The sequence below is a fragment of the Rana temporaria genome, chromosome 1 (assembly GCF_905171775.1).
Source record: "Rana temporaria chromosome 1, aRanTem1.1, whole genome shotgun sequence".
NCBI classification, from domain to species: domain Eukaryota; kingdom Metazoa; phylum Chordata; class Amphibia; order Anura; family Ranidae; genus Rana; species Rana temporaria.
The window spans coordinates 324436408-324580586 of record NC_053489.1 but is presented as its reverse complement, the minus strand read 5'-3'; the positions used below and the strand labels follow the sequence as shown (position 1 = coordinate 324580586).

Genomic DNA, 144179 nt, shown 5'->3' with positions numbered 1-144179 from the left:
GTGTGTGCAGGTGACTATTCCTGTGCATAATTATTAGGCAACTTAACAAAAAATATATATATACCCATTTCAATTATTTATTTTTACCAGTGAAACCAATATAACATCTCAACATTCACAAATATACATTTCTGACATTCAAAAACAAAACAAAAACAAATCAGTGACCAATATAGCCACCTTTCTTTGCAAGGACACTCAAAAGCCTGCCATCCATGGATTCTGTCAGTGTTTTGATCTGTTCACCATCAACATTGCGTGCAGCAGCAACCACAGCCTCCCAGACACTGTTCAGAGAGGTGTACTGTTTTCCCTCCTTGTAAATCTCACATTTGATGATGGACCACAGGTTCTCAATGGGGTTCAGATCAGGTGAACAAGGAGGCCATGTCATTAGTTTTTCTTCTTTTATACCCTTTCTTACCAGCCACGCTGTGGAGTACTTGGACGCGTGTGATGGAGCATTGTCCTGCATGAAAATCATGTTTTTCTTGAAGGATGCAGACTTCTTCCTGTACCACTGCTTGAAGAAGGTGTCTTCCAGAAACTGGCAGTAGGACTGGGAGTTGAGCTTGACTCCATCCTCAACCCGAAAAGGCCCCACAAGCTCATCTTTGATAATACCAGCCCAAACCAGTACTCCACCACCACCTTGCTGGCGTCTGAGTCGGACTGGAGCTCTCTGCCCTTTACCAATCCATCCACGGGCCCATCCATCTGGCCCATCAAGACTCACTCTCATTTCATCAGTCCATAAAACCTTAGAAAAATCAGTCTTGATATATTTCTTGGCCCAGTCTTGAGGTTTCAGCTTGTGTGTCTTGTTCAGTGGTGGTCGTCTTTCAGCCTTTCTTACTTTGGCCATGTCTCTGAGTATTGCACACCTTGTGCTTTTGGGCACTCCAGTGATGTTGCAGCTCTGAAATATGGCCAAACTGGTGGCAAGTGGCATCTTGGCAGCTGCACGCTTGACTTTTCTCAGTTCATGGGCAGTTATTATGCGCCTTGGTTTTTCCACACGCTTCTTGCGACCCTGTTGACTATTTTGAATGAAACGCTTGATTGTTCGATGATCACGCTTCAGAAGCTTTGCAATTTTAAGAGTGCTGCATCCCTCTGCAAGATATCTCACTATTTTTGACTTTTCTGAGCCTGTCAAGTCCTTCTCTTGACCCATTTTGCCAAAGGAAAGGAAGTTGACTAATACTTATGCACACCTGATATAGGGTGTTGATGTCATTAGACCACACCCCTTCTCATTACAGAGATGCACATCACCTAATATGCTTAATTGGTAGTAGGCTTTCGAGCCTATACAGCTTGGAGTAAGACAACATGCATAAAGAGGATGATGTGGTCAAAATACTAATTTGCCTAATAATTCTACACTCCCTGTATATATATATATATATATATATATATATATATATATATATATATATATAAATAATGTTGGATGTGTTACTTTAACAAAAATGTCTCATACATTCTTAGTACAGGCCTGTCCATATCAGAGTTGAACAAGATGTAAAAACGGTCACATCTCCTGAAATATCCGTTTCAATGAAGATACACAACGGAGAAGTTCTGTATCAAAGAGGACTAGGCCAGTCACATTTTTTATTACAAAAAAAGTCCAAGACACGAAATTGGTGGTGCCATGTTATAGTTTTGGAATGTTCATTTTTTTCTGTAAAATATTTTCCATGGTTGTGGCATCACCCCATGTCAGGTGGTGGCATGGGTTATCACTCATCTGCAGCAAAGTGATGACAGCAGGCGCCCAATCTTCTAGCAGTGTTAGCTTAAGATTTGTTTGGGGTATTTGGCCTGCAACTGCCATAAAGCCGAAAGTCTTGCAGCATATAGCACAAAACCCCAGGAAATGATCACAATGCAAAAGAGAACCTAGGAAAAAAGGAAATATTTTAGATCTTTTATAAAAATGCATACATTTTCTGTCTTAAACTGTTACTAAACCCACAACGGTAAAATCTGTCTGTATATGCAGCATGGCATGCTTGTTATACTCACTGTGGAACTTAAGGGGTTAATCCTCTGCATTGTGTAAAAAGGCTGTTTTATCCTGTATGCACAGATCCTTCCCTCTCTGCACTGTGTATCTGGGGAAAGCCAACCTGCACATGCTCAGTTGTGTCTTTTATGCTGGAGAGAAGTTTCTTGTTCTCAGAGATAGCCAGGTCACATGATATTTACATCACACATGTGGGCGTGTGTATATAGGCTACAGTGAAAATCTCCGCCTTCCTGAACTCTCAGCACGGAAGAAACTGCAGTTTATCACTGACCGTGGTATACAGATCAGCCAAAAAGGTAGACAGAGGCAATATTTTAATGTAAAAATAAGATTTATAAGCTGTGGGGCAGGATGAACTATTTTCATATTACTGAGTTTAGTAACACTACAAGTTGTTCATTTTTTTAAACCCAACTCAAACCCAAGTTTTTAGTTTTGGATGGAATGCAGCAGAGATAGAACTCATCTGGTTTTCGGTGCAGTCTATACCCCATTGGAAAATGTTCCATTACTTCCTATTTGGACAGGGGTTAGTGGGAAATTTCTACAACAAAACTTTTTTTCCCCCATTAAAACTGGGGAAGGGTTGGAACCTCAGTCAGGTTATTACTGTCATTCTGTCCCAGTAACAACTATCCCATTTATTTTCTGCCCAGTTGTCATAGGGATAGGAAATGTGGAATCTGCTCAGCAGGGTCACATGAAAAAATAAATAAATTATAAATGCACAAGTTCTGTACTAGTGCTTGACCATATTAGTGCACATCCATATTTACAGTCAGGTCCATAAATATTGGGACATCGACACAATTCTAATCTTTTTGGCTCTATACACCAACACAATGGATTTTAAATTAAACAAACAAGATGTGCTTTAGCTGCAGATTTTCAGCTTTAATTTGAGGGAATTTCCAAATCAGGTGAATGGTGAAGGAATTACAACAGTTTGTATATGTGCCTCCCACTTTTTAAGGGACCAAAAGTAATGGGACAATTGGCTGCTCAGCTGTTCCATGGCCAGGTGTGTGTTATTCCCTCATTATCCCATTTACAAGGAGAAGATAAATGGTCCAGAATTTCAAGTGTGCCATTTGCATTTGGAATCTGTTGCTGTCAACTCTCAATATGAGATACAAAGAGCAGTCACTATCAGTGAAGCAAGCCATCATTAGGCTGAAAAAAACAAAACAACCCCATTAGAGAGATAGCAAAAACATTAGGTGTGGCCAAATCAACTGTTTGGAACATCCTTAAAAAGAAAGAACGCACCGGTGAGCTCAGTAACACCAAAAGAGCCGGAAGACCACGGAAAACAACTGTGGTGGATGACCGAAGAATTCTTTCCCTGGTGAAGAAAACACCCTTCACAACAGTTGGCCAGATCAAAAACACTCTCCAGGAGGTAGGTGTATGTGTGTCAAAGTCAACAATCAAGAGAAGACTTCACCAAAGTGAATAAAGAGGGTTCACCACAAGATGTAAACCATTGGTGAGCATCAAAAACAGGAAGGCCAGATTAGAGTTTGCCAAACAACATCTAAAAAAGCCTTCACAGTTCTGGAAGAACATCCTATGGACAGATGAGACCAAGATCAACTTGTACCAGAGTGATGGGAAAAGAAGAGTATGGAGAAGGAAATAAACTTTTTATGATCCAAAGCATACCACCTCATCAGTGAAGCATGGTGGTGGTAGTGTAATGGCGTGCGCATGTATGGTTGCCAATGGAACTGGTTCTCTTGTATTTATTGATGATGAGACTGCTGACAAAAGCAGCATGATGAATTCTGAAGTGTTTCAGACAATATTATCTGCTCATATTCAGCCTAATGCTTCAGAACTCATTGGACGGCGCTTCACAGTGCAGATGGACAATGACTCGAAGCATACTGCTTTAAGGGAAAGAAGTGGAATGCTATGCAATGGCCAAGTTAATCACCTGACCTGAATCCGAATGAGCATGCATTTCACTTGCTGAAGACAAAACTAAAGGGAAAATGCCCCATGAACAAGCAGGAACTGAAGACAGTTGCAGTAGAAGCCTGGCAGAGCATCACCAGGGATGAAACCCAGCGTCTGGTGATGTCTATGCGTTCCAGACTTCAGGCTGTAATTGACTGCAAAGGATTTGCAACCAAGTATTAAAAAGTGAAAGTTTGATTTATGATTGTTAATCTGTCCCATTACTTTTGGTCCCTTAAAAAGTGTGAGGCACATATACAAACTGTTGTAATTCCTACACCGTTCACCTGATTTGGATGTAAATACCCTCAAATTAAAGCTGAAAGTCTGCAGTTAAAGCACATCATGTTTGTTTCATTTAAAATCCATTGTGTTGGTGTATAGAGCCAAAAAGATTAGAATTGTGTCGATGTCCCAATATTTATGGACCTGACTGTACAGTACAGAACGTTCAAATTCTCTTTAAAATAATATCTTATGTGTTGTTTCTATTCATAACCTTCCACCATGTGTGCCCTTGTTATTTAATTCACTCTGTGTTTTTACCACCACCAGATGTACTCTCCTCTGGACCTACTGACCATATCATGTTTGGTCAAAATATGCTTTTGTCCCTTTTAAGGGAACCAAGGACAGCATTTCAAAGTATAACCGATCTTACCATTCCAATTCTCCTGGTTCTCTCCTCATTCACTCCCCCGCTCAGCAACAAAAAAAACCTTTCACACTTGTGTGACTTTTCCTGCAACTTTGGACATCAGAGTTGCATGACAAGTTGTACCCCATGATTCCCAATAATAGTCCCTGTACTACTTTGGCCCGACTTTGATGAGAGTTGCGGTCCATAGACCTCAAGTTTACACAGGCATTCCATGAAATTGCGTCAAATACGCACAATTTTCAAGTCGTGGCAGTGTGAAAGGGGCCTAAGATAGTGCTTATCCTTTTAAAATGTTATTAGTTATCCAAACGTAACTTTTTACAATACCATATAACAGGTGCAATATTGCACCAAATATATCCAGCCTTATTATGAAATATGGTGATCGTGTGTATTATCCCACACAACTGTGTGTTACTTCACTTCTGCCTTCCTTAAGCATCGTGACATCATCCACGCTCTGACCCTACGCATTTTCTCACAGGACACGTGACTTCATTATGGGGAATGTTCACTAATATGGTCAAGCACTAGCACATTTATATAGGTAATGACTAAGCGCTAACATTTACGCAAAACGCGTCTACCTCTTTGTCCCCTGCTCCATCTGGCAACCACTTGTCATACGAAGCTTCAATAAAAGGATTTTTGGAAGTGTAGCCATCCGGAATTATTTCTTCACATTTATATAGTATATCTTTCGACTTGTATGAAAGTTGTACTTGGTGCATGGCTGCTGTTGACATTATATATATATATATATATATATATATATATATATATATATATATATATATATATATATATATATACACAGCCTTTGGAATACAGAGTAAAAATAAATAATTCACATCAGTAAACGGTTTTAAATTGGCATACAAATATATATTTATAATGTTTTTATTTTTTTGGGCAATAACATGATGTGGGCAGATTTCTGCTAGTCACAGGCTGTCACGTCCCTCCAGCCTGTGTCTAATGCCCTGTACACACGATCGGTTCATCCGATGAAAACGGTCTGATGGATATTTTTATCAGATGTCCGATGAAGCTGACTTTTATCAGTCTTGCCTACACACCATCAGTTAAAAATCCGATCGTGTCAGAACGAGGTGACGTAAAACACAACAACGTGCTGAGAAAAATGAAGTTCAATGCTTCCAAGCATGCGTCGACTTGATTCTGAGCATGCGTTGATTTTTAACCGATGGATTTCCCCACAGACAATCGTTTTTTTCTATCGTTTTTTTAACCATCAGATAATTTTAAAACAGGTTCTACGTTTTTTCACTGATGGGAAAAAAAAAAAACGATGGGGCCCACACACGATCGGTTCGTCTGATGAAAATGGCCGTTTTCATCAGACAAACCGAATTAGAATAAGAGGGAGGTGAGGCCTCCATTAATCCTTATGTAATATCCTGCCACCATTGCGTTTAGCTGGTTAGTGGACATGGAGGAGGAGGGAGGGAGTGGGCTGCTATTTACCACTGTGTGCACGCCCAGAGGTGTGACTCCATAGCAGGGATAGGCAAAGTGTGGCACTGCAGCTGTTGTGGAACTACATTTCCCATGAGGCATTGCAAGGTTGGCAGTTACAATTACTCCCAGAGGTATGATGGGATTGGCAGTTTGGCAGTTACAATTGTAGTTCTGCAACAGCTGGAGTGCCACAGGTTGCCTACCCCTGCTCTATAGTCATATGGTCACATGGGCTGCTCAGATGTGATAGGGAGGAAATGCTCAGCATAAAAACTCACTGAAATCTGAGCATGTGCAGAGTTGCCACCACAGCTATAATAACCCTAGCTGAATTGGGGACATTGACAGAAGGTGGAGAAAGAGAGCAGCGGGATCAACTAGTTTTTTTTTTTGCAGAATACAGAAAAATAATCTCATAGTGACTGAATGAGTATGAACAGCATGGAATACATCATTTATCGATTGTTTTTTATGATGTGGGTTTAGTGATAATTTAGTGATCAAAAACGCATGGAAAGTAGGTTACATGGTTTCCCATGGCATAGTTCACACCAGTGCGTGCAGATCCAGATAAAAAAAAAGTAAAACATGCTGCATTTTTCCTGCACTGGAACGCAGTAAAACACATCAAAAACACACTGGACACAGTAGTGGGGGAAAAAATGGGAACGAAAAAGGGAAACAGCATCTAGAAACGTATACAAAACGCACTGGAAAGCGCCAAAACCGCGCATGCAGAAACACATCAGGAACGGATCTGGAGTGCGTTTTGGTGGTGTGAAAGAGCCGTGAGATCTACACAGACTATAGTGTATGGTCACTAAATGATGTCAGATGTAAGCTGTGTCTGTCTATATACATCCACATGGTCTTCTATATAACCTGTGATTGATGAATGCCAGCATGAGAAGGAAGAGATAATAGGATCTGATCCTATTATTATTAATAAGTCTCCCCAGATCTTACCAAGGATAGGAGTCTCCCCTGAGCTCTTCGGCTGAGGATCATCATATCTGCACACAGTGCCTTCCCTTCTCCTCCTGTGTTGATGTCTGGCGCTGTATAGCAACGCACGTTAAGGTCAAAGGTCCCCGGGGAGAAGAGTGGCCATCTTTATTCCTGGCAGATCAGAGCACCCTGCTAAGATAAACATTATTTCACGTGCACAGATCTATAGTGCATCTAATATACTATAAAACAATGGACAACGATCACCCCCTGCTCATCGCCGAATAGTTAGAAACACAGCCTGTGTGCATTTCCACCTCCTCGCCTGCAGGGGGCAGCCATCGCTGTGTCTAGTCCTCCAGGGCAGCGTTTGGCGCTCTTCTCTATGGCAGGTTCCCGGCGCCCCGGTCTTCCTGGTAGGGCGGAGAACGGAGGTTGCTTGTGTAATAGGCTGGGAAGGTAATGAGAGTTGGTGGTGTTGGGGACACTCAACGGTCACCATGAGGGAGAAGAAAGGAAGACGGCGGAAACCAGGAAGGAAAGAGGAGCCGGGGACAATGGTTAGTCCGGATATATATGGTTATAAGCGCTACCCCTCCATTATTTACATTGTCCCTTTATAGTGCTGACTGGCGCTGTCACTATGACTTAGCAGAAGCTGTGTGTGGAGGGAGCTCCATAGTCCTCACCCTACTTGTCCCACTCATTTCATGACTGGAGACTGGGCTGGAAGGTACTGTGTGTATATATATATATATATATATATATATATATATATATATATATATATATATATATATATATATACCCACCCATACTGTCTTTATACTGTCTATGTGTGTGTTCCCATACTGTCTATGTGTGTGTGTGTTCCCATACTGTCTATGTGTTCCCATACTGGATACGTGTGTTTCCATATTGTCTATATACTGTTTGTGTTCCCATACTGTCTGTATACTATGTGTGTGTGTTCCCCATACTGACTATATACTGATTATATATATATATATATATATATATATATATATATATATATAATTGTGTGTGTTCCCCATATACTGTATACGTGTGTTCCCCATACTGTCTGTATACGTGTGTTCCCATATAAGCGTTTATTGATTGGTTTGCGCCTACAAAATAAGGGATAGATTCATGACATTTATTTTTTAGTAATGGTAATGATCTGCGATTTTTGTCAGGACTGCGATATTGCGGCGGACAGATCGGACACTTTTGACACTATTTTGGGACCATTCACATTTATACAGTGAACAGTGCTAAAGTATGCTTTGATTACTGTATAAATGTGACTGGCAGGGAAGGGGTTAACACTAGGGGGCGATCAAGAGGTTAATGTGTACCCTAGTGAGTGATTCTTACTGTGGGGAAGGTAACTGACTAGGGGAGATGACCGATCTTTGTCCCTATGTACAAGGGACACACCATCGGTCTCCTCTCCCTGACAGGACGTGGATCTCTGTGTTTACATACAGAGATCCTCGTCCCTGGCTTTGTGACGAGCAATCGCAGTTTGCCCGGCGGCCATTGCGGCCGCCGGGCACTCGCATCGGGTCCCTAGTGATGCGGCAGGCGCACGCTCCACACTGCGGAAATCCTATGACGGCTGTCATATGACTATTGGCCAGGCAGGAAATGATTAAAGGCACCAGTTTAAAAAAAACAAAGTATTCAAAAATGAAGATCTTGACGTTTTGAATTTTTTGAAGTGCAGAGGAGGGGCTTGGGGTCTTATAGACCCCCGGTCTCTCAATAAAGAGTGCCTATTAGAGCCGGTTCACACTGGGGCGACTCAGCCGCCTGACAAGTCGCGTCCCATTCTCAAGTCGCTCCGACTTAGAAAAAGGTTCTTGTACGACTTCAGGGGCGGCTTGCATTGACTTCTATACAGAAGTAATTTTGCAAGTCGCCTCTGAAGTAGTCTTCAGGACGCCTTGCCGAGTCGCCCCCAAAGTCGTGCCGCCCCGGTGTGAACCCGGCTCTACTGTCACAAGGGATGTTTACATTCTGTGTGACAGCAATAACAGCGATAAAAAAACATAAAAAAGGTAAAATAAAAAATATAAATGTACAAAATATCGGCAGGAGAGGTGGCTGAAATACCGGTATCGTATTGGCACCAAAAAAACAATATCTGTCGATCACTAGTCTGTGTATACGTGTGTTTCCCATACTGTCTGTGTATACGTGTGTTCCCATACTGTGTCTGTATACTGGATACGTGTGTTCCCATTAGAGGTCGACCGATATATCGGTTGGCCGATATTTGGCGTTTTTAAATTAATCGGCATCGGCCGATTTGTGTTTTAAAAATGCCGATTTAAACTTTAGCACCGCGACTTGCAAAAAGCTTCTGTAATAGAAGTCAATGCAAGTTGCCTGAAGCTTCCCGTAGAAGACCTTCTCTCTCTCCTGGGCAGCCTGCCAAGTTTTAGAAAAGATATACAATGTTGCTACTTATCAATTAACTGAACTTTTCTGCTAGAAAATTACTTGGAACCCCCAAACATTATATATTTTTTTTTTAGCAGAGACCCTAGGAAATAAAATAGCGATTGCTGCAATATTTAATGTTACACGGTATTTGCGCAGCGGTCTTTCAAACACATTTTTTTGGGAAAAAAATATACTTTAACAAAAAAAAATAAACAGTAAAGTTAGCCCATATTTTTTTTTTCATCCAAAAGTTTCATTACCTGTTTATGTGTAAAATATAATATAATATTTTATATATATATATATATATATATATATATATATATATATATATATATATATATATATATATATATATATTACACAAAAACAGGTAATGAAAACTTTTGGACGAAAAAATAAAAATATGGGCCAACTTTACTGTTTAGCCCAAAAGCGCCTGAAAAATCGGCTTAACATATCGGCCCAAAAAAATCGGCATCATAAATCGGCTATCGGCCAGAGAAAAACCCATATCGGTCGACCTCTAGTTCCCATACTGTGTCTGTATACTGGATACGTGTGTTCCCATACTGTGTCTGTATACTGGATACGTGTGTTCCCATACTGTGTCTGTATACTGGATACGTGTGTTCCCATACTGTGTCTGTATACTGGATACGTGTGTTCCCATACTGTGTCTGTATACTGGATACGTGTGTTCCCATACTGTGTCTGTATACTGGATACGTGTGTTCCCATACGGTCTGTGTATACGTGTGTTCCCATACTGTGTCTCTATGTCTGTCCTAATCCTACAAAATACTTGACTTTATGCAAGTGTAAGAATTGATGCTGGTTTAAAGCCAAAGTGTAGTCGCACAAAATATTGATTTGATTTGCATTTTGTGAAAATATAAATTTTTGGAAGCATTCATACTTTACAGCATTTCTCCACACCTGTCTAAATCTTTTTCTAGGTGCTGTAAGTAGGGTCTTTAGTAAATAAAACTACAATTTTCATGTTCTTATACATATTCTTTCTTTTGCAGATGGAGTCAACATCAACAGATGACTTCATAGTAGCAGGCAGCTCTAAGGCTGCTTCCAAGAAATCGCACAATAAAGGATCCCCAACAGATGTTTCTCCGGACTCAAAATGTCCCATATGTTTGGACCGCTTTGAAAACATATCGCACTTAGACAGATGCCTCCATAGGTTTTGCTTTAAATGTATAAAGGAATGGTCAAAAAACAAAGCAGAATGTCCTCTATGCAAGCAGCCATTTCATTCTATATTTCATAGTGTGCGAGCTGAAGATGATTTCAAAGAATTTGTTTTGCGTCCCACTTTAAATGGCTCTCTTGCCAGTCCAGATGGGCAGAGATTTCGCTATCGTACTACAATGACCGGGGATAGTAACTTGCCCATGCGAACGAGATCTTCTGCACACAGAACATTTACACCTCCAGACAATGGTGTTCTGTTTGAGGGATATACAACTAGACAATCTCATCAAAGGGGCAGCAATATTCAACAGATGATGAGAAGGCTAGCTTCCAGACGACAAGCAAGTGCAGAGGGAAGAACAATGAGACAAATTCAAGAGCAGGAGCTCATAAACTTCAGGAGAGCACTTTACCGATCTGGAATACGCGTCAGGAATATTCAGGATGGAGGACGCTACCGTGATATATCTGCTGAATTCTTCCGCAGAAATCCTGCTTGCCTTCATCGGCTTATACCCTGGCTTAAGCGGGAATTGACAGTGTTATTTGGCACTCATGGTTCCCTTGTTAACATTGTGCAGCACATCATTATGAGCAATGTTACTCGATTTGACATGGAAAGTCAAGCCTTCTTAGAGGATTTGCAGCCTTTCCTGCTTCACCGTACAGAACACTTTCTTCATGAGTTCATTAATTTTGCACGCTGCCCTTATAATATCGATGCATATGACCAGCATGCCAACTATGATTGTCCTGCACCTTCATATGAAGAAGGTAGTGCATCAGAATCCTCTGTAATTACCATATCCCCAGATGTAGTTGATACAAGAGATCCTGATGTGACTTCCTCTTCTGTTGAAGTTGGTCAAGCTCTCTGGGATGATGAAACGCCCGGACCTTCCTACTCTACGGTGGAGCAGTTAACTACTTTAGATAGCTCAGATGAGGAACCTTCAAGTAGTAGACTGGAGTCTGCCAATATAAATAAAGAAGCTACTGATGATATTCAGAGCCAGAGCATTCCTTCTGATGACTGCATTATAGTGGGTTTTGTTAAACCACTTGCAGAAAGAACCCCAGAATTAGTTCAGCTCTCTTCTGATTCTGAACTTTCCCTTTGTGAAGTGAAGATTGAACAAACTAAAAAGACCCAAGAAAAACCTTTTACTTTATATGACAGCAGTGAGTCGCATAGATCTTCCATTTCTTCATCTCGATCAAGTGATAAGCCATCACGCAAAATGAAACAAAAGCAGAAGACACCCAGTGACAAATCTCATTCAAAAAAGAAGAAAGAAAAAAGATCAACAGATATATCTTCTAAAAAATTGTTTGAATCCACAAAAGACAAAAAACATGGTTTCATTGAAGGCACATCAAAGTGGCGGGAACGTTCTTTGAGCTCTGATTGTTATTCTCGTTCTTCTCGCAATAAGGCTTATGACAGTCACAAAAAGTGGCACAGTAAGGATAAAGAAAGAACTAAATCTCGAGAAAAGAAGCATAAAAGCGGGAGAGAAAAGAGGCGATCACGTAGTAGAGATAGAAGTTCATCTTGGAGGAGTAGAACTGTTTCTTTGTCAAGTGAAAGTTCCAGAGAGCTAAATAGATCCAGCTCTAGAAATAGAAAGCATAGCAGAGGGAGGTCGCAAAGTCGTGACATTGACAATACAGACAACTATCGCAGTACTTATCACTGGGAGTATACATACTATAGCAGAAACCGTAATGGAGAAGAATTGCAAAAGTCCTATAAAAAACATTCCCGTGGTAGAGGCCATTACTCGAGATATTCTGACAGTCCTGATTACCATTTACAGGCCTTTTCTCAAAAGAAAGAGCCAAGGAAGCGCAGAGGAACTATTGCTGATAAGCATCATCATCAATCAAGAAGCCGATCAAACAGCAGTCGTGCTACTATAACTAGTGCACAACAAACCCAGTCTGACAAACCCAGTGGTAAGAGGAAATATAAAACCCGACATTTGGAGCCACAGAACAAAAATAACAACAATGGTGAGACAGAAGTTGCCAATGGAAAAGAGGCTCATACACAGACAGCCTTAAGAGACTTTGAGGATAGTTTGTTGGATAAATCTTCAAATGAACACAAGCCTAAATGGAAGAAAAGGACAAGGAGCCCCAGTGTGGAGATTGTGTATGAAGGAAAAAGCACACCAGATGTCAAACAACATAAAAAGAAAAAGAAGAAACACAAGAAGAAACGCAAACATGAAAAGAGTTCTCCAGTTGTCATCAGAATTGACAGTGATAGTGACACTCCAGAGAAACTCGATGTGCCGAGCAGTAATGATGTTGATACACTGCCTGGTAAAAGTAACAGCATGGAGTCTAATATAGATCTGATCAATGACTCGCCAAGTACCTCAGCACCTGTTCACACCATAGACGGAGATTGTGGGGAAGCCGCAAGCCCTTTTTCCAAAGCTTGCAATCTGACATCAGTTAATGACTATCTTGATGCTGCCTCAGAGATACTTGATGGATTATATTTTGATGACAGTTTGGATGGAGAAACTCTTCTGCAAGCACCCAGTCCACCTAAAACACCTCTTCTTGATGAAACTGTAGTGACTGAGCTTCCCACATCTGATTTCAAAGTGTCACAGGACAGAGAAAATTCTACTACACCCCCTATAACATCCTCACAAGAAACTCTTGCTGGGAAGTCACAAGAAGTATTTCCTGAGACTGTCTGTGAACATTTGCAAAATATGCCTTCAATTTCACCACCTCTAATGGCCTCTGAAGAAAGTACGGCAGATAACTTGCAAGATACATTTGCTGAGAATATCTGTGAACATTTGGAAGATATAGTAGAACACCTTTCTCCAACAATTTTATGATCATTTTTTTCTTATGTAAAATCAATGTTCTTTTTAACTTAAAGTTCAACTTTCATTTTACCATTTAATACAATATGAAGATCATAAAAACAAACGGCCCTTTTTATGTGTTTTGTCTTTCTAATTGAGCCATGCATGTCTGTTTCCATTTCGTTGTATTCATAGGGAAATTGGTTACCACTTTTGTCTGAAAGTATACCTGAAGGCAAAAGCTCCTCTTCCGCCCCCCCCCCTGTATGTGTTTCTGGGAGATTCATCCTCTCTAATTGTCCTATTTACCATTGTCATTGAAAGTAAAAGAAAATCCCAAATTGTGGGTTGTCCCCTGAATAGTAATATTGGGGAAATCTTCCAGTAGGAACACCAGTTCTGGTAATCTGAGGGTCCCCAAGAAATTCCCTTTTAAATTGCAGGGATTGCCTCTTCCCTGTTTGCCTATGGGACAGGAAGTGAAGGGAAATCGCCCCAATAGGACACAGATGGCAAAAGAAAAATCTGACTGGTTCTAACCCTCCCTTACTCTATCCAAAATGAAACAAAAACATTTGCCTATAGTACTACTTGAGTATTCAAGTTTCAATAACTAAATAAAAAAAATAATATACAATATATATGCTCACAGACATGCAATGCCTTTCAAGGCACAGTGAAAACCAATAGCAATGATTGCAGAAACCTTTCAGGATCCTGGAAGTTTTCTGCATAACCCACAAAATTACTAAAGCACTCAAAGAGAGTAATGTTTGTTGAGTAGAACTTAAAGCTCTTAATTCATTTAAAGAACAGGGGGCCAGATTCACATAGAACTGCGGCGGCGTAACGTATCGTAGAAAATCCCAAATTGATACGTTACACCGCCGCAAGTTTTCATCGCAAGTGCCTGATTCACCAAGCACTTGCATGAAAACTTACGCCGGCGTAAGCCCGCCTAATTCAAAGGGGCGTGTGCCATTTAAATTAGGCGCGCTCCCGCGCCGGACCTACTGCGCATGCTCCGCTTTGAAATTCCCGCCGTGCTTTGCGCGAAGTGACGTAATTTTTCCGAACGGCGACGTGCGTAGCGTACTTTCGTATTCCCGGACGTCTTGCGCAAGAAATTATTTATTTTTTAAATTTCAACGTTGGAACGACGGCCATACTTTAAACAGCCCATACGTGGGCTGTGTAAAGTTAGGGCAGGTAAAACGACGACTAAAATTGCGACGGGAAACTAGACTAGCAACGACATACCGACATGTCTATTGAATCAAGTGCATAGGGCTTTGAGGGGCGTTTTTAATGCCTTTCAAATGCCTCTCAACTGTTTGTTCTCAACCACTTTAATACAGGGTATTTTCACCCCTTCCTGCCCAGACCAATTTTTACTTTTCAGCGCTGTCGCACTTTGAATAACATATGCGTGGTCGTGCGACGTGGCTCCCAAACAAAATTTAAATCCCTTTTTTTTTTTTTTCACAAATACAGCTTTCTTTTGGTGGTATTTGATCACCTCTGCGTTTTTTTTTTTTTTTTTTTTTTTTTGCGCTATAAACAAAAGGACAATTTTTTATAAATAAATATATTAACTATTTTTTTCCTCAGATTAGGTTGATATGTATTCTACATATATTTGGTAAAAAAAAAATCGCAATAAACGTATATTGATTGGTTTGCTCAAAAGTCATAGCGTCTACAAAATAGGGGATATATTTATTGCATTCTTCTTTTTTTTTTTTCATTGCGACAGTGACATTGCAACGGACATATCAGACACTTTTGACACATTTTTGGGACCATTCACATTTATACAGCGATTAGTGCTATAAAACTGCACTGATTACTGTGTAAATGTGACTGACAGGGAAGGGGTTAACACTAGGGGGCGCTGAAGGGGTTAAATATCCTCCCTAGGGAGTGATTCTAACTGTAGTGGGAGGGGACTCACAAGGGGAGGAGATCGATGTGTGTTCCTCTGTACTGGGAACACACATCGGTCTCCTCACCTCTGACCGGACGTGGATCTGTGTGTTTACACACACAGACCCACGGTTCTGCTGTAATCGCGAGGTTCCCGGCGGAAATCGCGGCTGCCGCACACCGATGCTTAGCCGGCCGGGAAGCCCAGGACGTCATATGATGTCCACCCAGGATGGAAAATCCTATCTGTGGACGTCATTTGACTATGGGCAGCTAGGTAAGTGGTTAAGCCAGTGTGAACTCAGCCTTACAGCCAGGCAACTGTAGAAATATATAAGCAACTGGCAGCGACTAGGTCCCATCCCACTATATTGCATTATTAGGGCTTTTTCATTCCTCATAATAAAGAGTAGCTCCACTTTTGTTAAGAAAAATAAAACCATCCCCTTTGGGTGATTTATGTACATTGCAGTTTTTTTTTGTTCATACTTCTCCTATGGATCACAGCAGTACAGTTTGTTCTGCACTCCTGTGATCCGTTTCAGCTGAGAGTGGGCTGATGTTATTCCTGAGCCTAGAATTCCAAAAATTATTTTTGCTTCTGCCCTAGACCGGAAGTGACGCCATGACGCTGCTCAGGTCCTCCAATCGGAGATAATTTAACCTCTTGTTGCCTCTGTGCTCAGCTAGCCATACCGTCTGATCGTTTCTTGGGCACGCTGGTGAAAACGATAGTCCTGGAAAGCACCAGCGGGGAGGGGAGAGGGGCGAATGTGGGGATGTCCCCTCCCACTGTTTCAGAAAGCGATCCAGTGGCTAAGAAAGCCAGCCGCTGGCTGAAAAAAACAATATTGTGGTTATGGTTGATGGCTTCAGCCATAACCCGGTAAACCACTTGCAAGCTCCATTGTGTATATATGTATTGCAGTCGACAAGTGGTTAAAGCGGCTGCAGATTGAGAAGGAAAGGCTATTTTTAATAACATTTAAATGAAATATGGCTCGTTCAGCAATTGTATACGCTATATTATTATTTTTTATTTTCAGTTTTTTCCCACAAAATTGGAGTCACCCTTTAAAAAGCATTACAACATTTTTAAAGAAAACGGATTTGTAATGAATTGGGTATACCTAATGAAGATGCTTTGGGTCTTGGTACCTCCTTTTTATTTTCTTGTCCTGTACGGTTAGCTGGTTTTCTAAGGAGAACCGGAATAAACCAATGTTTAACCAATCAATATCCTCCAAAGCTGTGTGCGGTATTGTGGGTTTAACATTTTTTGGGGCGGTATTGCCTGACTTTCTATTTAATTTGTCTTTTTAATAACTTTTTCATTGTGGTCTCTTTTTATGTTGATGTTTTTTTTATTATTTTCACCTAAAATGCCCACACACAACTCCTTGACTCTAAAATAGCTTTGCCTTAAATGCAAACTGAAGATTTTTTATTGTATATATATATATATATATATATATATATATATATATATATATATATATAATTTTTAGTGCTTTTTGCAGATTTGCACTACAGTTTATTTAACGTGGTTTCCTATGGAACACGTTCTGTAGTGGAAATATGCAAAAAGCACTACAAATGTATAGGTGTGATTCAGGCCTTGGTAAATCTCCCTCATTCTGGGCAAATCTAAAAACATTAAAAAAAACTATTCTGGGTATTTATCACTTACATCCAACACTCAGCTAACTTAAAATTGCTCTCCTGAAGACTTGCTCCATATGCTGTGGATAATCAGTGTAATTTGATATGCTGCCATTTTGAGCCACAAAACCTAAAGCCCCTTTCACACTGAGGAGTTTTTCAGGCGGTTTAGCGCTAAAAATGGCGCCTAAATACTGTCTGAAAAACTCCTGCCCTGCAGTCTCAGTGTGAAAGCCCGCGTGCTTTCAGACTGAGGCGGTGCACTAGCAGGACCGCTCCAAAAGTCCTGCTAGCTGCATCTTTGGAGCGGTGTGTATACCGCTCCTTCCCATTGAAAACAATGGGACACCGCAGCTATACCCCCGGCAATGCGCCTCTGCAGGCGGTATTAACCCTTTTTCGGCCGCAAGCGGCCGAATACCGAGGCAATTCCAACGATATATTGCCGCTGTACCGTCAGCGCACCTCCCGCCCCAGTGTGAAAGGGGCCTAAAGAGCTGAAGAAACCCAAAGTAGGAACATGTCCCCTTCTCTATCTGCTAGATTATGCAAACCTTTATGGATTTTCAGACTAGCAGCAGGCTTTAGAAGTCGTAGGCTTCATCTACACCCTGCCTACATTGCCTGTGGGAAAACGTGGAAAAATTGCACAGCAAGAAAAACCTGGTAAATGGTCAAAAATGTAAATAAAATTGACCAAAGCTATGATAGTTGCCCTTTCAAATCAGAAGGCTTTTACATGCCCTTGAAAACTAGTATTCCCTTATGTCCCAGTGAATAAATATGACATTTGCAATAAATGGTTTATATGCAGCCTACAATTCTGGAGCCATTTATTTTTACCTCTCTTGTCAGGCTTGCCAACCCTTGCTTCTGGATTTTATAGATTAGGGCTTGGAGAGTACCAAGGCAGTGTGAGCATGCCCAGGTGGGGCCAAATATTTCACAAAACCAAATACCCCCTATACTTCACATTGTGCTGAGCTGTTCTTTCCTCACTCTAATATGCATGCCTTGGAGCTTTTGTACATGGCATTTTCAACTCTGTTGCCTCTGTGCACTTGCACAGAGAAGTTGGAAATGTATCTTTCTTGAAGAAAAAAAGGTTAACTAGACAGCTGTTAAAAAAAAAAAAAAAGTTTAGAAAAAAAAGCGTATACTTCTTTTTTTTTTTTTTATAGAGAATTAAAGTGTATGTTAAAGCGGTGGTTCACCCTCAGTAACAACATTCTACCATGTCATTCAGCATAGTAGCGCGAGCTACAGTATGCCTTTATTTTATTTTTTTGCCCCGTACTCACTGTTTAATCCTACAGTGAAGATTCAGACTCCCCGCTGGAAATGGGCGTTCCTATCCAGAGGGAAGTTGATTGACGGCCGGCTATGGCACATCACGCTCCCCGAAGATAGCCGGAGTAGGTCTCGGCTCTTCCCGGCGCTATACGCCACTGCGCACAGACATCGGAGCTGACTGCGCAGGCGCCGTGAAGGGCAAACACCTATTTCGGCTATTTCCGTGAAGCGTGACGTGCCATAGCCAGCCGTCAATCACGAGCCCTTTGCATAGGAACGCCCATTCCCCTGAAACGTTACAACCCGATTAAACAGTGAGTACGGCGCTAAAAAAATATATAAAGGCATACTGTAGCTCAAGCTACTATGCTGAATGACATGCTAGAAAAAAAAAAATAATAATTTAGGGAGAACCCCCGCTTTAACATATTTGCTCCCTTTTTTTTTTCTATTAGAAATATGGTTGAAACTTGAAAGTGTTTCGTTATGTTAGTTTAATAAGTGAAAACATTTTTTTTTGCTCCTGCCAGAAATCCAGTAATATCCAGTGGACTCTGCACTATTATCTCAAACAATGTTACTAAAGTAACTATGCTGCTCCTCCATAGATACAGTGAGTGAATGTAGCCACCCTAGAACAGAAAGTTTTACTAGCGAGACCATCAGGGAAAAAGCCTGGGAAAAAAAACAAATGTTAAGTCACCACATTTTGTAAATTGGTAGGATTGGTAAATTGCAATATATCACATTTTTGTACTGTGGTTTTGGTACACTTTAATGTGCATTGAACCTATAGGGGCAGATCCTCGTAGAATTGCATGGGCGCAGCATATGGGAGATACGCTACGCCCGCTATGACTTACTTTTTGAAGCTTCGAATCCACAAAGAATTTGCGCCGTAAGTTACGGCGGCGTAGTCTATCTCTCGCGGCGTAATAGCGCGCAATTCTAATGCGGCGAGTAGGGGGCGTGTTTCATTTAAATGAAGCGCGTCCCCGCACCGAACGAACTGCACATGCGCCGTCCCTAAATTTCCTGCCGTGCATTGCGCTAAATGACGTCGCAAGGACGTCATTGCTTTTGACGTGGACGTAAATTACGTTCAGCCCCATTCACGAACGACTTACGCAAACAGAATTTTTTTTTGAAATTATACGCGGGAACGACGGCCATACTTAACATTGCCAAAATATATAAAATAAGTGCAGCGCAAAACTCAGATAAATATGATACTGGTATGCTAAACAACCAGTAACATTATAATGTGAATATAAAATGAACTTCAAGATAACAGTCAAAAGTCCATAAGTGTCAGAAAATAAGTGAAGTAAACAAAATAAATCTCCACCGCGTGATAATCCACCAAATTTAAAGTGATCCCTCCACCATTAGAGATGGCTACTCTCACCTTCATGTATGGACCACTGAATTAACAAATGGTCAGTAAGGCAGATCAAATAGGCAGGTCAATGAACAGGAACCAGGCTGGTGTATCAGATCCTCATTAGACAACCAAACCGCATAGGACAGGTGCATGAAAAGAGATAATCACAGACTAAGTGCTCACTGTTGCAATGTGTAGATTTATTCTTGAGAAAAGCAAAAGTCAGGCTACTCACATTTGGCCAGACAAAAAACGGCATGAAGTACAATCATTAGATATGGACAGCAGATGAGCGACGTGATGTGCAGGCTCCTAAACCCCCGGACGCGTTGCGTTATGTGAACTTCCTCAGCGGGGAACTTAACATTGCGTACGCCACCAAATAGCAGCTTTATCTATACGCTGAAAAAAGCCGACTAGAGACGACGTAAAGGAATGCGCCGGCCGCTCGTACGTTCGTGGATCGTTGGAAATAGCTAATTTGCATACTCAACGCGGAAAACGACAGGAACGCCACCCAGCGGACGCCGAAGAATTGCATCTTAGATCCGAAGGCGTACGAAGACGTACGCCTGTCGGATCTAACCCAGATGCCGTCGAATCTTGTTTTGAGGATTCAAAACAAAGATACGACGCGGGAAATTTGAAAGTACGCCGGCGTATCAGTAGATACGCCGGCGTACTCTCTCTGTGGATCTGCCCCACAGTGTTTATGTACTTAACAGACAACATACTAGGTAATCTGCATCTCTGACGTCCATTCAGGTTAGGACTTTCTTTCTTTCTTTTTTTGGTCCTGACTAACAGTTTGACATGAGAATAAGTTCACTGGTGTGATTCACCATGGCTTTTTTACAGAATTTGTATATTGGGTGTTACAGTCCCAGTTTTTTATTTTATTTATGTATTACATTTCTATTGTTAATGCAAATATGTACATTTACTTGATTTGTCCTCCCCTGCTTTTCTTATTTTTTTTAAATTATATATATATATACCTATATACTCAGGGCTTGGGAGTCACAAAACATGCTTCCTAGGACTGTCAAAATGCTATTTAACATGTGAACTTTTTGGAATATAATGTATGTGAATAGAAGACAATAGGGCTGTTTAATGCTTTATTGCTGAACATATACGGAACATGTTCAGTATTTGCCTCTTTATAGGTTTATGCAGTAGAATATTATTTTTTCTTAATTTGTTTTTATTTTTAATTCAATCCTAAAACTTTAAAAAACATTGGCTTACATTTCGTGACCTGTAAATATTTATGTTCACAATCCTTCCAATGTGTATATATGGTGATAAATATATCTGTCTTTAGACTTGTATGGTGGTTATTTTGTTTCCTATTGATCTTGCACGCATTTCAATTACATGCCTAAATTTATTCTGCACTGCAAGGGTTAAATGCTTGTTAAAAGAAAAGTTCACTTTTTGAATATGTTACATGTTCCACCTGTTTAAGGAGGAACATGTAACATGTTCCAGCATCTACAACTCTTCCCCTGCTGCCCCGACAGTGGGCCAGGGATCTTTTCCCCACACCTGCAGTCACTATTTGAAAACCCAATGCTGCCGTGTGGGCGGGGCCCTATGCGGCCATAATTCATTCACAGCTTCTTGAGAATGAATGCCTGCAAGAATCATCATCCATTGCAGCTGGCGGCTTGTAGCTTTCAGTGAGCTGTGAGGGCGCTGGTTGGCATCCTCAAAGTCCATTGATCTTCCTGCTCTCAGGTAACTTGCCTGTCTATGGTATGGACAGACAGCTATGCTGAGAGTCTGCAGAAGCTGGAGGTTGCATCCATGATCTGCTGATCACGGGTGCAATGCTCTGAAGGCTCCTTAGGAAACAAATTACAATTGCACATTTTTTTTGCAGGTAAAAATTGTGAATTTATTATTTCAGCAGATTGTGGGTGCGATTTCACGCTCCTGCAGAATGTCAGTCTAACTGGCTGCTTGTACAGGCACGCAGTTACTGATGGGAGACATCAATAAACAACTTAGAGTGCTCAACTGCACCCCGGTACCGCAAAGGCTGTCAATACTTGTAGTTCTCCCATTCACAGAACCTTGTAAATGAATGACGGGGCAGAGTCCTGCACGGCTGTGGTTTTTATAATATTGTAACAGCAGGTACGTGGAGAGGATCCCCAGCTCACTGTCACAATGGGGGTGAAGGGCCTGCTGCAACAGTAAATATGTTACACCCAGAATCCAGGTTCAACACCAGAACAAATGTTGAACTTAGCCTTTAAAGGTGACCCTAACCTTCTGGGGTTAGAGGAATAAGCTTTAACTTTTGCATTATTCTTCACTCTAGCACTCTTTTGTTCTCCCTGATGCTTCAGACTGGGTGAGCCCTTGCCATCCTTGTATACAATGTACTATGCACAACTATTGGCCCTGCATTGTACTTGATGATGTCAGCATGTGACTGCTCGATTGCACACCCTAGAGAAGAGGTGGACAGATCACATAGATGTAGGGAGGCTGCCAGAGGGAGGAATACAGTATTACACTTTCTTCCTGTGTCCTTTTAGATTTAAAATCTGGTAAATTTTGTTTAAAATTTTGTTTAAAAGTTTTCACATTACACAAACAAACAGGATCAGTACAGTCCGGATTCCTTCTCTACCTCTACCCAAAAAACAACTTGTAGCTATACATAACTGCTAGAAAACATAGTTTTCCTTTGTTGTGACCAAATGTTGTATGTGTACTCCAGCTTCTTTAGTAGTATTTGGCACACTTGTAGAGAAATTAGTATAATTATATTTCATCAGGAGACTTAATTAGGACAAGTGGTGTAAGGGCTCAAAAGAGCGGAGGAAAGAAGTCCCACCAATCTAATGCAGACAATGGACTAAAATAAATAAATGCACATTCCCTGTTTCAACGTTCAACAATTTTCGATCCTTGGACTTCTTTGGACCATGTTTATACATGACCCATGCCACATAGAAGAGATATGCAATTATTCTCTCTCCTCTGCATCATGGGACATTTTGCCTTTCCCCGTGGCCTTGATCTGCCCACACCCATCGCACAGAGGCCTCCTGTCTATGGCAGGCGGCTTCAGTGTGCAGCATTGCATTGTTTGAGGTGCACCCATGTTCCCCATTGTGGGTGTGCCTCTTGCAATGCATTTGCTTGACACTCTCTGTGCGTCATTCTTCACTCTGGCACGCTTCACCTCAATTTGTAGGAGGAGTTGGGCTGTATTTAAGCCTGCCCTCCAGCCTCCATTTCCTGTTGCCGTTTCTCTCAAGTCCCACCCATCCGTTCCCCTTTTCTTTCTATTTCTTACCTTTTACTTGTACTTGGGTATGACACTATTCTGGATCGGCTGCAAAGGCTATGAATGTGGTTTTCAGGAGCACATGGTGCTCATTGCCCTGATGAGATTATCCATACCAAATCACCTTCCACCTTCCTAAACCCTTCCATGCGGGTTTAGAAGATGCAACAGGTCACACTGATAGTACAACATAGAATGACTAATACAGAGAAGAGGGGGAGGAGAAAACGCAAGCACCATGCAAACTACGGAGTGGCACAAGAGACAAACTTAAGATGAACATTAAAGAAACAGTACATTGTAATAAAACAATATCATGTAACATGACAGACCTTTTGGGCATACTGACCACGTGACTATGGCACACCCCAAGTCACTTCCTGTTTTCCCTCTTCGTTACTTTCCTTATACGATCTACTGGAGACTCTGTACTGGAGTACAAATAAAAAAGTTTGGAACTAGCCATGATGAATAATGATTTCTGGCACAAGAGTGACTATTTTAATCAGATTGAAGGGGTTGCTATGGGTGCCAAATATTCACCTAGCACTGCCAACCTCCTGAAAAATATACCATAGCTAGTTCTTTTCAAGAGGTTTATAGATGATATTGTGATCCTATGGAAGGAAGGTGAGGATACACTGAAGACCTTTTTGGATTGCATCAATATGAATGAATATGGATTGGTATTTACTAGTAATTGGGTTAAGTGGTCGATACATTTTTTGGATCTGGTTCTCTTTAAACAGGATGGTTATATTTATACCAAAACCTTTTTTAAGGAAACCGACCAAAATTGTTATATTCCCACAGCTAGCTACCACCACCCAAAGTGGTTAGGGGGTATCCCATAAAGGCAATTAATGCACATTAGGCATACTTGCAATAGATTAGTTTATTATTTACAACAATCAGATACCCTAGTTGAAAGGTATAGCAACAAAGAGTATAACAAGGAAACATTAAAATCAACACAACACAAGAACGGGTCAAAGAAATTAATAGAGATATTTACTTTTAGAAGATAAAAAAAAAAATAGGAATATTGGGTATGAAAAATGAAAATTTTCTATCAAATACCGTAATTTTCCTTTCTTGATGGACTTCATGGCAGACTACATGTGGGTTAACCCTACCTCCTCTCCAATGCTATAGGAACCCATTCCCATAAATTTGAGCCCACAGCCAGAGACTGTGTTTCGTAACTAGCCAACTCTTGACCAATTGGGTGGGAACTCTGCCATGGAGTCCATCAGGAATGAAAATTACGGTAAGTATTTGATTGAAAATGTTCCCATTTTCCTGACTGATTCCATGGCAGACTACATGTGGGAAATAACTAGCCAGACCACGCAGAGGGTATTCTGCTCAAGAAACAGAGCTTTAATTTGCGCCCCTTGGAGCCCTGAATATAGGCAGGACAATCTCTTGAATCTCATGTCAAACTGACGTGACTTTAGGATTTGAACCAAGCCTAGGAATGGGGACCACTCGGATGGGAAAGAAAGTCAAGAATGGTTCTTTATGGCTGAAAGGGTCGATCTCTAAGACTCTCTTGGCCGATGCGATGGCCACGAGGAAGGCGGCTCTTGCGGAGAGATCTTAGAAACCGGGTCAGTTCCCGTGGTATCAAGTCCAGCGAGTTGAGAATAAGAGGAAGATCCTACTTGGGGAATCTTGGCCTCCTTAGGGGCCCGAGTCTAAATAGCCCCTCCTGAAGGACTGTCAGATCAGGGGGTGAACATCCCATGACACTCCAGACCAGGCTGAGACTTGAATGTTGAGGGAGTTGATGGACAGAGGCAGATCTAGACTTAACTGTAAAAATTCCAGGATGTCCTGAATTCCATCCAGGATTTCTGAATGATCTTCCCGCAGAGGATAAAAAATTGCACAAACTTGGCCCATATTCGTCCGTAGACTTTGTGCTTGCTCTTCTAGAACTCATGAGGGTGGAAATGACACTTGATGCACATTCAAGGGCTTCCAGCCTCTCCCTCTCGAGTACCAGACCGTCAGTCTTCAATAGCGTTGGGCAAGGGTGCCGGACTGCCCCCTGGGATTGGAGATGCGGACTGAGGGGAAGGGGTACCAGGTCCCGAAAGCTAAGCAGGATTAGAAGGGGAAGCCACAGCCTGTTCAGCCAGTAAGGGGCAACTACCAATGTCTCGACGGCCCCCGCTCTAAGTCTCTGCAGAAAACTGAGGACCGGGTTCCACCGATCCATCAGGGCATCCACTCCAAAGACCTGGCTGTACCGGACCCCAGGTGCAATACTTCTTGATCTTGTAATTGCAGGGGGATACAAAACAGGTCTATTTCAGGATCTAAGTCCAGAGACAAGATCCACTTGAATGTCTCCATGTGGAGAGACCATCCGTTGTTGTCCAGCTACATGCGGGATAGGAAATCCGCCTGGACATTCTGGGCCCCAGAAGTGAAGACTGCCAAGATATTGGTCAGATTTTTCTGGGCCCATGACATGTTAGGCTCGACTTCTCGGAGCAGGGTGGAGCTCCGAGTTCCCCCTTGTCTCTTCATGTAGGAGACCTCCGTGGTGTTGACTATTCTCAATAAAACAGATTCCCCTTTCAGGAGATAAGTGAAGGCTGCTGGCTGCCCACAGTTCCAGGATGTTCGAGCCTGGGTTGCAGAGACGGGCATCCCAACTGTCTTAAGCAAGCTCTGGCCCGCAATGGACTCTCCAGCCAGAATTGCTGGCATCGGTCATGACCAGTATTCACTAGATGGTATCGGGTGAAGCATCGGAGCATTTCCCCGAGTACAAGTACTCGGAGAAATGCTCGGTATCGGGACATCCCTAGTGATAACATAAATAACATAGAACTGTCTTATAATAGATGAACCTTTTTGTATTAAATATATTTGATTATGTTTGTAAAATAATTAAGGATTGCTGAGCATTTAATATGATTGGCCCAGGCTGGTTATGGATTGTATATAAAGCGGTTAGACGTATCCGAGCACGTGATCCCTGATGACGTCATATGTGGGCTGATGAAACTGCGTTGGGTGGTGTTCTTGAGATACATCATTTTTGGTCAGCAGGAATGCAGGTGGAGCGCAAACCAGCCTTTCCAATACTATACATGCTGATCCTTTTCTTCTTAGATGTAAGTGCAATATAACCTTTTTAAAAATAAATTATTTTTAATACTACACTTCAAGAGCGCTCTTTCCTCTCCCTTTTTATCTTTTATATGGCATCTTTGGAGTTTTGAATATAGTATTTATCTGCATATTGAACGGATGTCAGCGGAAACTTGGATTCCATTTCCATGATCTCATGTGTGATACCCCGTGTGTCTGCATGCTGGTGGAAAAAATGACTTTTCTGTACTCACAAAGGACGTTATTTGCACTTGGGATATACTATGGACTTCACATTTATGTTTATTCACTTATTTTAATTGGTGTTACTCATATGTATTTTTTATACTCACTGTGGTGATGTTTAATTTATGATTTATTTATAGGAGCGTGGTTATTTTGGTTTTATTTATTTTTTGTTTTGGAAAATGTGAAGTTGACCGCCCAAGCATTACAGCTATTCAGATAGATACTTGGGGGATGGGGCCATCCATTCCTTCCTGAAAATCCCACTACTCAGTCCATAGGGCCCATGCAGCATACAGGGCTCACCCAGGTTCACTCACCAGCCATGAGTACATCCACAGCCCTCACAATTTACATTTTTGCCCACCATCCGCACGCATAGTGTGCCAGTGACAAAGAGCCAAACTGCAAGGCCCACTCACCATGCTCCTGGTCTCTCTGTGTCTCTGTGCTAGGGATACCAGATACGGCAAGCCTGAAGGTTTCTTGTGGTTTCATGATAAAGCCTCTCTCTCTGCCTAGCTAGACCAGGTTTAAGACACTGTTGGATAAAGCAAGATGCGGGAAGTTACTCAGTGATGCACTATCCAGCATAGTCTAACAGGGTGCTTCCTGATACTCAAACAGCAACTGGCATCCACTTTATTTTATTAGAACAGTCACAGTTCCAATAAAGTAATACACCTCTCTCAATCCTCCATGCTTTGCATCCTCCATTTATATATGACAAGTCTCTGTGAGAATGGTATAATACATCTGTGCCCCTTTCAAGGGGAATCTAAAGGTTCAATCTTAGTCTCTAGATAGTTCTTCCCCCCATGGCTCCTCTACTTCTCATAGCCAGCAACTAAAGCCTTCAGTTAAGCTCCATCCAAGCTATTTAGGAGATCCTGCAAGGAAGGAAATTAAAGTAAAACCCAAAAGGGAAATTTTCGCTTTTCCTTCCCTCCCATCTTTTGAAGGATTATCATGACAGACGCCAGCCTGTTGAGCTGGGGAAAAGTTTTGCACCCCCTGTTGGTGCAGGTTACTAGGTCGTTCTTGGAGTCTTCAGGTAATATGGCTGTCTTTACATTACTAAACCATCCTACCAGAGGATCATCTGATTCGTTTTTAGTCAAACAATACCACAATGTTCATCATCATATGAGCTGTAGCGGACCAGTCAAGTTCCTCCACCCCAAACTCGCTCATCCATGGACCATGTTTTTGCACTGGTGCATAGTCATGTTGGAACAGGAAAGGGCCATCCCCAAACTGTTGCCACAAAATTGGGAGAATTGAATTGTCCAACATGTCTTGGTATGCTGATGCCTTAAAAGAGGAAGTAAACCCAGGAAAAACAAAAACCAAAAAAAAAACACCACCTGCAAGACAAAGGCATATTGAGCTAGTATGCATGGCATACTCGCTCATTATGTAATGCTCACCTCTGATCTAAGTCCCCGCAGCCATCCTCTTCCAACGCCCAGGCAGCCGACATCTTGCCTGGGGGTTACTTCCTCGTATTGCGGGTCCCGCGCTCTGATTGGCTAAAGCCGCGATGACGGCACTGCCTCCAATGAGGAACGGCACACTACAGTGCGTCTGCGCCGCTGTCTATGGCGCATGCGCCGTAGACAGCGGCGCCCGTGATTATAGTAAATATCTCCTAAACCGTGGAGGTTTAGGAGATATTTCAAGCACCTACAGGTAAGCCTTAATCTAGGCTTACCTGTAGGTTAAAGTGGTTGTAAAGGGTTTACAACCACTTTAAGAGTTCCCTTCACTGGAACTAAGGGGCCAAGCCCAACCTCTGAAAAATCCCACACCATAATCCCCCCTCTGCCAAATGATTCGGACCAGTGCATAAAGCAAGGTCCAAGGACCCAGGTGAGTAGGGGTTTTGGGCAAGGTTTATGCTTGTCCCCTCCTTTCCTGCCCTGCCAGACAGCATGCTCAGGTTAACATCTTTGATCACTTCAGCCCGGGAATGTTTTACCCCCTTAATGACCAGGCCAATTTTGTGATACGGTACTGCGTTACTTTAACTATCAATTGTGTGGGCGTGCGATTCTGTACCCAAATAAAATTTATGTCCTTTTTTCCCCAACAAATATAGCTTTCTTTTGGTGGTATTTGATCACCTCTGTGGTTTTTATTTTTTGCACTATAAACAAATAAGAGCAACAATTTTGAAAAAAAAACAGCAATATTTTTTAATTTCTGCTATAAAACATACCCAATTAATAAAAAAAAAATTGAATTTCTTTATAAATTTAGACCAATATGGGTCCTGCTACATATTGAATTAAAAAAACAAAAAAAAACAATTAGCGTATATTGATTGGTTTGTGCAAAAGTTTTAGCGTCTACAACCTATGGGATAGATTTAGGGACTTTTTTTTTTTGTACTAGCAATGGCAGCGATCTTTTTTTTTTTTTTTTTTTTTTGGGACTGCGACATAGCAGCAGACAAATTGGACACTAAGTGACACTTTTTTGGGGACCAGTGACACCAATACAGTGATCAGTGCTAAAAAAAAATTGCAATGACACTGGCAGGGAAGGGGTTAAATGTGTTCCCTCAATGTGCTTACTGACTGTGTGGGGGATGGACTCATTGCAGGAACAGAGAGATCTATGTTCCTGATTAGCAGGAAGCACAGATCTCTCTGTTCCTGTCTGACAGAAGGATGTCTGCTTTGTTTAGAGAGATGACATGTAGTTTTCAGGGGCGGTGCTACCACTAGGCAGCCGCCTAGGGCGCACTGCTGTCTAGGGCACCTGGCCACTGATGTTCCTACTTTCTTTTCTCTGCAGCAAACAACTATTTCTCAGCATCAGCAGGCAACCGCCGCTCAGTTCGCACATACTGTCAGAGGCGCAGTGGTGACGGAGGACTGTGTCTGTGTCCCGACTCCCGAATGAATGGAAGTAAGCAAACATTCATTGATGGGCGCTGATAGGCTGTATTTGAGGGGCGCTGATAGGCTGCATTTGAGGGGCGCTGGTGGGCTGCATTTTATAGGCGCCGGTGAGGCTGCATTTGATGGGCACTGGTGAGGCTGCATTGATGGGTGCTGGTAGGCTGCATTTGATGAGCGCTTCATTAAAAAGGTGGGGTATACATGGGCAGAGCAAAGTTGTTGGGGTCAGGGGTGGAGCAAGGGGGGTGGAAAAATTTGGTTTTGTCTAGGGTGTCAAAAATCCTTGCACTAGGGTAACCACGTGTCCCGGATTGCCCGGGACAGTCCCGCATTTTGCAGGTCTGTCCCGGGTACATTCATTCCAGGACAATACAGTGTCCCGGAATGAAACTGACACAGCCACCCCCCGGGCCAATCTGATTCCCCCAAAAAAGGCCGCCACATCACCGCTTTACTCACTGACAGTACTTGTTCTGGCAGGGACGGCCTGGAGGAGAACAATCCCGCCCCCTGCCTGTGATTGGAGAAATCATAAATCCCACCTATTGTATTCAATTACTGTGCTGTGATTCGTTACATCACAAGCTGATTTTTAGGAAGGGAGGGTGTCCCTGAATAGTAGTTTAGAAATGTGGTCACCCTAACCCAAACAGTGCCTGCATCTGCCAACAATTTTTTGATAGGCTTCTTTGGAAAAGGTTGATCGAACAATTGACATTTTGTGGAACAGGAGATAGGTGCCAACAGGGTCATATACTTCTCAAATTTCGGCTGAGCCAGCAGGAGTCAGACAAAATTTTAGCAGTGTATGACCAGCGATAATGAGAAACTTCTCCCTTCCTAGGTAAAACTACCAGGACTAGTGCAAGGTAGGGTGACCACATTTCCAAACTACCATTCAGGGACACCATCCCTTCCCAAAAATCAGCTTGTGCTATAACGAATCACAGCACAGTGATTGGACACAAGAGGCGGGATTTATGATTTCTCCAATCACAAGCAGGGGGCGGGAACGTACTCCTCCAAGCATTCCCGGCCAGGACAAGTACTGTCAGTGAGTAAACCGGTGATGTGGTGGCCTTTTTTGGGGGCATCAGATTGGCCCGGGGGATTGGCTGTGTCAGTTTCATTCCGGGACACTGTATTGTCCTGGAATGAAGGTGCCCGGGACAGACCTACAAAATGCGGGACTGTCCCGGGCAATCCGGGACACGTGGTCACCCTTGGACTAGGCTGTGTTGCAGTGTGAATGGGACACACAGGAAAAAATTGTTTCCTGTGTGTCCCTGTCGTGATAAACATTTTACCATGTGATAAAATGTCTATTACCGCACATTATAGTGTGAACTGGCCCTAAAGTAACAGGATAAAACAATTGAGAATTGAAAAGCATGAATATTGTTTTGTGACTTTAGCTACACTAAAAAAAATGTTTTATTGCTCTAATAATCCTGATAAAATGTCAATGCTTACCCTACCTGGGGGATCATGATGTACTTGTTCTCTGTGTTATGTTGGCTACAATTTACAATATGTATATTAATACTTTATATGCTTACATGCTTTTATGCATGTTATATGGTTCGATTTATGCCATTATTTTGGTTCATTAATAAATATACAAATGTCTACATGTATATGAATTTGTTTGGCTTTACCACACGCACCTCATTCAAAGTCCCACCTTTTCCTCACCCCCCCCCCCTTTTTTTACACTTTAAAAATGGGTTTCTGCCTAAAGGTTCGTACACACGGTCGGACATCCAACAAAATTTCCCTTGGATTTTTGTCTTAATTGATTTGTCCGATCACACCCATAGCATACACACGCTCGGACTTTTCTGCAAACTTTTCTAACACTTTCCCAACATCACGTGGTTTTACTTGCTCTTTACCGCCACCCTTTGGTTAACTTCTGCTATTGTTGGTTGAGTTTAACATTGGTTCTGAGCATGCGCTTTTGTACTTTGTCCAAAAGTCCGATGGTTTGCTGTACACATGGTCGGACAAGGCACCATCGGACTTTTGTTGCCAGAAAGTTGGTCCGTTCGCAGACCCAACTTTTTGTCCGATGAAAGCCAAAAAAGTTGGTCCGATGGAACGTACACACGGTCGGACAAATACGAAAAGTGCCGGATTTTGAAGTTGGTTGGGCAAAAGTCCGACCGTGTGTACGGGGCTTTAGGGCTCATTCTCATGGGCAGAAAGAGTGCCATGTTTACATGTGTACAGCATATAGTTTTGTCATATATGCCAACAGTACCGATTTTCCCGGGACAATCCTGATAATTGGACCCTCGTCTTGATCTGAGTCCAGCTCGATTAAAATCCCGGGATTTTGCTTTTGTCCTGGGAATCTGGACTGTTTTTGGCACTGAAAGCAGCTTCTGGCTACGAAAATATGGCCGCCGCCACCACGAGATCTCTTTCTGGCTAGCTGGTCTCTTTCCCCATGTGCTCAGTGGAGAGGGGAGGGGCCTCTTATCCGTGCAGCCAATCGGCTTCTCGCTTCAGTGTACAATTCTCTTGTACGCTAAATCCGGTTAGCTGCACCGGTCGGAGGCTCCTCCCCTTTGAGCCACGCCCTCTTTAAACCATTCCCAATATTTAGTGTAAGCCACGCCCATTTTTCACAGTGGCTCACATTTTTCTTTCCCCGCTACACCACACATAAAAATGCATGCCACGCCCCCTAATTATAATAAGACTCCACCTACAGACAAAAAAGTGCACCTATAATATTTTTCACAATGTTGCCAACTATGGTTTTGTTTGTCTGTAAATGCAGCACTATAGTAATCGATGAGCCCATATACATAGCTGCGTCTACATACGAAAAAGTATTTTCTGCATGAAACAGATCCTGTGAAAAAGTTCAGCTTAAAGCGGAGCTCCACCCTAAAGTGGAACTTCAGCTCATCGGATTTCTCCCCCCCTCCGGTGCCACAATTGCCACCTTTCGGGGGGAGGCGGGACAGGGTACCTGTCAAAGACAGGTATCCTTTCCCACTTTTGGGACTCCGGCCGCGGCCGTGACGTCACCGCAGGGCTCCCTCCTCCTTCCCTATCCAGCGAAAGGCTACACTGTCTGCCGGGTTCCCTTACCCGCAATGGCGACGGCAGCACCCGACAGCTGATGGGAAACATCAGCTGCGGTGCCAACATCGAGGAACACCAGGACAGGTAAGTCTCCATTTATTAAAAGCCAGCAGCTGTATGTCTAGCTGCTATTGTTTTGCCCGGAATGCCCATTTATTCCTCTTGTATACGTGTTTATGCACATGTATACGCTTTTCTATGGGTTTATTTGCATGCATGAGTAAGATCTGCAGCTGTGTATTATTTATTTGTGCGTGTGCAATATAAGACAGTGCACATTTTTCCTGCCCATGTGACTAGCTCTGCCAGCAAGAACCATTCATGCAAAAAATACACATCTAAACGCAGTATTTTTCTGCCCATGTGAATGAGCTCTAGCTCTGCCAAGAAGGTGGTGATGTTTTAGATTAGTACTAACTAAAACAGTACAACTGATAATAGGCTGTAATAAAATTGATCAGCTTCGAATTAAAATGCCTTGTGTGGAATTTCCCTAGCAGCATGCCATTTTCAGTTTCCTTTCTATCACAATGCTGTTTTCGATTCCTCAGGTTATGAGGGGTATGGGACTGCAGTGAGGAGTGTCACACTGAGCATGCGCAGGAGATCAGCTGGCAGGGATAGTTTCGTTTCTCATGCTAGGAATAGCTGCTGCTTCCTGGTTATGTTCCAGACGTGGATAGCTGCCCACAGAGACACAGCTCTGTACACTCATAGGGAACTGTCACATTCAACTGGACTATCTTCAGGTAAGTCACATCCTCACATGAAAGCTGCATAGCTATAGAATAGATTAGACAATGTAACAGGAAGACATTACCATGTAATAACGTTACTACATAGTGCCTGTACTAGGACTATCTGGGCAATTTGTTGCATGTCAAATATTGTGATACATTCCTAATATTTGTAATTATGGGCAACAGTCTAGCATTCGCTGTATTTATAAGAATGTGCAACAATCCAGCACCCCTTGTATTAATAATTAACAGCAACAATAGTAACAATATTTGTTGTACTGATAAGGCTAGGTTCACACTACAGCAGTTTGCGAGCCCTGTCACATCAGAATGTACAAAAGTACTATGCGATCTGGTGCCTGCGTTTTTTAAAAGTTGTGAATGCACGACTTTTAAAGCGGGCCATTGCGAGAAATGCACGGGCTCAAACCGCACTGAAACGCACAGGAACGTGAGGCACGTCCATGCGCAATTCCTGGTGTGCAATTCCTCCCTTCGGCCGCATTTGAGCCGCCACAGCAGCCCATTCATTTGAATGGGCTTCTGAACTTATGAAAGCCGCAGAAAAAGGTATAATAAGTTGGGCATTTTTTTAAATCTCAGCCAAGAGAAAATTGTCTAGTGCTAGGCGGTTTCCAGTACGGGAAAACATGCTACAGTTTCCAGTGCATAAGGGCTCATTTATACTTTCTTTGGCTTCAACACACCTTAACGGCTATTTTACACTTGCTTCAAAACAAGGCTTCAGATCGGCTTTGTTAAAGCTCTCTGAATGCCAGTCAAATCCCCTGTCACTAAATAAAATGATTACCGTGTATACTCGAGTATAAGCCGACCTGAGTATAAACCGAGGACCTAATTTTACCACAAAAAATGGTGAAAACGTATTGACTCGAGTATAAGCCTAGGGTGAGAATGCAGCAGCTACTGTAAGCGGAAAAGAGGGTCAACAATGCCCATTTGCACGCCTCACTGTGCCATACCTCACTGTGCCCATTGCAACCTCGCTGTGCCCATTGCAGTCTCACTGTGCCATACATCACTGTGCCCATTGAAGTCTCACTGTGCCATTCCTCACTGTGTCCATTGCAGTCTCACTGTGCCCATTGCAGTCTCACTGTGCCATATCTCACTGTGCCCATTGCAGTCTCACTGTGCCGTACGGTACTCTCTGTGCCCATTGCAGTCTCACTGTGCCCGAGTACATGCATTCTTGACAGGCGTCCATTTTTTAAAAGTCGCAGCTTCCTCCTGGCGTTCCGTTCCGTGATAGGCATTTGACACTGTGTTCCGCCTATCATGGAGGTCCTCTCATCCTCGGACTCGGTTTCCCAGCAGACACTGTGTTCAGTGTTCCGCCAATCACGGACATTGGCGGAACACTGAACACAGTGTCTACTGGGAAACTGTCCGAGGATGAGAGAACCTCCGTGATAGGCGGAACACAGTGTCAAATGCCTATCACGGAACGCCAAGAGGAAGCCGCGCCTTTTAAAAAAATGGACGCCTGTCAAGAATGCAGGTACACTGACTCGAGTATAAGTCGAGGGGGGTATTTTCAGCCCTAAAAAAGGGCTGAAAAACTCGACTTATACTCGAGTATATACGGTATCTTACAGTCCTGTTTACACCTTGCTTTTGCTTTGCTTCGGCATTGCTTCAAAAATGATACCGCCATGCAGCTTCAATGGTGCTTCAAAGTGTCTTCGAAGCCTCCATAGAAGTCTATGGCAAAGCTTGCTTGAAGCCCCACCAAAGTCCCATCGAAGCACCAAGCAAAAGCAAGGTGTGAACAGGACTGTAAGCTAACCATTTTATTCAGTGACAGGAGCTTTGACTAGCATTCAGAGAGCTTTAACATAGCGTGTCCAAAGCCTTGTTTTGAAGCAAGTGTAAACTAGCTGTTAGGGCGCCCCCCCCCCTCCCCAAAAACAAACATAACTCAGGCTGTGGGGATGGGGCAAACCAATGATATTTCACTTCTTGAGAGGCATTCCACTTTATGGAGTTTGTTTCCAGGGCAAGAGGAGTACAACAGTTCCATAGATGGAGAGGCATAGAAATGCACATGAATAAAAATTAATGATGGCAAAAAAATCTAATTTATTTATATATAAAAATGTGAGTGCAGCTGCCCCTTTTACAAGTGGAAAATACCACCTCCATAGGTGTGCGTAGCCTATTGCATTAGGGTTTGCACCCCAAAGCTCAAACACATACTACCGATCACTCACGATGAAATGGAAGGGGGCGGTAAGTTACATATTTACCACCCCTTCCCCCACTCATCCTAAAACATCCCTGCAGCAACAGCCAGAGGGAGAGGAGAGTAGGAAACCTGGCAGCGCTGCAAGGGGAAGGAGGGGGGAACCTAGGCAATAGGGGGAATCTGTGCTGCACAGGGTGATTAGGGTGTGCCTGGGCACACCTTGCACACCCTGTGCGCACGCCTATGACCACTTCATATGTGAAACCAAATAGCAATGAAAAAGTATTAGCGCCATAACTTTTCATTGTTATTTGACTTCATAGAAATGCACATAGCATACATAAGCATGCATAATGTTTGTTAGCAGGCATTCCAATTGATGTCTGTGGGACCAAAAATGCCCAAATAATCTCAAAATACTTTTTTAAGCATGGGGTGTAGAGTAGGGCTGGGCTCAGGCGTGTTCGCAACTCCCCTGTGCCCACACCCACCAGGAAGCTGAGACTGCACAGCACTAATCACAGGTAGTGAGGCATTTCCCAATCCGTGGCTGCTCGGATCGGAAAATGTCTCACCGCCTGTGATTAGCGCTGTGCAGTGTCGGCTTCCTGGTGGGCGTGGGCACAGAGAGTTGCGAACACGCCTGAGCCCAGCCTTAGTGTAGAGTAGGGATGAGCTCCAGCGTGTTTGCACAGTCCATGTGCGGAGCCCGCCAGGAAGTCTGCACGGCGCTGCGCTAACCACAGGCAGGGAGACATTTCCCGATCTCTGCAGCCGCGCATCGAGACAATGTCTCCCTGCCTGTGATTAGCGCAGCACCGTGCCGACTTCCTGGAGGGTTCTGCACGTGGACTGTGCGAACACGCCGAAGCTCAACCCTAGTGTAGAGCAAAGGGTGACTCTGTGATCAGGAATAATTAGAATGGATGGAAATCTGCATGTTGAGCGAAGTCAGGCGCAGGGAAACGAGCAAAAAAAAAAAGCTCAAATGTGAATGGGGACTAAAACAGATCATGCTCCTGGGTGTAGTTCATTAATAGCTTTTTAAATGCATAATTAGTTACATAGTCAGGTTGAAAAAAAGAAACCAGTCCATCTAGTTCAGCCAATAGAAAAGAAAACCTCCATATGCACAATCCTTTACCCATAACAACCTGGTAGAATGTGCAACCCGCCTCCCTTTCCCTGGAATCGGCTGTATCGCCAAAGCGTGCTCACTGCGCAGTGGCTGACATCTGTGCACACAGGAATTTGCCTGACAAAATACTTGCCCGACTACTGCACATGCGCACGGCAGAAATCAACTAAAGCCGCGTACACACGGTCGGTCCATCCGATGAGAACGATCCAAAGGACCGTTCTCATCGGTTAACCGATGAAGCTGACTGATGGTCTGATGTGCCTACACACCATCAGTTAAAAAAACAATCGTGTCAGAACGCGGTGACGTAAAACACGACGTGCAGAAAAAAAAAACAAGTTCAATGCTTCCAAGCATGCGTCGACTTGATTCTGAGCATGCGCAGGTTTTTAACCGATGCTTTTGCATACTAACCATCGGTTTTGACCTATCGGTTAAATTTTAACGCAAGTTCTCCTTTTTTTAACCAAAGGATAACTGACCAATGGGGCCCACACACGATCGGTTTGGACTGATGAAACGGTCCTTCAGTCTGTTTTCATCGGTTTTGACCCACCGTGTGTACGCGGCCTAACACTTACAAAATTGACATTGCTAAGCCCATCTTGGTACACCTTACACTCAACCTCATCAAACCTACAGTAAGAAGACAGGGCAGCGGACATCTTGCTACACCGAACCCGTTTTCAATTTGTCAACTAATTTCAGCAATTGAGTCAGCTTATCTACTTAAATATAGTATATTTACATCTAAAACATGGTGTTCTGACAAAATGAGTAACCTGCGCAGTTAGTTTGTTTGCTTCGTATTCTTTGCAACGTACATTTCGTAATTGTGAGTTGATTTCTGCCATGCGCATGCGCAGTAGTCGGTCAAGCATTCTGTCAGGCAAATTCATCTGTGTAATGATGTCACAGGAAGTGACGAGGGTTGCACATTTGGCCAGGTTGCTTATTTTGTCAGAACACCTGTGTATAGTTTAGCAGTGTGCTAATCTATTTATAGCAACATCACCCAACAGATAAAAGGAGCAGGACAAAGCTACAAGACACAGGGCTTTGAAGAGAGATAAGAAAACACTACAGGTATATGTGGCCAGTTCAAAATTCATGAATTGGGTTTACATCCATTTTAACATTGAAGTCTATGGCCCTCAAGTTACATGAAAGTTGGACCAAAGTAGTGCATGAACCGCTTTTAAGTTGCTGCGACTTTAAGTCACATAGATATGAACGGTACTCATAGGAAAACGGGGTGCGACTTGTCATGTGACTTTCAAATTCAAAGTTGCATGACGAGTAGCACTAGTGTCTATGGAGCCATATACAAGACTACAGTTTGCTTGCTTTGGAAACTTGCAGCTTATCATTGCATACTATTATACTGCCTCCACCTTGTTACAAAAGCAAAACCAAAGATGTGTTGAAAATTATTTTATTATTTATAAATTATTTATTTATTTATTATTTTATTATTTTTGATAATGTGAGCTCCTAGGCTTTCTTCATTGTAAATTATTTGTAAATCAGTGGAAATATGCAAATTTGACATTCTAATATGCATGCTTGTCAGGGACATGAAAAGTATTGAAGCCTGTGTATGCAGGGCTGTTGCGACACAGCCCCATTCACTGCAGGAGCAGTACTGCCTGCCGAACGAGACAGAGGAGTTTAAAGGGTCACTAAAGGAATTTTTTTTTTTTAGCTAAATAGCTTCCTTTACCTTACTGCAGTACTGGTTTCATGTCCTCATTGTTCGTTTTTGCTTTGAAGTGGCTGTAATTCTGCTGTGATCTCCACACTTCCTGGTTACCTGTTTCCTTATAACCATCGTACTGGGAGATGGTCTGCTGTCATTACTGTGTGTCTAAAACTCCTCAGATTCATTTTAAAAACAAAACACTGCCCTGGATTTGTTTGTTTTTGTTCTGTGAGTCTTCCCGACTCACCTCTCACCCGGAACTTCATGTATGTACATTTAAAACCAAAGTGAAACTATAGGCACATTATATGATAGATTAAAGCGGGAGTTCACCCATTTATTAAATTTTTTTTTTTCTCCCCTTAGATCCCTGCTTGTTCGGTCTAGGGGAATCGGCTATTTGTATTAAAATATGAGCAGTACTTACCCGTTTTCGAGATGCATCTTCTTCCGTCGCTTCCGGGTATGGGTCTTCGGGAGCGGGCGTTCCTTCTTGATTGACAGTCTTCCGAGAGGCTTCCGACGGTCGCATCCATCGCGTCACTCGTAGCCGAAAGAAGCCGAACGTCGGTGCGGCTCTATACTGCGCCTGCGCACCGACGTTCGGCTTCTTTCGGAAAATCGTGACGCGATGGATGCGACCGTCGGAAGCCTCTCGGAAGACTGTCAATCAAGAAGGAACGCCCATTCCCGCAGCCCATACCCGGAAGCGACGGAGAGGATGCATCTCGTAAACGGGTAAGTACTGCACATATTTAAAAACAAATAGCCGATTCCCCTAGAGAAAACGAGCAGGAATCTAAGGCCCCGTACACACGGGCGAGGAACTCGACGTGCTTGGCGCGTCGAGTTCCTCGTCGAGTTCTGGGATGAAGCCGCCGAGGAGCTCGGCGGGCCGTCTTCTCCCATTGAACAACGAGAAAATAGAGAACATGTTCTCTATTTTCTCGACGAGCTCCTCGGCGGCTCCATCGAGCCAAAACTGTACAGACGACAGAGTTTCTCGGCAGAATCCGGGTTTTGACCGAGTTTCTCGGTGAATTCTGCCGAGAAACTCTGTCGTGTGTACGGGGCCTAAGGGGAAAACGTGCCCTCTAAGGGTGAACCCCCGCTTTAAATTCAATTTTTAATCATTTTTAAAAGGAATCAGTTAACTTTTATGTCTCTATACCCAATAAACAGTCATTTCAGCAAAAAAAATGTTTTTCCTTTAGTGACCCTTTAATTGTTGCCATAAAGCAAAGCATCACGGCTTTGGAATGCGTACAGCTCTAAGTAGCTAATTGTCCTTGTTTGGGTGAGTGGTAAAACTGTAGCTCAATTGCCTGCTTTTACCACCCCTTGGCCACCCATGTGAACCAGCCCTTTAGATGATCAGGGGTTCCAATCAGGAGGGAGAGTGTACACAGTGTTTCTGCTATCTGTTTTTTAACCAAAGCTTCTCATTTATTTCTATCATAATTCTAGAAAGGCGGACAGTATTGTGATTAAAGAAGAATGGGTGCAGAGGTGAAGGAAAGCCTGAAGCTCTACAGAAAATACATTATAAATATAATTCGACCCTCCTATGTCCTGGACTTTATGGGATCCTGGATGTCGGAAAGTGAGTTTCTTTGTGTTTTTTTTATAGAATATCGGAAACAACTTTGTGGTAGTGACAGAGCTTGCCCTCTCACTTCTTACACACATTCCTATTGGCCAAGAAGTGTGGCAAATTATAATAATGGACCAAGAGGAATGTGGGGCACGAAGAAGCAAGGCCAAACACTATGTAGAAATGTCAGTTTTTTGCCATAGCAGGCAGCACAGTGGTTATCACATCTACCATTGTGTCCTGGGTTTGATTCCCATCCAGGACACTTGTGTCTAGAGTGTGTATAGAGTTTGCATGTTTCCCGCCACCTCCATCCCCACCTTGTGTTTGCATGGTTTTCCTCCCACACTCCAAAGACATGTTGGTAGGTATGCTGCATGTGAGATAGGGACTGTAGATTGTAAGCATCTTGAGGGCAGGAACTGATGTGATTGTACTGGGCGGAAAGGAACCACGCAGTCTAAAGCCCTCTACACACGGATATCTGATGGAATCTAATCCGATGGATTTTTTCATCAGATATCCGATGAAGCTGACTTTCATCAGTCTTGCCTACACACCATCGGTTAAAAATCAGATCGCGTCCAACGCGGTGACGTAACACCGGGTGACACTATGACAATACGTATTAAATACATCTTCATAAAATGTCCACGACACTCTTATTTCTGTATTTGGCTGCATTCACATCTAGGCGGACAAAATCGCGGCGTTTTGTCCCGCGAATTGCGCCGACAAATATCGGCGTTTTGTACCACGATTTGCGGCGACAAAACGCCGCGATTGTCCGCCTAGATGTGCCCCTAGATTGTCCCCCTATGGAGATGGTTCCCATTTCCTATGCCGAACGCCGAAAGCCGCCTGAAAAAAAGGTCCGGGACTTTTTTTCAGGCGGCAGGCGGCAGGCGTGGAGATGTGAACCATCTCCATAGAGGGCAATGTTAAATCATCCCTCTGGCGTGTCGGGGCGGCAGCGGCGTCACACTACAGGCGACAAAACGCCTAGGTGTGAATGGGCTCTTACACTCGTATAGTAACGTATTCAAAGTAATGTTAGTCTACATTAAGTGTCATTTTTTGTTCTTTGTTTTATTTCCTGGAAGGTATAATAGACCAGATTAAGGCTGAGGAGGCAAAAGGACCAACTGCAGCTGCAAAATTATTTGTAGATGAACTGCTGGACCTGGAAGCTGAAGGATGGTATCAAGGACTTATAGATGGTCTACGTGCTGCAGGTTTGTTATACAGCATTGTAATTGTGCGCCTAATGTCGGGGTTGCTTTGTAGGTCCAAGCTGATAGGGCAGACATATATCCATTGCAAAAATGCAAGATTAAAATCAGGGTGACTAAAAATAAAAAAAATAAAAATAAAAACAGATTTTTTTTTATTTATTTAAATCAAATTTATTTTACTAAAATGCTTTTGGAGTATGGATAGTTTTATATTTAAGATGCATTAATCATTTAGTTTATTCAGCATTAAATAGAGCTTAGTTATGTAGCATGAGGCTGTATATTCTGCAATATTTACATTTTTGGTAAACTCATTCAATGAATCCAAGCTTTGTAAGCTGAGATAACATGCACTGCATTGATGCATTCACACAATTTCTGGGTAACCGTGAGATAAAACAAAGTTCAGGAATATTCCTTTATCCCATTGTTTTGATCTATGTACACTACAAACTGTATGATTGAATCTTTTCTTATATGGCTGTTTTACTAACCTGACAGCTTATTATTCTAAATAGGAAACCTTAATTTTGTTTGCAAACATTAAATATTCCAACTATCAGCAAGAATGAGTCCTTACATTTAAAGAGCGCTTTTCATTTCAGATCCATCATGCCTGTTTGGGGGCATCCACTCACCTGCTGCTACTACGTGCCTCATCTTGTTGTGTCACTGCTGCATCAGCAGCCGTCCCATTAAAGTGACTTTAATGGGACTGTCGGTGAGTCAACAGCGGGTCAGAGGTGGAGCCGGTGCAGGACAGAGATAACAGTTTGCTCTTTAAAAATTATGATTTAAATTAAGCCTTTTTACTATTTAAAGTGGAGGTTCATCCAAAAGTGAACCTCCGCTTTTCAGAAACCCTCCGTTGTCACATTTGACACCTTTCAGAGGGGAGGGGGTGCAGATACCTGTATAAAACAGGTATTTGCACCACTTCTGGGTATAGACTCCTGCGGGAGTCCAGCCCCTCCGCGTCACCCCCCCCCCCCCCCCCCCGTTGTGTTCTGGGAAACACTGGGCTCCCAGAACACAGCAGGGACCACTGGGAACTGCACAGCGTGACTTGCACATGCGCAGTAGGGAACCGGGCAGTGAAGCCGCAGTGCTTCACTTCCCGATTCCCTTACTGAGGATGGCGGTGGGGGAAGCCGAGACCCGAGCTAACGCTCGGCTTCGGTTGCCGATGTCGCTGGCGACTTGGACAGGTAAGTGTTAATTTTTTAAAAGCCAGCAGCTGCTGTATTTGTAGCTGCTGGCTTTTAAAAAAAATTTTTTTAGGTGAACCCCCGCTTTAAATAGCTGTAACAATAACAATCTAGTGTTCCATCGTGTTAAAAATTAATTACCATTTGGAGAAAAGAAGGAAAAATTTGTGTAATGGTTCAAATATATGAAATCAGGGCTTTTTTTCAGGGGGAACTTGGGGGAACTCAGTTCCACCACCTCTGGCTCAGACCCTTTGGTGCCTGCTCACCACAATCACTTGTAAACACAGAAGTCTGGTTTCTGTGTTTACAAGCAACAGCTCTGCACTCTGTATGTAACCCCCTGAACCCTGCACTCTGTATGTAATGCAATCCTGGTATTTAATGCCCCTTTAACCACTTAAGCCCCGGACCAATATGCAGCCTAAAGACCCAAGGTGTTTTTACAGTTCGGGACTGCGTCGCTTTAACAGACAATTGCGCGGTCGTGCGACGTGGCTCCCAAACAAAATTGGCGTCCTTTTTTCCCCACAAATAGAGCTTTCTTTTGGTGGTATTTGATCACATCTGCGGTTTTTAGTTTTTGCGCTATAAACAAAAATAGAGCGACAATTTTGAAAAAAATTCAATATTTTTTACTTTTTGCTATAATAAATATCCCCCAAAAACATATACAGGCATACCCCGCTTTAAGTACACTCACTTTACATACACTCGCGAGTAAGGACATACCCGTAAGTGCCTTACAAGTACTGTACAGACATTTTGCAGCCGCGGTAGAAGGAACTGAAGCTCAGAGAGCATAGCCCGCCCTGTTCCAGTGTGCCCCTGACACCTCCACTACAGCCCCTGAGACCTCAACTACAGCTCCTAACACCCCCATTACACCCCCTGACCCCCCACTACACCCTAGAAGTGAAAAAAGGTGTACATTTTCGTTTTACATACATGCTCTGGTCCCATTGTGTACTTAAAAGTGGGGTATGCCTGTATAAAAACTTTTTTTTCCCTCAGTTTAGGCCGATACGTATTCTTCTACCTATTTTTAGTAAAAAAAATCGCAATAAGCGTTTATCGATTGGTTTGCGCAAAATTTATAGCGTTTACAAAATAGGGGATAGTTTTATTGCATTTTTATAAAAAAAATTTTTTTACTACTAATGGCGGCAATCAGCAATTTTTTTCGTGACTGCGACATTATGGCGGACACTTCGGACAATTTTGCAACATTTTTGGGACCATTGTCATTTTCACAGCAAAAAATGCATTTAAATTGCATTCTTTATTGTGAAAATGACAGTTTCAGTTTGGGAGTTAACCACAGATGGCGCTGTAGGAGTTAGGGTGCACCTAGTATGTGTTTACAACTGTAGGGGGGGTGTGGCTGTAGGACTGACGTCATCGATTGTGTCTCCCCTATAAAGGGGATGACACGATCGATGCGCCGCCACAGTGAAGCACGGGGAAGCCGTGTTTACATACGGCTCTCCCCGTTCTTCAGCTCCGGGGAGCGATCGCGACGGAGCGGCTATAAACAAATAGCCGCGCCGTGGTCCCTGATCGCTCCCCGAGCGGACCCGACCTCCGCATGTAGCGGGGGGGGGGGTCCCGATCGGACCCCCCACCCGCTAATAGGCAAGGACGTACATTAACGCCCATGTGCCTGTACGTGCCATATTGTGGACGTACATTTACATGCGGAGGTCGGGAAGTGGTTAAGACACTTCTACTGTTTGTAAAATCTGAACGAGGTCGTGGTTGAGTTCCTGCACCTATTTTCTGAGAAAAAAAGCTCTGTATGAAATTGTTATTGTTTGCATAGATGGAGGGTTATCGTCTATGACCTGTCCCCTTTACAACCATCTTGCACATATTTCCTCCAGCAAAAGGGTAGGCTTTAATTGGGGTGCGCCGATACTGAGCATTTGCATGTGCAAATGCTCTGATGTTTAATCCGATACCAGAGCAGTCGGGGATAATCGGTGCGGTTGTGGGGGCAGTTACAAGCACAATCTCCCTGTATAGATTTCAACAAAGCAGCTGACAGCTGCTTCTCCTCCTGTCCCTCCCGTGGCTTACAGCTGCTTTATTGAAATCTATACAGGGAGATCGGTGCTTGTAACTGTCCCTACCGATGCATCGATCGTCCCTGACTGTCCCCCGTGTCCACTTCTGGTTCCCCTCCGTGTCCTTCTGTCTGTCAGATCTGTCAGGATGGATAGCAGAGGTAGGAGGCAATAAATCTGTCATTTACCTTTTCTGAATGGACAGAGTCAGTAAAAAATGGTATTGGTGCAACCCTAGCTTTAATACCCACATATGTGTCGCTGGGCGGCCAATGTCCCTGTGGTGCACGCTTCCAGCACAGAGACCGAACTGTAAAAGACAGCTGTTGGACCCCACTAATGATCAATAGCTGCTTCCAATCCTGTGACCAGTTTCCAACGATGTGACCACTATGCCAAGCAATCACAGCGGTCACATGATTGGCTAATCCCCCCCAGCATCCAGAACTGTTTAAAGAGACACTGGGGCGAGTGGGAACAGGTTGAGTACCAAAAGATTCCTCTTATAAAAAAAATAGTGTTTTTTTTGTGTTGATTTCAGTAATCAGACTTTTATGTTACTTTTATGCATAATGTGAAATAATACATGCTTGGTATATCACATTATTTCCACTAGATGGTGCTGAAGAATATGTTTTTATTTCCTACTGTCATCAGCTCCATTCAGTCACGATAATGCAGTATTTTCCGGATTCATTCTATTCCATATGAAGAATAACATTCGACATGGCGACAAAATAGCTTATACATTTTTTTTACACGTATTCGCACAAAAGGACTGTACATGCAGTTTAAGGAGGCAGATAGCTCTGCTATTTATTTTATAAATACACCCCCTTGTAAAAGGTTGAGCATTTTTTTCATTATTTTTTTTTGCCAATATTTGGCATGGTCCAGTATGTAATCGGGTAGTCAAGTTAAGTTATCACTTTTTTTTTTTTTTATTCTTATTATTTTTTGCAACATAAAAATATTATACAATCATTCCTTTGCAATGTATTTATGTAGTATTCCACACCAAGGATTATATATATATATATATATATATATATATATATATATATATATATATATATATATAAAAACACAGAGACATTTGTTCTGCAAAACTGTATGTACATCCGTTTTGTGTGAATGGAGCAAAATCAAAATATAGTTAAGCTTTTTTTTCCTTCTGTCTGAATGTTTTTTGTTCATACAGAATAGAGTGAATCAGGAAAAGATTGCATTATGGCCACTAGATGGAGCATATGATCATTCTAAATAAGTTTTTATTTCCAATGAAAGTTCTCCCTGAAAGAGCAAATATACATGCAGTTTCACAGAATAAATACCTCTGATTTTTTTTTTTTTACAAATAAACTTCATAGGAGTAAGTTACTACATAAATATTACAGATTACAAAAAACAAGAGAACCTAAGGTCAAGGTTAGAAATACATCATTGTGCTTGTTTAGCTTTCTTTTGGCAAGAGTCACAGAGCCAGTTTGACTGCAATTTGAGGTGAAGGGTAGAACAAAAACAAGCTTTAGTGAATGGGGGGGTAAAAACGAATATCATTAGGCTCTCTCCGGGTCAAATGTTTATCATTCATAAAGAATAAAGTGAATCGAGAAAATCCAGCATTATGGCCACTAGATGGCGCTGACAATCATAGTAAATAAGTATTTATTTCTTATGATCATCAACTCCATCCAGTGGCAATAATGCGGGATTTTCCTTATTTACTCTATTTTGTAGGTTGGTCTTTTGAGGGTAAAAACAAAAAACAAACCCATTCTAAAAGGTGATCTGTGGAGGCTATATTTCAGAAAGGGCTGTAACAATATCCACATGTGTGAACGAGCCCCAATACAGGAAGTGTTTTATTGGCAGGATCACCAGTTCAAAATAAAGCAAAAAAGACAGACAAATGAAGCTAATACAGGTACCACATCCAAAGGCTAATACGTTTCAATATATACAGCTTTCAAAAAGCATACCTACTGAACGGCAAATGTTTAGCTACAGGTATTTTAAGAGACGCTTCCAAAGAGCCACTGGACAATAAAGTATGCATGTGGACCAACAGTATTAGGCAGTAAACAGTGCCATGTAGAAGACAACACAGAGAAAGTCATTATTTATCCCTGGCTTGTATTGTTTGACTCAAGTGTGGCTTTGGTTACTTATTCCACTTCTGTTAAGGTTTTCAATCTTTTTTTTTTTTGTCCATTGAAGAATATGAAGGACTATCTCGAGCACTTGCAGATACAGACTTCGCAGACATTGAAAGTCTAGATGAACACAAACAACGCCTTAATGTTATCAGAGCAACTGTAACATGTAACATTGATCCTAAAGAAGTAGTTCCTGACCTGGCTGTCTGTCTCATCAAAAGGGAAGTTGAGGAGATTTTGCAGGTATGCTTTGGCAACATTAAATGTGGAATTTCAGCCAAACCTTTTTTCTTTTACCTTGTAGGTTTGTATTGCTGTTTGTGTTTTGTTTGGTAGGACTTCTTTAATGGCTGGTGTGTCACTGGAACAGGAAAATGGGAGAAATCTCTACAAAGGGCACACAGGCAGCAAAGAAAGCCTACCAATGTTTCTACAGTATGCCTCCTTACTATTAACCACTTTAGCCCCGGACCATTTGTCAGCCTAAAGACCAGAGGTGTTTTTACAATTTGGCACTGCGCCGCTTTAACTGGTAATTGCGCAGTCATGCAATGTTTTACCCAAACAAAATTTGCGTCCTTTTTTTCCCACAAATAGAGCTTTCTTTTGATGGTATTTGATTGCCTCTGCGATTTTTAATTTTTGCGATATAAATGGAAAAAGACCGAAATTAAAAAAAAAAAAAAATAGATATTTTCTTTCTTTTTGTTATAAGAAAAATCGAACAAATTCAATTTTAGTCATACATTTAGGCCAAAATGTATTCAGCCACATGTCTTTAGTAAAAAAAATGTCAATAAGCGTATATTTATTAGTTTGCGCAAAAGTTATAGCGTCTACAAACTAGGGTACATTTTCTTTTAGTTTAAGACTGATATCTCATTTCTTGAGGTGCTAAAATGGCAGGGCAGTACAACCCCCCCAAATGACCCAATTTTGGAAAGTAGACACCCCAAGAAAATTGCTGAGGGGCATGTTGAGCCCACTGAATATTACATTTTTTTGTACCAAGTGATTGAATAATGACAAAAAAAAAATTACAAAAAGTTGTAAGTAAATTATATATTGCTCACACATGCCATGGTTATATGTGGAATTGCACCCCAAAATACATTCTGCTGCTTCTCCTGAGTACGGGGATACCACATGTGTGGGACTTTTTGGGAGCCTAGCCGCGTACGGGACCCCGAAAACCAAGCACCGCCTTCAGACTTTCTAAGGGTGTAAATTTTTGATTTCGCTCCTCACTGCCTATCACTACCTATCACAGTTTCAGAGGCCATGGATGGCACAACCCCCCCCCCCCCCCAAATGACCCCATTTTGGAAAGTAGACACCCCAAGCTATTTTCTGAGAGGCATGGTGAGTATTTTGCAGCGCTCATTTATTTTTGAAAATGAAAAAATATATATTTTTTTTTTTCAAATCTTTGTGACAAAAAGCAAGATCTGCAAAATACTCACCATACCTCTCAGCAAATAGGTTGGGGTGTTTACTTTCCAAAATGGGGTAATTTGGGGGGGTTTTGTGCCATCTGGGCATTCCATGACCTCTGAAACTGTGATAGGCAGTGAGGAGTGAAATCAAAAATGTACACCCTTAGAAAGCCTGAAGGCGGTGCTTGGTTTTCGGGGTCCCGTACGCGGCTAGGCTCCCAAAAAGTCTCACACATGTGGTATCCCCGTACTCAGGAGGAGTAACAGAATGTATTATGGGGTGTAATTCCACATATGCCCATGACATGTTTGAGCAATATATAATTTAGTGACAACTTTGTGCAAAAGAAAAAAAAAATATTTCCCGCATTTTGTGTCAAAATATAAAATATTCCATGGACTCGACATGCCTCTCAGCAAATAGCTTGGGGTGTCTACTTTCCAAAATGGGGTCATTTGGGGGGGTTTTGAATTGTCCTGGCATTTTATGCATAACATTTAGAAGCTTATATCACACATCACCCACTCTTCTAACCACTTGAAGACAAAGCCCTTTCTGACACTTTTTGTTTACATGAAGACATATTTTTTTTGCAAGAAAATTCCATTGAACCCCCAAACATTATATATTATTTTAAAGCAAAGGCCCTACAGATTAAAATGGTGGGTGCTGCATTTTTTTTCCACGTAGTATTTGCGCAGCGATTTTTCAAACGCATTTTTATAGGCAAAAATACATATTTTTTTTTAGTTTAATGCACTAAAACACACTATATTGCCCAAATGTTTGATGAAATAAAAAAGATGATCTTAGGCCAAGTACATAGATACCAAACACGACATGCTTTAAAATTGCGCACAAATGCGCAGTGGCGACAAACCACATACATTTTTTAAAGCCTTTAAAAGCCTCTACAGGTTACCACATAAGATTTACAGAGTAGGTATACTTTTAAAATTACTGCCCTCGATCTGACCTTCGCGGTGATACCTCACATGCATGGTACAATTGCTGTTTACATATGACGCCAGACTGACGCTTGCGTTTGCCTTTGCGCGAGAGCAAGAAGGGGACAGGGGTGTTTTTTTTAAATTATTATAATTATTTATTTTGCTTTTTTTTATTTTATTTTAAACTGTTTCTTCCTTTTTTTATAATTTTTATTTTTTCCTTAGGGCATGTAAATATCCCCTATGATAGCAATAGTTGGTGACAGGTACTCTTTTTTGAAAAAATTGGGGTCTATTAAACCCTAGATCTCCCCTCTGCCCTCAAAGTATCTGACTACACCAAGATCGGTGTGATAAAATGTTTTCCCACTTTCCCAATGGCGCTGTTTATATCCGGGGGGGGGGGACATTCCCTCCCACTGCTTGTAAAGGCAGTCTAGAGGCTAATTAGCCGCTAGGATTGCTTTTACATGAAAGCCGACCGCTGGCTGAAAAGAATGATACCAAGATGATACCAAAACCTGCAGGCATCATTCTGGTATAACCATTAAAAGTCCAGAAACATACCATACGTTGATGGTTCTTGTTGGACATGTATTGTAATCTTTTTTTTCATGCAGCCTGTTGGCTGAACGAAAAAAAGAGATTGATCGGTGGGTATGCCCACCATTAGAATACCTCCCTTCATCCACCCACTTCTAATGATGGGCATACATGCACCATTTATATATGCCGAAGCATGGGGGCATCCTCCCGCAAAAAAGTTATGCCACTCACACACAGTCGAACTTTTCCACTGGCAAGCCCCTGTCGGAATTTTGACCGTATGTACGCGGCATAAAAAGTTATGGCGCATACACACGGTCGGACTTTTCCATGGGCAAGCTTCCGTCGGAATTTCGACCGTATGTACGCGGCATTAGGAGCAAAATCGCTCCTCCGCCCCTAATGCCCCCATGCTTCGGCATATATGCTCTTTTTTTAACTGTGGTGGTGAAATCACCTCCTACAGTGTTGGAGTCGCGGCTTTATGTATCGTGGGAGCAAACGCTGTTGCTGTCATGCTAAATAAATCCATGCTGCAACTGAATGGCGTACCTGCTAAGCAAATGATGGTTAACAGTAAAACAAAGTAACATTACATTTTAACAGTAAGACCATACCATACCTGCAAAGCAAATACCCCAAAAAAAACCAGTAAAAAATAAAACATTTTTTAACACAACCTGTGCCTAAAAAATATATATGCCGAAGCATGGGGGCATCCTCCCGCAAAAAAAGTTATACTGCGTACACACGGTCAAACTTTTCCACGGGCAAGCCTCCGTCGGAATTTCGACCGTATGTACGCGGCATTAGGAGCAAAATCGCTCCTCCGCCCCTAATGCCCCCATGCTTCGGCATTATGCTCTTTTTTTTTTAACTGTGGGGGTGAAATCACCTCCTACAGCGTTGGAGTCACGGCTTTATGTATCGTGGGAGCAAACGCTGTTGCTGTCACGCTAAATAAATCCGCGCTGCAACTGAATAGCGTACCTGCTAAGCAAATGATGGTTAACAATAAAACAAACATTACAGTATAACATACCATACCTGCAAAGCAAATACAATAAAACATAGTAAAAATAGAGAGAACAATAGATATAGAACAATAGTGAGTGGACAGTAGAGAGTAAACATAAGAGAGAACAATAAAGAGAGAGGAGAAAAATACAACCACAACTATTTTTGGATTTTTTATTTTATATATTTTTTTGTGAGTTTTTTTAAAAAAAATCCACCTTTTTCACTTATATAAAAACTGTAAACTGAACGTTGCAGATTATGGTCTCTCAAAATGTGATGGCCCTCACATCTTCTGAGACCCTGTGTTAGTGTGCCTAGGACTGTGTGATGCTGTACCCTGCGCTAAAACTCAACTAGTGTGTGGTAGCGTTTGAAACATTCACCAATGCAGACACCAGGTTGGTCATGACAGGAGGGACAATAAAAGCGAGTGTCACGCCTAAATCCGCGCTTGCTGCAGACACGACATCTTCTATGGGGGGTTCTTTGGGCAGGGGTACCAGGGAGGACAAAAGGAAAATGCCTCTCATACAGCCGGCTCACTGCATTTGCGTTGGGAAGGTGGGGCACAGCACCGTCTGGAAACAGAAGGGCTGCAACGATCTCTTCCTGGAATTTTAGGAAGGATCCAGTCCGTCCTGAAGCTCTGTATACCACATGAGCGTTCAGCAAAGCCAATTGAAACAAATAAAGACACTTTTTTGTACCAGCATCTGGCCTTACGGGCAATTAGGTACGGCGCCAACAACTGGTCATTGAGGTCCACCCCTCCCATGTTAAGGTTGTACTCGTGGATACAGAGGGGTTTCTCCACAACACCAGCCGCCGTAGGAATTTGGACTGCCGTGTCTGCGTGAAGCGAGGACAGAACGAAAACATTCCTTGAATCCCTCCACTTCACTGCTAACAAATTATTACACTGTAAGCAGGCTCTCTTCCCCCGACTAAGACAGGATTCTACAAGCCATTGGGGGAAGCCCCGGCGATTAGGTCACACGGTGCCACATGCGCCAATTCCATAATAAAAAGGTGACTAAAAAGTGGCACGCTTGTGTAATAATTGTCTGTGTACAAGTGGTACCCCTTTCCGAATAAGGGTGACACCAATTCCCACACTATCTTACCAGCGCTCCCTATGTAATCTGGGCAGTTCTCCGGCTCTACGTGGCTATCTTTTCCCTCGTAAACCATAAAGCTAGATGTATAGCCTGTTGCCCTGTCACAGAGCTTATACATCTTGACCCCGTATCTGGCACGCTTGCTGGGAAGGTACTGCTTGAAAGACAAGCGGCCAGAAAACTTAATCAGGGACTCATCAACGCAGACAACTTGATGGGGATTATACAAGGCTGCAAAACGTTCGTTGAAGTGGTTTACGAGGGGCCGAATTTTGTAGAGCCGATCGTATCCAGGGTCTCCCTGAGGACGACAGAGTTCATTGTCACTGAAATGCATGAACCACAAGATTTGCTCGTATCGTGTCCTGGCCATGGAGGCAGAGAAAATGGGCATATAGTGAATTGGGTGAGTGGACCAATATAACCGCAGCTCACTCTTTTTAGTAATGCCCATGAGGAGGGATAGGCCCAGAAAGATCTTAAATTCGGAAACCGTAATTGGTTTCCAATCTCTGGCAAGGGACAGCTGGGGATTAGTGGTGATGTATTGACCAGCATACAAATTGCTTTGGTCCACAATAGATCTATAAAGATCTTCGGTGAAAAACAGCGAATAAAAATCAAGTGACGTAAAATCAACTGTTTCCACCTGAATTCCCGGGTTGGCCAGTGAATGGGGGAAGTATGGGTGCTGCAGAAGTGGTGGGTACCCAATCGGGATTGGCAAATGCAGCAGGAAGGGCACTGTGGGCACGACGGGCCTGCCTTTGTCTTCTTCTTGGTGGCAGCTTGCCACCTCGCCAGCTTGAACTGCACTTATGGGACTCGCCACGTCACCAAGTGTTACTGCAGTGCTGGATATATGACCAGGATGTACTAGGCCGATGATTCTTGCCAGTTCACCAGAAGGAATAGCAGCGCTAGTACTTCTCTGCTCCATACGAGAGCCCTGCGGTTCTTGCACCTCAGCGACAGCAGAAGATCGGGTCTGGTACGCTTAACCCTAGCAGGGACAACAACTCTGTCGTCAGAGCTATCTGTTAGGGAGCCACTGTCATCTACAGGATCGTATTCTGAGCCAGAATCTGACAGATGCGTGACCTCCTCCTCACTATCTGTCATGCTCAGAAACGTGTAGGCCTCTTCACTACTGTACCTTCGATTTGCCATTTTGGGCTCTAAATTTAGGGGTACACTAGTAAGTTTCAAAGGTAAAAAAGCACCTGACTGTCAGCGACTGAGTCAAACGCTACCAAAAAACGTATCGATCGCAGAGATCAGGCCTGACTCGGCGAAAGCTGCAGTTATGTGTTATTGTGTTTTGTGACAGTGATCGATCGATACTGCACTTGGGTGGGCTGGGCGAAGGGGCTAAACGCAGGTGCTAGCAGGTATCTGGGCTGACCCCCCTAACAATGCGTTTTTGGGAACCCTAAACTGCAGGGGACGCTAGTATAGATCTGATCAGAACAGGTATCGATCCATTCAGGTACTATACCACTAAGGGAGGCGTATGGTGCGTGCGTGGGTGTTAGCGCTATTGGCACTAATCTGACGCTGCCTGGGGCGACGCAGACTCTATCTGGCGCTAAAACCAAACTTTGATCACCCACCGGGCGATCAGGGGGTTAAACCTTTATTGGGAAAAATATGGCGTCTGCCTTGACACTATAAAAAATAAACTAGCTAAACTGCGTCACCCGTGACACTTATACTGTGATCACTGGTGACGGGGTAATCAAGGGGTTAAACCTTTATTGGGGGGGGGGGGTTAGGGGGGGTCCCTAGACTTATTAGGGCCTAAGACTAATTACCCTAACACTTATTTTAGTCACTAATGACACTAGTACAGCGATCAAAAAAAAATCTTATTGCTGTACTGGGCAGTTACACAGTGACAGGCAGTGAAGGGGTTAATTAGGGGGGTGATCGGGGGGTGAATTGTGTGCCTACGTGACCTGGTGTCAGTGTAGTGTTGTGTAACTCACGTTTAGATGTTAGATGTAGGGAGAGAACATCACTTCCCCTGTCAATGTTTACACTTACAGAGACAGGGACAGGGGAAGAAAACCATTGGCTAGGAGTGATCACCAGGTCCAGACCAGATTTTATTGGCCTGGGCCTGGAGATTGATCAGTTCTAAAATGAATCTTATCATCGGGAACGGCGGGGGGGGCGTGCGCACGCCCCCTCGCCGTTCACGCACGCGACGTATACCTACGTGATCTCGCGCAGGAGAGCCGACCTGTTATACGGCGGCTGGTCGGCAACTAGTTAAAGTGAATGTAAACCAGAATTTTTTTTTTTTAATTAAGACTGTCACAGTATAGGATTTCATGTCATCTGTGTCCAGTCTTGCCACAAAGAGTAAATCCAGCTCTGAGCAATCCTCTTATCTTTTTTCAGTAAGATAAAAACTGACACACAGAGAAATAGTATTCAGTTTTTCCCCCTTGCTGTGAGTGACAGGTGATTTTCTTATCTCATGAAGGAGCCTGAGAGAGGCATTCTGTGTACATCTGATCCCCTTCTCCTTTCTTCTCCAGCTCTCCCAGGATTGGCTGCTCCACACCTCAGCATGATTGGGCATGCTGAAGTCATGTGGTGACCTTTCTGGGTTTTGACTGGATGTTAGTGATCATAGCAGAAGTTCAATGTAAGAAATACACAGGAGAAAATGCATGTTGACAAGGGGAGTGTAGAGGTGGGTGGGGAGACTACTGACATCATGACTCCACCCACCAAGCTTCGAACAACAGACCCACCCACAGAATCTGCAGTTTTTCAGGTCTCATAACAGACAAAGGGGGGACATTTGACAAGTAAGGATACATGCAAGAGGCATCTATATCCTTATAGATCAACACTATGACAGTAGTTTAGAAAGGACGAGTGAGTTTACATCCACTTTAATTAAAGTGCTTTTATTGCTGTCTGTAACCCAATTGTTGAAATATCCCTCTCTTGCTGACAGAACAGGATGCCATACCACCCTTTCTAACCCCTTTTGGGCCAATTACACCACATATATGGCAGACTGCTTTGATCTTAATTGCATACTTTCATTGGTCCAGCTTGGCTCAATGTATGTATGTATACAGGGGCGGACTGACCATTGAGGCACTCGGGCACTGCCCGAGGGCCCCATGCCACTAGGGGGCCCCATCAGGGTTGACAGGCTCAGTAAAACCAGGGACAGTATGTAAAATTCTGTGTTTTTTTTACATCTGTCCCTGATATGTCCGAAACCAACATGCTTTTGATATGAAAACCCTGAGATTTTAGCTGCCCTGCCTCTGCACTGCCTCCTAGCGTGGTGGCCATCTGTAAGCCCAAGGGCCCCATAATCTTCTATTGCCCGGGGGCCCCATGAGTTGTCAGTCCGCTCCTGTATGCATATCTTATACCCGAGGGACCACTGTGGATACTGACCACAACTGCAGGAGTTGGTGCTACTACAGTGATCACTACAATCTTCCTGGTAATGTGTCAGGGGCAGTGACATGTCAATCTCCACCTTGTCCAATTAGAGAACACCTTGTACTCATTGAAAAGTCACTCGCACAGAACAGGGGAGAACCAAGAAGATCAAGGAGATCACTGTACAGTAGTGGCATTGACTTTTACAGTGATTGCCAGCAGTCCCTAAGGTATGAGATTATTATACTTACATTGTTCGAAAATTTACCAAATTAAGTATGCATTACAGATCTTATCTGGAGTTTAGGTTTAAAGTGAGACTAAAAGCTTAATTGTTTTCTTAAATAATAAAGGTTTTGCACAGAGCAGCCCCGATCCTCCTCTTCTTGGGTCCCCTGCTAGCACTCTAAACTCTTCCCCCTTGCTGATTTCCCCCGATACCAAGCCACTTGTTATAGAGGCACTCCTGCTTGCTCGCTCCCGAGCCCTGCACTGCCTTTCCATAAGACACACTGGCTGTGGTTGACAACAGTGTGAGAAAATGGCTCCCACTGCTGTCTCTGAGCCAACGAGGAAGCAGAGAGCCAGGACAGCAGCTGCTCTCATGTACATAGTTACATAGTTACATAGTTACATAGTTAGTCAGGTTGAAAAAAGACACAAGTCCATCCAGTTCAACCACAAAAAACAAAAAAACAAAATAAAAAACACAGTAAAATCCTATACACCCAACAGGCAATCGGATTTACCCTGGATCAACTATACCTACAAATCTTAGTACTCAGTTATATTCTGTACATTTAGGAAAGAATCCAGACCTTTCTTAAAACAATCTACTGAGCTGGCCAGAACCACCTCTGGAGGGAGTCTGTTCCACATTTTCACAGCTCTTACTGTGAAAAAACCTTTCCGTATTTGGAGGTGAAATCTCTTTTCCTCTAGACGTAAAGAGTGCCCCCTTGTCCTCAGTGATGACCGTAAAGTGAATAACTCAACACCAAGCTCACTGTATGGACCTCTTATATATTTGTACATGTTGATCATATCCCCCCTTATTCTCCTCTTCTCAAGAGTGAATAAATGTAGTTCCTCTAATCTTTCCTCATAGCTGAGCTCCTCCATGCCTCTTATCAGTTTGGTTGCTCTTCTCTGCACTTTCTCCAGTTCTCCTATATCCTTTTTGAGAACTGGTGCCCAAAACTGAACTGCATATTCCAGATGAGGTCTTACTAATGATTTGTACAGGGGCAAAATGATATCTCTCTCTCTGGAGTCCATACCTCTCTTAATACAAGAAAGGACTTTGCTCGCTTTGGAAACCGCAGCTTGGCATTGCATGCCATTATTGAGCTTATGATCAACTAAAACCCCCAGATCCTACTCCACTACAGATCCCCCCAGTTGTACTCCCCCTAGTATGTATGATGCATGCATATTCTTAGCCCCCAAGTGCATAACTTTACATTTATCTACATTAAACCTCATCTGCCACTTAGTCGCCCAATCAGACAGAGCATTGAGGTCGGCTTGTAAATTGGAGACATCCTGTAAGGACGTTATTCCACTGCATAGCTTGGTGTCATCTGCAAAGACAGAAATGTTACTTTTGATCTCAGACCCAACATCATTTATAAATATATTGAAAAGTAAGGGTCCCAGCACTGAACCTTGGGGTACACCACTGATAACATTGGACCATTCAGAGTAAGAATCATTAACCACGACTCTCTGAATTCTGTCTTTCAGCCAGTTTTCTATCCATTTACAAACTGATATATCCAATCCTGTAGACCTTACCTTACACATGAGCCGTGTGTGCGGAACTGTATCGAACGCTTTTGCAAAATCCAAATATATCACGTCCACAGCCACTCCTCTGTCCAGGGTTTTACTTACCTCTTCATAAAAGGAAATCAGGTTTGTCTGACAACTTCTGTCTTTCATGAATCCATGTTGTCTGCTGCTTAAATAGTTTTTTTTCCTGCAAGAACATGTGGTCTTTTATTAAACGTTCCAGTATCTTCCCAACTATAGAAGTTAAACTAACAGGTCTATAGTTACTTGGTAAAGACTTTGTTCCCTTTTTAAATATGGGCACCACATTGGCCCTGCGCCAATCCAGTGGTACTATTCCTGTCTTTAATGAGTCCCTAAATATTAGATACAGTGGCTTTGAAATGACAGAGCTCAACTCACTTACATCACTGGATCAGGTTCAGTTAAGAATAAACGGGGGCTGCGACGGAGCTGCATACTGAAGGTAAAATACCTTCAGGCTTTACAACTACTTTAACCCTAACCTGTATGTTTTACACCCTTAAGTCTTTCGGTTTTGAAGATTAATGTATTCTTTGTTCTGCAATCAGGAAACAAGAACGAATGGTCCCACCTCTGGAGCACAGAAACTCGTTGACTGCCTTCTCCGATCCGATAAAAAAGAATGGCCAAAGACGTTTACTCTAGTCTTGGAAGACTATGAATGCGAAGAAGTCCTGCAACTTTGGAAGGGGGACACAGGTGATTTGAAAACAAACTGCTGTACTATATCCTAGAATATAGAACACATTCTGCACTTTTCCCTTTTCCCACTGCCAAATTGTACAATGTTCTACTAGTTTGTAGACCAAAATGGATGACAAAGCTGACTTTCTTCTGAAAATACTGAAACATATACAGTGTGTGCAGATTAGAAAAGTCAGTATATAGTCCTTACCTTCATACTTGAAGCCTGAGCATGGAAGCTAAACATTAGCAGCAGCCATGTTTCTGTCAGGAATAGTTTTATTCAAAACTATTTTCAGAAAAGGCAATATATTGGAGTTAAAGCGGCCACAGATGGATTGAAATTCAGCTGGTTCAGCAGGAACTGGATTTACTTCAATCCTATTATGGGCAGGCTGGTTGTATTGAAGTCGATCTATCCATCAACTGTAGTACAACCAGCCTTCCAGGTTGTTGTTTTTTGTACGATCACTGCCTCTGGAAATAGCCGGCAACAGTGATCATTCTTTTCTGATGGCAAAAAAAACTCTCACTGTCGCAATACAGAAGCGCAGCAGGAGAGAAATCCACACTGACTGTGTAGATGGGGGAATCAAGCACTTTTATTTCTATCAACCTGTGGTTGAAGAAAAAAGAAGATTGCATAATGTACTATGGTCATCCTTAAAGCTTGAATTTAATATTCAAAAAGCACCATTATATCATTATAGTGAATCCAGCACAACCAATTAAAAAAAATCATGTTTTCCTTCTCTGTCTACAATAGATTCAAATCTCATTAGTTGCTATGATTTACTGCACTCTATCACTAAGTTAATGGTAGGGGGAATGACATTCCATAGTTTAATGCTCCACCCAGCAGCACTTGCTAATAGATAGGGATTGCTTCATATAGTAGCACATATCCAAATGTATAATAAATAACAGTGGATCCCAGGAAACAAAAAACTACCAAGGGTGGGTCCAGTTATGTCTCCACCTTTCTGGTGCTTTTCCAGTCACTGTAATTTGTCATTGCAGTCCCAAACACCTTCTTTTAAAGTGACATATGCTATATGTCATGACTTTATATGTTTTGTCACCCTATTACTAACAAGGAAACTAGGGGGTGTCTGTGACCCCCTGAAATTTGAATGCATTTGCTCAAAGGTCACCATGTCCACAAATCTAGGTCTGTTGTCTATATCAAAGACCATTCTTCATCGCTTACACTCAAGTAAAGGTACTTTCATTGCCAGTTGATCAATTTCCACATACTGTGTATTAGATAAAGGACTCAGTATTAGTGTTGAGTGGATGCACTTTCAGCTAGTAAATTGCAGAAATAGTTCCCTGTACTGACACAAATACTGTTTTACTATATTGATGGATATTACGTAGTTTAAGTATCTGAAGAGAGAAATGTCTGAGTAGCGTATGCAGCAGACTGCTCCTGTTGGGCAGGCACTGCTTTAAATTTAGAGGGGGTCTGAGTGTTAGTTGACTCGGACATGTGTAATTTTGACTAAATTTAGCCTCTGTTTCAGCCATGGCTGTGCTGGGAGTAACCACCAATGTTCGCCTGGGGGTGTTAGTACCACTCCAGGCCAAGGGTGGCAGCAGCAGAGTCAGGGTGCATTGGGTGTCCCCCTCGGCAGCCAATCAGTGGGGGTGATCTTCCCGCTGTGCATGCTGGGGAGGGGTAACTTAGGAACAGACGCCACTGGACCGGGATCGTCGGTCTGTCGTCCCACCACCTTGTGGCCCGCCTGGTCGGAGGTGGGTTGTCCCTGAAATCCTGGCTCCGGGACCACGTTGGTCCGGGGTTGTGATCTGTCTAAGTAGGCCCAGTAGTCAGACTGGGGTCTGCACTTTCAAGGTGATCCTGTGCTGTCTGTCCTGGAGGAAAGAAGCCCCCTAATGAAGGAAGCTAGGGGAGAACCTATCCTGGAGAGGACCATGCAAGAGGCTGGGTTTCTCGGGAGGAGGCCTGGAAACTTCATCGAAGGATGCACCATACCCTGAGAGGCTTGATAGTGATCGCCTGTCAGATCTGAGTTCTACAGAAGTGAATCTGGAGAGATCCGGGTGCTGAATCCTGTGTTAAGGGGATTCCGGACCGAAAGTGTCTGTCATGAATATGCATCAAGTCTGTCTGCTTACCTGATCTCCATGTCTTCATTAGAGGCTGACCCTGTTCTGGTTTCCCTTTTTATCACTTCCTCTTCCTGTATGGCTCCACCCTAGTCCATCCCAGGAAGCCTATATTAACCGTTGCTCTACAGGTCTGCAGTGCTGTTCAACAGTGTTCCTATGCTTAGTTTCTGTCTGCAGTGTAATCGCTAGTTCCTGTTTGCAGAGTGCTACGATCATCTTCCGTGTACCGTTTTGGCTTGTCCCCGACTTCCCTGTCTGCCTGTGCCCCTGACTATTTGCATGTTCCACGGTTATCCTTGTCTGCCTGTTGCCCTGACCTCGGCTTGCCCATCACCACGGTTTGTCCTGCTGACTGCTTCCCCTTTCTCCCTGCGGAGTGTGACTTGAGGAATCTCGGGGATGCGACCTGGACCCAGTCGCGGCCAAGACCATCCTTACCATCAAAGGCTCTGGTGAATACAAGACTGGGTCTTAGACTCCGCGCCCTGGGTGATCTTGGGTTACGCTTCCTCCCTGCCAGCAGTAGTCGGCTATAGGGTTCACTTCCCTGTGGTGCATCCCTGACCCCTACGGGGTGCACTTGTCACCTGGCCTCAGGTGACCTGACAGTGTCTCATCGTAAAGGAAGGTCTGTGGCAGAGACTTTACTCCATGCGCCATTCTGGCTAGAGTGGCGATGAGAACTGTTTGCTGGAAGCAAAAGTGTTTCTGAACTGAGATTATGCACCTGAACCTACCTACCTATTTACCCTACCACCCCTTCAACCACTTCTTCTTTCATTACCAAGTTCTGCAAATAAATCTTAGAAAAGAAGTGTAAAGTGTGGACATTGAGCTTTTCCAACTCTCTTCTACTACCCTGGATGGCGAAGATATAGAGTTAACATGCCGCCCAAAATATTCAGCAGCTCCTTCGGGGGTTAGTGCTACACGTAAAAAAACGAATCAGCATTCTGCTTTTAAGTCTTCAGTGCAGGTTAGAATATTTAAATTGGAGCTTAGCTATTTATTTTTTTATTCCTGGAAAACATGGGAACATTTTTTTTTTTTTTTAGCACTGCCTGTGCCCCTCATGGCAGTTTTGCCCACATTTCATGTCCTGGTGAAAGTTGTCACCAGAATTAGATGAAGACAAGGTTATAATTTATGGTCACTGGAACAGGAGTAGAGGGTCGATCTCTCAATGGGTTTGTGTGCTCCGCTGGCAAATGCCAAAGCTTCGACTTTCCCTCACTTTATCCAAAACTAAAATGAAATAAATTGTGTCTGGAGTTCCACTTTAATTGAAAAGTTGATTGATTAGTATGGGCACAAACATTTTTTTTCCTTCTTTCTTTTTTTTTCTTGCATGCATACATGTTAGAAGTTCAGCATAAATCATGCTTTGTACTTTCAGAATGCCAAAATGAGAAGAAAATGTCCACTGATGACCCAGGGGAAGTAGCTAGTCCTTTTATGATGATACAGTTCACTGAAGAGCCTGTACTGGATAACCAATGTCTGTCAGGTAACTAGTTCAAAGTCCCCTTAATTTCTGAGAAATTATATAATATAAGAGATTCACACACTAATATAACATACAAGAGATCACAAAATAATCCTATACCACATCTGTGATAAATGTAGTGTATTATCAAGCATGGTAAACCCATAAAAAGCAGTAGATGGGTGTTCTGACAGTTTGATAGAGGTGCACTATTACTTTTTATATTCTTTGACACCATTCTTTTGTATTTTATTTGTGTACTAATACCTGTTTATGACTCCCATTGGCCTATGTCATATTATTTGCTTTTTAGCATGACCCAAACATTATCTTTTTCACTAACTTTTCGGGGGCAAATATCGATGATTACTACATTGTTATTTATGAATGTACTTTTATATAGATTTCTATAATAAAAACCCTTAGATTTCTATATTAACTACCTGTGTGCCATCTAAAGTCCAATCTCCTAGTTTAAATTAGTGTCCATTTCAAATATATCGGGACGTTGGCACATGTATACCAGTGCACCCACAGTGTCACCCTGTGAGGATGCACATTTAAGCAATTTCTCTAAAACATGTCCAAAATTGTTTGGAGGTATTAATTGCTATAATTTGGCGTTTTTATTTCAGTAGTAAATATGCTTTTTTTTAAAGAGCAGTATGGGAAAGACAAACAAACACAAAAAGTTGCCTACATGCTCTCTCGCTGGGTAAAAGCCCAAGAACTGAGCAATCACATGACTGCAGATCATCTTAGTGCTTGATCTACTCTGAGCAGAGACCAATGACTCGATTCTCTGCCTCTCCAGCACTTACTGAAGTGCCAGGCTGAGGATAGGGCAAGAGCTTCTGGCTCAGGCTCTCAGCTGCAGGCTGAGAGCCTGAGCCAGCTGCTGGTCAGGCATTTAGGCCTTCTTCCAGAGCCTGGAGCTTCTCTACGGTTTCAGCCGACAGTGGGTTTTAGCCCACTTCGGGCTGATTCTAAGTCACAGCAGAGCAAAAGTAAGTGCACTTCTGTGACCCAGAAGAAAAGTATGGCCAATAAAAGCTCTGGCCACACTTTTCTTTTAATTAAACCCATTGGTAATCATTATAACTATTTGATGTCTGTCCCATTTGTTATAGTTCACTTATTATTTACTATGTTAAAACATATATTTGTAATTAGGATACTATAGATAGAAGCAGTAAAGGGCTTGTATTAATTGTCTTCATTCTTAAAATTTTAAGCCCCTGGGGAACCCGAACCGGAGCAGGATTGTGAGCACACTACAAAACCTGCTAAAATGAGTGAGTATATACACACTAATGTTTGTAGTTTTCAGTTACAGGACCATGTTGAAAGCTGCGTGAGACCGGTTTTATAAGGAGACTCTTTTTTTGGGCACCTGTTCTTATATTTTTAAGTTTTTATGCAATTATTTGAATTCATTTTAACATATAAAGTAGAAAACAAAAAAGAAAATATTTGGACAGCCACTCAAGTAAGCACTATGGGCCAGATTCACAAAAGAGATACGACGGCGTATCTCCTGATACGCCATCGTATCTTTGAGAGTATCTATGCGGCTGATTCATAGAATCAGTTACGCATAGATAGCCCTAAGATCCGACAGGTGTAATTGACTTACACCGTCGGATCTTAGGATGCAATACTTTGGCCGCCGCTGGGTGGAGTTCGCGTCATTTTCCAGCGTCGGGTATGCAAATTAGCTTTTACGGCGATCCACGAAGGTACGTGCGTTCGTTACGTCGTCGCTAGTCGGTTTTTTCCCGTTGCAAAGTAAGGCCTGCTTTTTCATGGCTTAACTTTAGACGAGCCATGTTAAAGTATGGCCGTCGTTCCCGCGTCGAATTTCAATAATTTTTTTTTTTTGCGTAAGTCGTCTGGGAATGCGAAAGTACGTTACGTACGTCGCCATTCAAAACAGGGCGACGTCATTTCGCGCAAAGCACGGCGGGAAATTTCAAAACGGAGCATGCGCAGTACGTTCGGTGCGGGAACGCGCCTAATTTAATTGTTCCCTGCCCCATTTGATATAGGCGGGCTTGCGCCGGACGTCTTTACGTTACTCCGCCGCAAGTTTACACTCAAGTGCTTTGTGAATCAAGCACTTACGAGGAAAACTTGCGGCGGTGTAACGTAAAGACGATACGTTACGCCGCCGCGGATCTATGTATCAGTGCTAAACGTCAGCTGTATATCCCGTTTTCACCTTTTGCTGTGGATTGTAGTGTATTCCATTTTACCATTCAAGGACAATTCAGGAATCTTTTCCAGGAGTGCGGCTGTCCAAATATTTTCTTTTTTGTTTTCTGCTATATGCACTGCCAGCACCCGTGGTCTCCAGGAGGCGATTGATTAACCAAGCATTTTTATCTTTCTAACATATAAAGTAGTCAAGATTCAAATAGGCCCCACCAATTTTCACTTAGTACAGCTACTCCCAAACCCCATTCTTTCCTCTTCTTTACCTGCCTTATAAAAGCTGACTTATCACAATGGAAGCCCAGAATGGCAATTGGCTGGTGATTTGCATTACACCAAAACATTGAGCGCACTGCTTCACCTTCCAGGAGAGAAGATGCTTGGTGATTTTAATGCTACCAGTCTAGCGAGTTAGCTTGTTGTGCCACAAGCTGAGAAATCTTTAGTTGCAGGGCAAGTCTGGGACTTGCTGGAAATGTGAAACACCATGTTACTCCCAGAAAGGGTCTTGCCCATGTTACTCCCAGTAAGGGTCTTGCCCATGTTACTCCCAGAAAGGGCCTTAAATAGGCTTCCAATGTTTTCCTTGAAGTGTTTTTTTAAAATACACTGATACATTTTATTTGAATGGCAATATTATTATGAAGTTATTATGTTGGTAGTAGAATTATAAATGTTTCAAGATATTAAATTGTATATTTCTTGGTTTTTGGTTTTTAGTTTCTCCTCCAGTATCAATAAAAGCCATGAAGCTTAGAAAATATCAAGAAGAGTTGGCTCAACCTGCATACAGAGGCAATAACACAATTATATCTGCCCCGACAGGTCAGTTTATTCGACGAAGTAGTAAGCAAAATGTAATGTTGACTTCAACTTAACACATTTTTGTAATACTATAAAAATTATTTCAAATGACTTACAGCTTTATTCATTATCATTAATGTTTCTTAATCTGTCCTAATGTCAGTGTAGAATGTTGCTTTTCTTGTTTCAATGCTTAACAAGTGACTTTTTCACATTCTTTACAATTAGCACCTTTGTTAAAGTCCAGCTAAACATTATTTTTTGTTTCTTGTTGTTTATTTCCATTTTATTAATAAATTAATAGATGGACTTTAAAAGCATTAAAAAAAGATAAAATATTACAATGAAATGGCAGGTTTATTCATTATGCAAATGCAGGGTATAGGTAAAGGATGAGACAAACCCAAAATGGTCTCCAGAAACTTTCATCCATCATTCTATACTTTGTGCAATGCATTGCTAGAAATGATCATTAACTAATAACTTGTGAGCCTTTAAAGTCTTTTAGTAACCTTGATATCCTGTATGAGGGAAGTGCAATTTTGATCTGTAGAAGGGTAGCAACCTTGGGAAAGAATGTATTCCCCTTTTAAAACATCTTGAATTATTGACTTTTGGTAAAAAAAAAAACTGTGCTGGCAGCAATAGAAGAGTTGGATTTGACACAAGCCGCAGCCCAGCTCTCCGAAAGCCCCCACGCTCAGAGAGCAGGAGTAGCGTTGATTAGAACAGTGTTCAGGGGGCATGTCCTGGTGCAGGAGACATCCAACTCTCCTATGTGCTAGCAGTGATGATTTTTTTTTTTAACCCTTGGTGTAGCAATTAGATGATAAAAAGTAATTTTTTATTTTTATTTATTACAACATATGCAGCCTGATTAGATTACAGTAATACGTTAAAGTGGAAGGCAAGTAGAAACCTAACTAAGCTTAAACCTGCTCCCACCCCCATTCTAAGCCTATTCTAACTACCCTGTAAAAGCAAAGAGATCTATACTTACCTATTCTGAAGCCACTCCTGTCCGGTCAGGGACCGATCAGGACACCGTTCCGGCTTCAGTGAAGAGGGGGAAAGCCGACAACGGATGCCCCATAGTAAACCTATGGGCATTGTGAGAAACCACTCCTCTTCACCGAAGCTGCTGCTGGAGAGATCATGTGACCAGACCAGATCACCTTCAGAATATGTAAATATGGACCGCTTTCCTTTTACTGGGTGAATAGATTAGGCTTAGAATGGGGGTGGGAGCAGGTTTAAGCTTAGTTAGGTTTTGACTTTCCTTCTTGCCATGGGTAAGTTCCAAAAAGACTGTCATGTTTTTGCAGTCCTTCCTGAACCTTTTTGGTTTTTGTGTTTCGGTATGCATTATGGAGACAGGGAAATGGTGTTGCTTAATAAATTACAATTTACTTTTTTTATTAATACAGGATGTGGAAAAACATTTGTGGCGTTATCGATTTGTGATCACCATCTAAAATCTATGCCAAATAACCAAAAGGGAAAGGTTGTGTTTATGGCTACCAAAGTGCCAGTGTATGAGCAACAGAAAAATATTTTCCACCAGTATTTTGAAGATACTGGGTATGTATTGAACATATGATTGGTGTAAGAAAGAACTACACCCATACTACATGGGTTAAGGCTAGGTTGTAATTTTCCTTCAGGTGTTTCATGGTCTAGTTAATGGTCTGTTGAACCCCACTGTGTACATTCCATACACCTGCCATGTATGGAATGTACACAGTGGGATTCACAGTGGGGTTCACTCTCGCCTTTTAAAACAAACCTGCCAAATAAAAATAAAAAAATCTCCAAACCCAGTACTTGCCATGTACTGCCATTCCTCCTCCCTCCCACTGTGAAACGATTACAGCACTTTTAGGCATGGGAAAGAAAGTGACAAGTAATTTGTCTCCCCAGAATACAGTGTTGGAGCCTGAGGGGTTAGTCAAAAGCTTTCAGCACTGTCACAAGGGTAAGTAGTGGGGAGGACAGGTGGTCAAGGCCACTTACTGTACAATGGTCTGTGACCTTCAGTGGGAGCAGTCTAAACTGTAATAAAGCAGCTATAAAGTTAAAGCATTTGTAAACCCAAATTGCATATTCCTGATATGTGCTTACTGCCAGTCCCTCTGCTTTCATATTAAAAACTGACCACACTAGGCATGTGAACACACTATGGTCAGTTCCCTGGCGGTGCTGGGAACTCGGCCTGCTCTCCTCCAATGAGCACTGCGACCCCCCCCCCCCCCATTCATGCACAGCCTTTCACTGGGAAGCTCAGTGTGCCTCCCCATCTTTTATGCAGCTGAGAACAGTGGAAATGTTATAACTTAAAAAAAATAAAGGTATTTATAATGTTTTTTTTTTAAATATCTACACACAAATGTTTAAACTGAATAGGTTGTTTTACAAGGTGATTGTTTACAATCACTTTAAGTATAGATATCTATCTGAGGTGCGTAGGATAGGGTGGTAGAAGTAGAAGCTTTTTTATTTCAAGGATATTATTTTCTAGTAACTGAACTGCTGTCATTTTTCTTCTTCTTCAGATATTCAGTGACTGGGTTCTGTGGAGAACAAGCTGATAATATTCCTATAGGGATGGTCATTGAACAGAGTGACATCATTATTTTGACCCCTCAGATTCTTGTCAATTGTTTAGAGGATGGATTGCTGTCTTCCCTGTCCATCTTTACCTTAATGATTTTTGATGAATGCCACAATACAATAGGAAACCACCCCTACAATGTGTTAATGTTTAAGTACTTGGACCAAAAGCTGGACTCGCCAGGTCAAAAACTTCCTCAGGTAAGGCAAGCTATGAAAAGGCAATTAAACATACATTCCAGATCAGTTTAAAAGAGTATTTTAATTCTGTAGAAGAATGCTGCCAACTGTTGGTTTTAACGTGGACTTGTGCTTTGCCTATGCAGGACAAACTAACATGCTGACTTTGTTGCCAGTCCACACAGATTCATAAAATTTCCTTTCCCTAACAGTAATGCTGTGTGATAGCCCTGGTGCTTTCCGATTGACTGCAGAGACAACCAGCACTGTGTGTGTGTGTGTGTGTGTGTGTATATATGGGCGAGTCCTCAAACCTCTGTAAGCTCCAAATCAGGACATGGAGAAAAGCAAAGCGTAAGCAGCTGCAGGAGCTAGCATTAGTTTCCATTAGTGTAAAATGGTGTATAACCTATAACAAATAGACCTTAAAGGGGTTGTAAAGACAAAAATATTTACCTCTTAAATTAAAGTCTAACAGTAGCTGATAAAGTAAAAAGTAATGTTTTGCATTATAACTAGTTTGATACCTGTTGAAATCGAGTTGTTGTATTCACCTCCTGCACTCCTGAATCATTATTCTCACTGACTTCCTGGTTTGCGGTGCGCATTCATTCTTGCTACATCACTACAGTTCGCATTAGGCTTAGCCTCCATGCCTGTGAGGGATAAGAGAGCATCTTCACGCAGGGCTGTAGTCATAGGGAAGGGGTGAGCACATTCTGCTTTCCACCATGCAAAACAGCTCAGATGCTGGTGGAAAGCAAGAAGAGGAGAGACAGGAAATGGTATTCTCAAACCTGGATTACTGAATTTTGGAGGTCAAAAGGAAAAACGAGGTAAGTGATATTTAAATGCTCTAGCTTACAGCAATCAATTGATCTAATAAAAAACGAACCTTTAGTGTTCCTTTAAAGCGGGAGTTCACCCATTTATTTATTTTTTTACATTTTCCCCTTAGATTCCTGCTCGTTTTGTCTAGGGGAATCGGCTAGTTGTTTTAAAATATGAGCAGTACTTACCCGTTTTCGAGATGCATCTTCCCCGTCGCTTCCGGGTATGGGTCTTTCCTTCTTGGAAGCGGGCGTTACTTCTTGATTGACAGTCTTCCGAGAGGCTTCCGACGGTCGCATCCATCGCGTCACTAGTAGCCGAAAGAAGCTGAACGTCGGTGCGGCTCTATACTGCGCCTGCGCACCGACGTTCGGCTTCTTTCGGAAAATCGTGACGCGATGGATGCGACCGTCGGAAACCTCTCGGAAGACTGTCAATCAAAATAGGAACGCCCAGTCCCGCAGCCCATACCCCCAAGCGGCGGAGAAGATGCATCTCGTAAACGGTAAGTACGGATCATATTTTAAAACAACTAGCCGATTCCCCTAGACAAAACGAGCATCCATCTAGGGGGAAATAGTGTTATGTGCGGGTGAACCTCCGCTTTAAGTTACATAAACATCCTGTATCAAATTTCACGTGAATGCTGTAGGCAGTGTTTTTTTTTTTTTTTTTTTCTTGCTTGCATGATTGCAAGTAATTTTTTTTTTTCATAGTCCTCTTTTTCAGATTTTTCTTTCCAGTTATGGTACATACATTGCACATTGATGTAACTGGCATTCTTCTTTCAAAGTGCAGTACTGTTTTTGATTTACATGACCTCCTTAGTGAAAATTAAAAAAACTGGCACTGACTAAACATGAACAAACTGTAAACTGATTAGATGTGAACAAGGATATACACACCTATATCATAGTTCTAACAACCATACTACACTGCTCAAAAAAAATGAAAGGAACACTTTTGAATCAGAACTCCTGGGATATTGATCTGGTCAGTTAAGTAGCAGAGGGGGAGGGGTGTATACAGAGGGGGTTGTTAATCAGTTTCAGCTGCTTTGCTGTTAATTGAAATTAACAATAGGTGCACTAGATGGGCAACAATGAGACGACCTCCATGTTTCGGTCCATCCGGTGCCGCCAGGTTGCACCTCAGTCTGTTCAGGAGCTCAGTGATGCTCTGGTCCAGATCTGGGAGGAAATACCCCAGGACACCGTCCATCATCTCATTAGGAGCATGCCCTGATGTTGTCAGGCATGCATACAAGCACTTGGGGGCATACAAATTACTGAGGACCATTTTAAGTTGTTGCAATGAAATTTCAGCAAAATGGACTAGCTTGCTGCATAAGTTTTTCACTTTGATTTTTGGGGTGTCTTTGAATTCAGCCCTCTGTAGGTGGATAATTTTCATTTTCATCAAATGATGTGCCATCCTTTCATTCCTAACACATTACCCAGTCCATATCAGTATAGATATCCAGCATGAGTTTTTTGCCTGTTGAGATCTGCTATGTTTTCAAAGTGTTTCTTTAATTTTTTTGAGCAGTGTATATCATACAGAAGATGTCTAGTCATCCCACAGTTGGTCTGAGATTGCCTGAAGATGGAAAGAATAGGAGATAGCCAGGGATATTAGGGTAGGAGTTCCAAAGGATGGGAGAGGCTCTGGAGATATCCTGGAGGCAAACATAGGAGAAGGTATCGTGGTATATAGAGATCAAGAGTTCTTGGGAAGAGTAAAGTGTAGAGTTTGAGTGATAATTTGAGATGAGGATGGTGGTGTAGCTGGGGGCAGAGTAGTAGAAGATGTTTTATGATGTTAGTATTTTGAAAGGAATTGCACAGAGAGGCCGTAAACCTCCTCTTGAGCTCCTGGTTCCTCCCCTCTTGCGAGGAACCCTATAGCAGTGGTTCTCAACCCTCTAGTGCCGTGACCCCTTAATAAAATTTCCCAAGTTGTGGGGACCCCCAACAGTAAAATTGTTTTGTAGCATGGGTTGTCGGCACCCAAGGCAAGACAAGGAATTTGTGCCCCTAACCCCCAGACATTTAACGCTCCCCGAGTTCCTTCCACACATACAGTATTAAATCCCATTATGCTACATTTTAGAATGGAACACCGTTTCTCTTTGTTCTCCTTTCTTTCCCTTTCATCTCTCTATCCTAATCCCCCCCCCTCCCCAATCACTCTCTCTAGCCATATTTCTTGTTGTTTAATGGCAACTATAATCACAGGTAGTGTTACTCACTGTGTTTCCGACTTTGTGTTGTCTCGAAGCAGTGACACTTATGCCGAAATCAGGAGATAGGGTCTCCTGCAGCCCCTCCCACTTCATTCTTTACCAGTCAGCTGACCTCTAGTCTCTGCCCCCCAGCCATGCCATGAACTGAATGGGTGGCTGTGAAGAGGGTGAGTGGGTGGCCGCAGGCTCCAGGGACAGGCCTGCTGGGCGGCTGCAAAGCGGTTAGGAGAGTGGTGCAGGCTTCAGTAACAACCCAGGATTTAGTGACCCCTGGCAAATCGTCATTCGACCCCCAGGTTGAGAACCACTGCCCTATAGAAAGCCGCTTTCCATGGGGGCATTCATGCAGGCTTGAAATGAATGATAATAACTGCGCTGTGTGGGTATGGAGGGATAGGGCAACAACCAAAAAACAATAAACAATAAAAAACTAAAAAAAAAAAAAACTAAACAGTGATCAAATAAGTCCCACCAAATGGGCGGGGTGAACTCTACAAGCAGTGTGCAATCTGAACTGTGAAGGTGGGTGATCTGGAAAAGGTTAACACTATGCAGCAAAATCCTTATAAGGAAATAAAATAAACATGGAAGTACAGTTATCAAAATAAATGTCCAAGATTGGTACTAAAGACCAAAGGTAAGTGATCCCAACACATAATAAAGGGTAAAAATCCAGTGAAATCAAGTGCAAATACAAATCTCGCATCCAAAAGGCATATATTTAAAGGTGCAGTCCTTGATAGCTGTGAGTAATAAGTAATGGGAAACCAGGAAATCCAATATTTCAGAGAAGAGCAAGCTTCGGTGCGCACACCTCTAGTGGTATGGAATGCTCACCTCAAGGCCATAGCACGGATAGCCTGGATACCACTCAGGGTGTACTCAAAGATCCAGCAGGATGAGGGCTAGATGTAGTCTCCACATTAAATGACCATATTGGAAGAAACAAGAAAAAGATATGGCGTAATACTGGAAGCAAGGGTCTAAAAAACGATCAATCACATGCACATGCACTCACATGGAGGCCGTGAGCAGTGGGCCTATCTCCTACGAACGGCGAGTTCGTGCGACCCAGTCTGAGATCTTGATTGTATGCTGATCCTCTCTCTTTGGCCTCCACCTAAACATCCACGGATACTGGCACTAAATGCTCAGCAGGTATAGATTGGCAAAGAGAGAAGAAGGCACATAGTACAGCTCCGCTTCAAAAGGTATTTAATATAAAAACATATAAAAAACTCACATTTAAAATGTCAGAAATATCCAAACAAAACGAGCAGCGAGCTCATATCTCTCTCTTCAGAGTGTGTGAGGTCTGGTACTTCCTGTCCCTACTAGTGGCGTCATGTCACATGACTTCATTCCTGTCCCTACTAGTGGCGTCATGTCACATGACTTCATCAGGGTCATGAAGTCATGTGGAGTAACCACTGCAGAACAGATATGCCCATATATATATACACTGTGATTTTAGTAATAAACTGACCTTTAATAACAGTATTCTATTCCATCCCAGAGCAGGAGGACGCGGACCACATCAGAGGACTCCATGGCCCCCCCCCCCCCCCCCCCCCGGGCCACTGGTTGGGCACCCCTGCTTTAGGACATCCCACATATCAATTACAATGGCTACTTTGTGTCCGTGATGAACGATAAAGAAAATTGGATTTTTCCTACAGCTTGCCTGTAAAATCATTTTCTTTAGGTACATTACAGAACACAGAGGTTCCTCACATCTTTTTTGGGATATTCATTGGTTTGCTACAAAACCTGAGGTACTTCCTGTGTAGGAGGGGTTATATAGGGGAGGACTTCTTGTTTTATGGAGCTTTATGTTTCCGTTTTACCTATAGGTGGTGCATAACCCACATAGTAATTACTATGGCTGCTCTGTGTCCCGTGATGTACTCCAAGAAAAGGATTTTAACCACTTACCACTGGGCACTTAAACCCCCTTCCTAACCAGACCCATTTTCAGCTTTCAGTGCTCTCACACTTTGAATGACAATTACTCAGGCAACACTGTACCCATATTACATTTTTGCCTTTTTTTTTTTACACAAATACAGCTTTCTTTTGGTGGTATTTAATCACCGCTAAACAAATACAGAAAATTCTGTAAAAAAAAAAAAAATCTTTGTTTCTGTTAAAATTTTATACTGCTACATATCTTTGGTTAAAAATAATCGAAATTGGTGTATATTTGGTCGGTGTGAAAGCTATAGAGTCCACAAGCTATGGTGCCAATCACTGAAAATGTATCACACCTGAAGTACTGAAGGCCTATCTCATTTCTTGAGACCCTAACATGCCAGGAAAGTACAAATACCCCCCAAATGACCCCTTTCTGGAAAGTAGACATTCCAATGTATTTAGAAAGAGGCACTGTGAGTTTTTTGAAGTTTTAATTTTTTCCCACAATTCTTTGCAAAATTAAGATTTTTTTTTTCTTTTAATTTTTTCACAAAATTGTCATATTATGAAGTTATTTCTCACACACATCATATGCATACCACAAATTACACCCCAAAATACATTCTGCTACTCCTCCTGAGTATGGTGATACCACATGTGTGAGACTTTTACACAGTGTGGCCACATACAGAGGCCCAACATGCAGGGAGCACCAGCAGGCATTCTGGAGCATAAATTACAAGTCCAATTTGACTATCTATTATACTTTGAGGCACTGTAGTGGCATGGATGCAAACTGATGTGGCATGGATGAGCCGTGGATGGGGATGGCTGAGGATGGTTGAGCCATGAATGTGGATGGCTGGGTATGGATGGGATGGCTGAGTGTGTGTGGGCATGTCTGAGTATGGTTGAGTGTGGGTGGGCATGGCTGAGTGTGTGTGGGATAGCTGGGTATGGCTGAGTGTGTGTGGGATGGCTGGGTATGGCTGAGTGTGTGTGGGATGGCTGGGTATGGCTGAGTATAGCTGTGTATGGATGAGTATTGCAGAGTATTTCAGAGGATGGATGAGTATTTCAGAGGATGGATGGATGGGTGAGTATTTCAGAGGATGGATGGATGAGTATTGCTGCGCATTGTTGAGTGCTGGAATGGGCACAGAGCAGCGCTGTGGGCACTACAGATCCAGCCCACAGCACTGCTGCAAACGATCTCTCCCCTCGCACTGTACAGATCGGTACAGACCCGGCGGTCACGGAAATTTTCGGGTGTGCGGGAGCAAGATTCTGGGAGGACATCCATGGACGACCTCCCAGAATAAGTCGACCACGCTGCAGCTGTCCTTCGGCTATGGCCCGGTCAGCATGTGGTTAAAGGCAGGGCCGGATTAACAATGGGGCTGATGGAGCTGCAGCTCCAGGCCCATTTCTCAAGATAGGCCCATTTGCCAAAAAAAAAAAAAAAAAATTTTTTTTTTTATTTTTTTTTTAAGATCGAATTTGGGGGGTTGTAGCTCGATGACCAGAGGTCACAGAAACCCCACATTGGGGGTAGGCATGGGAAGAGCTACCCCACAACTGGTTAAAATATGGGACGGCTATCATTTATGGTTCCGGAGATACGGGCCTGCTTGCACAGCCTGTCAGAAGCCACATTCAGAGCGGCCAATATAAATACAAGCTGACACACTGCAGCAGACTGAGAGGATCACAGTGCTTATAATAATTATTTGTATATTACTCATGGTAATTAACCCCTTGCCACCCAGGCCAATTCTGACACTTCTCTACTACATGTAAAAATCATCATTTGTTTTTTGCTAGAAAATTACTCTATGGTGGTCTTTGCACTTTTTATGTTGCAGGGTACAGAGCTGCACGATTCTGGCTAAAATGAGAATTGCAATTTTTTGCTTAGAAGATAGATCACGATTCTCTCACGATTGTTGCGGCGTAACATCATCTTTCACATTAAAACAAAACAAACAAAAAAATGGGCTAACTTCACTGTTTTGTTTTTATGGTTTTTATTATTCATTGAAGTGGGAAAATGCAGTGTGACATAACATATTGCAGCAATAGCCATTGTATTCCCTAGAGTCTCTGCTAAAATATATATAATGTTTGGCGGTTCCAAGTAATTTTCTAGCAAATAATATTGCTTTCTAACTTAAGAAACAAGTGTTGGACTTTAAGTGGTTAAATTTAGTTACAATGTTAGTTAGTTACAATGTTTCATTTTGTTTACAAACTTCGCAGACTGCCCAGATTTTTTCTTTACACACAGAAGTGTATCCCTTTGATCTAAGAAGGAAGTGTCAGTTACAATGTTTCCTGTTAAAAACTTGGCAGACTGCCCAGATATTTTCTTTTGATAGCTGAAAGTCTTTCCACTTGTTATATGAAAGAATCAGCAAACTCTGCATTGGAGATCGTCAGGGGGGTTGAATCGAGATCACGATTTTTTTAACGATTAATTGTGCAGCTCTAGCACGGTATTTGCGCAGCAATTCTTCAAACATGTTTTTTTGGAAAAAAATGTTTCATTCATTAAAAAAACAGTTAGTTAGTTAAGTTAGCACAATTTTTTTTGGTTACATGTTTATAGTTACAGAGGAGGTCTAGTACTAGAATTATTGTTCTCGCTCTAACGATCGTAACGTATGTAACCTGTGTGTATCTGGCTCTGATACTACCAGTGCCTACCCAACCACTGACTAGTATCTCTCCCCAGCCTGTCCCCACACACCCTCTCACCTGCTGACCTGTGGATGGGGGAATCACTCCTGCAGTGTTATTGTGTTCTGCCAGTGCGTACAATGATCAGTGTTGCTAACTATATAGCTGGCAGCACTGATTGTTTTAAGAAAAAAAAAACAGGCTGGTTGTACTCAAGTTGATTAATAGATTGACTTGTGTAAAACCAGCTAGCCCATACATAGATTGACTATGGCTGGTCTCTGCATAATTGGCGTAATTTCAATCCATGTATGACCCGCTTAACCACTACTCAGTCCCTAAATATCCTTCCACTCCTGTACATAGTGCTCACTGTCATACTCTCCACACTCCTCTCCTGTACATAGTGCCCACTGTCATACTCTCCACACTTCTCTCCTATACATAGTACCCAGTGTCATACCCTACACACTCCTCTCCTGTACATAGCGCCCACTGTCATACCCTTCACACTCCTCTCCTGTACATAGTGCCTGCTGTCATACACTTCTCTCCTGTACTTAGTGCCCACTGTCGCACCCTCCACACTCCTCTCCTATACATAGTGCCCACTGTCATACCCTCCACACTCCTCTCCTATACATAGTGTTCACTGTCATACCCTCCACACTCCTCTCCTATACATAGAGCCCACTATCATACCGTCTACATTCCTCTCCTGTACATACTGCCCACTGTCATACCCTCCACACTCCTCTCCTGTACATACTGCCCCATCATACCCTCCACACTTCTCTCTGGTACGTACTACCCTCTGTCATACCCCCTCACTCTTCCTGTACATACTGCCCATTGTCATACCCTTCACACTCCTCTCCTGTACATAGTGCTTTTTTCCGTACCCTTTGTACTCCTCTCCTGTACATAGTGCCCACTGTTAGACCCTCCACATTCCTCTCCCTCACCTGCACATACTTCCCACTTATATACCGTCCATACTCCTCCCCTATGTCGCTTACCCACAAAAACAGTTCTTTAACATTATACTGAATATCCTCGATGTTACCAGCTCTAGAATGGACACACTTTTGTTAGTTCAACTAAAGGAAATATCAGTTCTCATATTTGTTCCACCCCATTATTAGTACTCATTTAATTTTGTGATTACTACTATGATGTATAGAGGAACATCGGGGATCTCAGCTACTCTAAATATAGCACTTATATAAAAAAGTGGCCCTGAAAATATTTTTTAAATGTTGGCAACTGTGCACTTAGGCACTGCCCAAGGGCCATATAGTAGTGAATAAGTGCAGCGCAAAAAAATAAATTAAATTAAACAATAATATGAAAAATATATGAAACAATAATATGAAACAATAATAATTGGCCAGTGAAATAAATGTCCAAGTGTCCAAAACAATCCTTAAATAAGTGTGAAACACACACTGAAATCCAACAGGAGTGAGAGTGAAGAGGAAGCACCAAAGAATTCCACCACCGCAGATAAGATGGACTCTCACCTCATTGCTTCGACCCAAAAGAGTCACAAAGCATGTCAGCAAAAACCCTCAGTCAGATCCAGCCTCCATACGGAACCACCATACCACAGGGATATCAGCAGGCCACCATATATAAAAGATACACAAAAGAAAATCTAGTGCTCTCTGTATACTGGTTTTATTGAAGGAAAGGTAAAAAGGAATGGCACTCACATTTAAAAACACTCGCAGAGCCGCATCCATGAATGTCATGACCCGGATGTTTTTATTCTGTGAGTCTCTGATTGGCCGCATCAACAAGGGCTCTGATTGGCTGCTGGGCGCACAGGACTACTATATATATTTGGCCATTGGGGACGTCGAGTGTACTCGCTCCACCTGACGCTGATGAAGTCCCGCCCCCGGGACGTAACGCGTACGTAAGGGGAGGAGCTACGCAAGACGTCACCCCGATCATCGTTGCTGAGATCTCTACTGTTACAGCATACACTCGGCTCTGCGAGTGTTTTTAAATGTGAGTGCCATTCCTTTTTACCTTTCCTTCAATAAAACCAGTATACAGAGAGCACTAGATTTTCTTTTGTGTATCTTTTATATATGGTGGCCTGCTGATATCCCTGTGGTATGGTGGTTCCGTATGGAGGCTGGATCTGACTGAGGGTTTTTGCTGACATGCTTTGTGACTCTTTTGGGTCGAAGCAATGAGGTGAGAGTCCATCTTATCTGCGGTGGTGGAATTCTTTGTGGCTTCCTCTTCACTCTCACTCCTGTTGGATTTCAGTGTGTGTTTCACACTTATTTAAGGATTGTTTTGGACACTTGGACATTTATTTCACTGGCCAATTATTATTGTTTCATATTATTGTTTCATATATTTTTCATATTATTGTTTAATTTAATTTATTTTTTTGCGCTGCACTTATTCACTACTATATGCTTTGGGAATTTTTTTGAATTTATCCTCAGTGCTGGCTTGCATACTTGTATTGTATTTTAGTTTAATCTTTATATCCCAGCGCTGAATTTTTCACTTTTTGATATACTGCCCAAGGGCCACCGTCCATCGGGTCAGTAGGGGGCCCCATGAGAGGCTCCTGGGATCCTGTGATAATAAAGCGGTAGTAAACTTTCCTGACATTACTACTTTTTAGAGGCCCTGGGGTAGGTTATGCCACAATGTACAAGTGTGCACAGCATATTAGCACATTAGTGTACACTTACATTTTCAGACTGAGCCCTCCAGTGCTGCGATGAATCAGGCGGGGCCTGGACACTTCCATCTTCACCTGGTCTTCCTTCTGGGTTCTATGCCTTTGGTCACTTGCCTTGGCTGGGCTGCGTTCATGTCATTCCCACGCATTTATTTATTATTTATTACACCCCATTCACACCTCCGCGACAAAACGCCCGACGCCGGCCGCTCGTGCCGCTGGAGGGGAGAATTCCCATTGCTGTCTATGAGATGGTTCACATCTCATAGACGCCGTACACCTGCGGCATGAAAAAAAGTCCCGGACCCTTTTTTTCAGGCGGCATTGGCGTTCGGCCATACAAAGCAATAGGAAGGATTTGTAAAAAAAAAAGTTACACTATTCGCGGCAAAATACGCCGCGTACGCGGCGTTAATTGTCGCGGAGGTGTGAATGCAGCCTAAAAGGCCCCACCAAAATCCTCAGCACCAGGCCCATGATGTTCTTAATCTGGCCCTGGTTAAAGGTAAAGTAGGAAAAATGAAATTTTTAGAGACGTCTTCCTTTTTTTCCTGCCTCTTAATGCTCCTCAGTGTTGTCCTATGTGTCCATGCACACATGGGCAGAAAAAACCCCCCACTGTAAGCACATTCAAGAGCAACAGCATTTTGGCTTTCTGCAGCACCTGAAAGCGTTTTCAAAAGCACTGCTTTTTGGTGCGTTTTTTTTCTTTTCAATGTTTTTTTTATTACAGTCTTAATGATTTTTATTTTTAACATACAATGTACACTATACTCTGAAGGTGGTACAATATGTGTATCTCAATTAATATCTGAAAGAAATACAAATTAACTGAATGTAATACAGCAATTAGAATAAAGGCAACAGACAAGTTGCCAAACACTACTAGAAATTGCCACAAAATAAAAAATTGGCCTGTATAAACAATGAGCATCCTTAACATATACAAACAATGAAAATCCAAGACTTGGGTATAAAGGAAAGGAAAATAATAGCAATATAAATACTAGAAAACTTCAGCAAAGTTTCAATGTCACCTGGAATCATAGATAGACTAGGACCATCTATAGATCAATACCATCCCTTGTGCTCTATAAAAGAAGGACATTTTCTAATCAGAAATACGGGCTGCATACCAATTAGACCACTGTGAATGCAAACATAGTTTCATAGGTACAATGTGGTTGAACTAACCTAACAATATCCAATATGGTTGGGATAGTGGAGGATTTCCATTATCTAGCAATGCTTAGCCTAGCTGCTAGTAAAAATGTGTTGTTATGGTTCTCAAGGCAGGAGAAACATCTTCTATTCCAAAATTGAGAAAAGCTGATATAAGAGGTCTTCAAGTTTTTTTCCCAGAACAGAATGCGTGGGGGTTTGACAAAGTCCTGTTTCCCCTTGAGAATCCTATAAAACAAGGAAACCCCCCCCCCCATATGCTTGAGACCTGGTTTAAAGTGTTGGCCAATCCTCCACAGGAATTTACATGCCATCCTATTTTCCTAATGGAGATAGGATGAGATACGGAGGTAATTATAGAACTCTCTGCAATTAGAAATTACCTTCCTCGTAAAGTAGGTGATGTTTTAAGGGTGTTAACGTTATAGAGATCTCCTAATGGTAGTAATACTGTGTGCCTTCCACTTGCCCAGTTGCAAATCAGGTAGGAGGGCAAAGAGTACAGTGATGGGAATTTGGAGGTCAGTATAAAGGGAGGCATTGAAAATTGTGGCACACAATGTGTGCCAGGCTGAGGCTTTCAAAGTGGTGCGTGTCGTTTGGGATAAGTTAGTCAATATAGAATGCAGATTGCTAGAAGTGTGATGTTATGCAAGTAAATCTCTGCCTAGTTCTGAAGCTCATTCTAATTTACACCATAAGTACTCCAAAATCCAATCTCTGGTCTCAGCTAAGAGAGCAGCAAAGTTATAATCCTATAGGTCTGTATGGTTTGGATCACCTGTGAATCTGTGTTTGATTAACTTACTAAATGCACAGCATGCTTTCCTACCCTGCCATAAGAAGCTGTTCAAGAGTGATTATGTCTTGGCTACTGGGATAGGAACTGTTCTAAAGACATAAAGTAATTGTGTAAGAAGTTGAATCTTAAATGCAGCCAGTCGACCTGATCAAGACAGTTCATACCTAGATACATGTAAGAAATTTGCTTTAAGCTTGTCCACAAGCGGTAGATAATTTGCTGCAAAGAGTAAGTCTGTTTCCTGGATGCCTCTTATTTTAATATTAATGCGTCTAGATCTGTCCTCCAAGTCAGCTCACTTTACTTTGAACCACTGGTGCTGTTGCTTGCTGGCATCATGGTCATGGGCAAGAGCATTTATCGTGGTAGCAAACCCCTCCACATGATTAATTCTATCCCCTATAGCTGTAAGCTCAGTGCTAAACTTCTGCATATATGACAGCATGTCTGATTGTAATGTGCTCTACAGAGAGATACGTATATCTTTCAGTGTCCTTATAACACAGGCTGGTTATTGGTGAGGAAAGAGTTAATGGAATCAGGGAGCTCCCTAAAGGAGTTCTGAGAATCATGGTTAGAGCTCACCTCTGAATGTTGTTGTCTGTAATCATCCATGCGGAATCTTGCTTTTTCTGGGCTGTCAAAGTGTCACGGTCTGGAGTCAGGCTCAGAGGCCAGTAGCTATAGCAGCAGAACAGGTCACCCTGGCTGATGACACGGGGTCACCTGAGGTGCGGAATCTAAGCGCTAACCGGTATTCACCAGAGCTTCTGAAGGTGAAGATGGATTTTGCTGCGTGTTAGCGCCAGGTCGCGGTCCTCAGGATTGCCCCACCAGGAGGTGAGAAAGCCGGGGTACAATAGCAGATAAGCAGGTAAGGATCAAACAGAAGCGTAGTCGATAACAAGCCAAGGGGTCGGTAATGAGTATTTGTAGGTTGGGATCAGGCAGAAGCGTAGTCGATAACAAGCCAAGTGGTCGGTAACGAGCAGTAGCAAATATGGACGGCAGCAGGGAAGACAGGAGCGAGATACAGGCTGGAGATAGCACAATATTCTGGCAAGGAGGAAGTGCAGAGACATGGCTTATATCAGGAAGTTTGTGGGAGGAGCAAGGGGTTCAAGGTTCAAGACAATCAAGACACAAGGCAGGAATGTTCAATGGATCAGATGGGTTTGTCCAGCAGATCAGACAGGGAGCTGTCCAGCATCCCAGATAGCTCAGTGAGAAGGTTCACTGCCAGACACAGCTGAGGTCCCAGGTTCAAATCCAGGTCCTGACACAAAGTGGTGTCACAGGCTGGGAGTTTGTATATGTCTGTGTGGAACTGCCATGAGCCTGTCTGCCCACATGTGGAGTAGAACGTGAGACTGCTGAGGTAGAGGAGCTGGCACCATCTTGCCCATGCCGCCGCTGTGGCTGGGAGAAGAATGGGTTAGCTTTTGAGGCCAATGATCTTACTTCCCCTTGTGGGTAATGTCGCCAGATATGTGGAGAGGTAAACCACTACAAATGGAGCCAATTTATGTGCCCTGGGAGGGCGACATAGGTTACCAAGTCCCCGTGTCTGCTGGAGCTCTGGGATCAGCCATCCATCTTGGCCGAAGGCAAGCCACTCCCTTTTGGTGCATTTTTGATGTTGCTTTTATCCTGCCAGGGGAAATGTGTTTAGAATAGATGGAGAAACGCCCAGTGTGCATGAGGCCTAAACGTTGCCAGTTTCAGAGTCTGGTGTTTTAAGAAAGGGGACTAAGGTTGCTTGAAAAATACAGTGATTTGTTAAAAGTCGCAGCATTCCCTGTTGTGTCAGCTGTAGATTAAGAATTCACTTTCATAAAATACACGCATTGACTTGTAACAATTTGTATTTTACATGCAGATCGTTGGTTTAACAGCTTCAGTGGGCACTGGAAAGTCCCGTTGTGCTGCAGAAGCTGTGGAATACATCAGTAAACTTTGCTCCAGTCTGGACATTGAATGCATCTCTACGGTTAAAGAAAGTTTGGAAGAGCTGCGCAAAGTGGTGTACAAACCGGAGAAATGTCAGTACTTAACAGGACAACTGTATCTTTTTGGACAGCTGTATATAAAAAATACTGTACATCTGCATGTCTTCCAAGTAACCTCCATAACTACTGTTTCCTCTTTTTTTTTTTTATCATAACTTTTCGACAGTTGTTCATGAAGCACGTTGTCGTATGGATGATCCATTTGCTAAGATCATGTCTGAAATCATGACGGAAATTGAGCAGATGGCTAAATCAGTTTACCCGAACTTAGGTAGGTGTGATGTACAGTTTGCGAAATTATAACTGTTAATGTATAAATTAGACTGTTATAAGTGTACATACCTCAGTGACATAAAGATAAGCGGTTGAATACTATAACTTCTGTTTGTTGAAGGAAAAGTTAACTTGCTATTTAAAGGAAACATACACTGAAAGAAATGTGTGGACTGCCATTGTTGACTGACCTGAAAATGTTGGCTTTGGCTTAATACTTTTGGTGATACTAACCTGGACAAGCATGCAACAACAATGGTTAAGGCAGAAAACCTGATTTGCATACCTGTGTAGCGCCACCCCCTAAAGGAGCCGCTTAGTAAATTTGGGTCCTCTGTTCTGCTCCTTGACTGCCAGAACAAGCTCAGCCCCTCTGACGCACATGGTTGAATTGAAATGGCTACAAACACAAACAAGGACACAAGTGGAAAATACCTTTTTATCCTGGCTGTGGATTATTATCAGTGAATAGACAGACACCCGAAGGAATAAACACACACTTTTGCTAGACGATTATTCTGTTTCTAAAGAAGTCAAAATAGCAAGCGTATAATCACAGAAAGGTCAATGTTTGTAGTACGCAAAAGCAAACTACATATTGGAAATAAACAATACAACACTTACATACAACTCCACTTTAAGTAGACCCATCTGTCCTGCAGGACTAAAAGCTTAAACGTTCACTCTCTTACTGAGATGTTTCTTTCCCAAGTGAGCAGAGAAGAAAAGCACAAGGGATAACAAACATAAAATATAGGAATGACTCTTCTGCCGGCTTGATAGGGCCCTTACATTGGTGCACAGGAGAGGTATATAGCTAGATTCAGTAAGAGTGCCGCATCTTTAAGGCGGCGTAGCGTATCGTATTTACGCTACGCCGCCATAAGTTAGATAGGCAAGTACTGTATTCACAAAGTACTTGCCTCCTAACTTACGGCGGCGTAGCGTAAATGTGGCCGGCGTAAGCGCGCCTAATTCAAATGAGGATGGGGGGCGTGTTTTATGTTAATTACTCGTGACCCGACGTGATTGACGTTTTTTTACGAACGGCGCATGCGCTGTCCGTGTACATTTCCCAGTGTGCATTGTGCCAAAGTACGCCGCAAGGACGTATTGGTTTCGACGTGGACGTAAATTACGTCCAGCCCTATTCACGACTTGCGCAAATGACGTAAAATTTTCAAATTTCGACGCGGGAACGACGGCCATACTTAACATTGACTAGTCCAGCTATTTGATGGAATAACTTTACGCCTGAAAATGCCTTACGTAAACGGCGTATCTTTACTGCGACGGGCGCACGTACGTTCGTGAATAGGCGTATCTAGTGATTTACATATTCTACGCCAAACTCAATGGAAGCGCCACCTAGCGGCCAGCCTAAATATTGCACCCTAAGATACGACGGCACAGGCTGTCATATCTTAGCTAGGTTTAAGTGTATCTCAGTTTGAGAATACACTTAAAACTTAGGACGGCGCACATTCCGAGTTAGGTCAGCGTATCTACTGATACGCCGGCCTAACTCTTTCTGAATCTAGCTAATAGTGTCTTTTGGATGAGAAGTGCCACTTCCTCAAAGATCGTGAAATTGCGAGTAGAGTCCTCCTTTAGGAAATGGTGACAAACTTAGGCGGTCACTCTAACATCAACAGATGATGATAGAGAGGGGTTAAACTGGTAAGGGGATGGGACTGAATTTGGCAGCAATATGTCCCTTTTAAGTGCAGAACTGAATTTGCAAAAACGTTTTTTCTTCTTGGGATAGAATAGGCCTGTATTGGAATTTATTCATAATTCCTGCCTACCAGGGAGACAGAAAGCGTTAGTGCAAATATCCTATGCGCAGTGAATCAATGAGCATTAACAGAGGTAGGCTGCAACACTGAAAGCCCTATACACCCTGTTCCAAATTATTATGCCAATGATATTTTTCTCATTTACCTAAATAATTGATGTAAACTAGGGTTGTCCCGATACCACTTTTTAAGGACTGAGTACAAGTACCGATACTTTTTTTCAAGTACTCGCCGATACCGAATACCGATACTTTTTTTTAAATGTGTCCCCAAATGCAGCCATGTTCCCCCACAGATGCAGCCATGTTCCCCCACAGATGCAGCCATGTCCCCCCCATATGCAGCCATGTCCCCCCATATGCAGCCATGTCCCCCCATATCCAGCCATGTCCCCCCATATCCAGCCATGTCCCCCCCATATCCAGCCATGTCCCCCCCCATATCCAGCCATGTCCCCCCCCCCCCATATCCAGCCAGGTCCTCCCCATGTCCCCCCATATGCAGCCATGTCCCCCCCATATGCAGCCATGTCCCCCCATATGCAGCCAATCCATGTACCCCCCATATGCAGCCAATCCATGTCCCCCTCATATGCAGCCATGTCCCCCCCATATCCAGCCATGCCCCCCCTATATGCAGCCAATCCATGTCCTCCCATATGCAGCCATGTCCCCCCCATATGCAGCCATGTCCCCCCCCCCCATATGCAGCCAATCCATGTCCCCCCCATATGCAGCCATGTCCCCCCATATGCAGCCAATCCATGTCCCCCGCCATATCCAGCCATGACCCCCCCATATATGCAGCCATGTCCCCCTTACCTGCATGCTGCTGCGCTGCCGCGCCGCCTCTTGGTTAATACGGGCGGGGAAAATTACAGCTTTCATTTGAATAGCTGTAGTGATTCGCGCCGCGTATAGACACTCCCCCTTGCTCGGGATTGGACAGTTCACCCGAGCAAGGGGGAGTGTCTATACGCGGCGCGGCGGGAAACACTACAGCTATTCAAATGAAAGCTGTAATGTTCCCCGCCCGTATTAACCAAGCGGGGATGCGCCATAGCAGCGTCGGCGGTAGCGTCGGCGGGGGGGGGGGGCGAGTATTGGATCTGGCATCGGGGGCATTTGCGGGAGTACAAGTACTCCCGCAAATACTCGGAATCGGTCACGATACCGATACTAGTATCGGTATCGGGACAACCCTAATGTAAACAACAGTCAGCATAATTCTCGTGTTATCAACTATTAAGAGTACAATTCAAATTTTATTGAACAAACTTCCTAAAGATAAGAGTTTTTTTTTTCCAAAATAAAAAAACTTACAATGGACTGTTCCAAATTATTACGCACAGTAATTTTCAAAACACGTTATAGGTTGTAAAGAACAGAAAATTTAAATTTTTTGTGTTTGCAGCATATTTACTGAAATCAAAAGCTATTTCAATCAAACTCTGAACAACATTTTAACTTTTTAAACATTTGAACAGGTTATGTTACTGTAACAGAATGGCCCGGGACACCCAGAGACTTTTAAAGGATGTGGGGTACTCCTGTGCCAGCGTCACTAATGACTCTTGGGTCTAGGGTCATCCTGTGTCCCTTTTGGGCATGAGGTGACTGAGAAATGGTAATTATAAATTACATGAGATGGGAATATAATAAACTGTGGTGACCGTTACAGTTACATTTTAACATAGGACCCCTTATTTGATAGCAGCTTCACAAGTCTTGCATCCATTGAACTTGTGAGTTTTTTGGACAGTTTCTGCTTGAATTTGTTTGCAAGATGTCAGAATAGCCTCCCAGAGCTGCTGTTTGGATGTAAACTGCCTCCCACCCTCATAGATCTTTTGCTTGAGGATGCTCCAAAGGTTCTCAATAGGATTGAGGTCAGGGGAGGATGGAGGCCACACCATGACTTTCTCTCCTTTTATCCCCATAGCAGCCATCGATGCAGAGGTATTCTTTGCAGCATGAGATGGTGCATTGTCAGGCATGAAGATGATTTTATTACAGAAAGCATAGTTCTTCCTTCTGTACCAGGGAAGGCAGTCAGTCAGGAGCTCCACATACTTTGTAGAAGTCATCCTTCCCATGATTCTGGCCCAAAACATGACTCCACCATTGCCTTGCTGATGTTGCAGCCTTGTTGGAACAGGGTGGCCGTCCAGCAACCATCCACTACTCCATCCATATGGACCATCCAGGGTTGCACAGCATTTATCAGTGAACAGGACTGTTTGAAAATTAATCTTCATGTATTTTTCTGCCCAATGCACCTGTTTCTACTTGTGAGCATTGGTTTGTGGTGGCTGAATGGAAGGTTTATGCACAGTTGCAAGACTCTGGAGGACTCTACACCTTGATATCCGTGGGACTCCAGAGGCACCAGCAGCTTCAAATATCTGTTTGCTGCTATGTAATGGTGTTTTAGCAGCTGCTCTCTTGATCCGATGCATGGATCTGGCAGAAATCTTCCTCAATGTGCCTTTATCTGCACAAAACCTGCCTGTGCTCTGAATCAGCCACAAATCTCTTAATAGTGCGATGATCACGCTTACGTTTTTGTGAAATATCTAATGTTTTCCTACCACGTCCAAGGCATTGAACTATTTCACTCTTTTCGGCACCAGAGAGATACTTTTTCTTCCCCATATTGCTTGAAAATAGTGCTCTGCTTAATAATGTGGAACACCCTCCTTTAGTAGTTTTTCCTTTAATTGGGCTTACCTGGCAATCTAATTATCACCAGTGTTAAATTGAAAAACAAAATATTTAATCTTTGTGACACTGAAATAGAATTTGCATAATAATTTGGAACAGGGTGTAGAGTCTGTGTGGCGATCTGTACTGTAAAAAATTCTGAACAATTGGCAACAACAAATAACTTAGGTATGGGTTAGGAACACTCTCACCCGGTCTTCCAACGTAGAAAGTTGAAGACAGAATTATTATTTATTTAACATTTCCTTGGCGCCGGTGACATCTTTTCTACACAACATATAAGGTTGTCTTGCCTCTCAGCAGGCTCATGATTTTAAGCTGGACTCTCCTACTTTGCTCTCTAGCTTGATTCAAGCCGATCTGGATCCTCCAGAATTCTCCCTCTCCCCCTCCCTCCCTGAGATGCCGCTGGGCTGTGTGGCTTTTCCTTTGATGGTGTCCCCCAGCATAGTCCTCTCTCCAATCTGCCCATGGTTGCCCTCGTCGGCATGTTTCTGCCTCCTTTTCTGCCTCTGTTTCCGGGCTCAAAGCTCTCTCTCCTTAGCATGCTGGGGGCTTCTGTTTTCTAAGCCACTCTTACCTGGGGCTACTTGTCTTCTGTGACTACATGTCCCAACACCCTCTTCTCTGCCTCCCTTAATTGGTCCCTTGCCACAGCCAATGAGGAAGCAAGGGGAAGAACAGAGTGGGGGCGTTGATCCCGGGAACAGTGAAGAGCCTGCAGCCATTCTCCCCTGCTACGGCTCAAGTCCACTCTCCTGTTTCTCCCCACTAATGGGGAGAAGGAACGAGTGGCTCTGTCTGATTCCGGTTACTCAATCCTTCCCCCCCCCCGCCCTGTCATTCCACTTGGTGGTAAGGGGGGGGGAGAAGGCTGCAGAGAGCATGTGTGTGTGTGTGTGTGTGTGTGTGTGTGTGTGTGGGGGGGGGGGGGGGCGTCAGCCTCAGACTACACACTACACTTGTTATAGGTATGTGACTCAGAAAGTACTGAAGACATTGGATAAGCATAACAGGAGAGGTCGCTAACTGTAAATCTCTTACTAAATAATGGCTGTTATATTCCTATCTGAATCCATCTGCAGAGTAAAATACGTTGCATTGCTGTCTGGTTTGCATGATTTCAGTTGTACCTGGTACAGAAAATCATATTAAAATTATATTAATATTAAATGCATTATTGTGGCTTTAGGGGCTATGTCGGACATTCAAAACCGAACAATTGGAACCCAGAAGTATGACAACTGGATTATTGACATTCAGAAGAAATGCCGTTTGTTGCAGCTGGAAGATAAAATGGAGGAGAGTCGTCTGTGTAGTGCTCTGTTCACATATACTGAACATTTACGGGTATGCAACTTCCGCCATCTGATCTGATCCTGTCTGCCAAATACAGATGGATGGTGTTCCTATTCCCCAGATTGTATGGCATCATATGGAATCAGACATGCAGTCCGTTTCCATTCGATTGCGCCATAGAGGAGAGCAGGCTGTGTCCGTGTCCGCTCTGCATAGCGGACACGGACCTGTCATGTGCCCGCTCAGCAGAGAAATCCCCCACTGAGCAAGCGGTTTCCGCTTTGCGGAGGCGCCCATGTGAAATGGGCCTAAAGATGTTTGTCTTATAGCTAAAACTTTTGTGTTTTTTTATTAGCTTTGGAGAGAGTTGGGAAATAATTTCTCTGGGGTTTATTGCTGTCTGTTACTCTGTTAGAGGATTTTCCCTCATTTCCTATCCAGGTGACGGAGGGTCAGAATGACTGTAAGTGATAGGAAAATCTTTCCAATGGGAACACAAACAACAACAAAACTGATTTATTTTTTATTTTTTTTACAGTGGGAATAGGGCGGTGTCTTCCAGTACTGGTGACACAAGTAACTTCTAATTTTAGTGTCAAATGAATGTCCTATTCCTTCCCATTGTATCAGGATGGGGGGTGGGGGGGAGCTGTGGCCAGGAGCTGTGACCAATCTTGCCACAAGACTAGAGGTCATAACTCATAGTTATTGTGCAAGTGTCCTCTACTACTCCAAGATTAGAAATTAGATTTGAATTTGCAGCTACCTTGAGTTTGTAGACGATCTATCTGTTTCGATATTCACGATGCTGGAGGATTTTCGTGCAGATTCACCTGGCAGGATATTTTAATAATGCATTTAGGCTTTAATGAATTGTGTATTGGCATAATATTGGCTGTATTTGCAATTGATCAGTTCTCTTTTTTTTTTTTTTTGCAAGGACACGTAAAAAACAACCACACACAATACTATTGAAATGTATAAGACTTTTAGAATATAGGGAGGGATCTAATGCTGAATAAACTTTTCAAACCTTTACAGCACCATAATGTTGTTTGGTTAATCTGCTAATATTCCTAAAACTCTTTTCTTCGTTGTAACAGAAATGTAATAATGCACTCATAATTAATGAGGATGCCCGTACCCATGATGCTCTGGATTATTTGCAGAACTTTTATAACAATATAAAGAATGGAACATTTACAGACATTGAACAGAACCTGGTTAAAAAGTTTGAAGGTAAGGAGAACAAAGACCTGCATTATCGTCATGCTCTGGTGGCATACGAACGTTACACAGTGCCTAACTGCACAGCTCTTCTGCACCCTTCTACCAGTACTACAAGGTGTAAATATACCTAACAGCAGGTGGTAGCTTATCAGAATTGGTTCGGTCCCAGAAAGTGTTCTCCTTACCAGTACTGAACAGTGTGGTTTGGCAGGAAAATACCCAATACCAGGCAAGATGGGTGGCTGAGCAGTCTTTTTCCTCTCTGTAGGCACTGATTAGTACAGGCCCTTCAGTAACGGGATGTGAACTGTCTCCCTACTCTCTGCCTAACAGCCTAAGAGGGCACAAGAGTATAGATTACACTGGACAACATGCTGCACTAGGCCAGGGACGTGCAGTCAGGGGATGCCATGAACAAAAGAAAATATAATTATTGAGGATCGTAGCTCAGCAATCTGGAGTCACAGATCCAAAATTTGGGGGTAGCCAAAGTCCTACCCCACCACTGGTCAAAACTTGGGGCTCCTGGCACCTATGGTCATGGAGATATGGGGCTCCTTGCGCAGCCTGTCAAAAGCTTCATACAGCGTGGCCAGTTTAAATGCAAGCTGGCACACGCTGCTTGCAGCAGACTGAGGATGAGCTCACAGTGCCTCTGACTTCTTGTCAGTGGCACTGAGCTCAATGGACAGCTTGGTGCCTTGGAGCGTTATGGTAATGCTACCTTAAAAACAAAATATATAATAATTATTTGTATATTACTTATGGTCAGGGCTTTTTTTCAGGGGGAACTTGGGGGAACTCAGTTCCACCACCTCTGGCTCAGACCCTTTGGTGCCTGCTCACCACAATCACTTGTAAACACAGAAGTCTGGTTTCTGTGTTTACAAGTGCCAGCTCTGCACTCTGTGTGTAACCCCCCTGAACTCTGCACTCTGTATGTAATGCAATCCTGGTATTTAATGCCCCTTTAAGACCCTTCTACTGTTTGTGAAATCTGAACAGGTCGTGGTTGAGTTCCTGCACCTATTTTCTGAGAAAAAAAACTCTGCTTATGGTAATTAACCACTTGCCACTTAGGCCAATTTTGACACTTCTCTCCTATATGTAAAAATCAGCTTGAATGTTACTCAGAACCCCCAAACATTATATATTTTAGCAGACACTCTAGGGAATAACATTTTCTAAACCCATTATATTTTTTTTCACAGTGAAGTTGCCACAACTGTTGGAAATTGCAAAGGATAATGAAAATCCAAAGCTGGAAGAGTTGCAGTTTATCCTATCTGAATCCTATCGGGAAAATCCAGAGACACGCACACTGCTCTTTGTGAATACCAGAGCTTTAGTAGCGGTAATTATTTCTGCAAAAACTAGATGATAATTAACCACTTCAGCCCCGGACCATATTGCTGGTCAATGACCGGGCCACTTTTTGCGATCCGGCACTGCGTCGCTTTAACTGACAATTGCGCGGTCGTGCGACGTGGCTCCCAAACAAAATTGACGTCCTTTTTTTCCCACAAATAGAGCTTTCTTTTGGTGGTATTTGATCACCTCTGCGGTTTTTAGTTTTTGCGCTATAAACAAAAATAGAGTGACAATTTTGAAAGAAAATTATATTTTTTACTTTTTGCTATAATAAATATCCCCCAAAAATATATAAAAAAAAAATTTTTTCCTCAGTTTAGGCCGATACATATTCTTCTACATATTTTTCGTAAAAAAAAATCACAATAAGCGTTTATTGATTGGTTTACGCAAAAGTTATAGCGTTTTCAAAATGGGGGATAGTTTTATGTCATTTTTATTAATATTTTTTTTTATTAGTAATGGCGGCGTTCAGCAATTTTTATCGGTACTCCGACATTATGGCGGACACTTTTGACACATTTTTGGGACCATTGGCATTTTTATAGCGATCAGTGCTATAAAAATGCATTGATTACTATAAAAATGCCACTGGCAGTGAAGGGGTTAACACTAGGGGGCGAGGAAGGGGTTAATCATGTTCCCTGGGTGTGTTCTAACTGAAGGGGGGGTGGGACTGACATGGGGAAATGACAAATTGCTGTTCATACATTGTATGAACAGACGATCAGGCATTTCTCCCCCTGACAGGACCGGGAGCTGTGTGTTTGCACACACAGCTCCCGGTTCTTGCTCTGTAACGAGCGATCGTGGGTGCCCGGCAGGGGATCGCACCCGCCGGGGCACGCACGTCAGGGTCAGGGACGAGCGGGGGGCGTGCACCTCCTCGCGCAGGGGAGCCGACCTGCCGTCGTATAACTGCGGCGGCTGGTCGGCAAGTAGTTAGATTGTCCCCTGATGAGTACAGTCATTTATAGCTTGAGGTGGAAAAAAAAGTCCTTATACTTTTTCCTGGATCCATTTTAATTCATTACAGAGCAAAGAACATAGCTTTCATCATTACAGTAAAAATGTAATGGATTTCCTGGATACAAAGATCATAAGTTTAGAATAATAAATGCAATCGTGCTCAATAACACTGTTAGGTACAGTACAAAAACCAGGGAAGGGGAGGGAGGCAGGTGAGGCAGAGCCATGAACATTAAAAAAAAAGCTTAGAGGGTCGTATTCCGGTGACCTGGGGTGACCGAGACCCCTAATTTATCAGATGCTACATACAGCACGGCCAGTTTAAATACAAGCTGGCACACACTGTTTGCAGCAGACTGAGAGGATGAGCTCACAGTGCCTCTGACAGATGGTATCCACCCACGGATCCTAAAAGAATTGAGCTCTGTCATTTCAAAGCCATTGTTCAAATTTTTAGGGACGGGAATAGTACCACTGGATTGGTGTAAGGCCGATGTGGTGCCCATATTTCAAAAGGGATCAAAGTCTTAACCAAGTAACTATAGACCTGTTAGTTTAACTCCTATAGTTGGAAGATACTGGAGATTGTTGGAAAAAAATTAACATTTTAAGCAGCAGACAGCATGGATTCATGAAAGACAGAAGTTGTCAAACAAACCTGATTTATTTTTATGAAGAGGTAAGTAAAATCTTGGACAGAGGGGTGGCTGTGGACATGGTATACTTGGATATTGCAAAAGCGTTTGACACAGTTCCCCCCACACGGCTCATGTGTAAGGTAAAGTCTATAGACTTCGAAGGGTCCATTTGTAAATGGATAGAAAACTGGCTAACAGACAGAATTCAGAGTATTGGTTAATGACTCTCACTCTGAATAGTCTAAGGTTATCAGTGGTGTACTCCAATATTCATTGCTGGGACCCTTACTTTTTAATATCTTTATAAATTATATTGGTTCTGGGATTAAAAGTACCATTTGAGTCTTTGCAGATGACACCAAGCTACATGCCGACCTTAATGCACTGTTTAATTGAGCAGCTATGTGGAAAATTAGGTTTAACCGCTTGCTGACCGGCTCACGCCGATATACGTCAGCAGAATGGCACGTACAGGCAGATCAACGTACCAGTATGTCGCCTTTAAGATGCGGCATTGTGGGCGGGTCCCGCGGACTCGATGTCCGCCGGGAGTCCCGCAATCGTCTCACGGAGAGGAAGAACAGGGAAATGCTGATGTAAACAAGCATTTCCCCATTCTTCCTAGTGACAGGACATTGATCACAGCTCACTGACAGTCACATTTATACAGTAATAAGTGCATATTTATAGCACTGATCGCTGTGTAAATGTGAATGGTGTCGATGTGTCCGCCATAATTTCACAGTCATGATCTAAATCGCTGATCACCACCATTACTAGTAAAAAAAAAATATTGCAATTTTTTTTTTTTTTTACCAAAAATATGTAGAATATGTATCGGCCTAAACTGAGGAAAACTTTTTTATATATATTTTGGGGATATTTATTATAGCAAAAAGTAAAATATATATATATATATATTTATATATTTATTTTTTAATTGTCGTTTTTTTTTTTGTTTATAGCGCAAAAAATAAAAAACACAGAGGTGATCAAATACCACCAAAAGAAAGCTCTATTTGTGGGAAAAAAGGATAAAAATTATGTTTGGGAACAGTGTAGCATGACTGCGCAATTGTCATTTAAACAGTGCTAAAAGCTGAAAATTGGCTTGGGCAGGAAGGAGGGGGGGGGGGGGGTGTTAAGTGCCTGGTATTGAAGTGGTTAAAAACTAAAGCGTCACGCGATTTTCCTATATTTGTCACTAACAATATCATTGTTACCGTTTCTGTAATTTCTAGGCTCTGAAGAAATGGATTGAGGAAACCCCATCACTCAGCTTTTTAAAACCAGAAACAATATTTGGGAGAAGCAAAAGACATGATAATATAGGTAAAGAAAAATACTGTGCCTATAAACCATAAATCTGCCTGTTCACGCCAAGCATTGGGCAACTCATTCATCCAGGTCATTTCTAAGCTGACAGACAGGCCTTAGGTAACCAAGACCTGGGATATGGAAGAAAATTCAGTGCTTGCACATTTTGCAGCATTCACATACCCTTTACCTGCTGTTAATGATGTTTGCAGTGACATGAGATCATCCTGTACATGATCATTTTTAGTGCTAAATATAGTTATATATATATATATATATATATATATTTTTTTTTTTAATTGGATAAAATACTGAGTGACAGCAATGATGATAGCATATTGACATAAATGCATTAGGATGCCTTATTTGTGTTGCCCCAGCTGTGGCTTTCCAACCACAGTGGAACTAAAATTCTAGCATGTCTTGATGATCATGCGTGTACTATTGTCAAAATAAGAGGCTTGGCAAAGCAAATTGTACCTAAGTTATTGTTCTGTTTCGTCTTCGTAGATGGGGCACGGAGGGCCGCAGTGAAGATATCAATGCGTTTTTTTAACTACTTCCCTACTACCGGGCCAAATCTGGCATTTCTCTCCTACATGTAAAAAACTAAATTTTTCGCTAGAAAATTTCTCAGAACCCCCCCAAACATATTAATATATATAATCATTTTAAGCAGAGGCCCTGGAGAATCAAATGGTGGGCAAATTTTCAAACGCAATTTAAAAAAATACTCTTTAATGAATTATAATGCAAAAAAAAAACACCACAATATATAACCCAACTTTTTGCTAAAATATAAAAGACGATGTTACGCCAAATAAATAGATATATAACATGTCATGCTTTAAAATTGTGCATGCTCATGGAATGGCGCCAAACTACTGTACTTAAAAATCTCCATAGGCGACGCTTTAATTTAACAGGTTACCAGTTAGAGTAGAGTTACAGAGCTCCCCCTTTTTTACCCTCTCTATCCAATCATGAGAGCTGTCGAAGCAAGTCTCTGAAATTCCCACAAAATCTAAATCATCCTCGTACAACAGTATCTCTAGTTCTCCCATCTTGTCCGCCAGGCTACTGGCATTGGTGAACATACCACATAGTTTAGACCAGTCGCATACTGTCTTCTTATTGGGTGCTCCTATGCTTGAGAATTGACTGCTAGTAATGTTTATTTTTTTCGTTTTGTTATATCTTGCAAACTCCTGTTTACACATAGTGCATTGATCAATGTTTTCCCACACTGGTCACTGCTAGGACACACTTCTATCATGTCTGCAGTCTCTGACCATCTCCTGTAGTATGTCTGCAGTCTCTGACCCTCTCCTTTAGTACGTTTTGCAGTCTCTGCAAATGTCGCAATTGCAATCGTGCCATGGTTTTCCACCACTGTGGTCACTTCCGCCACTAATATATATTTTTTTTATAATGGCACTCGGTGAAATAATAAAGTGCCGCCATAAAAAAAAACATATTTAATTTTTTACAAATATCGTGCATTTGTATTCCTCTTTACTCTGATACCCCTAACTTAAATCTAGTGGAACCAATTGCCTTCAGAAGTCACCTATTAGTAAATAGAGTCTACCTGTGTGTAATTTAACCTCAGTATAAATCAGGGTTGCACCAATACCGGTATCAATGTCTGCCTTCAGGAGCAGACCAAGTGGATGGATCTGCCTCTGGATCTTATGGGGAGGGCCAACGTCCTCAAAATGATCTACCTACCGAGATTACTCTATATCCTTGCCAATTCCCCTTGCAAAATACCTAAATCTATTTTTAAACGCATAGATTCAATATGTACTTCTTTCCTGTGGAAGGGTGGCTCCCCCAAGGTAGCACTTGAAACACTACGGTTGCCAGCGCACTTGGCAGGCCTGGCATATTATTTGGCATCCTAGTTGGTGCACATCCACGATTGGCTGTGCCCAGTTCCGGCCAATGCCTGTACCTCCACAGAGGCAGCCATCGCATATTCTCTGGAAACCCTACATAATATTATCTACAGAGGGCGGGTCGCCGATCGCCCCGGAACCTCCCTACTTGCCACTTCTCTTTCCTCTTTTCGTTATATTGTCACTAAAATATCCAGACACACCTGGCTGAAATCTTCCAACAACCCCCTGTGGTTTAATCCCAATCTGCAGGGACTATACTTCCTTCCCGATCCCAATCGCTGGTACTCCAAGGGGGTTAAATATTTATGCCACCTGTACAATGCTCAGGGCTTTAAATCTTTTTCTCAGCTACGTTTAGACTTCGATTTACCAAGATCGTACCTATTTTATTAATACCAGCTCAGGCATGCTATCCGTGCCCAGTTTGGCTCCCTGGATGATCCCACTGACCTGCCCCCATTGGAAAAACTGCTCAGACAGCCAGATCCCACTAAACTTGTCTCCACCTATTATGCAGCCCTAATGACTGACTTTAACACCAGGTTTCACAAAGCTCAGGTAAAATGGACCTCTCTGGACATCTCCCTGGTAGAAGAGGACTGGTCAGAATTTAGTGATACGTATAAAACCTCCGTTATTGCTTCCCGGGACCGCATCATACAGGTCAAAATTTTCCATCAAACCCACCTCACTCCGCAAAAAACGGAAATGTGGCGCAAGATCCTGCAGAGCAACCAATGAATAAAATGAGGTATATGCAATTCTAATACTAGAGTCCAATAATAAAAATGTCCAATGAAAGTCCTGGATCAATGAAATGTAATACAAGTGGCTGTGGGAAACACTTAGCGGCAGCACCTTAAAGCAGAAGCATTGCTCTGAAACGATCAAAAGAAAAAACAGAGTGCGCCAATCTGAGTGCAGTAAGCCCAAAATTTAATAGCTGGAGTAAAATAAAATAAATGTACATATACAAAATGCCTACTCACAAACTTGAAGTAGATGGTAGGCAAAGAGACCAAAATTGGAAGATGTGGGCGATCAGCAAATGGATATGTGCCTGGAGTCCTGCAGTAGTCTTGGCTGGCGAGCATCCAGAATGTAAGCTGTAGCAGATGGATTGAGATCGGTGTCAGGGGACAGGAACACCGGAAAGCCACAGAGGATGCGGCGTGCGCTTCAGCGTGGAGCGCAGCGTGCCGTCGTCGCGCCGGAAGTGACGTGCAGGTCCGTGCTGGCCAATAGGATAACGCGTTTCACAGCGTCAGCTGTTTCATCAGATCCATGCTGTCCATAGGGGACAGACGTATTAAAAAGGAAAGGAAGTGCTGTGATAGGCTGGCGGCAAACATCAATTTAACAACATAGAATGACAGAGATGGCAAGCGTATAAGCACTGCACCAGCGCAATATACAATGCAACTTAAATGTATTATTAATATGTAAAACAAACATTATGGGGTATTATACAGCTCACATAGAAACGAAGTGTTAAAAACTAGGTAATGAAAGGGGGGAATTATAAATAAATGAATAAACATGATAACATCAATATATAATATATATATCTAGGAAATCATCATTACCAGTATGTTAAATGTTTTAAAATCCCTCACATTACAATACATAATAATAAAATTATCCTAAAAATTATTAATTATATTAAAAATTATTACTAATATATAAAAAATATAAAAATATATATATATATACGCATATGTATATTACATATACAATATGCACACATATACATCACCATATTGGGACCTATCAAAGGGATAACGAGTGTATAAAAAATATATGCATCCATAAAAAATGCACACATACATGTACACGTATAACACCATACACACACATATGTAATATAAACACATGTACTTATATGGTAAAGGTATGGCTCACATAAGTGCAAACAAATACAAGACAGGTCATATAAGATGTATATATGCACGTACTCTCCAACAAAACTACTCCTAATATAGCAACACTAAAAAAAGGGGAAGAACAGTAGGGCACATAATTGATAAAAATATATAAGATAAAAATATATATGCAAAGAGTCTCAAAAAGACGCAAAAGACATCAGATGACATTATTAGTGTCAATTTCTTCATTCAAGCCATACGGCGACATAGTGTTGAGAGAATAGATCCAATAGGTCTCCTGTTTACATAAACGTTGGAATCTTTCTACTGCTGTAGGGGTTTCAGGAATTGCTTCAATAACCCAAACTTGCAGTAGTGATGTATCGCAGTGATGATGGGAAGCGAAATGGCGTGCTACACTATATTTGGGATTAGCTCCTTGAACAGCCCGCCTATGTTCACCAAATCTTGTGCGAAGAGGCCTGATAGTACGGCCAATATATAACAGGCCGCAAGGACAAGAGATACAGTAGATGACATAGGTGGTCGAGCAATTGTAAAAAGAATTCAATGTATACGTCTTATTATTAACTATAAAGTTCTTCTTGCCATGTGGAACATTAACACAGGCCAGACATTTAGATTTTTTACATTGATACATCCCAATCAAGGGGATCAGAGTTAATTGTTTGAGTCTTACTAATTTAGAATGATCTGTGGGTTTGATTTTACTGGGCGCAATCTTGCCTTTTATATTGGGTGCTCTACGATAAGCAAATTTAGGTGAAGGGGTAATGGAAGAAGATAAGTGAGGGTCCTGAATTAAAATGGACCAATGTTTAACGAAAATCTTCTCCATTTTTTTGTGTTTGGCATGGTATTGCCTCACTCCGGCTAGGTTACACAGGATGGGTCTCCTGCCCTCAGCTGCCCGTTTCCGCGGCTGTGGCCGGGAGACCAATTTCTTACACTGCTTCTGGACATGCCCGGTAGTCCAGGACTTCTGGGAAGAAATGGGTGCTTTCATCTCATCGGTGCTAGGCCTCCCAAACATAATCCACCCCAAGAACTGCCTATTAGGCATTTTTGGCGAATTACACCTATCATCACATGCCAAGAGACTGCTCCGTATACTCTTCTTCTATGTTAAAAAAAAGCGATTTTACTGTCCTGGAAGGACACACAGACCTCTCTGAAATCCCGCTGGTTAAAACTTATTAATGACGCTATCTTACTGTTTAAACTTACTTTTGAACTCCGGAAACGGAACAAAACCTTCCACAAAATTTGGGGTAGATGGTTGGCTAGTCTGCTAACCCTCTCCCAGCACTGATTGTACTACTCTTGCTTGACCATTGATGGGCCGTGCCTCACGGATCTCTAATGTCTGGACCTCCGCTTTTGCTATATCCAGGTATTATACCTGATCCTTTTACCACTGTGCCTACTTTATATTTTGCACTGATGTCAGTTTATTTTTCTATGTTTGAGGGTATTGCCTAACGTTTATGACCAGGTTGTCTGTTTTTTTTTTGTATGTTTTCTGTTTGTTGGTTTGTCTTAAACCTAATAAAAATATCTTTAAAAAAAAAAAATACTGGTATCAATACTGGGCATTTTCGCGAGTATCGGTACTCACGAAAATGCTCCAATGCGGTGTGATTTGAGCCCATACAAAATAAATGGGCTCAAATTGCACTGCAAATCACATGCGGTTTGAACAGGAATTCTGTGAATTTTCTGTCCAAAATCGCATGCCATTACCCCTACAGCTCCGGTGATAACCTAGAAGCATAGATGGCAGGAGTGTATGTCCCCGCCTCCTTCCCGTCTAACTGACCGCTGACCGGGGTGTGAGTGCTGGGGAACTTCCTTGAATGGGCTGGAGAGGTCCTGGTGGGGGTGTGAGCTAGCTGGGTGCTATGGATTGTGTTTTGGGGTCCTCAGGCTTGTAAATGACGGACCTATCGTGCATGTCAGGAAGGAGGGGGGTGGGGACTGACTATTGCACCCGGTGGGTCACCTGCATGTACACTCCGGGCACCGGCTCTTCCATCTCCATGTGTCTCTGTTCACTCCTGGCAGGTGAGAGGTGCCCATTATGACCTCTTTGCATCATAATTAACACCTTACTGCACCCACCCAATCTCCATCCAGTAGGGAGTATAGAGTATAGAGATGGGGTATTGGTCAGTAAGGGGTTACTGGATGGAGATGGGTTGGGTGCAATAAGGGGTTAATGTATGGAGATGGGATAAAATCACCCCATCTCCATACATTAACCCCTTATTGCACCCACCACATCTCTATACATTAGCCCCTTACTGCACCCACCCCATCTCTATACATTAGCCCCTTACTGCACCCACCCCATCTACATACATTAACCCCTTACTGCACCCACCTGGTCTCTATACAGCTTCTACACAACACAGTATCAGTGTTTCCTCAGGGCTAGCTTTGGAAGTTGTACCAGGACCCAACTGGACTGGACATGCAGGGCAAGCCTAGAATTTGACCTATGGGCATTGGGAGCTGCATTGTGACACTTTCCAGACCTGAGTGTACTGTGTTGGTTGTGGAGCATTTTCCATCTCCATGGCACAGCCCTAGTGTGTAAAGCCAATCCAGCTTAAGCACTGGGAGCTACTTCTTAATTTTCACAGCTGAGCGCCTGTTTAAATTTCATGCCACTGCCAGTTTATGATGGTAAGGGTTACGGGTGATGTCATTTGGTAGTGCTGATGTTATCTGCTAGGTTGAGCGACCAAGCTTTCATTCCCATCATTCAGTCTAAATTGGGGCACCATCCTGCTGCTGCTTCTGCAGCACCACATGGATCTTTAATTTCTGGTCTGTTTCCCCTGCATGCCTACAGTGACTTGATCACCTCTGGTCACCATTAACACTCATCAGCACCAGCTACCAGGGTTTGTGAGTACCAGAGGCCTTGCATCACATTAGGTCCAATTGCATTGCTGCAAGGAAGCCACTTGTCCTTCGCAAAAATACTGAAAGGACAGTCCTGCTGACATGGTTGACCTCAGCCCATACTCCCTTTAGTGGTTCTGGGGTATTTAACCAGTAACCCTGAAAGGGACTGAGTCCTCCCCAAGCTTCACAGACACTTATATTTCTCTATTGTTATAGGGTCATCATCATTATCCGTCTTCCTCAGCTCAATTGGGCAAGACCTTTCTCAGGTCAACAGGTAGGTCTATGTACACTTGGGACTTTTTGGTCATATAGGCTCAACTATGTGGCCACACTGCACCTAGAGGCTTTAAGTGCACGTCACTGCTTTTTCCTGCAGTCTGTCTCTGAACCTCCAAAAACCTTAGAACAGGCTGAGCTTTGGCCCCTGTTACTATCTCTGTCTCACATTTAGAGTCCCAAACATATATGTTTGAAGTCACAGTTTTTAAGGCACTACTGTCATCATCTCCGGTTTAAGGTGGGGTTGTGTCAGACTTCTGCTCTACCTTGCATCTGAAGATGCAGCCTGCTGTCCCAAACCTGGGGTCTTTTAGGGCTCCTACAGCTGCACAGACCTTTTTACTACACAGTTTGTTGATTTTTCCTCTGTAAGAATGGAAGTACCTTGAAGGTCCTGTGCCCTAACTGAGAGGATGGATACATTTATTCCCTTGAGAGGGCATTTGTAAAATGATGGATACATTAGTAACTCTCCCTAAATCCCAATTTGAAATGGCTGGTCTTATCCTCCATGCCATTTTAGCAAAGACTTTAATCTGTCAGTGTCTAAATTGGTTGACTTCTTCAAAAAAGTATCCCTCCTACTTTTCATGGAGAGGATGGAACAAATGTCTAAAGCCTTGCTCTTTGTTGTGATGGCTTATTAAAAGCATTTAAATGTGTGTCTCACATGGGACTGATATCTGTACAGATGTACACAGCACTTAACTAAGTGGATGGAATACTGATGCTACATCCAATAAATCCAGAAATTCCGACCGTGTGTATGCGGCATAAGAGGGGATTCCATCACACCTCTTGTTGCCTACAGGACAATAAGTGAAATAAAATCTGCCTAATGGTATACGGATTAAGCAACAGGGTTTTTAAAAAAGGTTTTGATTTTTGATACTTTAAATCGGGTCTCAACAAATCTCCGGCGCCAGGTCGCTATGGCGAATAGAACTTGCATCCTGGCATCTGGGCTTTTGTCAGCCGCCCGCCTCCGCCTCCCACTTGTCGACTGGGCTATAGCCGAAGGACAGCTACAGCATGGTCGTCCAGTTCTGGGAGGGTGTCTATTAACAGCCTTCCAAATACCCCTGCCTCTGCATGCCCCCACAGGCACGCTCTGTGTGATCACTGTGTCCTTCAGACACAGCTGATTACAGATCGGGGTAAAGGGCCAATTACAGAGGTCCTTTACCATGTCATCAGCTGTGTCAAATTTTCCAGCACTGAAAGCTGGAAAATTGCCTGGGCAGAAAGGGGTGAAAGTGCCCAGTAGGCAAGTAACTTAAAAAACTGGCTCCTAACTTTTTTAGCTGGCACCTAGATTCAAAGCAAATTTGTCAAGCCTTTAAATAAAGAAGGCGTGATTTGTAAGGTGCAGGAAAAAAAGGAGGAAGACACAACTAGAAACAAGGTGAAAAGTGTGTAGTTAATACATATTGATGGTCAGGTGTCTTAGATTTCATTTTTACCCTAGCTTTCTTCTACAGTTCTCCTATTCCTATTAGAGCAGAGGGACCCAATGCTTGTTACAGTACCACAAGCTTGGTTTTATACTAAAATGAAGGGGTGAAACAGAATGCAGCTGACCATTTTAAAAAACATACTTGAACCTTTAAAATGGAGAAGTTAAATACCCAAGCCAGTGCAGAGAGCAGTGTGTAGTCATGCATGTCAACCAGATTTCAGTGGGGTGCAGTTTAGAAAGGTCAGTCTGGCTGACTGGTTAATATGGGTTACTGAATTTTGCGTTATTAGGTAAGTCCGTACATTTGTTGCAGAGTGACAGCTCCACTTTAATAATTGATGTATCAATTATGATGTTTGTGTACCTTGTAATTTCAGGAATGACCCTTCCAAGCCAGAAAGGAGCTCTGGACACATTTAGAAACTCAGGAGACAACAAGTTGTTAATAGCTACATCCGTGGCTGATGAGGGCATAGATATTCCAGCATGTAATCTGGTTCTTCTGTATGAATATGTTGGCAATGTTACCAAGATGATCCAAGTCAGAGGTACAGTTATTAAATAAATAGAAAGACAAACGGTCTATATCTTGTACACCTATTTAGAGAGTTCAGAATAAGGCATAAAATAGAAATCCAGTGCAGCTGGTCTATGAGGTTTCCCCTCCATGAACCCCCAGTGATTTGCTGTTTTCCCTGTGCCACTGCTTTGTAGGACCAGTTGAACAGCTGGAGGGACCCTCACACCTCATGCACACCTACATATAACAAGTATCTAACCCTTGAAGGAGATTTTTTGTTTTGCCTGTAGTTGGTCTTTAAATAAATTGGCTTGATCAATGAATCCTCATGAGGCTGATTTGTGGCCACAGGCTGTTTTTTGATGCTGCACTTTCCTTGCTTCTATCTGGCCCTTGGAGCACTATTTTAATTAACTGATACCAACAATGGGACATAATCCCACCCCCACTGACACTAATGAAGGGGCAGAATTCCTCCCAATGACATCAAAAATGAGACACAATTCATCCCAATAAAACCAACAATGGGGTCCAATGACCCCGACAATGGGGGTCTATTCCTCCCACTGACACCAAAGATGGGGCATTGTTTATTCCCACTAACATCAGGACCTTTTCTACTCCCAATGCCCCACAGTCTGACCCCCCTTAGGTCTGAAGAACAGTAAACAGGTCCTTTGTTTAGAAAGTTTGGAGACCCCTGCAGTAGAGGATGCCATTTAGAGCAATATTTCACAAATGTTGTGACTTGAACATAGAGTATTCATATTTATATCACACAGGTCGAGGAAGAGCAAAGGACAGCAAGTGCTACCTTATCACTAGCAAGCATGAGCAAGCTGAAAAGGAAGAGATTAATTTGCTACATGAGGTTTTAATGAATAATGCAGTTGCTGTTCTCCAGAAGAAGGACAGAACTGAATTTATAAGACAGGTAATACTTGCAGTAGTATTAATATTGTGGTAAATCTGAAAAGTGTATTATTCCAAGTCTAATTGGCATATGTATGAGGTATATGATGGTAAGTTTAGTATATAGTATTATATGATTTTCAATAATAAAAGGTAATATGGTGTCAGAGCTAACCAATATGCCACATCCTAAGAAACATTAAAGGAGGCACTTCTTATTTATAATATGAAAACGTGGCACAAAAAATTGTGTGGCCAAAGGGCACTGTGGGAGGGTCTTAAATAGGTAATGTTAATTAAAGCCATGAGTGCAGTCTAGTACTTCCTGTAGCCGCAGTTTGTTTCCATGCATAGTGCACTAAGTGCACACTCATTTGTGGCTTCACCTCTCTCACTTTAAGCAACAGGTAGATCATCCAGTGGGGGTGTCAGCAGCAGGGAGAGGTGCGTGAGCCATCAGGAGAGGTAGACTGTCACTTGTAAACACAGAACTGGGCTTCAGTGCCCAGGGTGAAGATGCCAAATTGCACCCTCCTGGTTTGTTATTCATGAGTCTATATTTACTAAAACTGGAGATTGCAAAATCTGGTGCAGCATCTCTCTGGTTTACCTGTATGTACTGGAGTTAAATGGTACAGTCTCTGTATCCTGGCAGTCTGCAGACTTTGTCTCAGCAGTTTGACAATTTCACATGATAATACAGCACCTCACCTGTAAACCTGGCAAGCAGAGGTGGTCTTCCACTATTCACCTCCTGTGCTGGGATCTGCATTAGATGTAATTTATTAGAGCCTGGCAGAAGAAGCAAGTAGTGGAAAACCTCTGCCAGTTCTGTTTACAGCAGTAAGCACTGAAATTACAGCAGTGAGCTGCTTTGCTGAAACGGTTCTCCAGGTGCTAGATCAAATTTTGATGGTACTATAGTATACCCAAGTCCCCTCTGGCACTACCACTGCACCTGGCCCCCTCCTTTTTCCGACCCTGCCTCAGCATTTTCCTAACATACACTGGCCAAGTGCCACCTTGGGCTAATATTGCGAGGGATCATTCAATAATGTCATGCATTGAAAGGGGCAAATACTTTATTTCTGTTTATGACCATTTGCATATGTCCACAACTGTACTGATACGTATCCATAAAGTGCTCAGTGCACGCAGGCCCCAAGGATGATGGGGCCCACTGTGCAATCACTCACTACTGCACACACTGGAGAATGGGATTCAATTTGTGACTGCAGCCACTCGTGGCTACAAGGAGATCCTTGGCACATATACCAGCACTGCAGTTGGTATTTACTGATAACTCCCGTGACCTCAAATGGGCAAAATGGTAGATTATCTTATCTTAAAAGCTTTCCCTGGTGAGTGATTGCACAGGCATGGTTGGGGATCAGCTACCATATTTTTCCTTGTGCATCCAATGTCAGTGTAAAGTCAAGGCAGGTCATCATATACAGTTATGCTCATAAGTTTACGTATCCTGGCAGAATTTATGATTTTTTGTTCATTTTTCAGAGAATATGAATGATAACACAAAAACATTTCTTTTACTCATGGTTAGTGGTTGGCTGGAGCCATTTATTATCAATCAACTATGTTTATTCTTTTTAAATCATAATCACAACAGAAACTACCCAAATTACCCTGATCAAAAGCTTACATACCCTCGTGATTTTGGCCTGGTAACATGCACACAAGTTGACACAAAGGGGTTTGAATGGCTATTAAAAGGTAACCATTCTCTCCTATGATCTGTTTGCTTGTAATTAGTGTGTGTATAAAACGTAAATGAGTTTCTGGACTCTTAATAGACCCTTGCATCTTTCATCCAGTGCTGCACTGACGTTTCTGGATTGTAAGTCATGGGGAAAGCAAAAGAATTCTGCAGGAAAAGGTAGTTGAACTGTATAAAACAGGAAAGGGATATAAAAAGATATCCAAGGAATTGAGAATGCCAATCAGCAGTGTTCAAACTCTAATCAAGAAGTGGAAAATGAGTGTTCTGTTGAAACCAAACCACGGTCAGGTAGACTAACATTTCAGCCACAACTGCCCAGAAAATGGTTTGGGATGCAAAGAAAAACCCACAAAAAACTTCAGGTGAAATACAGGACTCTCTGATAATGTGGTGTGGCTGTTTCAAATGCACAAAAAGGAGGCACTTGAAGAAAGATGGGCTGTATGGTCGAGTCGCCAAAAGAAATCCATTACTACACAAATGCCACAAAGTATCCCACTTATAATACGCCAAACACCACAGAGACAAGCCTCAAACCTTCTGGCACAAAGTGATTTGGAGTGATGAGACCAAAATTTAGCTTTTTGGCCACAACTATAAATGCTTTATTTGGAGAGGAGTCAACAAGGCCTATGCTGAAAGGTACACCATTCCTACTGTGAAACACGGAGGTGGATCGCTGATGTTTTGGGGATGTGTGAGCTACAAAGGCGCAGGAAATTTGGTCAACATTGTTGGCAAGATGAATGCAGTATGTTATCAAAAAATACTGGAGGAACATTTGCATTCATCAGCCAGGAAGCTGCACATGAGACTTACTTGGACATTCCAACATGACAATGATCCAAAACACAAGGCCAAGTCCACCTGTCATTGGCTACAGCAGAATAAAGTGAAGGTTCTGGAGTGGCCATCTCAGTCTCCTGACCTCAAAATCATTGAGCCACTCTGGGGAGATCTCAAACGTGGAGTTCATGTAAGACAGCCCAAGAATTTACAGGACATGGAGGCTTTTTGCCAAGAGGAATGGGCAGCTTTACCATCTGAGAAGATAAAGAGCCTCATCCACAAATACCACCAAAGACTTCAAGCTGTCATTGATGTTAAAGGGGGAAATACACGGTATAAAGAACTGGGGTAAACTTTTGATTGGGGTCATTTGGGTAGTTTCTGTTGTGATGATTTAAAAAGTGTAAACACAGTTGATTGATAATAAATGGCTTCAGCTAAACACTAACCATGAGTGAAAGAAAAGTTTGTGTTATCATTCATAGTCTCTGAAAAATGGCCGAGAAATCATAAATTCTGCCAGGGTATATAAACTTATAAGCACAACTGTACAAGAAAACAGAATGCATTTAGATAGCAGGTTCAGTATGTACCTCCTACTGGTTTTAGACAGATTTTCCACTTGTACTTAAAGTGATACTAAAGGTTCGAATATATATAAAAAAAAAAATAACAAACATATCATACTTACCTCCCATGTGCAGCTTGTTTTGCACAGAGTGGTCCCAATCCCCGTCTTCTGGGGTCTCATGGCGGCTATCTCAGCTCCTCCCCACTTCTGATAACCCCCTCTGGGAAGCGCTTTCCCATGGGGGTTACCTTGCGGGCGCGCTCCCGAGTCCTGTATTCAGCGTCCATAGCCGTTGACTACAGGACTCGGCCCCGCCCCTTGTGTCATTGGAGTTGATTCACAGCAGTGCAAGCCAATGGCTGCGCGCGCTGCTATCAATCTATCCAATGAAGAGCCAAGAAGACCGAGCAAGCGAAGGGTGTGTTAGTGACGCAGGACTTTCCAGGGCTCAGGTAAGTAAAATGGGGGGCTGGGGGAGCTGGTAATCGTAAGATGTTTTTTCACCTTAATGCTTAGGATGACTGAATGACCTTGTCCCGGCAATGCCTGCACTGCATGTTATTACCTGGAATGCTTGAACTCAGGTACCACTTTAGGTTTCTTTTAAAGGTGCTTAAAATGTTATCAAATTATTTATTTTTTACATTTTTATTCACAGAATCTTCATTTTCAAAGAGAAGAGAAGAGGCTTCGTGATTTTAAAAAGAATTTTAAAGGACCTTTACTATCAAAGGAGAACAAACGTCTGCTTTGTGGAAGATGTAAAACCTTTGCGTGCGATACAGATAACATTAGACTCATAAATGTATGTGGAAAGGTCACACACACACTATATTTAATTAAGCATGCAATTTAATAAAAATAGGTTAGTTGTGTATAATTAGAGTTCTTAAAGCCCAAGTGCAGCTTCAGCCACCTGCAAGTGGAATGGATCAATTAAGTACAATAAAGCGCATGTGGTAAAACATGTAAAGAAAAAGAGTCCTTGGTGCAAAGTCCTGTAAGCTAGGTGAGCTTATAACATGAGTTTACAGTCTGTTAAAACCAGGCAGCCATGCAGAGGGAGCTGAAGCGACACTCAGGTACATATGATGAAAGAAACAATCAAGGAGGAGCAGGCGCCATTGGTTAAACTGTACAGCTATTTATTTATATTTGGAGATAGAAATAAAAGTACTCACTGGATTTGTAAAGTTTCAGGCATGTAGTTTGTTGTCCTGTGATTTCGTCAGGGCCCAACCGATAGATTTGAGTGTCCTTGGGTCTCTGTCACAGCGCTGGTATTTGGCTGTGTTGCTGGTGTAGTCTAGCTGGGTCCATGCGCTTGGTTGTGAGGATGTGGGCGCACAGATGTGCCAGAGGAGCCGCCGGAGCGCACGTTGAAGCGCACGCTTGTGGACGCTATGGTTGCGGGGGGAATGATGACGTCATCGACCGGAGACAGCAATGTGCGACGCGTTTCCGTGCATGTGCTGTGGTTCGATAGGGGAACGTACACACAGCGCGCACCTTTGTCAAGCTGTGTGTACGTTGACAAAGGTGCGCGCTGTGTGTACGTTCCCCTATCGAACCACAGCACATGCACGGAAACGCGTCGCACATTGCTGTCTCCGGTCGATGACATCATCATTCCCCCCGCAACCATAGCGTCCACAAGCGTGCGCTTCAACGTGCGCTCCGGCGGCTCCTCTGGCACATCTGTGCGCCCACATCCTCACAACCAAGCGCATGGACCCAGCTAGACTACACCAGCAACACAGCCAAATACCAGCGCTGTGACAGAGACCCAAGGACACTCAAATCTATCGGTTGGGCCCTGACGAAATCACAGGACAACAAACTACATGCCTGAAACTTTACAAATCCAGTGAGTACTTTTATTTCTATCTCCAAATATAAATAAATAGCTGTACAGTTTAACCAATGGCGCCTGCTCCTCCTTGATTGTTTCTTTCATCAAGTGGAATGGATCAGCTGGCTCAGGCAGCACTCCAAAAAAAACTAAGCAATAAATACTGTACACACAAAATGTATATGTGTGTGTGTAAGGAGGTTGTGAAGCTCACAGAAATATGTGTATAGACTCACAATTGTGCAGGTTCTGAATAGATAACCTCTGTTCTATTTTAATATCCACCTAGGGGATGTAAAAACATATATATACTGTTGCAAGGGAATGTCAGCACACCATAATGCAATGTTCCTCTTACATTGATGCAAAAATAAATAAATACATATAAAAATATTTAGAGTCATATAGGAAGAGTTGTCAGCTAGAGAAAAGGGTTGAGCGAAAGATCATTATTTTTATTAGTTTAGTCTACTGACACTTTGCTGTGTATTTGCAGCCAACCTCCGAACCATGGAACATTGGCCTATGAGCTATGTGGAGGTGGATTTGTTTGTAACCTGTCATTAAAAGCCACACTGCAGTGTGTATGCTACTGCAAGATCCCTTCAGCTACAGCTGTTTATTCTTCTCATATTCAGCCGTACACACATACTGTGCCTCAGGGATAACACATGTCAATGGTGAACTGGGTTGACTACATTCTAATGTAGATTTCAGAATAGTTGCCAGCACTGTGACTATGAAAGCAATACACAGTAAATAAGAAAACATTTATGGTCTAGTTCAGTGGTCTCCAAACTGCAGTCCAAAGGATGCGGTCCTTTCCTTGCCTTTATCTGGCCAATATTCCACCAACTGACACCAATGATGGGGCACCATTCCCTCTACTGCTACTGACACCATCAATGGAGTACTACTCTCCTCATTGATATCAAGAATGGGTCACTATTTCTCTCATTAAAACCAATGATGGGGCACTGATGCCGGGGCATTTTTTCTTCTCACTGGGCACAGTCCCGCCCCCCTAAAGCCTGAAGGACAGTAAACTGGCCCTTTGCTTCGAAAGTTTGGAAACCCCTGGTCTAGTTCATAGTAGTGCAAAATTCAGTAATCAATAAAAACAAATCAGCTCTTTACTTTTTGATGCCAGATCAGTCACTTTGCACACAGCTGTCTACTTTACGATCTGGTGACACCCAGGTACTTTACATTTACCCGTATAAAAGAACCCTAACCATTGCATATACCACCCAGTTTACAAATATACTTGCTTACTAATTGCTCTCTCTTCTTAACAGAAATCCCACCACACAGTGATCGATAGAAGCTTCAAGGACAAGTATTTCACTAGGGAACACTCAAAGCCAGTGGCATTTGGTGGCTTCCACAAAAAGTACAAGATATTCTGCAAAAATCCCAAATGTGGAGACGACTGGGGAATTTCTGGCAACTACCTGAGCTTCCAGAACATTCCACTTATCAAAATTGACAAGTTTGTGGTAGAAAATGCTAACGGATCCCAGGCATATTTCAAGAAGTGGGTGAAGGTGGATTTCAGCATAAAGGAATTTAACAAAGAAGAAATAGATGAATCCTTCTCTACCCAGACAGATTAACACAGGACTTTTTAAAGTGGTTTTGATAGTTGCTTAAGGCAGTAAAACAAAAAATTATGCAATCTTTTGGTGAGAAAATACAATGTTTTTATAATGAAATTAAATATGAAGCAATCAACATTTTAACTGAAAAGAGAAGTTGCCATGAACTGTCACCAGACACCTAAGGGGAGATTTACTAATATCGGAGAGTACAAAATCTGGTGCAGCTCTGCAAAGAAACCATCAGCTTCCATGTTTTGATGTCAAAGCTTAATTGAACAAGCTGAAGTTAAAAGCTGATTAGCTAAAATACAGAGTTGCACCAGTAACCAATAGTAGAGTAATCCAATTTTAGTAAATCCACCCCAAAATGTTTGGAGACTTTTGCACCTTGGTAATGTTTTCTTTCTGTTCTGTTTCTAGCGATGCACTTGCAATATTTAGCTTTACAACAGTTGGTAAAAGAAATTCAGTATATAATGAAGTGAAAAAACATCCATTTATTGCCATATTATTTTGGTTATCTTCTTATTCCTAAAAAAACATAAGCAATGCTGTATAAGTCCAGCCATAGAGTTCTCTTAAAGGATAAGTTCACCTTTTCTAACATGTTACGTTTTACACTCTGAATATGGGTGTAACATGTAACATGTTAGTGCTCCAGCTGACCCCGCCCAGGGGGGTTCTTCTCCTTGTGTCTGCTGCCACAATTCACAAAAGATGTGACCATGAGGGACTCCGCCCACCTGACCATGTCACTCATTCACAGTGTTCTGTGAAAGGGAAACTACAACTGTCGGGTTATAGTTCCCAGCGAAGTACCACAGCGCTGTTGAGCACTGTGGTAGTTTGTTGAAAGTTCCTGTCACTGTGTAACTGAATGCTCGTACGAGGTACGAGAACACAGCTTACACACAGAGGCCCGGATTCACATACATCGCCGCATGTTTATGCCGCCGTAGCGTATCTAATATACGCTACGCCGACGTAGCGCACAGAGGCAAGCACCAAATTCACAAAGCCTCAGCTCCCAAAAATGTGCTGCGCTTCTAAGGCGTAAGCTGGCGTAGGTGGAAGTGGGCGTGAGCAATGCCAATGAGGCGTGACCCCATGCAAATGATGGGCAGAGTGCCATAGAAGTACTTAAAACAAACGGCACATGCACCATCCCGTGGACGCATCCCAGTGCGCATGCTCAGAATCTCGTCGGAACAACTGCCTAAGATACGTCGAATCACTGCCTACGACGTGAACGTAACCTACGCCTAGCCATATTCACGTACAACGTAAACGACGTAAAATACGATGGCTTGCGTTCCCTGGTCCATACCTTTGCATGAGTTGCGCCTCCTATATGGGGAATAACTTTACGCCGGATGTACGACTTACGCAAACCGCGTATATTATGCGTCGGGTGCAAGTACGTTCGTGAATCGCCGTATTTCCCTCATTTGCATATTCCAATCTAAAATCAATGGGAGCGCAGCGTAAATATGCGCCCACGATACGCTGGCGTAGGCAAGTTACGTTGGTCGGATAAAGCCTGTTTTTAGGCGTATCTTAGTTCTGTGGGCACGGCGCACAGATACGATGGTGCATATTTACACTTACGCGGCAAAAGTGCTTTGTGAATCCGGGCCAGAGTCTGCAAGAGCTCTGCATAGCACCCACAATCTGTTGATCATGGGTGCAATGCTTTGCAGGCTCCCAATAAAAAAATTATAATAATAAATGAAAGTTTTTTTATAATGCAAAAAGATGTGTATTTATAAATTTTTTTGAAAGCGTGAATTTATCCTTAAAGGGACACTAAAGGTTCCAGGTTTTAAAAAAAACAAACATGTCATACTTGCCTCCACTGTGCAGTTAGTTTTGCACAGAGTGGCCCAGAGCGTTCTCTTCTGGGGGCCAATGGCGGCTCTCGCGGCTCCTCTCCGCAAGAGCTAACCCCCTCTGTGAAGCTCTCTCCCAAGGGGGTTACCTTGTGAGCGTGCTCCCATGTGATACAGTGGTGGCCATAGCCGCCGAGTGTATCACTCGGCCCCGCCCCCCCAGTGCACCGCGTCATTGACAGCAGCCAAAAATTCGGGCTGAAATTGGACCTGAAACGGTGAACCAGGATGCACCGGACCTCTGTTGTGAGCTGCTGTGTGCTCATATGTGAGCCCAGCCTCAAAGACAAACATGACATTTACATTTTTTTTAAAACCTACATTTTATCATCTTATATTTTGCTTTCTCCGGTTCCTTCTTTCCCCATAATCAATATTTATAATGGAAATTTTCATTAAAATCTTTCTGTTTTTATTACACTCTATTTTGGACCCAGAAATGTCATCACTGTGTCTTTGTGTTTCTCTATGCAATGCAGGCAAATAATGGCTGGTGGGAGAGGCTGGTAGGTTGCTGTATATAGCTTCCTAAAAAAACATTATACTACTCCTCCCACGAGTCCTCAACCCTAATGTAAGCAGTGGGCTGGCCTTTGGGAGGAGTTGGGCAAATATCAAAATGCATTGATTGGTAGATATGTTGAGTGAACATTTCTAGGCATGTAGACTACCGTAGATAACACCCATGTGTGATGCTGAGCCTCCATTAATGAAAGAACTGAAATCCAATGAATGAAAGTGGTGGGTCACGAACAATAAAACTGGGGAGGAAAGTTTTAGATTATGCTGGATGTCCTATCTGACTTATGACTTGCTACAGTTAATATACACTGTAATATGCTCATAGTGTGCAGAGAAATCAACATCAGTACAGGAGAGGAGATCCTACAACTTTGCAAAACTGAATATAAGGTTGGAGTTCAGCTTTAAACATTACATTTTTTTCCCTCTTTTCGTCTCTCTTGCTTGGAATACCACCCGATCGGTACTATAAGCTAAAGTGGAGCACCTCTTTCTTCTTTTCCTCTCTTTTTCTTCCTTTTTTCTTTATGAAGAAGATTTGCATTGAAGATATGTAAGAATATATACTGTATTCTACTAGTATATGTAGATGTCCTTCATATATATATATATATATATATATATATATATGATCTGTTGTGTATAGGGTAAACCCCTGTAATACCTATATAAAATAATAAAATAATATTGTATATCAAACATTGCATTTCTACCAGTCACTATCGTGATAGGTCAGATTCATTGTATCACATTTTTCAATGCAAAACAGTGGATTTTACCCATAATTGTAAAGAGTTGGTCTACGCATAGTTAGTATTTAGGAGTTAGACAATATGTGGTCAGACTAAACCTCTGCACCATATTTTCACTGCACCTAGAATCTCGTGTCAGCATCTTATGCTTTCTTCATTAGAGGTCTATTTTTTCTGCATCTTTTTTGAAACATTATGGGTCCCATTTTTAAAAGAATAATCCAGGAATAATAATAAAACAAAAAGCTTGCCGAAAGCCTGACCCAGTTGCCGGTCAGGCATCTGGGCAGATCCCGACATTAAAGTCGGGATCTCTCCAGAGTCTGGACCGGCTCAGTGATGTCAGCCGACTGTGGATTTTAGTCCGCTTAAAACGGGTCACAAGAGTGCAGAACGAAGAGCACTCCTGTGATCCCCAGGAAAAGTAGGGCCAAAAGCGTTGGCCCTACTTCTCCTTTAACAGCACAGTGCAAAGAGTATTGTTGTGATGTAACCAGCAGCAGCCAGTCAGATAATTTTCTGTATATCCATGACCTTTATACAGTTGGGCAAATTATTGAATTATTTTTTCAGCATTTAGCGAAATAATGTAGTTGTTTTACCACAATTTAACTTCTTCATTCTGATAGTCTACTTGGCTAAAATAACCAGGAATTTAAATAGTAATATTTCTCAAGGTTCTGTGCTTAAATTGTAAACATTTTGTAAACATTTTTAATGCTGTATTACAGCCTTGGATAAGTTTGTTGGTACTATCCATGAAAAAAAAAAAGAACCCCCCGAATGTTCTCTGAAATACCGTGAACTGACAAACTAGTTGGCATTTATCATTGTTGCTTTTAATATAACAGAATATTTTAAATAATAAAACAAATGAAAATCACGTGGATAAAAATATCGGGTCCTTTACCCAATTTTTTTGTTGCACAGCCTTTTGAGTCCATCCTGGCAACAAAGTGATTTCTGTAGCGTTTAAAGAAACTTCTGCAACTGAAAACAGGTACCGTATTTTCCGGCGTATAAGACGACCTTTTGTATGTAAAAAAAATGCCTCAAAACTCGGGGGTCATCTTATACACCGGTACCTGTCTTTCAGACTACAGGCATCCATTATTCAAAAGCCGCGCCTCCTCCTCATGCTGTTCCGTGATAGGCGGAACACTCATTTTCCCAGCAGAGCCTCTGTTCAGTGTTCCGCCTATCACGGATGCCTTCTCATCCTCGGACGAGAGGACATCCGTGATAAGTGGAACACTGAACAGAGGCTCTGCTCGGAAAATTAGTGTTCCGCCTATCACATGAGGAGGAGGCACGGCTTTTGAATAATGGACGCCCGCAGCCTGATAAGGTAGGGAGATCGTTGAGGTCGGCAATGGCACAGTGATGCATGTAATGTAATGGCACAGTGAGATTTAAAAAAAAGCTGAAAAAAGCCTGTTTCTGCCAGCGGTTGTTCCGGCTACCCCTCAGCTTCCAGACAGACTAGTAGGAAGGGGGTCGTCTTATACGGAGAGTATAGCCCAAAGCCAAACAAATTTCTGGAAGAACAGGGGGTCGTCTTATACGCCCAGTCGGCTTATATGCCGGCAAATACAGTAGTTTGGCCCACTCTTCTTAACAACTATTCCATCTGCCTCAGGTTTGAAGATTGCGTTCTCCAAACTGCGTGTTTTACCTCTTTTTGCAGATGATTGAATTCAGATCAGGGGTCATACAAGACCACTTTAGTGCCTTTAGCATTTTCCTGTCCCATGACATGCAACTGAGATATAGCTTTCTGACAGTGGACAGTATATGTTGCTCCAGAATTGATAGTCTTTCATTGTGCCCTGCTGAGATTCAGGGGGCAAGATTCAGCAAAACATAAAAATTTAACTAAGCCCTCTCAATATAGCAAATTCCAGTCTAGTTTTATGTTTTTCAGTGGGGCCCTCCCGGGACTTCTTTTGAGCCCGCTATTACCTTAAAATAGATGGATGGTGCAGTCAGATGTACCCTGACCTTGGGTTACAGCTTATATCTCTTTGGAATTTTTCCTTTTTTTCTACCATTTGCACTATCCTTCGGTTCAATCTAAGGCCCCATACACACGAGAGGATTTATCCGCAGATACGGTCCAGCGGACCGTTTCCACGGATAAATCCTCTCAAAGATATCCGCTGATTTCGATGGGATGGAGTGTACACACCATCGCATTGAAATCCGCGCGGAAATCCTCTGCCGATGACGTGTCGCGCCGTCGCCGCGATTATGACGCGGCGACGGGCGCGACGCTGTCATATAAGGAATTCCACGCATGCGTCAAATCATTACGACGCGTGCGGGGAATCCCTTTGGACGAATGGATCCGGTAAGTCTGTACAGACGAGCGGATCCATCCGTTGGAATGGATTCCAGCAGATGGATATGTTGTGCAGCACAACAAATATTCGATCTGCTGGAATCCATCCCAGAGGAGATTTCTCCGCGGAAACAGATCCGCTGGCGTGTACACACCATAGGATCTATCCGCAGAAACCCATTTGCTGGGATTTATCTGCGGATGGATTCTATCGTGTGTACGGGGCCTTAGGGTTGATTTAGGGTTGATTTTCCTCTTGCAGCCAACATACAGGGAGGTTGGCTGAATTTCCATGACCATAAACCATGTACTAATACAGGGTTTGACAAATTTGCTTGGAATCTAGGAGCCAGCCTATAAAGTTAGGAGCCAGGAAACGCGCCCGTCTCGCCAAGCTCGCGCGCAGGAGCGAACGCATATGTGAGTAGCACCCGCATATGTAAATGGTATACAAACCACACAAGTGAGGTATCGCCGCGATCGTTAGAGCGAGAGCAATAATTCTAGCCCTATACCTCCTCTGTAACTCAAAACATGCAACCCGTAGAATTTTTTAAATGTCACCAATGGAGATTTTAAAGGGTAAAAAAAACAGTGCTCACCACTTGAGAACACTTACAGGAAGTTGCTCCAAATCCTGGGAAATACCATGGTGTCACCGCTCGAGAACACTTACAGGAAGTTGCTCCAAATCCTAGGAAACACCATGGTGTCACTGCTTGAGAACACTTAGGAAGTTGCTCCAAATCCTAGGAAACACCATGGTGTCACCGCCTGAGAACATTTACCGGAAGTTGCTCCAAATAATAGGAAACACCATGTTGTCACCGCTTGAGAACATTTACAGGAAGTTGTAGAAGATCAGCAGCAGTGAGATGCAGCAAATGATGGGAAAAAGGTGAAAACAGCAATTGTCTATGATACACATTACTTATATCAATCAGTTAGCGTTTCCAGCCACTTTAATCTACCGGAGTGAGAACGCTGCCCCCATTCACCAGCACAGAATAGGGTAACAGTACGCAGTGTGTAGGTTCTGTATATCACGATACTCCTATCACACCGAAGCCGGTGTGCTCATAATATAGCCATCACACAAGCAATGCTCACCCAAGAAGCCCTCGGGTCTAGTCTTTGAAGCTGCACGCTGCTTTGGCGCCGGGTAAATAGGCACGAGATGTTGTGAAGATACTTGAGGGTGCCTTTGTTACGCCTGACCGATTTTTCAGAAAAAAAAAGCGGCCTCGCCTAAAAACTTAAGACCGGCGCTCCGCGGACTAGGCCGAAGCCGCGGCCTCGCCTAAAACATCCTGCCCGAAGCTCGCCACGATCCTGGGAAAAGGCTGCGAGCGGCATCTGGCCTAGTCCGCGGAACGCCGGTCCTATGGAAAAAAAAAAAAACAGTGGCTGCCGCGCTGTTCTCCTACCGGCGTCAGCGGGGATGGAGCAGTAATTTCTGCTCCAAAATGACAGTGACGGGCAGTACGAGGACCGGGCCATGTCCACCATCCCAGGCAAGACCCCACTCGCCAGAATGCTATTTCTGGTCGCCATGGCGACCTGGTGCCCGGGATTTGTCGAGCCCTGTATTAATATTTGCAACTGTTGTCACTGGAACGTCAAGCTGCTAGGAGATGGTCTTATAGCCTTTACCATAGACATGCTCTCTCTGGTCCATGTTCAGTGTGATGCACACAATAATACCAAACTAATAGGATGACTGACTGGTTACAAGATTGAAATATCATTAAGGTCCAATTATTTATAATCTTTTCTAGGGGCACCAACAAATTTGTCCAGGTCATTTTAAATGATCTTTTTCGAATTGGCAATAATTTTCTCTCTTTTCACATATTCTTTGCTTCTCTGACATATTGAAGGAATGCAGGTTATACAGAGATTTTTAATTTTTTTTGCGGGTGTAGAGGAGATTGCTTTCATTTTTATTATGAATGAAATAACATTTACAGTTACAGATTGAATATGTTTTTTGCAGTGTAAAGCCCCGTAATGGGTGAATATTCTTACTCTGTAAACTACTTTTGGTTGATACAATAGGGAGCACAGTAAAATAATATGTATAGTATTTGAATTTGTTCCAATGTACATTTTGGACAATGTTACATCTAACCTGGTACTAGGAGGAGTAAGTATGTAAAATGTATCTATTATTCAGCGTGCAATTTTTTGTCTTTAACATTATTATATACTGTTCTATTTTAATAAATACCCAAGAGACTTTTTTGAACTTCATTTCACAAATAATTATTGCACAAAATGTATTTGGGTTTAATTTAAATGAGAATTCTACATATAAGTAATGGCAGTTTCACAGGGGTGTGCCTGGTGAGATGTGACAAGCGCCCGTTCCTTTCAGGCATCCTGAGCACCACCTGTGTTACAATCACACCAGATCACTTCTTGGCCTTTTGGCTAAGATCAAGTGTAGTATCTGTACTTGTCAGTGTCCAGTAGGGGTGCTATGCCATCATTCTGGCTTTGCTATGGGCTGGCTATGTGGTAGGCTCTGAAGGTTAGTACTGACTGGAACAGAAACTGGCAGTTAAGGCACAGGAGTTATTGCCCGAGGAAACCTGGATGGGCCCAGTTGCTCCTGTTTTGAGTGGATCTACCTTGTCTGGCCATGGGCTGGGAAGGCAAAGAGTCTGTGATGTCTTTGTCCCCTGGGAGTGGTTGCCCTAGACATTGTGAAACAGCACATGGTCACAGCATCAAAGCTTTATACTACACTGTGCCTTTTAGGGCTAGGCCTTCTGGTTGAAGTCCGGGGCAATTTCTCTTCCGTTCATGGACGGACACAGCAGCAATTGACCTTAGAGTATTATATCCTTCCTTCCAGGAGAGACTAGGCAGAAAAAACAGCACTTCAAGTGTTAAAAATGTTTTCAGTAAGCTCCTCCCAGGGGGCGTGGTCCCCCGGGTATAACCCACTCTCTGACTCAGCAGCTCCTGTTTTTTTTCTGCCTAGCATCAGGAGAGACATGGCCTTCTGGAGTCCATGTACTCTGGAATTTTTGGGGGATTTTTTCACTTTTTTGTTTTGTTCCTGCATTTTTGATCCTGAGGCCTACTATCAACTGCCGGCTGGGTGACAGGCTGGATCTTGATCCTTGTAGTCCACCCATGCTCGGCCATCGAGCGTGTGCCAGCCCTCAGCTCAGCTCTGGGTCATCCACGACATGCCCCGTTGCTCCAGGGGTGGCCGGGGAACTACATGTTCCAGGGCACACATATGACCGGTCTTTATGGCTTTGTCACAGTGTGTCTGGCCGACAGCCATGCCGTTTAGCGGACGTTGGTTCTGTCCGGAATGCCTCCAGCCGGTGGTCGCAGGACGGGTAAGTAGTGAGTGAGTGAGTGAAAAACTTATATAGCGCTACACATGCAAACTGAATCGCCTCTGGGCGCTTGTTTGACCACTTCTCCCTTAAGCTCAGAAGAGGTGGGTTTTGATCTTTCTCCTAAAGGCCAAGTGGTTCTCCTCCAACCGAATGGAGGTTGGTAAAGTGTTCCAAAGTCGAGGGCATTGGACAGCAAATCTTCTTTCTCCTTTTGACTTGTATCTGGTTTTGGGGATTTGGAGTAAATTTAGGTTGGAGGATCGCAGAACGCGATTGGGGTTGTAGGCTTTTATTTTTTCACATAAGTATTGGGGGGCATTTCCCCAAATACATTTATGCGTTAGACAGAGTGCTTTGAAAGTGATTCTGTCTTTCACTGGTAGCCAGTGAAGGCTTCTCAGTGATGGGGAGATTGATTCCCATGTTTTTTTCCCAGTCACAAGACGCGCGGCTGTATTCTGAACGACCTGCAGGCGAGTGATTTGGTACTTTGGGAGTCCGAGGTAGAGGGCATTTGCATAGTCCAGCCTGGAGTTAACAATTGTTCCCACCACGACTGCTATGTCTTCTTTAGGAATAAATGGAATTAGTCTGCGTAATAGGCGTAGCAGATGGTGCGATCCGCTGACTACTGACCCTATTTGTGCATCCATTGTCATGTAGGTGTCGAAGAGGACTCCGAGACTTTTGACTTTGGTGCTGGGGGGCGATGATTTTTCCTAGAATGGGCGGAGGTGTCCAGGTTGTTGCTGGTTGATTCTTCCGATTGGCGTGGAACAGGAGAAGTTCTGTTTTAGAGCCGTTGAGTTTGAGATAACTCTTTGTCATCCAGTTCTCTATCAAAGAGAGACATTTCTCTAGATTGAGATGATGATCCTTTTTGTTGCAGATACGAAAATACAGTTGTGTGTCATCCGCATAAGAGTGGTAGAGCAGCTTTTGGCTGCTGACGATTTCAAAAAGAGGGCAGAGATAGATATTAAACAGCACCGGCGAAAGAGGGGATCCTTGATGGACTCCGCATGACACCGTGTGTTTTTCAGAGGTGACCGGTCCCAGTTTCACTACTTGTCATCTGTTTTCCAAAAGGGAGGAGAACCAGGCTAAGTCACATTCCGCAACTTTGGCTACTTCAACTAGCCGAGTCAGCAATAGTTTGTGATCTACCGTATCAAAAGCTGCGCTAAGGTCCAACAGTACTAGAAGAGAAGGTTCTCCTTTGTCTGCGGCCTCAAGAGCATCATCCCATATTTTGAGCAATGCTGTTTCCATCCCGTACCCTGGACGGAACCCAGATTGATAAGGATCGAGCAAATTATGGGTGTCTAAATGCTATTGCAGCTGTTGTACCACCACTTTCTCCATTACCTTGGAGAAGACGTTCAGGCCTGTTATGGGACGAGGATGTTCAGGGTCTTTGGGGTCAAGGGTGGGTTTCTTTAAGATGGGTTTGATTATACCTTGTTTCAACAGGGTGGGCACTATGCCTTCCCTGAAAGACTGGTTAATCAGTGTTTGACTGTCGATCGATTCTACACAGTCGTTCAGTCCTTAAGGCTTGGGGCTCTGTCACTACGGGGGCTGGGCTGTGCTGTAGTGTGGTGCTATTAATTTTTTGTAGTGCCTTTCCTTTTTCACCATTAAAGGCTTACTTTGTTTAAGATTCATTGGTGTTTTTGTCTCATGCATTGCAGGCACCCACCTGTTTCTGAGAGGACATGGATTGCTCAGGTGTGCTCACCTGGAGCAGCAGCTTCTCCCTTCTTATTAATTTGTTGTACTGGAGTTGCTGTGTGTGCTGGGCTGTGTTCTCTGCTGTGTCATTGTTGCTTTAAACACGTGTATGGCTGCCATTTTGCAGCCCGCAAATTGCTTCCTGAGGGACGGCGCAGAGCGGACAGCACTCTCAGCAGCACTACAGCCTGGCCGAGTGGTGAGTTACCTGGGGGTCCCCTGCTCTCTGTTTTGCGGCCGGGAGGGTGACCTGTGGGTCTCTGCCTTGCAGTACTAGAGCGGCATAGCGGTGGGTCAACATAGAGTCTGAACAGAGGCTTCTACCCCAACTATGCCTGAGTTAACCCTTCGTGCCCCTGTGGTCTCCGTAGAGCCCATACAGCAGTCCCTTAGGAGTTTTATCACCAGGATTGAAGCGACAAGTGGCCAGAATGTAGGTAAAAAACCCCTTCCCTGCGCCTGCTTCTGGGGATGGCTCTGACATGGAACCAGACCCTGCTGCTGGCTCTGGTTCTGGTTCTGTCATGTCAGATGTTGCAGGCTTAGCCCACACGGTCAGTGAGGATGACTGCTTCAGGGTCAGCGCTTGATAAGGCATTTTGTTGGAGCTTTTATCACTATGGTGCGGGATACTCAAAAACTTGAGGACGGCGGAGACATCAGAGACGCCGGTCCCTTTTGGGTTCCGCAAGCCGCCCCGCACTGCAAAATGTGTTCCTTAATGTACAAGGAATGGGATTGGCCGCAGAAAGTTTTTGCTGTACCAAAATACTTTGCGGTCCGTTATCCTTTTGAGGAAGACTTTAAAAAAATAAATAAATAAATAAAACTAAAAAAAAAAAAAAAATAAGAGTCCTCCTTCAGCGGACCCCCCTGTGTCCAGACTGAACAAGTCTACCACGTTACTTGTGGAAGGGGCTCCCACATTTATGGACCCCCGCAGGTAGGAGAGCTGCGGCTGTGGCCCGCTCCATGTTCACAGTAGTGGGGTCGGCAGTGAGACCGGTTTTGGCCAGAGCTCTAGTGTCACAGACAATTACCGAGCGGGCAAAGTCCCTGCTGCAGGAGCTGGGGGCGCATAATGTCCCTGAGCTCTGGGTGGGCCTGGATGACCAGTTGGTGCAGGGCCTGCAGATTGTCTGTGAATTGGCCCTGGATACGCTCCCTTTGCTCTCCAGGGCCTCCGCGGTGGTACTATGCCACCTTGTGTGGCTAAAGTGTTGGTCTGCGGACCAAACCTCTAAAAAGGTCCTTAGGAGGACTTACCCTTGAAGGGTATACGGCCTTTTGGGGCGTCCCTGGATGACATCATTATAGATGCTACAGGGGGTAAGAGCACTCTGCTCCCGCAATCTGGGAAGGGTAAGGAGCCTCGTCATAAGCGGGGTCCCTCCTTTACCTCCCCCAAGCGATTTTTTTTTTGCCCCCAAGGTGCGGCAGGAAAACGTTTTCCAGGGTGCTAAGGCGCCCGCTGTAGATCAAAAGCACACCTTGTACCGCAAGCCCAACAAGCCTGCTTCTGCATGTAGGTCTGCCCCCGCCAGACACTCGGTGGGGGGCCGACTTTGCGGATGCGCGGCTCGGTAGAGATCCCTCTTTCCGACCGCTGGGTTTGCGAGGTAGTTTCCTCTGGGTACAAGATAGAGTTTCTCTCTTGTCCACCAAACAGATTTTTCCTTCCAGCCTCCAGCTTCCTCCGGTAGGCCGGGTGGCCCTATCAGGGGCTGGTCAGGATCTGCTGGTCAGGGAAGTGATTATACCGGTTCCTTCAAGGGAACGGTTTCAGGGGTTTTTACTCCAATCTGTTTGTAGTCCCCAAAAAAAGGAGGGTGTCCGTCCAATCCTGGACCTCAAGGCCCTTAACTCTTTTGTCGAAGTGCAAAGATTCAGGGTGGAATTGTTCGCTCTGTAGTGGCGGCTCTCCATCAGGGGGACTTTATGGCATCCTTGGGTACTCAGGACGCGTACCTGCATATTACCATACGCGCAAAACACCAGAGGTTTCTGCGTTTTGCGGTCGAAGAGGACCATTTTCAGTTTGTGTCCCTCCCCTTCGGCCTCACGAGTTTTCACAATGGTGCTCGCTCAGATTCTGGCCCTGCTTAGGCAGCGCGGAATCGCTATTGTGGGATACCTGGATGACTTTCTCCTGAGAGCTTCTTTAAGCTCAGACTTAGGAGAGGATGGGTTCATCACCTGCCAGCCCCTCCAAAAGATTCGGGTGGCTACTGAAAGTCCAGGAGTCGATGTTGGTACAGTCCCAGCGACTGGAATACCTGGGGTTGGTGTCCTGGGGATTCCACAGAAGCAAGTTTTTTCACCCGACGGAAGAACTCCAGACACTGCAATCTGCGGTGCAGCAGTTTGCGACCCAGCAGTGGTCGTCGCTTTGCCTTTGCAAGAGAATTTTGGGTCCCATGGTAGCCTCTTTTGAAGCGGTTCCGTATGTCCAATTCCACACCCGAGTGTTACAGAAAGAGATTCTGTCACGTTGGGACAAGCTCCCTTCGTCTCTGGATTACCAGATTTGGGTGAAGTCGCCTGGTCAGGTCCTCCCTAGTGTGGTGGCTGACATCTCCGGTACTTTGGACCGGGAAATTATTTTTGCCGTGCTATCGGACAGTGGTCACGACGGATGCCAGCCTCTCTGGCTGGGGGCTTCTGGAGTGTCCAGTCAGCCCAGGGCGCTGGACTCAGGTGGAGTCCCGTCTGCCAGTCAATGTCCTGGAGCTCCGGGCTATCAAGCTGCGTCTCCCCAAGTGGTTTCTGGGTCTGCAGGACCGTTTGGTCAGGATCCAGTTCGACAACACCACGGCCGTGGCGTATGGCTACCATCAAGGGGGCACGCGGAGCTCGGCCGCGGTGGTGGCGGTTGCACACATCCTCCGGTGAGCCACAGGGTACACTCCAGCTGTCGGCCGTGTACATTCCAGGGGTGCAGAGTTGGCAAGGCGACTACCTAAGTCGCCAAACACTGGACTAGGGAGAATGATCACTGCACCCGGAAGTGTTTCAGAGTTGTGCCAAAAATGGGGCACGCCAGGCGTGGACCTTCGGGCGTCCCGTCTCAATCGGAAGGTGTCACGTTTCGTGGCCAGGTCAAAAGACCCTTCGGCGGACGCGTCAGAGGCACCGTGGGGGTCACTATTGCCTCAATCTACGCTTTTCCTCCTTTGAAGCCTCTCTCTCTCACCTGTTGCGCAGAGTGGAAGCGGAAGGGATGTCAACAATCCTGGTCGCTCCGCATTGGCCGCGCCTTTCCTGGTACGCGGACCTGGTGCGTCTGGTGGCAGACGTCCCTTGGATTCTATCCCTGAGAGTAGATCTTCTGTCGCAGGGTCCGATTTTCCTCACCCTGCTTTACAGTCGCTGGCTTTAAATGGCATGGCTGTTGAGAGCCAGGAGCTGGAGGTCCGAGGTCCGTCGGACTCGGTGATCTCTACCATGCTACTTGCACGGAAGTCTACTTCACGTAGGATTTGCCATCGTACGTGGAAGGCCTACATCTCTTTGTGTGCAGAGATGAAAGCACACCCCCGCACATGCTGTCCCGGATGCTGCTGTTCCTACAGCGGGGAGTGGGTCAAGCTCTCGCCTTAAGTACGGTTATGGGTCAGATTTCAGCCTTGGCTGTTTATTTTCAGCGACCGTTGGCGACGCACTCCCTGGTGCGTACGTTTGTACAGGGGGTCAGGCATGTGACCTTCCTGTGTGTCCTCAACTGCCTCTGTGGGACTTAATTCGGTCCTCTCGGTGCTTCAAAAGGGCTCCGTTTGGGGAGATTCCTCTCTTCTCTCTGTCCCAGAAGGTGGTTTTTCTAGTAGTCATTCCTTCGGTCAGACGAGTTTTTGATCTGGCGGCCTTGTCTTGCAGGGCTCTTTTATAATGAGGACATGGTTTTACTATCCTTTTGTCCTCAGCCGAAGAACTCGAAGGAGGCCACGTTACTTTCCTTGGACGTGGTGCAAGCCCTACGGGCGTACTTGTCTGCTACGGCTCCGTTCCGGAGATCGGATTCACTGTTCGTGTCAGTGACTGGTCCTGAGAAAGGTTTGGCGGTCTCGTCGGCCTCCATTTTCAGGTGGATCAGAAAGGTCGTGCTCCAGGCCTATGCCCGAAAGGGGCGGGCGCCTCCCTTTCTGGTTACGGCGCATTCGACCAGGGCGATTGATCCCTCTTGGGTTTTCCGCCATCAGGCGTCTGTTTTACAGGTGTGTAAGGCAGCGACCTGGTCGTCAACCCACACCTTTTCAAGTTTTACAAGGTGGATGTGAGTGCATCTGCGGATGCCTCCTTTGGCCGCAAGGCTTTGCAGGCGGCTGTTTCAAGTTGATTTGCACAGAGCAGGCCGGACCCGCCTCTTCGTTATTCCTGGCCCCTCCCTCCTATTGAGTGCCCCCACAGCAAGCAGCTTGCTATGGGGGAACTCAAGCCGAGTCACAGCTCCCCGTGTCCATTCAGACACAAAGCCCCGACCCAGGCCCCTCTCTTCTGACTTTGACAGCAGCGGGAGCCAATGACGCAGCTGCTGTGTTTCAACCAATCAGGAGGGAGAATGCTCAGACATTCGTGAACATCGCTGGACAGAGAGAGACCTCAGGTAAGTGTTAAAAAGCCTTGTGTGCAGTAACTCCCCCCATCGAGATAAAGGGATTGTAAAGTTGGAAGGTTTTTTAACAACCAGTAAACATGGGTGTGTTATTACAAGTAGATAGAAGCTTCACCTCCCTCTTATTCTATCAAAGACACAGGCTTGGAGGGACGTGACACTGGCAGAAATCCGACCACACCATGTTCTTTTCACAAAATTATAAAGATTTGATTTCCAATATATATTTGTATATTTAAGGGTTTAAAAACAGATTAATATTTTATTTTGAACATGTAACCAGTGGCAGAGGACTAGAGTTTCCCTGCAGACAGACTGGCAAAGATCTGGGTCATGAGACTGCTGTATATCGATTAGATAAAAAAGGTACTTCGATTTAATTATTTTAATAAAAAAACAAACAAGAACAGTGCCATCAGCCATATAGAGAAATAGAAGGAACAATTTAAAATTAAACAGTGTCTGTTTAGTGTTATTTAAAGAGGAAGTCAAGTCTTCCTGTTTAATTGTACCTACAGGTAAGCCTATAAGGCTTACCTGTAGGTACTGTAAATATCTCCTAAACTTTCACCGCTTTAGGAGATACTTGCTATATACACCGCTAGCGCACTGAAGGAATGGATGTTCATGCCTTTACTTCAGGGCCCTGTGCCATGACTGGCGGTACCCGTGTGCATGAAGCTCCAGGGAAAATGTCAGCTGTCTCTGCGGTGTGCGGGCACAACAGCTTTGTTCTAAGGTATTCCTAATGAGTTAATATGATTTTTTTTTTTTTCGGGTTTACAACCTCTTTAAGGCCCTGTCTCAGTTGGATATATGATATTGACAGAATGTTTGATCTCTGCAACTCATGGATGTGGGTTGTATATGAAATGCTCACTCCTGCATACTCAAGACTGGGTTCAAACTATTGCTAATTAGATGTGGGGTTTTTCCACATCAAATTCGCATTTTAGGAGATTGTGGCTGGCTTCTCAATAGAGCTGGTTCACACATCTCTTGAGCAAACGGCACAGGAGTCCTGTGCGTCTTCTGGTCCGTATTCAGTCAAAGATTTGGACCAAAATTGGACCTGAAGCGGTGGACCGGAATGCACCGGACTCCTGCTGTGAGCCTCGCCGTACGGCAGTGGGGCCCCAGCCTAAAACTAACTTGTGTTACAGAATGGCAAATTTAAATAGAATAAAGGTTACAACTGTTTCGGACTCAGTTTACACCAGTGTTTCTCAATTCCAGTCCTCAGGCCCCCCCAACAGGTCAGGTTTTCAGGATTTCCATTATTTTGCACAGGTGATTTGATCAGTTTCACTGCCTTAGTAATCACCACAGCCTTTTCATCTGAGGGAAATCCTGAAAACCTGACCTGTTGGGGGGGCCTGAGGACTGGAATTGAGAAACACTGGTTTACACAGACCTCATTACTGTCACACTAGTCTTCAAAAAGGCAAGAGAAGCCAGTAGCGGATTCAACCATTAAACCAGTATTGGGTAGGCTGACCCTTTAACTTACAGATGTTTAAACAAACACTCAAGCTTTTAATTTATAAATGAACACAAAATACATGAAAATTACATAAAATAAATAAATAAAAAAATGCAGACCACGTCTCCTGAAAATAGATTTATTTTGACATTTTTTTTTAACAAAGTAATTTTGTAAAGATAGAGGCTTTTAACAGACACAGACCCAAGATTTAAAGAAGAAAGAAAAACACTGCAAAAGTGTAGAACAGAGGATACAATTTTAGACAACACAGAATCAACACATCAACCCTTTCCTAGTATGAACAACTGGGACCTTCAGAATTATTTTCGAATGAACTGCACTAACCCATAGCAAAACAAATCTCTAGTGACCACAGAACACTGAAATATTATTGTTTGCTATTGGTTACGATCGTTACACATAGTCACAGCACTTGAAAAGTTCCCAATAACCATGTCTATATGGGAAAGCTTTTGTTTTTACATTGAAAGTGCAATGTTTGGATCCATTTGCCCTGCAAAGCCCTCAACTTGGAACAGTTTGAACCCAATAGAGATATAACTGTATACCTGTAATATTTCAGGTACACTTGAGCAGTTTTTCAGGATGGCAGGGTTTTCTAACACACCAAATACAGATCCTTGCTGTGCAACATCATATTACCACCTTCTCTTTGCCATTGAGAGAGTGCCTACTTTGGGATCTTCCATACAATTATGTAAATTCGGAAAAACTTTGATGTTCTCCCCCCTCACCAATAGGCATATCATAGGTACAAGGCCAATCCAACCGTGGCTGGTAAACGACACATATAAGACTTTATTGGCCTGCTATGCCCAAATGCCAGGGCGTTCAGAATGGGCAAATCTTTGACGCATTGGAAAAGTGTTGGAGCTTTCAGCTGCCAATCTCCCACTTATTGGCTCATCAATACAAAGAGCTGCCTCAATGGCCAGGAGAGACAGGTGGAGGCAGGAGGGATGGGTAAGCTCTAAGACAAAGAAAATGCTAAAGGTTTTGTCCTTTCAGAATGGCCTGGCTTTTGGGCATAGCAGAGGGGAACAACATCTACCTGAGACTTTATTACAGTCCTGTCACTGAATGGAAAAAAATAGCTGGATATGTAAACGGAAAGACTAGTTAACTTGCACAATTTTGTGCCAGCAGGATGGGTGGCGCTACACCCTTGTAATCTCTTCTGAGGCCTAGTGGAGTACTTCAGGAAGTTTAGCAATTGTTTCTGAACTGGGGCTACACTGTGTCTAAAAAAAACATGAATGGCAAAGTCTGAGATGCTCTTTTAAATCTACAAATAACTGATCAACATACCTTCAGGGAAGAGGGGACCCCCTCATTCATACTGAGGAAGGGTAGGGGGTAAAGGCGGTAGGTTTTCATGTTTCTTAAATACAAATTATGTTTAATACCAAATTATAATGATTATTAGGGAAACTTGTCATTAAGACCTCCTCCTGGAACAGCTCTCTCTCTTCAGCCACAAATTACATTCAACAAGGTATGCTATATGTGGTACGGTGTATAAGATGCAATAAGTCTTATTTCTTGTCTCCACTCTTTAAAAGGTACCCATAGACAATGGACGGAAGTCATTCATGAAAAAGTAATCTAAAACGCTAAAAAGTGAATCATTCTGTCAGGCTCATCAGTACTTTCAGACAGCCATGAGAAACCAGGCAAAATAAACTTAACTACTATCATTTTAGTCTGCAGATGTATTGGGTATCTGATGACCAGCATCTCATTTCTATGGGTATCTTTGAAGACAGGTCATCTAGATATTTATATTAAACCAAGTTAGCCATTTTACGGATCATGTAATTCAGGATGCCTCCATTGCGGTAATAAGTGAGCTCCACATCGGTGTCAAATCTCATTAGAGCTTCAAATGTCTTGCCTGAATCAAGCTGTAGAGAAAGAAAATTAACATAGTTTGTGATTTATTCTAGAAACAAGTCATTACCTACTATCAAAGTTGAAGCTAAAAAATAAAAATTTTTCTCATGTGTGCAATGCCAAAGCCAAGGTCAGCCATATATTCAGATATCGGTACCAAGAACAGGGTTGGCTACTATTGATAAATGTTATTTCTACAAATAGTTGTTTGACACTTACTGCAATTCTTTTCAAGTCACTGTCCCAGAACAACTGTTCATATCCAAAGTTCTGATTTACGTCAAGTTAGAGAGCCAGGAAACCAGAATCTGAACAGGGAGTTAGCAGCGGAAGTGCACATATAAAAGGACTACATTTCTGCCTCTAACAGCACTGAAAGCCTGAGCAGCTAAAAACCCAACATCAGTGCCGTCATGTGGAGGAAGGGATGAGAGTCACGTGCTTTCCACACGGGAAATAAATGGTAGTTTTCTTCACTATCAATTTCTAAGAAAATTGGTGGGGGAGTTGAGAAAAGGCAAGTATAAGCTTCTGGTAGGACGAAAGGGGTCATACATGAACGTGTAAGGGAGAGGGCTTGTTAGCACACATAGGGGGAACCTGCCCATTTACAAAGACGACGTACCTACAGTGACTGCTGCCTACACTGATGTGTAAATCATCAAAAAGAACATACCTTTATCTCAACATTCATGCCAGGCCGGAGATCTTTGTCTTCAGGAATAAGAATGGTGTAACGCTCTTTACCAGTGAGTCCTAGTGCCTCTGCATTTTCTCCTGGCAAATACTGTAGAGGGATTATGCCCATTCCAACTAGGTTACTGCGGTGAATGCGCTCATAGCTCTCAGCAAGGACAGCTTTAATACCCTGTAAAACATACACATATTAAGAGTGTGTGAGTGACACAAACCCTAAAAAACAGTGCTTGGTTTTCTATGCAATGCAGAGTTTTAAACCTCATATTTGTATCTTAAATCAGAACCACAGCCCCTGGATGCACAGAGTTTGCTTGCATTCCTCTCACCCTCTGCAAACATAAATCTGTAATTTTTTTGGTTTACTTTGTTTTTTTGTCTACCCCTAGCCGCCATTCTCTCCAAGACGAGAACAAAAACTTCAATGCTGTGAAGCCCCCCTGGGATATGTACATCACATATCAGGAGGGATGTGTGGAAAGTGAAATTCCTCTTTAACCCTTTGCTGCCCAGCCTATTGTAAAATGACAGCTTGGCAGGAGCACTGTTCTGGGAGTATGTCATATGATGTCCTTCCAGAATCTTGCCCCAGGCCGAGCTACGGCCACGATTTGTCACTTGCCATGTACACCAGATACAACCAATGACAGATCACCGTACAGGCCCGCTGCTGGTACCATGTGATCGCTGTGGCCAACCACTGCAGATCAATTTACAGTTGTACACAATGAAAGGCTTTGTTACATGCCTTTCATTGTGTACTATTGTGATGAGCTCTGATTGGTCACAGTCATCACATGGTACAGACAGGGCCAATCACAGCTCTTCACAATAGTAAACACTGTATGAGTAGTTTTCATTCAGAAACAAAACTGGTTGCTTCTAACTGTAAAATGTAGTTATGAGCGATCAGTGTACAAAAAAAAATTATAAATCCCAATCACCTCCCCAGAGTAGCACAATGTTGCTGTGGTAACACTTCTGTTCTGGTAACTGGATGTTATATAATTTTTTATATATATTATATATATATATATATATATATATATATATATATATATATATATATATATATATATATATATATATATATAATTGCACATACACATTTTTTTTTACACATATGGTCACCAGTGTCCCTGATCACCACCACCGAACCAGTCATATGATGACACTGTACTGCACTGGTGACAATAGGATTTTTGTACTCACCATAAAATCCATTTCTCCGAGTTCATGGACGGACACAGCAGCATTGACCTTAGGGTTATATATCCTTCCTTTCAGGAGAGACTTAGGCAGAAAAAACAGCACTAGTTTCAGTACAGCACCTTCCAGGGGGCGGGTCCCCCGGGTATATCCCACTCTCTGCATCATGCAGGCCCAGTTCGTAAACAAGCAGTACAAACAAAGGAGGGGTGGGTGCTGTGTCCGTCCATGAACTCAGAGAAATTGATTTTACAGCGAGTACAAAAATCCTATTTTCTCTTCCGTTCATGGACGGACACAGCAGCATTGACCTTAGGGACGTCCCCAAGCAGTGTCAAAAAATTTCGAGGGGTGGAAAAAAAAAAACACAGCAAACCAAGCTTCACCCCAAACAAACCAGAGTTCCTCAACGGAGGAACTTCAACCTTAAACTGCTGCCTGTAAAACCTTGCGACCAAAGGAGGCATCCGAAGATGCACTCACATTCACCTTGTAAAATTTTGGGAAGGTGTGGATTGACGACCAGGTCGCTGCCTTACACACCTGTAACACAGACGCTCGATGGCGGAAAGTCCAAGAGGCACCAATCGCCCTGGTCGAATGCACCGTAACCTGAAAGGGAGGCGCCCGCCCCTTTAGGGCATAAGCCTGGAGCACGACCTGTCTGATCCACCTAGAAATGGTGGCCATGATGAGACCGCCAGACCCTTTTTAGGACCAGTTACCGACACGAACAGTGAGCCCGACTTCCAAAACAGAGCCGTAGCAGACAAGTACACCCGTAGGGCACCGAACCACGTCCAAGGAATGCAAAGTGGCCTCCTTCGGGTTTTTTGGCCAAGGACATAAGGATGGCAAAACAATGTCCTCATTAATGTGAAAAGCCGAAACAACCTTTGGAAGGAATGACGGCTGCGGCCGCAGCACCACCTTATCCTTATGGATGACCAAGTAAGGAGCCTTGCAAGACAAGGCCGCCAGTTCAGATACCCGTCTGACCGACGTAATTGCCCCAAGAAAACACACCTTCTGGGACAGAGCCAACAAGGGAATCTTCTGAATGTCCTCAAACGAAGCCTCTTGAAGCACCGAAAGGTCTAAATTCAAGTCCCATGGAGGCAGTGGAGGGTGCACAGGACGGGCCACATGCCGAACCCCCTGCACAAACGTACCCACCAGGGAGTGCGCCGCCAAGGGTTGCTGAAAGTAGACAGCTAGAGCTGAAATCTAACCCTTAACCGTACTTAAGGCGAGAGCCTGATCCACTCCACGCTGTAAGAACAGCAGAATCCGGGACATCACGTATGTAAGGGGGTACCATTTCATCTCTTCACACAGAGATGTAGGCCTTCCACGTACGATGGTAAATCTTTTGTGAAGTAGACTTCCATGCTCGTAGTATGGTAGAGACCACCGAGCCCGACAGGCCTCGATCCTTCAGCACCTGGCTCTCAACAGCCACGCCGTTAAAGCCAGCAACTGTAAAGCAGGGTGAAAGATCGGACCCTGTGAAGAAGATCTTCTCTCAGGGGTAGACGCCAAGGGACGTCTGCCACCAGATGCACCAGGGACGGCGCGGCCAATCCGGAGCGATCAGGATTGTTGGTATCCCCTCGGCTTCCACTCTGCGCAGCGTAAATTAGGCGATAGTGACCCCATGGTGCTACCAACTCGTCTGACGCATCCGCCCACGGATCCCTTGACCTGGCAACGAACCGTGACACCTTCCGATTGAGACGGGACGCCAGAAGGTCCACGTCTGGAGTGCCCCATCTTTGGCACAGACTCTGAAACACCTCCGGGTGTAGCGACCATTCTCCTTGGTCTAGCGTTTGGCGACTTAGGTAGTCGGCTTGCCAGTTCAGCACCCCCGGAATGTACACGTCCAACAGAGCCGGAACGTACCTTCCGGCCCACCTGAAGATGTGCGCGACTTTCGTCGCTGCAGCCGAGCTCCGTGTGCCCCCCTAATGATTGATGTATGCCACGGCCGTGGCGTTGTCAGACTGGATCCTGACCGGTCGGTCCTGTAGACCCAGAGACCACTTGGAGAGACACAACTTGATCGCTCGGAGCTCCAGTACATTGATTGGTAGGCGGGACTCCTGAGTTCAGCGCCCTTGGGCTGACTGGACACCCCCCAGCCGGAGAGGCTGGCATCCGTTGTGACCACTGTCCAATGACACGGTAGAAATGATTTTCCGTCCCGAAGTACCGGACATGTCAGCCACCACACTAGGGAGGACTTGACCAGTCGACTCACCCGAAACTGGTAATCCAGAGACGAAGGAAGCTTGTCCTAACGTGACAGAATCTCTTTTTGCAACACTCGAGTGTGAAATTGGGCATACAGCACTGCCTCGAAAGAGGCCACCATCAGACCCAGCCCTCTCATGCAAAAGCGAAGCGACGCCCATTTCTGGGTCATCAACCGCAGACTGCAGTGTCTGTAGTTTTTCCGTTGGGAGGAAAACGCTCGCCTCTGAGGAGTCCAGGACTAACCCCAGGTATTCCAGCCGCTGAGACGGTACCAGTACTGACTTCTGGGTATTCAATAGCCAACCGAATTCTCGGAAGGTCTGACAGGTGATAGACACATCCTCTTCTAATTCTGAGCTTGAAGAAACTATCAGAAGAAGAAGGTCGTCCAGGTATCCTACGATAGCGATCCCGCACTGCCTCAGCAGGGCCAGAATCGGAGCGAGCACCTTGGTGAAAACCTGTGGTGCTGAAGCCAGGTCGAACGGGAGGGCCACAAATTGAAAGTGGTCCTCTCCGACCGCAAAACTTAGAAATCTCTGGTGTTTTGCACATATGGGGATATACAGGTACGCGTCCTTGATATCCAAGGATGCTAGGAAATCCCTCTGATTGAGCGCTGCTACTACTGAGCGAATCGACTCCATCCTGAATTTTTGCACTTTGACAAAGCAATTGAGGGCCTTGAGGTCCAGAATTGGACGAACCCCTTCTTTCTTGGGAACTACAAACAGATTGGAGTAAAACCCCTGAAACCGTTCCGTTGAGGGAATCGGCACAACCACTCCCCTGATCAGCAGATCCTGGACAGCCCCCCACAGATCCTTCCAGTGAGCTGGAGGTTGGAGGGAAAAAATCTGGAATGCACCAGCCGAACCACCATGCCAAGGCAAGGGGATACTACTTACCCGTCCTGCGACCACCGGCTGGAGGGATTCCAGACAGAACCAATGTCCGCTTACGGCATGGCTGTCGGCCCGGCACACTGTGACACGGCCATAGAGACCGGTCATATGTGTGCCCTGGAGCATATAACTCACCGGCCACCCCTGGAGCAACGGGGAATGTCGTGGACGGCCCAGCGCATAGCTAAAGGCCGGCACACGCTCGCTGGCCGAACATGGGGGGACTACAAGGATCGAGGATCCAGCCTGTCACCCAGTCGGCAGTTGATTGTATATCCCAGGATCCAAAAAATGCAGGAAAAACAAAATAAAAGCGAAAAATCGCCTAAAAACCTCCAGAGCACATGGGCCCAGAGGAGCCATGTCTTCTCCTAACGTTAGGCAGAAAATAACTGGGCCTGCATGATGCAGAGAGTGGGATGTCCCCTGGGAGGTGCTGTACTGAAAGAAGTGTTTCAACACTTGAAGTGCTGTTTTTTCTGGCTAAGTCTCTCCTGAAAGGAAGGATAAATAACCCTAAGGTCAATGCTGCTGTGTCCGTCCATGAACGGAAGAGAAATGTAAATTGTCACAATGTTTTGGAAAATTTATGTTTTTTTCCCCCCACAAACTTTAAAAAACTCGCCATGCCTCTTACTAAATACCTTGGACTGTCTATTTTCCGAAAAGGGGTCATTTGGGGGATATGTATGCTGTTCTGACATTAGGATTGATTGATTTTCAGACAAATACCATAGTTTGAGTTTGTGGACTTTCCTACAGACTAAATAATATATACTGACTTTTGCTATTTTCAAAGAAATGTAGTATACATGTCGGCCTAAATTTCTAAAGAAAGAATACTCATTTGCAAAAATGTATAACAGAAACGACAACCTCCGTGTATCTTTTTAATTTTACTTTTAGTGATGTCATGTTCCAATACTAAAATATGTTTACCTGCAAGAAAGGTCCTTTGGCTGCCCAGTCTCTGGAGCTTCCAGATCCATATTCCTTGCCAGTTAAGAGGATTAAATTATGGTCAGCCTGCTGATATCTCTCAGCTGCATCAAATATATCAAGCTAAAAAATAAAGAAAAGGAAAAAATTTAAGTAATCCAAATGATTATAACAACCATTATACAGTTTGCCAAGCCATTTCAGATCAATAAGGTAAGGGCATATACACTGTTCAAATTATCAAGGAAGTTACATTAACAGGTTTGAGTTAACAAAGGCACACCTGATACCAAAATATCACTCATCTTCCACATCTCTCCCACCCATCTAAAACTGCATTTTCAGTCTCCCTCAATGGGACCTGTGGTGTAAGTTTCATAGACTTCTGAGAAATATCAGACAAACAAAAAGGGAGCATAAATTTCATTATGCAGGTGTGGAGTCTGTTAAATTAAGCACTAGGGTCACCAATATCACATCAACTACCTGGGCAAACAGATAGAGAGAGTTTCTCAATTTAGTCTATGCTTGTTGAAAATACCAGTAAACTTAGATAGAAGGAATTCCATTTAAGATAAAGACTTAGGGGCAGATCCACAGAGCGAGTACGCCGGCGTATCTACTGATATGCCGGCGTACTTTCAAATTACCCACGTCGTATCGTTGTTTAGAATCCTCAAAACAAGATACGACGGCATCTGGGTTAGATCCGACAGGTGTACGTCTTCGTATGCCTTCGGATCTAAGATGCAATTCTTCGGCGTCCGCTGGGTGGCCTTCACGTCGTTTTCCGCGTTGGGTATGCAAATTAGCCATTTCTGACGATCCACAAAAGTACGAGCGGCCGTCGCATTTTTTTCCGGCGTCTCTAGTCGGCTTTTTCCGGCGTATAGTTAAAGCTGGTATTTCGTCGCGTATAGTTAGACCTGCCATGTTAAGTATGGCCGTCGTTCCCGCGTTTATTTTTTTTTATTTTTTTTTGCGTAAGTCGTCCGTGAATCTATGTTAAAAAAAATGATGTCCTTGGATTCGAAGTTTAAACAAGTAAGTTACAGCGGCGTAGCGCATCTCCCATACACTGCGCCGGTGCAGATCGCTGTGGATCTGCCCCTTAGTGATAACATTTTTGAAGAACATCTTATGTCATCAGCATATTCTCTGCCATTCTCATGTGTGGGTCTTAGTCAAGTACACAGGTGTTATTAACCAATCACAAGAGATGGATTTAAATGTTCACTTTATTGGAGATGTTTTAAAACCGAACTGCAAGCAAACAACTAAATCCATGGAAGAAATGCAAATATATGATTTGCCCACAGCCTGACCTGGGAAGTACTTACCGTTTCATTGGAAGGAAAATGTATAGTTAATGGAGATTGCTTGTTGATGAACTTGTTAAACAAGCGGATATTAGCAAATGTGCCTCTAGCCATGATGGCATCATTCCCTCTACGCGACCCATAGGAATTGAATTCTCTTGGCGTTAAACTGGAAGGAGGACGACAGGTTACAACAATACTGTGACTAGATGTCATTTCAAACTTTTTAGGAAATAAGATTTAAATTCTACTAGAGATTTGGTCATGAAATAAGGTTTCCTAAACAGGTGTACTTGCAAAATTACTGCTCTCTGTGCGGTCAGAACATTCCTCTCCATTAGAAATCTTCTATAGGGAAACTGGTAATTCTGGGAGTGTTTATCCAATTATTATAAAAATATACCAGATTGAATGAACATAATCAACAGTGTAAAACCTTCCAAAAAAGCAATATAGCAAACAGTTTTATAACACAAAAAAAATATATCAAGTCCGTAAAAGTGGTTGTAAAGGCAGAAGTTTTTTTTACTTAAAATGCATCCTATGCAGCCCCCACACACTTACCTTCTCTATCCAGTGATGTCCACGAGTGCCTCAGCCACCCAGGACTCTGCCTCCCGATTGGCTGAGACACAGTAGTGGTGCCATTGGCTCCCGCTGCCGTCAATCAAACTCAGTCAATCAGTAGAGAGAGGAGGTAGGGCCAATCCGCAGCTCTATGTTTGAATGGACACACAGCGCTGCAGCTCAGGCTCGGGTGCCCCCACAGCAAGCCGCTTTCAACATGAGGGGCCAGGAGCTCCAGCCAGGGACCCGAGAAGAGGAGGATCTGGGCTGCACAGGGCAGGTAAGCGTGACTTTTCTTCTTTTATTAAAATAACAGACTTTACAATCACTTTAAAGGCCTCAAAGAGTCCATAGACCAAACCACATAACAGAGTTAAACACCAGTAGGTCCTTAGACTTTGATTGGATCTCAGTGACTGTATCAACTGGTTAGGAATAATACAAATATGAGCTTACCAGATGACTTGACTCTTGAGAAGAAAAGAGTCAAATCACGCTTGTATATAATGGTTATGAAGCCACAGTACGCCAGGATCCTCCATCATGATCTCCATGCTCACACGCGCTTAGGAAGACTGAAGCTTTGGGAGGCCGGAAAGAAAGAGCGCCACACTTCCATAGTGCAAAATCCCTGGTGGGATACTTTATTATAATTGTACACCGTAATAGGCACCAGAACAAACCACAATTTCCACATTGTTTTTCACGAATGTATATGCGTGGTGACATCATGACTTCTGGCTCCGGAATAAGTGATGCATGGACGATTATGAAAAGCATTGTGTGAATTTTAGTCTGTTTTGGTGTCAATTACGGTGTACATTTCTGCTGGCATTTTAAGTATAATAAAGTATCCCACTGAGGATTGTACACTATGGGAGGGTGGCGCATGGTCTGTCTTCCCGAAGCATCGGCCTGCCTAAGCATGTGCGAGTGGGGAGTGACAGAGGACGCTGTATAGTGTACTGAGGCTTTATAACCATTCTTACATAAGCGTGATTTGCCTCTTTTCTCACCAAAAGTCACCTCGTCTGGTAAGCTCCTGTGGGTAATATTTGCAGTGAACACCGGGTGTATTCCTAATAGACTAGACGTTCACTGAGATCCTATTTGAGTAGAAGGACCTGCTGGTGTTGGACTCTTTATCTGGTTTGGTGTATGGACTTTCTTTGCGTTAATATACAGTACAGACCAAAAGTTTGGACACACCTTCTCATTCAAAGAGTTTTCTTTATTTTCATGACTATGAAAATTGTAGATTCACACTGAAGGCATCAAAACTATGAATTAACACATGTGGAATTATACATAACAAAAAAGTGTGAAACAACTGAAAATATATTTCATATTCTAGGCTCTTCAAAGTAGCCACCTTTTGCTTTGATTACTGCTTGGCACACTCTTGGCATTCTCTTGATGAGCTTCAAGAGGTAGTCACCTGGCGCAGCACCCCATCACTCTCCTTTTTGGTCAAATAGCCCTTACACAGCCTGGAGGTGTGTTTGGGGTCATTGTCCTGTTGAAAAATAAATGATGGTCCAACTAAAACGCAAACCAGATGGAATAGCATGCTGCTGCAAGATGCTGTGGTAGCCATGCTGGTTCAGTATGCCTTCAATTTTGATTAAATCCCCAACAGTGTCACCAGCAAAGCTCCCCCACACCATCCCACCTCCTCTTCCATGCTTCATGGCGGGAACCAGGCATGTAGAGTCCATCCGTTCACCTTTTCTGCGTCGCACAAAGACACGGGGGTTGGAACCAAAGATCTCAAGTTTGGACTCATCAGACCAAAGCACAGACTTCCACTGGTCTAATGTCCATTCCTTGTGTTCTTTAGCCCAAACAAGTCTCTTCTGCTTGTTGCCTTTCTTTAGCAGTGGTTTCCTAGTAGATATTCTACCATGAAGGCCTGATTCACACAGTTTCTTCTTAACAGTTCTAGAGATGTGTCTGCTGCAAAAGGTGGCTACTTTGAAGAACCTAGAATATGAAATTTATTTTCAGTTGTTTCACACTTTTTTGTTATGTATAATTCCACATGTGTTAATTCAGAGTTTTGAAGCCTTCAGTGTGAATCTACAATTTTCATAGTCATGAAAATAAAGAAAACTCTTTGAATGAGAAGGTGTGTCCAAACTTTTGGTCTGTACTGTATATACGTTTCTATATTTTTTTGCAATGTTACAAAGAAATGTATATTTCAGTTTTGTGGTATAAAAACCGGTTTGCAATATTGCTTTTTTGGAAGGTTTTACACAGTTTATCATTTTGTTCCTTCAGTCTGGTATATGTTATACAATAATTGGATATGGGTGGCATATCTTTTATATTATATAGTTTGATGTGTTGTCCTGCACATCTATTTGCTGCTGTTTATACACTTAGAAAATACCATTTATTTTAATTCTAGGAGGGTTAAATCCACTCATTACGGGATACAGCATTGACATGATGGTCAGCAGGTAGAAACCAGTGGAAGCTGTGGAAACCCTGGCGGATTGACATTCTAGGACGAGTTTGCCTGTGGAAATTACAGAAAGATATCTACTGAATGGGACAATATTCTGGCAGAGGGAAGGGTAAGTATTCCCTCATTTATTTTGCAGGTGTTTTTATTTCATGATAGGGCTGATTTAAATATTTTGAAAGTTGATGAAAAAAAACTTTGTATAAAAAGGCGGCTATAATACTGGTCTGCTCTTCTGAAATTTCTGGTTACCTAGTTGTCATGCTGATCCAGTGGCTCATTACTTTGAGTTACTGACTTAAAACATGTATGTGGATCAGGATTTCAGACTCTTTAACTTCATACTAATTTCTGATCTTGAAATTTTTGAAGCCAGAGGTAGTCAGGCAACCAGAGTTTTCAAAAGGCGGTCAGCAAAAACAGCCTCCGCATTTCTGTGTGCAAAATTCTATTCAACTTTTAGAGAATGTGTCAGCAACTCCTATGTCATGTACCAATATACTTAGGTTCCATTCTATGACCTTCTTAGTTCAATCTCTTTAGTCTGAGTATTGAAAAATGTCAAAAAGATTTGGCCCAACACTTATCACAGATGAAGTGAGCTGTAGAACAGGAAGACATATCCAAGTAAACTGTGGGATCTTCAGACTACATACAGGGGACAAAAATCAGGCCTAATATCGCATCAAACACCTTATGCATGATGCCAAGCTTGTATCTTGCTTACCCACGGTTGGTTAAAAAGCGAGCAGCAGGGCTATTTCTTGCAATATTTCCAGCAGGAGAAATGTGGTCAGTAGTTACAGAATCACCCAGGTTTAGGAGGACATAGGCATCCTTGATGGGTTTCGGTGGCACAAGTTCCATTGTCTAAAGAAAAACACAAGAGAATTCATTAAGCAATAATGCATTACCGTATTTGCCGGTGTATAAAAGGCGACTGGGCGTATAAGACGACCCCCTATTTTTACAGTTTAAGATTTTTTGCCTGTACTCACCGTATAAGACAACCCCCCTTCCGAGGCTTCTGATGCTTCATATTTTTTCCTTCTGGAGCCATATTCTTCTTCCTTCTTGCTGGAGCCAATCACAGCGAGCAATGTATTCTATTAATGAACACAAAGCCTGCTTGGATTGGCAGATGCTGTAACATTAGCCCACGCCTCTCTGTCTCTCAAAGCCAATCTGAGCAGGCTCTGTATTCATTTGAATACATCGCTCACCGGGATTGGCCAAGCGGTATATACTGTATGTAGCCAAAGCTACATACAGTATTACTGCACATCCAGCAGGCATCTGAGCAGCTGACCCGGCGTATAAGGCTCCATTCACACCTAGGCGTTTTCACGCCCGCCGCTATTGCAGCCTGCAATACGCTGGAGGGGTGATTTAACATTGTCGGCTATGGAGATGGTTCACATCTCCACGCCGAACGCCGAAACGCCTGAAGCGCAAACAAGTCCCTGACCCTTTTTTTTCAGGCGTCTTCAGCGTTCAGCCATATTACACAATGTGTAATCACCCCTCCAGTGAAAATCGCGGTAAAAAACGCTGCAATTTGTCGCGGCAAATCGCGGTAAAAAAACGCCGCAAATCGCCTAGGTGTGAATGCAGCCTTAGACGACCCCTGCTTTTTGGCCAGTTTTTTTAAGTGTAAAAGGTAGTCTTATACGCCAGCAAATACAGTAATTTGCCATACTAATTATTATTTCCAGCCATAGGTCTGTTCTTTTATGTCTCCAACAGTCCTTGCTAAACATAACATTATAGCTTAGTGAATTACACCCAATAGGAAACATATTTAGAGCGGAGTTAGATTTACTAAAGCTGTTGCACTCAGAATCTGGTGCAACTGTGAGTGGTAGCCAATCAGCTTCTAACCTCAACTTGTTCAAAGCCGATAGGTTTCTATGCATAAGTGAGCCTGATTTTGAACTCTCCAGTTTTCGTAAATAAACCCCACAGTGCATTACAGCACTTAGCTCGACTGACGGAAATGACCGTTTTTTTTCTCTCTATTTTATATAAAAATATTTAAAACAAATGGAGGAATCATAGTACCCAGATAAAGTTACCTTCAAATATTATATTCGTGACACTAGCTCCTACCTACCACACTAGTCTTGATTTCTGTTCTTTTTAAATAAATCTATAAATTGGAGAAATGTGGGGGCTACTCACGATGACTTGTATTTGAAGGAGCATGCTTAACAGCTTGCCGACCAGCTGCCATCATTATACTGCGGCAGGTTGGCACAGCTGCGTGAATCGCCGTAGGTGTATGTTGGACGCGTTAAGAGCGATAGGGGGTGCCGCTCCTGCGGTGGAACGCCAGAGCCGATTCACGTGGCTGCGATGTCCCCTGGCCACCCGCAATCGCTCAAGAGAGCCAGAACTGCGACACTGTGCATGTAAAACAAAAAGATCCCCGTTCTGACAGGGGAGTAGAGAACAGCAACCTCTCTCCTCCTCCAGACAGTACAGGAACCCCCAGTTAGAAACACCTCCCTAGGGGACACTTAATCCCTTCTCTGCCAATGACATTTATACAGTAATCCGTGGCTATTTTTAGCTCTGTTCGCTGTATAAATGTCAATGGTCCCAAAAAAAGTGTCCAATGTCGAAGTACTGCTAAAAATCGCAAATCACTGAATAAAAAAAAAATCTATCCCCCATTTTGTATGCACGATCATTTTTGCACAAACCAATCAATCAATGTATGACAACTGTGATTATTTTTTTTTACCAAAAATATGTAGATGAATATATATATTTGCCTAAACTGATGAAGACATTTTTTATTTATTTTTTAGATATTTATTATAGCAAAAAGTAATAAAATAGTGTTTTATTTTTCAAAATTGGCGCTCTTTTTCGTTTATAGCACATAAAATAAAAAAAACGCAGAGGTGATCAAATACCACCAAAAAAAAAAATCCATTCTTACTTTATTTCATGTATGAAAATGAAAACCAAGTCAGGAAATTAAATTACACATACCAAGTTGTCGAAGAACGGAGGGGATTTGATGTAGGTTGAATTGGCATCCCAAGGATATAACTGATCAGTTGGTGCTTTCAAATTATTCCAGCTCTCATTTACTTTCTGCAAATACAGTTTACTATATGTTAGTGCATTTTGTGTCCATTCTTTTTCGGTTTCATCGAAATTCAAATTTAAAACTGTCAAATAAATTAAAAGTGCCAAGGAGAACTTTTTAAAGCATACACAGATAAAAGTATTTTCATCATCATAACAGCTCATTTAGAAAAAAAAAAAAACAATTAAAAAAAAAAAAAAAAATAAACTCCCTGGATTGTTCTTAGCTCCTTCCCGCCACATGTACTCTTATATAATGTCTCACAAAAGTGAGTCTACTTCCGTGGGACTACAGTGTATGCATACATGCGTTTGTGCTGGAAGCATGCTGCTGAGCTGAGAGCCCCAGTTCCTGTACCAACAATTAGGAACCAGGAAGCCCAGTTCTCAATCACCTGATCGCTGTAATAGCCTCTGATGGGCATCACAGTGAACAGTTACTGTATATGCTGCCACTGTTTTTTTTCCCTCTTGAATTGAGAAAAAGATGCAATGCATCTCTATCCTGCTAGAGGAGAAAAAATGTAAAAACAAAAGCAAGTGTGTGTGTGTAAAAAAAAAAAAAAAAAAAAAGTGATCACGGTTTGATTTAGGTCAGAGTCCGTGTATTTTGGATTGGATAAAAATAAATAAAAAAAATAAAATTCAAGTTAGGCTTACCGGTAACTTGTTTTCCAGAAGTCTTTCAGGACAGCACCTTGAGATATCATGATCCTCCCACTCCATCAGGAAACACCTTCTTTCATCCTTTTAAAAGGAGGCCCCTCCTTGCACTCCTCAGTTGTTATAGAGAAAACCTCCGGCCCCGGCTGGAACACACAAGCATATATGTAAGTCACAGCATAGTACATCACAAACAATAGGGCGGGTCGTTGCTGTCCTGAAAGACTTCTGGAAAACAAGTTACCGGTAAGCCTAACTTGAATTTTCCCGAGGCGTCTTTCAGGACAGCACCTTGAGAGGACCACAGAGACTTACTACCTTAGGGCGGGACGACAGCTTGTAGGACCTTCCTGCCAAAAGCCTGATCACTAGCTGAGGCGAGGTCCAACCTATAGTGTCGCACGAACGTGTGGAAACTTGACCACGTCGCTGCCCTGCAGATTTGCTCCGGCGTGGCACCAGCTCTTTCTGCCCAGGAAGTTGCGAGAGCTCTGGTCGAATGGGCACGGATACCTTCTGGCGGAGTCAGGCCTGACTGTAAATAAGCCTCCCTGATAGCCAGCTTCAGCCATCTAGCTAGTGTTCCCCTAGATGCCTGCTGACCCCTTTTGTTACCCCCAAAAAGGACAAATAAAGAATCCGAGCGTCTAAACGGGTTTGTTATTTCTAAATAATACAACAAGACCCGTTTGACATCCAACATATGAAAAAATAATTCTTTTTCACCCGAAGGGTTAGAACAAAAAGTGGGAAGTACAATGTCCTGTACACGATTCCTGTTAGAAGCCACTTTGGGCAAAAACTTAGGGTAGTGCTTAAAACTGACCCTATCTGAAAATATACATAAATAAGGCTCCTTCACTGACAGGGCCTGCAACTCGCTGATCCTACGTGCTGAGGTAATAGCGATTAAAAATAAAGTTTTAAAGGTAAGGTTCCTAACTGAAGCTTCCCCTAAGGGTTCAAAAGGCTTGCTTGCCAAAGATCTCAAGACCACTGAGAGTTCCCACTTCGGGAAATCCTTTAACCTTGGTGGTCTAGACCTCAAAAGAGATCTAAAAAATCTCACCACCAATGGTTCTATGGCTACAGATCTTTCCAAAAACACTGAAAGTGCGGATACCTGTACCTTAAGGGTGCTAACAGCCAAGCCCTTATCAGCCCCCTCCTGTAAAAATTCCAGGATAGATTTTAGTTCCCTAGGGTCCTGACTCGAAGAGCTACACCAAGAGGAAAAAACTTTCCAAACCTTGGTGTAAATGGCTCGGGTTACTTTCTTCCTGCTGTTGAGTAAGGTGGAAACCAAGCGGTCGGAGAACCCCTTTCCACTCAGGATTTCCCTTTCAGAAGCCACGCGGTCAAGGACAGCCGTGCCACATCTGGGTGAGAAATTGGACCCTGAACTAGGAGGTCCTGCCTGAGGGGCAGGTGCCAGTAAGGCCTGGTTGACAAGGCTAGAAGCGTTGCAAACCATGCCCTCTTGGGCCAGAATGGGGCGATGAGAATGACCGGCACACTTTCTCTCTGAACTTTCCTCAGAACTAGGGGAATTAGCTGAAACGGGGGAAAGGCAAAGCAGAGGCAGAAATCCCAGGGATGTGACAGAGCGTCTACCCCTAGGGACCCATCCCCCCGACTCAGCGAAAAGTATTTTCCTACCTGGGAGTTCTCCCTCGAGGCAAATAAGTCTACCTCTGGGAGACCCCACCTGCTGGTGATCTCTGAGAAGACCTCCGCATTCAGGGACCACTCTGACTCCCGAATCTGGTGTCTGCTTAAGAAATCCGCCACCGTATTGAGGGACCCCTTTAGGTGTAGGGCTGTCAAGGAGAGCAAATTGCTCTCTACCCAGGAGAGAATCTCTGTGGCCAGGGACAGAAGCGAAGGGCTTCTTGTACCCCCCTGCCTGTTCAAGTATGCTACTGTTGTAGCGTTGTCCGATAGGACCTGAACATGATGGCCTCTGAGAAATGGAGCAAACTCCACTAGTGCCAGGGCCACCGTCTTTAGTTCCC

The 144179-nt window shown here is 43.2% G+C and overlaps 4 protein-coding genes and 1 pseudogene across 8 annotated transcripts in view; 3 read left to right on the top strand and 2 right to left on the bottom strand.

Annotated features, from left to right (window-relative positions):
- Positions 1–1585: 1585 nt before the first annotated feature.
- SMIM27 (small integral membrane protein 27) lies at positions 1586–7374 on the bottom strand. The gene is made up of 2 exons (XM_040360363.1): positions 7110–7374; positions 1586–1908 (listed from the first exon to the last, which is right to left on the bottom strand). Exons 1-2 carry the CDS (start codon positions 7152–7154, stop codon positions 1801–1803), a joined length of 153 nt encoding a protein of 50 aa, XP_040216297.1. The 5' UTR covers positions 7155–7374; the 3' UTR covers positions 1586–1800.
- A 49-nt stretch (positions 7375–7423) lies between these two features.
- TOPORS (TOP1 binding arginine/serine rich protein, E3 ubiquitin ligase) lies at positions 7424–13723 on the top strand. Of its 2 annotated transcripts, XM_040360351.1 has the most exons (3): positions 7424–7651; positions 10577–13465; positions 13508–13723. In XM_040360351.1, exons 1-3 carry the CDS (start codon positions 7592–7594, stop codon positions 13619–13621), a joined length of 3063 nt encoding a protein of 1020 aa, XP_040216285.1. In that variant the 5' UTR covers positions 7424–7591; the 3' UTR covers positions 13622–13723. The 2 variants fall into 2 exon arrangements, with proteins under 2 accessions (XP_040216285.1, XP_040216275.1); XM_040360341.1 differs by having other exon boundaries at positions 7425–7651; positions 10577–13723.
- A 19442-nt stretch (positions 13724–33165) lies between these two features.
- On the top strand, positions 33166–109923 carry DDX58 (DExD/H-box helicase 58). Its single transcript, XM_040360330.1, has 20 exons — positions 33166–33280; positions 39791–39926; positions 41021–41152; positions 46647–46828; positions 57443–57593; positions 61111–61221; positions 62436–62495; positions 64135–64239; positions 65646–65799; positions 66771–67029; positions 81254–81416; positions 81550–81654; positions 87371–87528; positions 88581–88716; positions 89919–90061; positions 92927–93017; positions 101824–101994; positions 102749–102900; positions 106635–106781; positions 109127–109923. The coding sequence occupies exons 2-20, from the start codon at positions 39821–39823 to the stop codon at positions 109442–109444; spliced, it is 2844 nt and encodes a 947-aa protein (XP_040216264.1). The 5' UTR covers positions 33166–33280; positions 39791–39820; the 3' UTR covers positions 109445–109923.
- Positions 109924–117346: 7423 nt separating this feature from the next.
- LOC120925206 lies at positions 117347–117462 on the top strand (annotated as a pseudogene).
- Positions 117463–126244: 8782 nt separating this feature from the next.
- ACO1 (aconitase 1) overlaps positions 126245–144179 on the bottom strand; it is an 88401-nt gene continuing 70466 nt past the window's right edge. For all 4 annotated transcript variants that reach the window (XM_040360316.1, XM_040360308.1, XM_040360286.1 and 1 more), the window contains exons 16-21: positions 141403–141507; positions 139130–139272; positions 135387–135534; positions 134047–134169; positions 128715–128906; positions 126245–128049 (exon numbers count right to left, since the gene is read on the bottom strand). In XM_040360316.1, the coding sequence (XP_040216250.1) occupies positions 127930–128049; positions 128715–128906; positions 134047–134169; positions 135387–135534; positions 139130–139272; positions 141403–141507 (831 nt within the window). In that variant the 3' untranslated portion in view covers positions 126245–127929. The remainder of the gene's footprint in view (positions 128050–128714; positions 128907–134046; positions 134170–135386; positions 135535–139129; positions 139273–141402; positions 141508–144179) is intronic.

Excerpts from the sequence above, each read along its gene's own strand:
- SMIM27 (XM_040360363.1), bottom strand. The coding sequence starts at position 7,154 with ATGATGATCCTCAGCCGAAGAGCTCAGGGGAGACTCCTATCCTTG. Across the intron at positions 1,909-7,109 it reads AGGGGAGACTCCTATCCTTG|GTTCTCTTTTGCATTGTGAT; the intron begins GTAAGATCTGGG and ends CTTTTTTCCTAG.
- DDX58 (XM_040360330.1), top strand. The coding sequence starts at position 39,821 with ATGGGTGCAGAGGTGAAGGAAAGCCTGAAGCTCTACAGAAAATACATT. Across the intron at positions 57,594-61,110 it reads ACTTTGGAAGGGGGACACAG|AATGCCAAAATGAGAAGAAA; the intron begins GTGATTTGAAAA and ends TTGTACTTTCAG. Across the intron at positions 64,240-65,645 it reads AATTATATCTGCCCCGACAG|GATGTGGAAAAACATTTGTG; the intron begins GTCAGTTTATTC and ends TTATTAATACAG.
- TOPORS (XM_040360341.1), top strand. The coding sequence starts at position 7,592 with ATGAGGGAGAAGAAAGGAAGACGGCGGAAACCAGGAAGGAAAGAGGAG. Across the intron at positions 7,652-10,576 it reads AAGAGGAGCCGGGGACAATG|ATGGAGTCAACATCAACAGA; the intron begins GTTAGTCCGGAT and ends TTTCTTTTGCAG.